Below are 129839 nucleotides of genomic sequence, written 5' to 3'. Positions count from 1 at the left end.
TTGGTCAAAGTGTGTCACACATATTCTTCCTTAATTATTTTTGGTCAAGGTATGTCCCACATAGTCTTCCTAAATTATTTAAGTCAAATTGTATCACATATATTCTTCTCGAAATCTTCTATATTAAAAAAATTATTCTTCTTAAATTATTTTGGTCAAGAAATGTCCCACATAGTCTTCCTAAATTAATTTTGGTCAAAGTATGTCGCATAATTTTCCCCGAATTGAGTTTATGCTAGTTCACAAGTTGTTCCCATTTTCCTAGGACATAAACGAAAACTGATTTTGGCAGTGGCACTCAATGTTAGAAAAACAAATATTCCCCACGTTTTACACTAATTGAACAGTTTTATTAAAACTTTAACTAGTATTACAGTAATATATTAAGATTAATTCACAATATTTTATTTATTAATTATACTATTACCTTTATTTCTATTCAGTTGTTACATTTTGACTTTGGTATTCAATGTTAAAATTTTTGACTATATAAAAATGCATTATTATAAAAATCAAAACCATATCATGTGGGTTGTTGTTGAATTTGTTTTAAAATAAATTTGATAAATATCAACTTATTTGTAAGAATTTTTACTCAAATCATATTGTATATATGTAGTCAAAAATGTGCATTGAGGACCGTGAAAGTCAAGCTGTAACAATAATAAAAGGACGAAGGGAGTAACAATTTTTTAAAAGAGGGATTAACTCTTTTTTAAGGAGAGGGACTAACATTTTATATTGTAAAAATAGGAAAAAAAAAGGTCATAGTTATGGTAAAAGTCAAATCGCATCAATTATTGTTAAAAGGAGGGACCGAGAGACTATGTCCGTGATTTGACAATTGACTTGCCATAATAACACTTTCTTTGTTATTTTTTAATCACAACGTTAAAAATTTCACACTTGTTTGTCAATGTACATTGAATAACATAAATACTTCTTCCCTTTTTTAAATATTGCACCAATTGTCTTTTAAGGAACTTTCATAAATATTGCACCATATCTATTTTAGAAAATAAAATATCTCTATTCACTGCAAATACTTAGTATACCCTTACTTTTAACACTTGATTCTTTAATTTAAGTTTACATCACATGGATACTTTTTTTTTTTATTTTTTTTATTTTACCCCTCTCTCTCTCTTTCTTTTCCCTACTTCCCAAAAAAGTGTGTCTAACTCCTATGGTGCAATATTAAAAGAATGGAGGAAGTATTTTAAGTTATAATAAGTTGATAATTTGAAAGTATATTTAGAGAAGAATTTATTAAGACCTCACATCATAGGGCATGTTCTCTTACGTTGAAATTCAGTGCAGTTCAGTTCAGTTCAGCTCAGTTTAGTTCAGTTCAGTTCAGCTCCTAATTTCCTTCTCTTATAAAATATTCAGTTCAGTTCAGTTCAGTTCAGCTGAGTTCAGTCAATGAGAATAGACCCATAGTTTTGAAAGTATTTCATTATTAATATCATAACTTGTTATATTTGGTATATTAGGATATTAGGTTATATCTTTGATTTGATGTTATTGTTTGTAATCTTTTTAACATCCTTATTATTTTCATTACTATCTTTGCTAGCATTTAATGCTCTTTTGTGACACTTTAAATATTAGTTGGCTTATTTCATGAATATAATTAAGCTTTCCAACATTATTTTTTTTCTCATAACTCTGGTACTACAAACCATATTATTTGTCACCCTTTCCAAAAAATGACTGTCCCATTGTCAACTAAGAAAGTCGCCGTGATTGGCGCTGGAGCATCTGGGTTGGTAGCGGCGCGTGAGCTTATGAAGGAAGGTCATGATGTAGTGGTGTTCGACCGTGGTGCACAATTAGGTGGGAACTGGGTTTACTTGGACGAGGTTGAGTCTGACCCGCTTGGACTCGACCCAACTCGAAAAATCATAGATTCAAGCCTCTACGCTTCCCTCCGCACCAATACTCCTAGAGAAGCTATGGGTTTTCGTGATTTTCCCTTTGCTCCTACCGGTAATGATATGTTCTCCCATTTATTTTCTTAAATTATTGTTGTTGTCGTTGTTTGTCGTGGGAGCCTAGTTTATGCTCTTGATAAACATATTTCATTTATTAAAGGGCAAAGTCATAAGATTTTGGGGTAAAAAGTTGCCCTAAAACCACAAATATTAGTAGCAATTTTAGAGTTAAATCGCTACTTGTGTTAATGGTTTTATCTATTCCCCCCCCCAAAAAAAAATATTTCACTATTGTCTTGTTATCATTCACCTCTTAAGATTTATGTAGTTAAAAAACAAAATCTAACATTTATTAAGTAAAAAAATCATATATATACTCTATATTGTTTATCAATTGCATCACTTTGACTAACATATTTGTCGATAGAGTCGAAAGTACGTATTATTTGAGCACCAAAGGGGCTAGACTTGAGTCGACCCAAATTACCCAATCTGCGACCTAAAAATTGACCCACAATTATAGACCCAAACCCGAACTTACCCGACCTGACCCAAATGTTTGACTTGAAATCGACCTGATTTGAAATGATCCGACTTAAACCCAACCTGAATGACACGTTTGTCAGGTCTAAAAGGAGCCGAGTGTAACTTCTTAGAATTTTTTTCTTATATATATAATCATACGTACATTGAAACATAAAACTAAATCCATTTATCTTTTACATAAGTTAACAATAGATTTTTAATTATAACCAATAACATCTTTAAATACATAAAAGATAATAATGCAAGTTAATCAACCATAAGTTCAAGATTCAAACACATGACCTCTTATGTGTGTGTTTTCTTTTAAACAAGTGATTAAAATAAATATAATGCTTTTAAAGAGTAAGTTAATTATGTGGTTTTGATCCTTATATGTCTAGTAATCTATTAGTCTAATTAGTCTATTTAAAAATAATTTCTATTCATAAAAAATAATCCCAGTTCAGTAAAATAAGTTCAGTTCAGTAAAAATAATTCAGTTTAGTAAAAATAAGTTTAGTTCACTAAAATTCAACGACTATAAAGAAGGAGTATAAAAGAAAAAACAGTAAAAAATAATTTCAATTCAGTAAAAATAATTCCAGTTCAGTAAAAATAAATTATGTTCAACAAAAAATAATTTCAGTTTTGTAAAAATATAATTTCAGTTTAACAAAAAAAAAGATGAAGTGAACAGAACCTTAATATACTAGTCTATACGGTAAATTATGATTTATATGATTAGATTTAATTTGATGGTGCCTACACTTTTCTTTGTAGGCAAAGTCGACAGAGATTCACGAAGGTTTCCAGGCCATCATGAGGTGCGCAGATATTTAGAAGATTTTGCAAGCGAGTTTGGTCTGAATGAATTAATCAGTTTTCGGACAGAGGTGCGACATGTTGGGTTGGAGACCGATGGAAAGTGGATGGTGAAATACGCAAGTGTTGGCGGAGATGAGAGCACCGAGGTGGCTCAAACTTATGATGCTGTGGTTGTTTGTACCGGACATTTCACTGAACCACAAGTTGCTGATAACATTCCTGGTAATTCATTTAGGAAAAAATTTAAAAATTTACAGTGATCGTTTGAAATATGACTATCATAATTTTTTAATGATTATATAGTTTATATTATGGTAGTGTTTGGAGTAGTGTTGTTAGAGAAGGATTGAAATTGGTTTTATCTATCTTTTTTTTTTTATTACTTTATTGAAATTATTACCAATTTTAATGTATTTAACTACTCTTCATTTATATTCCCTTTAAAAAAAAAAAAAAAAAAAAGAAAACTACTCTTCAATTTTATCATTTGTTCGAAGTAGTGTCGTTAGAGAATGATTATGTGGTTATCTACCATTGATACTTCTCATGTTAGCAAAATTTTAAAGTTGTGAATAACATATAAGCTAATTCATGATTCTACAATTTGCCAAGTTTAAATCACTATGAAGTATTTACACAATTTTGACACATCTATAAATATTAAAATGTGTAACATATATAACTAACCCTATGTTAGTTGATGATTCTTGCTTGCTAGTTCTTAATTACTATTATTATTATTATTATTATTTATTTATTTATTTATTTATTTTAATCAATACCTTTTACAGGGCTTGACCTTTGGCCAGGGAGGCAAATTCATAGCCACAACTATCGCATACCAGAACCCTACCAAGACAAGGTGTGTTCAGTTTCTATCTTTGGTCATTTTTGTATTTTGAGTTGAAATGTTCATATTCAGAATTTGCACAGAGTGCACTGAATGTGTGTAAGATGTATGACTAGTTGTATTTCCTCCGTGTTTTAATAAGTGTTAAACTTACCAAATGCTAAATGCTATCAGTTGCTAATTAATAGGATCTTTTTGTGATTTTCTTTGATTGTATAATCTTCTTTCCTTGCTTTTCTCTGCTTCGTTTTGTCTATAAATGACGTCTTCTTGCTTCCATCAGGTTGTCGTCGTGATAGGGCTTTCTTCAAGTGCTACCGATATCTCTAGGGAAATAGCTAGATCAGCCAAAGAAGTCCATGTAACAACTAGATCCAAGGCAGCAGGAAAATTGGGCAAATTTGGAAAACATGATATTTTTCACAACTTGTGGCTTCATCCTATGGTAAAACTACTCAACTAGTGGGAGAGACTAATAGCCTTCTCAAAAACTTTATTTAACGCACTGTTTATTTGTTTGTTCCTAATTCTAGGATGAGTTACAAAAGTATTCTAATCTTCTTAATTGCCTTAATAATGCAGATAGAAAGAGCACATGAAGATGGCAAAGTGTCGTTTCAAGATGGGAGCACGGTCTTTGCAGACATCATTCTCCATTGCACCGGGTAATTTGATACGGAGTAAAGGAAGCTCCGGTTTATCACTTTTATAAACAAAATTCATTTATCTAATGACAAAATCGTAAATAAATCAATAAAAATGTCCAGTCAGCATGATATTTTTGTAATTATATCAACAACTACAGGTCTCGTATTTATTAAAAAGTTGATTTATTTATAGTTTTGCTACTATATAAACAAAATTTGTTTATCAAGTTGATAAACTTGTATTTTTACATAAACTAGAGAATGGTTGAATTTAGATAATAGTAGATGAATTCAGACTCATGCACCCCTTACACTAGATGAAGTTTGTACAACAACATTTTATTTAATAATATGTTATATAAAATTAAATCCAAAAATACTAATGGACTGATTCATTATTAGGTATAAGCAACATTTCCCTTTTCTTGACACCAATGGTGTTGTTAGTGTTGATGATAATCGTGTTGGGCCGCTTTACAAGCATGTGTTTCCTCCTTCATTAGCCCCTGGGATATCCTTCATTGGTGTGCCATCATTGGTAAGATTTCTTTCGAAATTATACTTTTCATATGTTATCATCACTAGATATAGATACCTAAATAAAATGACGGAGTATTTTCAATTTTCATGCTAGATTCTCTCGTTCTTCGTTTATGAACTTCAAAGTAAGTGGGTAGCAGGCGTTTTATCTGGGCGTATATCACTTCCCTCGGAAGAAAAGATGATGGAGGATGTTGAAGCCTTCTATTCAAAATTGGATGCTAAGGGTGTTCCAAAGCGCTACACTCATAAGATCCATGATGTTAAGGTAACGTAATTAAGTTTATTACTTGAGCTAAATGATTTAGGGTCTGTTCTCTTCACCTAAATTTCAGTTCAGTTCAGCTCCAATCAGTTCAGTTCAATTCAGCTCATAATTTCCTTCTTTCATAAAATATTCATTTAAGTTCAGTTAGTTCAGCTCCAATCAGTTCAGTTCATTTCAGCTCAGTAAATCGGAACAGACCCTTAGATTGATAATTAATAATTTCATGTACTCAACAACTAAGGGTACGTTCATATTTACTTATTTTCAGTTCAGTTCAGTTCAGCTCCAATCAGTTCAGTTCAGTTCAGTTCAGCTCCAATTAGTTCAATTCAGTTCAGCTCTTAATTTCCCTCTCATAAAATATTCATTTCAGCTTAGTTCAGTTCAGTTTAGTTCAGCTCCAATCAGTTCAGTTCAGTTTAGTTCAGCTCAGTTCAGTAAATATGAACAGGCCCTAAGAAATTGTGAAGGAATTTGGATCCTCTCTACTCTTTGCTCCTTTCATTTAACATGGATGGAATGACAACGATTATGATGAAGTTATAATTCATGAACTCCTTCAAATCAATTGTGATAACTTTGTGTTAAAACAACTTGTTATAAAATACTACCTCCATTATGTGCAACGATTAGACATTTTCCCTCTCTGCTTTATGTCAAATCGTTGCACATAACCTGTAACGGAGGAAGTAATTAAAGATAACCTTTAATGTCTAGTTTTTATAATTGTCATCGAGTTTATGAAATGAAGGAAAGATATATGGACCAATTGACTTCAATAAAATGTTTGGATTTTCATGCAGCAACTCTCTTGGTCACTAGAATACGAGGATTGGCTTGCTGCACAATGTGGCTGCCCTCTCGCCGAGGAATGGAGGAAGGCTATATTTTTGGGGAGATTAGTCCATGCGCACAAGGAACCAGAGACTTATCGCGATGAATGGGATGATGACGACTTGGTCTTGCAAGCTTATGAAGATTTTATGCAGTACTTGAATGCTGAAGGTAGGGCTGCGCTTGCTGCATGCGCCTCCACACCAAGAGTTTAAACTCTCTATCTTATTGATGAAAGGTTTTTTACTTGGGAGTTTTTTCGTTTGTGTTTGAGAACTTTTTAAGTAAGAAACTATTTGGAATTGTAAGACAAAACTTTTCATTTAAGAGCTTTATTGGTTCTCAATGGTTCTCTCTTTCAATTCCTTTTCAAAATTATTGTTTGAATATGTGATAAATAAATTTTGTTTATCCCAGATATTAATTGGGGCTTTTTCGAAAGAAACCCCAAAGGAGACCAAAAGTCAATAAAAAAGACAACATTGGAGGGTGAAGGGGGGGGGGGAACAAAAGGAGACCTGTGGCTCTCAAATTTGGCGCGAATCAGACAAAAAGCTAGGTCAATTGGGGTTTTTATTAACTGTGCTAAATTGAAAATCAATTATAATTATAATAGTGTTTATTAGAATGTGATGACGAATTTTGAGTTAATATCCCCAAATGTGTCACCATAAACAAATCCCTTACTTCTTTTTAAAATTCTTAAGTACTTCGTATTAAACAACAATACATAACTTTTTTCTCGATTGCATTTGAGTATTGAAGCATAAAGAATGATTTTCGAAAACCCATAAAGTTTACTTACTCTGTATTAAAGTAAAGAATATGGTCGAAGAGTAATACGGAGTACTCCGTAACAATTAAATAAGTGAGGTACATGTAAAGAGAGATACATTATACAATACATAAAAAACGACCGATTCAAAAAAGCTAAAATTGCTATTAGCCGACATAAAAATACTCAAGCTGACATTATTAATGACCATGTTACCCTTACTTTCAAATGCTATTACACTACCACTAGTCCACCACTACTAATACCCCGGCCATCGTCACCACCGCCACATTTTGACTAATTAATGAATGCATAGAGTTATGCAAAATTAAACCAAATTAAGGACCCATATTAGATGCAAAATTGTTAATTTTGACTAATTATGAAAAATCGAATTAGATGCAAAACATTAATTTTGACTAATTGACTAAATATTTTTGAAATATTAAAAAAAATGAATTTTAAAAAATAGAAAAAAAAAACTGTATCGTGGACATCCGAAGGAGATGTCTCTTACGTGGTAGGGACATCTCCGACAAATGTCTTTACCAACAGAAGATCATCTACAACAGATGTTCTCCACGTCCACCACGTGGAGACATCTGAACACTACAAGAAAAATCTCTTTTCGTAGCGATTATTTCGTAGCGATTGTACATTCGCTACAATGTGCAATTATGTTTGTGAAATAATTAAGGATGTCGTATCATTTTTACAATCGTCATGGTTTTCCCATATAAAATCGATACGGAAAACATAATAATACATATCCACACTATTTTTACACATTTATATAATTTTGAGAAATCGTATCATTTACAATCGCCACTAAATCCTAAAAATCGATACGAAAAGCCTTTTCAACACTAGATATATAAATATTGTTTGACAAAGAATACTAAAATATGTCATAGCTTATTAGTAAAACATTTAATATAAGAGTTTAAGGTTGATTGCATGTTCGAATCTTGTAAAGATCATACACATGTTTTTTTTTTTTTTTTTTTTTAAGAAAATGAGTTAAACATTTATAGCGATTGTAATCGCTACAATAATCACCACAATTGGATGTAGTTTTTCGTATCGATTATTGAGGTCAACCGCAGCGATATTGAAAACCACTACTAAAGGCTAAGGCAACGGGGGATATTGTATCGAATGACCATTCGTTGGGAAAGCTTTTTGTTGCAATTACAATCGATACTAAAGGTTAAAATAATCGCTATGAAAAGGTTATTTTCTTGTAGTGGAAGGAGATGTCTCTAACGTGGTACGGACATCTCTGACAGATGTCTCCACTGTTGAAGGGACATCTTCGACAAATGTCTCCACCCTGTTGAGGACATCTCTAGTACATGTCTCCGCTGTGGGAGGGACATCTCCGATAGATGTCTCAACCATGTTGAGGACATCTCCGACAAACGTTTGTAACCAACAAAAAATATAAAAAAACTTACTGACACTTTCCCCTGAAGTTGTTTCCCTTGACAAGGCTGGTTCGCGCTCGCCTTGGTCGACGGAGATCGGTTGGTGTTGTGTGGTGGGCTACTGTCGTCAGGTTGTGATGGTGCTATTGGTGGTGGTAGTGTTGTAGGTGGTGGTGGCTAGGCATGGAAATGGATCGGGTTCGGGGCGGGTGGACCATCACCCACCTCCATCCACCCCACCCGATCCATCCACCACCTGCTATAACATCCACCCATCACCCTCGGGTGAAACGGATGGTTCGGGCCAAGTGACAATCGGATGTAAAATATGAGAATTTAAAATGAATAAAAAAATTACATAAGGTGTTGAAGGACGAACCGATGAATCATACCCAGATTCATTACCATCCAAAACATCATTTCATATACCTAAATTAGCATCAAATTCACACCAACAATTAATTAAAAAAAAGTAGCAAATTCAAATATACATATGAATCTTAAACACAAGCAACAAAGTCGTGAAAATAACCTTAAAACAAGCATAAAATCGAATTAATTTCGTGAAAAATAAGGCAACAACTTTGTGAAGAAAAAGGTAGCAAATTCGTGAAAAAAAAGGCGGCGTTTTCCTTGCTGAAGTTGCTACTACTGCGTTCCTATATATGGTGCCACCGTGAGGCAGAGTCGCAGAGAGAGGGAAGAGAAAGAGGCAAAGAGCGGTGGTGGTTTTTTTTTTTTTTGAACCTTAGGGTTTAAAAATTACAAATATTGAATAAGGAGTAGGGACATTAGCTTTAGTTGGGCCTGGCCCAATATAAAAATTCGGAAATTTAAATGAAATATTCGGGTGATGGATCGGGTTAACATGTCGGGTGATGGGTGGAAATTTTCCGCCCGAATTCGATTCGCCACCCACATCCGTTAACCCATCACCCACCTATCATCTGTTTTGGGTGTTTTTGTCCCTCGGGAGAGTTACAACACGAAGACTGATTCGGGGTGAGCTGTACCTGCAAAACAAACGGAGACACCAGTTGGGTGGTGCTCCGCCTCCGACGCACAAGTTAGAAACTTGAAGGGAGAAAAAAGGTGCGGAAATTTAGGTAGGGATATGCTCGGATTCCAAGCTCAGGATGTCTCTATCAAAGAGTAAATGTGTAATAAATGGATAAAACGTGTCCTCAAAATGAGGGACATCTCCCTATTTATAGGATCTTTTGGAATTGTGCCCCTGATTAGGTTACTGAACCCTAATCATTGGTGGGATGCGCCGTTTGGCGGCATTCTCGGGATTTGGGCCTGAAGGCCGCCTTTTCCCTTGATTTCGGGAATGACACGTGTCAAGCAGGGATTGGTCCAATTTAGACCAATCTGGGGCTGACACGTGTCACCTTCTGATTGGGCCACGTGGCAGGGTAAAATTATCCTAAACATTTGCCCCTCACAGATGTGACGTGGCACGCCACGTGGCATCTGTGAAACATGTCACGTTCCGGCTGGCGGTAATTTTACCGTTACAGAGTAACCGTTCATCTTCCGGGTAAATTACGGAAATGCCCCCAAATTTACCCTCTATATATAGCCGTTTTACCCTCATAATTTTGTACGTTTACAAAAATTTTCTAGAGAGAAAAACTTCGAGAGAGCAGAAGTCATCCGTTTGAGTCAGGCGCGAGCAAGAAACTTTGTTCTTCCGCAACCCAGCCGGACCCGCCTTCCTTCAGATATCAAATCCAAAGGTACCGTCTCTGTCTCTCTCAGCTCTTTTCTTTTTTTCACCGCTTGTACATATTTTTTGCAATAAATGGATGCATCACCAACACACACGGCACAGCCTAGGTTAGAGTCCAGCCGGTCACCAGGGACGGCTGAGTCTAGGACTGGGAGTGCCGGCTCGGGGTGTTGGGACCACCCTTTTCCATGGATTCCGACCAGTTATGTGTTTGTGCAGGACACCATGGCTCGGACAATGCAGACGGCCACTGATCCGAATTATAGAAGCGAAGGCTCAGGCGGCCAAACGCCTGAGGGAGAATCGTCTGGTCAGGGAGACTAGACGGCTCTAGAGAGATCCCCTCCGCGCGCCCCTTCAACCCCTGTTGACTCTTTCTTGGAAGAGTGTGACCAAGGTGGCGACCAGGCCGCCTCTGCCCCCATGGACCAAAGCGAGGGGGAGACGGAGAGTGACAGCTCCGCCTCTACCTCCGAGAGCAGCAATGACTTGCCCCCTCTTCCGAATAGCGAGGAGGAAGAAAGGAAAAAGTGGAGTGAGAAGGATGATCCCTTCAGCATCCACGTCTCCTCCAAGGACCGAATCCAGATGGGGGAGAACTTAGAGAACTTTAAGAAAATGCACCCACTTGGAGACGGGTATAAGATCCGGGTGCCGCCTGAGCTGGGCACCATCGCTTAGGGGGATGATCAAGAGAACGCCAACAGCTATTTTGGCTGTTATGAGGTGGCGTTCAAAGCCGACCTTCGCTTCCCCCTTCACCAGGCGGTGAAGGCAATTTTGAGAGGCTACGACCTTGGGGTCTGGCAAATTACCCCCCAACTCCTGGACCAACATTCTGGGGTATGTTGCCGCCTGCGAGTTCCAAGGGCTTAACCTCGGCTGGGAGGCCTTTGCAAGCATGCATTACCTCAGCAGAAGCTCAGGCGGCTGGAGGGTGTGGTATACTCTAACTACACATCCGCAATACATGATGACCTTGGACAAGGTCTCCAAGTTCGATGGCTGGAAGCACAGGTTCTACCTGATGTCAGCCCCAACCAGACGGGAAAATTATGAATTCCGTCTGTACAATAAGAAGCCCGACTTGTTGGGCAGGAAGTGCGCTCTTCCCCGGATCCCAGAGGAAGACTTTGACAAAATAATCGAGGCAGACTTTTTTCGGCCTCACAGACGCAACTCTGTCAACCGGGGAAACAATAAAAGTCCCTAAGAATTGGATTCCCAAGAGCGCCTAGTTCAGGGATGAATGTTTCCTAGCCGCCTGCGGGCTAGGGCACATGTTTAATAAACGTATGCGCCTGGGTTCACACCGTCTGTAGTATTTTTCTATCGGAATTGATTTATGATTCTGATAAATTTCTTTCTTTTTGCAGAAGAAGCGCTAAACATGTTGCAATCGGAGAAAACTCCCAAGCGGTCTTCTGCGACCATCCGCAAAGATCTTGCGGAGAAAGCTGCGGCCGAGCTCAGGGCCAAGGTATTGAGCGCCTGACCCTTTCTTAAGTTTATTTTATAAATTGTCTTGCCCGGATACTAACCTTTACTTGTTTATTTTCACAGGGGGGAGAAGTTGGGAAATCGTTTGAGAAGAATCTCAAACGGGCTAGAGAGGAGGCCCCAGCCGTTCTCAATAAAATAAAAAAGTCTGCCTCTGCGTCAACTCCTGGCGCCTCAGCCGGGGCTAAGACGATGCGGATAGCGGGGCGACTCGAGAAGGTAGGCGGCAGCCTGTGCCTTGATCTCGCCAACCCCTCGGCAGCCGCGGGGTTCACCACGCTTGCAAGCGTTTCCCGCTTGGCCGGCTCTGAAGGTAAGAACCCTTTTGAATCCCCGCTTGAGCTGGGGTGGCCTTTACGGGTGAAATCCCACTCCCAACAGACGTCATCCTCAGTCGGTCGGCAACAGATAGATGCTGCCTTAGTTTCGCACTCATCACGTATTGATTGTGGTGCAGATCAATCTCCCCGCTGACCAGACGTCCAGAAGCACGCCAAGGCCATGCTGGATGCCGTCCGGAAGAGGGATAAGGACAATATCCTTGGGATAGAGACGTTCAATCTTGAACGCATTCTATCCCTTCTGGCTGAGGTAAGAAACTTGTCAATTCAATGTTATTTTTTCCAAGTAATTATCTCGCCTGTAATTCTTATACCGCATGCTTTTTCCAGGCCGTGCTGCGGGTGGATGGGCTCAAACCTCCTTATTCCCGCAAACGGGATGAGGTAAAAAGGGCCAAGAAGTCCGCCATAGACGCTGATAATATTGCTTTCCACTCAACTATTGTAAATGAACTTGAAACTAAAGCAATAATTATGACAGACGTCTAAAATCCAGCAGTTGGAGCTAGATCTAAAGGCGGCCGACCAGCGGGCAACGGATGCTGAGACGGCCAAGAAAGGGGCGGAGGAGGCCCGGAAGAAGGCAGACGAGAGCGCCAAACAGGCTGATGAGGCGCTCAAGAAGGCCCAGGCGGACCTTGGCAAACTGAAAACCAAGGTTGAGAGGCTGGAGAAGGATGCTTCTCAAGCTCAGAAAAAATTTGCAGCAACCCTAGAGGCGGAGCAAAACCGCCTTGTTGCTGAGAGTGATGCTGACAACGACGCCTGTATGAAGATTGCTTGGGCTGCCTTGTACCCAGACGTTGATTATAGCATCTGGGCAATGGCACACAGCTATGCCGAGTACGTGGTGTACTTGAGAGAGCAAGGTGAGCCAGAGCCTGCCTCCTTTGAAGCCTGGCTCAGCAACAATGAGCCAACCGCGCCTGAGCTTCCTGGTCCCGGCGAAGCGCACCAAATTCCCTCAGATGATGAGGAGAAGGGGGAGAACCAGGAGGCTCCGTCTGCAAGCCAGAAGTGACCCCTCAACGGTAGTATGCCAGTCTTTGCTTTTTTAATTCCTTTTTATTCAGCGGCTGTATGCCAAAAATTGCTTTTTCCGGCCTGCGTGCCGAGTATTTGTGTTTTTACCGGCTATGGAGCCGGGTTAATTAACAATTTCTTTCTCCCGGACGGGGTCCGGTTAACATTTGATCCATTACAACCGTTTGGTTGGATGGACTTTTATGAATTGCACCGACTGAGTCGGTTTTGATCATTTTGCATTTGAATTTTAATTTTTGCCTATCTTATGAAAAGCATGCGACGATTTTTTGCCTAACTAGTCAATAGTCTGGCTGTCCTTGCCCCTGGACGGCTGTGTAATTGGTTTCAATTGGAGCTGGTTGATTGACTTGAAAACGTCTGATGCTGCAAAGAGCATGATATGTTTGTAAGTCAATCAATCACAGTAGTGATTGCCCCAATCCAAGTGCATAGCCGTACACCAACAGGCGTTTTGGTCACTACCCAGACGGCTTATGCCCGTCTTGGTAGAGATTTCATAGCCATTGAACTCTTGCCCCAATTAGGGTGAGGTGCAATTTTAAAATAAATAACCTAAGTGAGAACTTCAGCCGGTGACCGACTGATGCCTATGGGCATCCGGTATTTAGGAACTTATTCGTTCTTCGTAGGTTATTTTGGTCAGACGGCTATGAGTTGACCAATTTGGTCGTTCAATTTTTGCCGTCTGCATGGATACGTAGAACCGACAGATAATCTGTTCTCTGCGACGATTGCACCCAGAGGGGTGTCGCCGGACGCCTTTGTCCATGTTGGGACAGGCGATTTTATAAAAATAGCAACCATCCGTCCATTTTAGCCTCTGGTCTTGTTTGAGACTGGTTGTGTAGCGACTAAACGTTTTTGTGCTTAGTGTCTTAATCAGTGTTGAATTTACACTAAGTATTGAACTTAGTTTTTTAAGCAAACGAGTCTGTCTGAGTATTACCCAGACGGACATGCAAATATTTGATCATGCTAAGTATCAAACTTAGTTAGATAAAGGGAGAATCCGTCTGAGTATTACCCAGGCGGATTGTCAAGAAGTTGAATAAACAAAGTATCAAATTTAAATAAACAAGGGATCCGAGCATTACCTAGGCGGATAAACAAATGTAACCTTCACTAAGTATCGAACTTAGTTAGGTAGATGGGGAATCTGCCTGGATATTACCCGGATGGATAATCAAACGATAACTCAGTTTTGCAAACAGAGACTGAATCTTCATTAATTGACTCACTGTTTACAAAAAGTTACATTCTCAGAAGTAGTACTTTTTTAGATTGTCTACATTCCAAGTTCTAGGCAGGCGCCTGCCGTCTGGAGTTTCCAGGCGGTAGGTGCCGTCCCTTACTTCTTCATAGATCCGGTAGGGGCCTTCCCAATTTGGGGTTAGCTTTCCCAGCTCATTGGCCCTACCGGTTGCCTCCATTTTTCGTAACACTAAGTCGTCAACTTTCAAAGGACGCTTGTGTACTTTTTTGTTGTAGGCTCTCGTCATTCTCAGACGGTAAATCTCATGACGCAAGGCGGCATTGCCCTTGCGTTCTGGGAGTGAATCCAATGCCAGACGCATTGCTTCCCAGTTTGCCTCTTCGTCATACAGCATGACTCTGAGAGTCGGCTCGTAATGTTCGATGGTCAAGACGGCTTCAGCACCGTAAACCATGAGAAATGGGGTTTCACCGGTTGCCCCTTTCGCTGTTGTCCGGATGACCCACAGGACATGGATTAATTCTTCTGCCCATAAGCCACCGGCTCTTTCTATTTTCTTTTTAATGCCGTCTGAGATGAGTTTGTTGAAAGCTTCAACTTGGCCGTTTGCTTGGGGCCGGCCAACAGATGCGAAATAGCTTGAGATCCCTTGATCTCCCAACCAAGTTTTTAGCTGAGGCGTCTCAAACTGAGGACCATTATCAAACACCATAGACATGGGTACCCCGTACCGGGTGATAACATTCTTCCAGATAAAGGAAATGACGTCTGAGGTCTTGATGTTTTTAACCGCCTCAGCCTCCACCCACTTGGTGAAGTAATCCACAGCCACCAAGATGTAGCGCTTTCCGCCTGGAGCAGGCGTGTAGGAACCTAGAATGTCCATGCCCCATTTTGCAAACGGGATTGGGCTGTGGATGGCCGTCAGATCAGTAGCCGGACGGTGAATGAGTTTGCCAAATTTTTGGCACTTGTCACATTTCTTCACCAACTCCTTGGCGTCTGCCTCAGGAGTGGGCCAAAAGTACTGTCGTCTGGCTCTGACGGCTAGGGACCTGCCGCCTATGTGAGAGGCGCAGAATCCCGAGTGCAAGTCTTCGAGAACTACTTTCCCCTTTTCTGGGGTGACACACTTCAACAAAGGCTTCAGAAACCCCGCCTTAAAGAGTTCTCCATTTTTCAACTCAAATCTTGCAGCTCGCTTTTTCAGGACGGCTGCTTCCTGTGGCGAATCAGGAAGTGTGCCGTCTGAGAGATAGGCCCGGATGCCATCCATCCAGGTAGAGCTTCGGTCCAGAATTCCAATGGGATCCTCATGGATGCTTCTCTTTTCAAGAACTTCCCAGAAGACTGACCGAGGCATATCATGGCAGGCGGAAGATGCCAGCTGTGACAATGCATCCGCCTGGTTGTTTTCCGACCTAGGCACCTGATTCAGCCGGAATTCCTCAAGTGCCTTGGTCTCTTCTTTGACTGCCTGAAGATATTTAATAATAGTCGGATGGGTAGCCTCATAACTTCCCTCATACTTGCTAACAACCAATTGAGAATCAGAGTAGGCGTCAATTTTCATGGCCCCTGCCGCCTTACACATGCGTATGCCGGCTAGCAGGGCTTCATATTCTGCCTCATTGTTAGAGGCCTGAAACTTGAAGCGCAGTGCATATTCAAATCTGTCTCCTTCAGGAGATTCATAAATTACGCCTGCACCACAGCCGTTCTTTGTAGAGCTCCTGTCCACGTACACTTTTCAAACCTGATCAAGATTATCCGGAGCCACCGGACGAGTCATTTCCACAATGAAGTCGGCAAACGTCTGACCTTTCACTGCCTTTCTTAGTTCGTAAGTGATTTCAAGGCTCTGCATTTCAATAGCCCATTTCAACATTCTCGCGGATGAGTCCAAGGTAGACATTGGCCGCTTGAGTGGCTGGTCCGTGTAAATCACCACCGGATGTGCCAAAAAGTAAGGCTTCAATTTTTTGAATTCCATATACAAAGCAAAGCCAAAATTTTCAACCATGGGGTACCGGAGTTCAGCATTTTTAAAAACATGGCTAATGAAATAAACCAGGAGCTGCACGCCGTCTCGCTCAGCAAGGAGAACGACACTGAGGGCATGGTCTGAGACGGCTAAATACATGTACAACGTCTCCCTAGGCAAAGGACTGACCAACCTAGGTAGAGAATGTAAATGCTCTTTCAACCTCTGGAACGCCGCCTCAGTATCATCCCCCCATTAAAAATCTGGTCTTCTTCCTGATTGCTTGGAAGAAGTAGAGGCATTTGTCACCTGACCGGCTGAGGAACCTCCCTAGGGCGGCCAGACAACCGGTGAGTCTCTGAACTTCCTTGACAGAGCGGGGTGACTTCATGTCAATCACCGCCTGTATCTTTTTGGGGTTAGCCTCAATCCCCCTTTGATCAATCAGAAATCCGAGAAACTTCCCAGACTCAACACCAAAGACGCATTTCTTAGGATTTAACATAACCTTATGTCGCCTGAGGATGGTGAATGTTTCTCGGAGATCAGCCAGGTGATCCGTCTGTAGCTTGGATTTGACTATCATGTCATCAATGTACGCCTCCACATTCCTCCCAATTAGATTGATGAAGACCGTACTAATCATCCGTTGGAAAGTGGCAGGCGCATTTTTCAAGCCAAACGGCATCACCGTATAACAGAATAACCCCTGATCAGTGACGAAGGCCGTCTTCTCTTGATCCTTTTTCCACAGGGGTATCTGATGGAAGCCGGAGTAGGCATCCATAAAACTCATCAAGGCGTGGCCGGCTATAGAATCGACCAGACTGTCGATCTTTGGAAGCGGGTAACTGTCCTTTGGACACGCTTTGTTGAGGTCTGTGTAATCAACACACATGCGCCAGGTCCCATTCGGTTTCTTAACAAGGACCACATTGGCCACCCAGTCGGGGAAATTACAAGGTCGAATGAACCTGGTGTCTAGCAGCTTTTTGACTTCGGCAGCTGCCGCCTGACTTCTTTTCTCGCCGTGATTTCTTTTCTTTTTCCGGATGGGCTTCTTTTTGGGGTCCACGACGAGCTTGTGGACAACAAGATCCGGGCTGACGCCTAACATATCTTCCACTTCAAATGCAAAAATGTCTTTGAATTCTTTCAGCAGAAGGTGCAAGCTTGCACCCAAGGTAGAATGAGCAACCGTCCCAACCTTAACAGTATGTTTTGGACGGCTGTCATCCAGAACGAGATCAATGCTTTCGCCAGCCGGTTGGGGACGGAGCTCATCTGACCGTTCACCGGTCAGTGATTGCTATTTTTTCTCTTTTTTCACCTCCACCAGCAGAGGAGCCTTTCTTTTCTTTCCGGCTGCTGGTGGAGCAGGAGCTGGGTCGGCATCCTTGACATTGTCAAGGTCTATTGGTTCCTGACCGCCTGGGGCCACGGTATCTCGGACGGCTGAGAGATAACACTCTCGGGCCGTCTTCTGATCCCCGTTCAAGGAACCAATAGAGCCATCATCCCTCTCATACTTGATGAGCATGAAGGAAGGGATGATTACTGCCTTGGCTACGTTGAGGGTTGGCCTGCCAAGAATGATGTTATAGGCGGTCAACTCCTCAACGACCAAGAATCTGACGACAATATGTCGTCCCTGGCCTTTCTCTCCCAGCCGGATGGGTAAGTCAATTCTCCCGGCTGGGTAGACCATCCCACCCCCAAAACCAACCAAGGGGTGGGTGACCGGATGCATGCTGCTGACGTTGTATTTCAGCTTTTGCAGGCACCGGAGACTGATGATGTCTGATGAGCTGCCGGTGTCTATAAGGATCCGTCCAACCAGTTGATTGGCAACCTTACATTCAATGACCACCGGGTCATCATGCGGGCGGCGAACGCTGCCCCTATCCTTCTCAGTGATCAAGACGTCTGGGAAGGAGGAGCTGGCTTTCGCCTGTTCATCATCATCTTTGTCCATCTTTCGAAGATGGCTCTTGGTGCCCCGGATGGTAGGGCCACCACATGAGAACCCGCCTGCTATAGTGTAGACCGGCTCCTTATCGGTATCCGAGCTACTAGCAGGCTGGGGGGTAGTCTTGGAGGACTGACCCTTGTTTTTCTTTTTTGCCCCGGCTGGGGACTTAGAAATGTAGGACTTCAAAAGCCCTTTGTCAGCCAGACGGTCCAACGTACGCTGAAGACTGAAGCAGTCGTTGGTGTCATGGCCGACCTCCTCATGGAACTGATAGAATTTATTCTTGTTCCGTGTCTGGACAGAACTCTTCATAGGATTCGGCTTCTCAATGGACAGCCGGTCCTTTGCCTCCATGAGGATGGAGTTGCAGTCTTTATTAAACTCGTACTTGGGGACGTACGGTTTAAATTCTTTCTTTTTCTTCTGGGACGGCTGGTCAGAGTCAGTAACCGCCCAGACTTCTTTTCTTTTCTTGCTCTCTTCTTTGTTTTTATCCAGCTGAGCTGACCGGCTGTCTTTCTGTTTGTTAGACTTCTTGGAGTCCGACTGGCTACCAGGCGAGCAGAGGTCGGTAGCTTGAATGTAGCTTTCCGCCTCCCTCAGGGCCGCCTATAGGGTGAAAGCCCCTTTTCTGACTAGGTCGAACTTAAAGGTCGACCCGTCTCTCAGACCTTTAAAAAAGTCTGTAAAGGCTACCTCATTAGACAGCCCCTGAATCTGAATTCTAATCAGGTTGAACCGCCTGACATATGAGCGCAATCCTTCTCTCTCTCCCTGCTTAACAGTGCTCAAATCAAGGCTTGTTTTCTTAGCAAGGATGTTCATTGAGAAGTTGGAAGCAAACAGGAAGGCAAGCTTCCTGAAGCTATCTATGGACCCGGCTGGCAGATTGCCAAACCATTGTTGGGCAATGCCCTTCAATGTAGCCGGGAAGCATCGACATCAAGTGACATCGTCCAACCCCTGCAGATACATGAGGTTGGTGTAAGCCATGAGGTGATCTTCCGGATTGGTGGTACCATCATAGGTACCAACCAACACATTCTTAACCTTGGCCGGCTGTGCCGCCTCGGTTATCTCCCGAGTGAACGCAGAAGGTTGTTCACCCAGGCGCAGCAGACGAAGCTGCCAGTCCAATGGCTGGACATTTGGATATGCCGCCTGACCCCCAAAGAAGGTCGGCTGCATGAAGTGAGGAGGATATTGTCCGTAAGCCTGAGTAGGCACATACGGTACATTTCCAATCATATGAGGGCCAGAATGGACGGTATTACCGCCTGTCTGACTCTCATTCAAGGAGGGTGCACTCCCTGCAGAAATATTGTTGAAGCTGTCTGGAAAGTTCGACGTTGAAGCCGACTCAGACAGCGATTGATTTCTCTTCCGGTTAATGATCTCTCGGGCATCGAGAGTTGATTTTTTACTTCTCACCGTCTGATGAGGCGGGCGAGGGTTATTGGTGTTCCCCCCAGGAAGGAGAATTTTCGACCAATCGATGGTCCCGGCTGCCTTCTCCTTTGGGTAAGGAGTGGGCTGCCGGTTTCTGACTGACTTCCCCTTCTCAGGAGGAGTCTTCTTCGCCGACTGACCTTTACTTGGGCCAGCCCGGCTTTTGGTGATCAGCTTTGTAATTTCACCCTTGAAACTCGTCATGAACCTCATGAGTTCGTCTCGGGTCACAGGGGCCGATCCAGCTGCCGTTTGGGTTGCCCCTTCCGGCTGCCCAGTAGGTCTGCTCGGACCCGCCTGGGAGGCGCCCCGCTCCAGAGTCTCTCTGGGCCGGATGCGCTTGACTCTGAGAGAGCCGTCCTCGCCTGTAGAGGTTTCGACCTAAGGATCCTCATCCTCCTCATGGTCTGTAAAGACTTCCGGGTCTTCGCCCAGACGGTTAGGGGGTGGTATAGAGTCTTGAACCATCTTCAAGGTACTCTCCCCACAGACGGCGCCAAATATTTTGGGTGTTTTTGTCCCTCGGGAGAGTTACAGCACGAAGACTGATCCGGGGTGAGCTGTACCTGCAAAACAAACGGGGACACCAGTTGGGTGGTGCTCTGCCTCCGACGCACAAGTTAGAAACTTGAAGTGAGAAAAAAGGTGCGGAAATTTAGGTAAGGATCTGCTCGGATTCCAAGCTCAGGATGTCTCTATCAAAGAGTAAATGTGTAATAAATGATAAAACGTGTCCTCAAAATGAGGGACATCTCCCTATTTATAGGGTCTTTGGGAATTGTGCCCCTGATTAGGTTACTGAACCCTAATCATTGGTGGGTTGCGCCGTTTGGCGGCATTCTCGGGATTCGGGCCTGAAGGCCGCCTTTTCCCTTGATTTCGGGAATGACACGTGTCGAGCAGGGATTGGTCCATTTTAGACCAATCTGGGGCTGACACGTGTCACCTTCTGATTGGGCCACGTGGCAGGGTAAAATTACCTTAAACATCATCCATTTAAACCGGGTTCTTCACCCATCTAATAAGATTAGTGGAGCGGGCGAGCAGATGTTCCACCGGATATTTCCATCTTTAGTGGTGGCTTGGTGAACAGTGAAGAAGATGGTAGTGTAAGACGTAGATTGAATTAGAGGGAAGAGATTATTTTATAAGGGTATGTTGGATATTTATAACGTCGTCTTAAATATTTTACTTCCTCCGTTCTTTTATTATTGCAACACTTGTCTTTTTAGGAAGTTTCACAAATATTGCAACATTTCCTTTTTAGGAAAAAAAATTATTTGTGTTCACACTATAAATACCCAACATACCCTTGCTTTTTCGCACTTACTTTTTAATGGGGAGTTCAAAATTGACCCACCTCGAAATCAAATCATTACATCAGTTGTGGTTGAAACTTCTTCTTCGCCATTAAAGAAAAACAACTAGTTCCGTACCCCATAACACGTTGCTTTTAAAAAAATGCTTAAGTTTACACAAATCACGTCACATTGTTTGTACAAAATTTCCCAAAATGCCCCTCCCGTCAACACCCAAGAAAGTGGCCGTGATCGGCGCCGGAGCAGCCGGCTTAGTGGCGGCGCGTGAGCTGAAAAAGGAAGGTCACAATGTAGAGGTGTTCGAGCGTAATACTCGGTTGGGTGGGTGCTGGGTTTACTCACCCGAGGTAGAGTCTGACCCGCTTGGACTCGACCCGACCCGGAAAATCGTTGAGTCAAGCTTGTACGCTTCTCTTCGCACTAATCTTCCTAGAGAAGTAATGGGTTTTCGTGATTTTCCCTTTATTCCTACTGGTAATCATCTAATTATCAACTTTTAATTTCTCATGTTTTTGTTGTTATTTCTGTAATTAACAGTTAATTACATTAGACTAGAGTATCATCTAATTTATGTCTTTGTTGTTATTTCTGTAATTAACAGTTAATTACATTAGACTAGAGTATCATCTAATTTGGTTTTGGTGGAACTGAACATTCTAGATTGTTTTTATTCAGTATTTAATTAGTTTTGGAGTTGGAAAACATGGACAAGTTGATCTCTTTTATCAACTTGCAAAGCAAATTTGGATTGTTTGATTGTATGTACTTTCTTCGTATCAAATTAGTTGACACATTTTGACTTTTAACACTAGTCATACTCTATGAACACTGCAAAAATAGATAGATAGATAGATAGATAGATAAAACGGCAAGTGTTAGAGGTTTTAATCTGTGAACTGTGCAAAATTACACCATTTAATTAGTTGCCACTTCAGAAAGATAATTTTGTATTTTCTCAAATTGTATGCTTTTTGATCGGATATTTAATCATTTCGACCATAGTATGTTTCAATATAATTACAAAATTGCCTCTTGATTACTTGAAATGTGAGTTTTGTAATTTAGGAAGATTAACTTGTCTTTTTTCGAGTTTTTACAATGGAATTTGAAAGTAGCAATGGTGTTTGGTGGAGTTAGGAACAAAACATTGTTGGTTTGGTTGTTTAATCAGGTTTCTTGGAGCATATTTATGGTGAATTTGGAGTCTTGGAGAGATGGTAAATCTATGCTCTAAAGAATTGGATTAGGTTGTTATAATTCTGGTATAGTTTAGTACTTTAAGTCTTTAACTGTCAACGAATGCAAAGATATATACGAAATAAGATGTTAGTTGTTGTATGTGCTTCCTCTATTCATGGTCATTTGAAGTTGATCATTTTCCCTGTTCCAAAAGTTGAATCGGGGAGAAATTAAGGATAGAGAGATGGGAGGTATGGATTATGGAGTAGTATTTCTATTGTTTTGTTTGATTAATTATTTTGTTAGCTATTATAGAAGAAATCAAGAAATGAATGAAATAAAAAAAACCCTACCCCTTGAAGTTTCAGAATTTGTCATTTATCCCTATGCTTAGTAGACATTTACACTTTGTTCAGATTAGAGAAAATGGAGAGAGGGGGTGGGGTGGGAGGGGAAAGGAACAAGCTAAGTTTTTCTAGGCATTTTCCCTCAGTCTTTAATAAAAATCGTTATGGTCCCTCCAAAAATAGATTAGGGGTTGGTGGAAGGAAGGTGGAGGGAGGAGAGTTTCCTACACTCTTTAATAAACACCATCTCTCCAAAATTGGAGGGAGAATGGAGCTTCATTTTTCCCTCTCGTTTTGTCTCTTCCCCCTCTTATTCTTTCCCCTTATATCTTGCTATTCAAACAAAGTGTAAGTGCTGTTAACTAATCATTTAACTATAAATATTAGTTTATCAACCTTTATGGGAATTGCTACCTTTTATAGTCTGGAATGAGATATTTGAATATGGGACATGGAACTTGCATTGTGTATTATTTGTAAGGGCCGACCCCCTAGGAGATGACGTTTCTTGTTGTTGTTGACTTTAGGTGCAAAACTTATGTGAATTCAATTCTGCAGGAACTTTAGAGTTCTGGAAGGAAACTAATGTATTACATGATGGAAAGTATGAAAACAACCTTTATGACATTTATTTCGATTAGTATTTTTTAGGTTCTGTGATTGATTTTCTGGACTAGAATTACTGGTAATGGTGCATACCTTTTTCTTTATAGGCAAAGTTAATAGAGATTCACGAAGGTTTCCAGTTCATCAGGAGGTGCTGAGATACTTGGAAGATTTTGCTTTTCAGTTTGGACTGAATGAATTAATACGTTACCAAACAGAGGTGAGGCATGTTGGGTTGGAGACGGATGGAAAGTGGATGGTTAAATATAGGAGAGTTGGTGGAGATGAGGGCAGTGATGTGGCCAAAACTTACGATGCTGTGGTTGTCTGCAATGGACATTACACTGAACCACGAGTTGCTGATAATATTCCTGGTAATTAATTTGTATTCTTATAACTATTTCGTTCTAAATTTTTGAAAGAAAGGTTGATAATCACTAAATCTGATCTTTATTGCTGTGTTGTTTATGAGGGATGGGCGATGATAATCACATAACTCTTATTGTTAATAGTGTTATATCACTTGATGTGTAAGTGTGTAACATATTATAAGCATGGAGTCTTGAAACCACCTGAAAACATAATGGTTTATGAACTTTCTTTCACTATTATAAGCATTAAGTGGCCCATCTTTTTAAAACATTGCATGGACATGAGTAGTATTTTTAGAGATCGATTATATGGTTATCTGCCATTGATTTGTCTTATGCTAACAAATTTTGAAAATTATGAATAACATACAAGCTAAGCTTCCTTCTTTTTGTCTGACAAGATAGATCCAATTTTCCCACAATTTTACACGTTCTTGAATATTATATTTTGTTACTTGCTCCTATGTTGAGTGATGATGCATGTTAGTTCTTGATAGATTTTTCTTTGATGCCTTTTTACAGGCATTGACCTTTGGCCTGGGAGGCAAATTCATAGCCACAATTATCGTACTCCAGAACCCTATCAAGACCAGGTGTGTTTTTTGACTCGATCATATTCAGAATTTTAGATGCCCAGATGCACTCAATTCTATGAACTGCCCAAGGGAAGTTTTCATGGTTATCTTTGAATTGCATAATCTACTTTTCTTATTTTTCTCTGTTGTGTTTGTCTAGACATAACTGTTCTCCTTTTTTCAATGTCTTGTTGCTTCCATCAGGTTGTAGTTCTGATTGGGCTTTCTGCTAGTGCTATAGATATCTGTAGGGATATTGCTGTATCAGCCAAAGAAGTTCATGTAGCAAGTAGGTCCGAAGCAGCAGGAATATTGCAAAAATTGGGAAAGCATCCTGTTTATGACAACTTGTGGTTCCATCCAATGGTAAAACTACTCAACTAGAGGAAGAAACTGATAGCCGGCCTTCATGAGAAGTTATTTAAAATCATTGTTCATTTGCTTGATCTTTATTCTAGGATAGAGTTAAAATGGCATTCTTCTTCCATAAATAATGCAGATAGAAAAAGCTCATGAAGATGGTAGAGTATCATTTCAGGATGGGAGTGTGGTCCTTGCAGATGTCATTCTCCATTGCACCGGGTATTTTGACTAAAATTATCTATAGATAGATGCAAATGAATGACATTTGCATGATTTCAAATTATATGAACAAAATGCTGTAAAAAATAGAACCATTATTACTTATGAATTGATGCATCATTTTTTTCAGGTACAAGCAACATTTTCCTTTTCTTCACACCAATGGTTCCGTAAATGTTGATGATAATCGTGTGGAACCGTTGTACAAGCATGTGTTTCCTCCTGCATTAGCCCCAGGAATCTCTTTCATTGGTTTGCCATTATTGGTAAAATAATTTGGTGTTATACTTTCTTCTATCTAGAGGGAGATGATTTTCATCACTAGATGGCCAAAGAAATTGACCAAGTCATCTCAAATTTCATGCTAGGTTCTCCCGTTCTTCCTTTTCGAACTTCAAAGTAAGTGGGTAGCAGGCGTTTTATCAGGGCGGATATCACTTCCATCCAAAGAAAAGATGATGGAAGATGTGGAAGCCCTCTACTCAGAATTGGAAGCTAAGGGAGTTCCAAAGCGTCACACACATAGGATCCACGACGCTAAGGTAACTTTAGAAGAATGATTTACTTCTAAACTCTTTGCTTCTTGGTGCATGTTTAACATGGATTAGCTCATGTGAGTTATGTAACTAACATGAGAGCTTAGCACACAATTGTGCGTCAGGCTATCAGCTTCATGCTAGAAACATTTTTACAGGGGTGTAGATTTGATATGTAAAAAACGGGACAATATCTTTATCATGGCTAGATCGGCCCTGATTATGATTTTTAAATTCAAGAACTCTTTCTACCAATTCAAGAACTCTTTCTACCGTGCTAATTCTTTGTTAGAAGAAGTTGTTACAGAATAGTTAGAACTTGTTCTCTTTATCTGAAACAAGGAGATCTACTGATCTAGTATGATTTTAATAAAGTCTGATCTGACTTGATAATTTAACTAAACTTTGATCGCATTTAATACTAATCTATATAGAGAAGCATTATCAAAATGAATCTTGTTAGATTCGTCTCATTATGAATTTTTCAAATATGCAATTTTCATAATTTTTTCAATACACACAATTAATGATATCTAGCAATAAGTAAATAATAGTTAAAAGTTCTTATCTGATTTGATCTGAATGATTCTGGTCTAGTCTGATCTGAATTTATTAAGAAAAAAAGTAATTAGTATCTCAAACAAGTTGAAGAGAACAAGTCCTTAATTATAATGTTGATAAGCGGCTATATTTATTACTTACTGACTAGCTAGATTTTGATGTGTAATTTGCATAATATCGTTACCTTAGGAGTGATTTAAAATGGAGGAATGATGTGAAAATCTCTAGGAGTCCAGGAATGGATTATTCCACACAGAAATTTTTGTTGAAATTGATTTTGATGTTGGAATTTTACACAGCGGCTCTTTGGGCCATTTGAATACGAGGATTGGCTTGCTGCAGAATGTGGCTGCCCACCCGCTGAGGAATGGAGGAAGGGTATGTTTTATGGGACTTTCGTCCGCTTGATAAAACAAACAGAGACTTATCGTGATGAATGGGATGATGAAGACTTGGTTCTGCAAGCGTATGAAGATTTTATGCAATACTTATCGGCTGAAGGCAGAGCTGCAATTGCTGCTGCACTATGATTTAAAACTTTGTTTCATTGATGAAGAATTGTATTCATTGTCTAATTATACTGGTTTAGATTGCAAAGCCCAAGCACCCAATAAAGAATTACTACTACAATAAGAGAATGTAAACATGGTTGCAAACTTGCACGAGATTAGCAACCATGCACATTTTGGTCTAAATAAATTGAGTTTTTTCTATGTAGTAACCCTGTGTTTTTCATTATTTATTATAACGTCTTATATTTTATATTTCTAGTTAACTTTGCCCTTATAATGCCAAGAATTTTCTATGTTATGCCCTTGTGGTTTTTGTTTTCCAACTAAGGTGTATCCTTTTTTCAAGTCAAGGAGCAGAAAAGAAAGAGAGAAATTTTAAAAGCCAAAATTCTGTAATTGATAAGTTGTGTAATATGGTTGAAATACAATAATATATGTCCAACATCATTGATTTGATCATTTAACAGGAGGAAATTATGCAAGGAAGAGAACAAGATACCAGTGATAGAGAGTAATTTTTAAAATACCAAAACTTTTTTTTCTTAAAAATAAAGTGTCCAACCCTAAGGACAATGGTGTTAAAGTAGGATATGGTAATTAAAAGTCCAAGTGTCTAAATATATAAAATTAAAATTAGACACGTTTATATATGTATCCAACATTGTACCATGTATGTTAATGTGTGATGTGTGTACATTATTGGCACGATAATTGAATGGTGTGTCCGTGCTTGGTAAGTTTATAAGACCAAATCGTGTGGCGCATACTTGCCTATTTATCGACAACGGTGCAAGCGTTAGTTGGGAACGTGATTGAGGAGCACATAGCAATACAGATGACATATGACTTAAATTATGAGAGAAAACTCTTTCCTATTGGCGATGGAAACGGAACATGTAGGTTTTTGGGTTCAGTGACGGTCGAGCTAGTCAAAGCAGACACAAGCAGGTTTAAATCACCGAGTTTCTTGTAATATCTAAAAAGATAAGATGATTTAATACATGCAGCGACACAATTTCAAAATATATACCCACAAGGCCACAAGGGCCACAACAACACATAAACATATAAGCAAGAGGCAACACTGAGTGGGGAGCAAGTAATTTTTGTCCAATGATGGCTCTAAGGAGGCACCATGCGCATGATACGCTTCACATATATGATATGCACCCTTTTACCTCTAGGTCCTTCTTTAATGCCACTTCTCTTCATTGCCACTAATATATTACTAAAGAATCATATTTTCAATTTGAAGAGGCAATTTCACTACTTAATAATCGGGAAATATAAGTTTATCTGTCACATAAACAAATTTTTGTTAATCTGGTGGCATTTGTGTAAATATATTAAAAAAAGTGTGGTCATTTATTCAGTACTTTTGGTGAGGTGTCCAATTACTGTTTGCAACTTGCATTTAGAAAATTACACATGTACCCCTCAACTAGTACATAAAAAGACGCATGTACCCCTCCACACACAAATTATGTTTATTTGGAGAATTAATTGGGGGCAGCTCCTTAATAATCATTCATTTGATAAAATACTATGTAGTAATATATAATCATTCATTTGAATCTATGATACCCAAAATTTGTGTGCGGTCCAATTTTAGTATAATTATATGTATCATATCATATGATTAACAAATATTATTTGATGTGCACACGAATACAATATTTTAGACCATAAAAATTAAAAATAATTGAATCCCAATTGGTCCACCACTACACCACATGTGCTTCCCTATCTTCTAATTTATCAAATCCATTGAACTTGATAAAATACAACAAATTAACAATTTTCTAGAATTAATTCATGCATTTTCAAGGTACATTGAATTCACCTTTCTATCATTTTACTATAAATTATGGTGACAATTTTCTCTAACTAAATCATCATCATCTCTCTCTCTCTACCCCATTTCTCTCTCTAAAAAATTAAAAGAAAATAAAAGAAGTTAGCTAGCAATATAATGGCATCAGAAGAAGTATGTTTGTGTATTGCAATATCAATAATGGGTTTTATTTATTTGATGTTTCAAATGTTGGAATATCAATGGAGTTATTACTCTGTTGCTTTCTTGCTTCATGACTCCTGTAGTTTCCCACCTATTTTTTGTCCTCCTACATGGGCTCACTTTTTCTTGCCCGTCAATTTTACAACAATCGATCGTGAAAAAGATGTTAACGTGTTATGTAGTCGTAAGGATGAACGACTAGGACAACAACAACAACAATACATCGCGAATCTGGCTATGAGATAGCTAGGGTTTGAATTATTAGTACGCCGAGATATTTAAAATTTCCTCTCGTGAGAAGAGGTTCTTTTGAATTGATATGTACTCGTTGTTATATGTATTAAGTCTACTTAGGTGTGATTGGTAGTATTAGTCTTTTTGCTGTACAATAGATATATTGGTCATAAGCTAAGGTAATGCATGTGACTAATTGGATCTGATGTATGTAGGAATCAAATTTTAGTAGATTTTGCTACATTACAACACCTATGTAATTGTATGTTGTTATTATGATATTAGTACATTGTATGATTATCCTATTGATACTTTACACGTACAACTATTAAAATTTGTATTGATTGAATAGCCATAACATATTTGTAGGGACAAATCATGCATGCTAAAATATAAACTATTCATGTCCAATACAACGTGCCTTACATGCTTATTGTTACAAATACACAACTTTATTAATTAATATCTTTAATTATTTACCTCAAAGTGATACAAATTATTAACAAATAAAACTATGCAAATATACATTAAAATAAAATGATCATCTTCGTTTTCATGCATAAGCAAAAAATTGATCAAATTGGATTTTGTATGTGTACAAAAATTCAAAATAAATAATGTAAATGATTTGATAATAATATGTTGGAATCACAAAATGATGAAAGGAAGGCGGATTGAAGAAAACTTATTTTTAACAAAAAGAGTCACTAAAGAGGGTATTAAAACGAGTCAAATAAACTTAACAAATATAAAGTGGACAACTATTGTGAGACAAAGTCACAAACAAAAAGATGAGTATGTAACAGCTTTCAAAAAACCAATGTAAAACAACAAAATTCATCATAAAACACCTAACAACATGTAACCAAATTATTGTTAATATCACAAAAATGTCTAAATTCAAACAATTTCCCTAAGAAAAAGGAAGGCTTACAACTTCATATAGATGTCACCAACCATTTACATAAAAAGATATCCTCTCATTTTCTCCTCCATTTTTTTTCTTTTTTTTTTCCTCCTCTTTTTCTTTAATTTCCTTTTCAATTTTATAACCATCACAAAATTTAATTTCTCCATTTTTTCTTCCTCTTTGTCTTCCTTTTAACCTAAATCTATTTCCACCTTCAAAAAGACCTTCAAAAACAAAAGAAAAAAAAAGGTCTTTAAAATTATAGTCAACCTTCCCTTAAAATGGGAGGTTGCATATCAACATTCCCCCCTAATGGATCAAGACACCTTAGGAGAAAAGGCGGTGTCAAGAATGGCTCGAAGAGATCCCGGGGCTTACCGGAGGATGTGCCCAGGAGGAAATCAAGGTCATCAGCCGCCAACTCGAGGCTGATCACCGTGTTAGGAGACTCATGCATAGGGAACAACATAAAACAAAAGTACGCGTTTGGGAAGGAGTTAGGAAGGGGGGAGTTTGGGGTGACCTACCTATGTACGGAGCTTGATACCGGGGAGAACTACGCTTGCAAAACGATATCGAAGAGCAAGCTTAGGACGGAGGTTGACATCGAGGATGTTCGAAGAGAGGTTGAGATAATGAGACATTTTCCTAAGCACCCTAATATTGTTGTCTTTAAAGAGGCTTATGAAGATAAAGAGGCTGTTTATTTGGTCATGGAATTATGTGAAGGTGGTGAGCTTTTTGATAGGATTGTTTCTAGGGGACATTATTGTGAGAGGGCTGCTTCTCAAGTTGTTAGGACTATTTTGCAAGTCCTTAAGGTAATTCGTGTGTGATGAAATAGTCGCATCATTTTTATTATGCACGTATGATAATGTATGTTTATAACATATGTGCGTATTTGATTTTGAAATTTCAATTTTGTAAGTCGTTAAGGTAATTCGTGTGTAATGAAATGCTACCTATGTTTAGAAATAGTTGCATCATTTTTATTATGCACATATGATAATGTATGTTTATAATATATGCTCGCATTTGATTTTGAAATTAAATTTCCAAATTGTAATGAATTGTTTACAATGTTACATTTAGGTTTGCCATGCACATGGAGTCATACACCGGGATCTTAAGCCTGAAAACTTCTTGTTTGCGAACAAAAATGAAAACGCTGCCCTTAAAGCAATTGATTTTGGGCTCTCTATTTTTTTCGAGCCAGGTAATTTTATAAGCATGAATTACAAACACGATATATAATTTAAGAAAAATTGGCCTCATTCAAATATTGTAAAAACTATCTTCATTTGGTTTTCAAACTAAATGTTCTTTTATATACAAAGTACTTTGTATTTCTAACTTTCTATGAATTACTAAGGTATAAATTTAAATGGTTTTAGGTCAGCGATTTAATGAGATTGTGGGAAGTCCATATTACATGGCACCTGAAGTTCTAAGAAGGAACTATGGGCCCGAAATCGATGTATGGAGTGCAGGCGTTATCCTTTACATATTACTTTGTGGAGTTCCTCCCTTTTGGGCAGGTGATTTATTAGCCTCGTATAGATCGATGACAATATAAATCAATAATCATATAATAGTGCATCTAAAACTAGTGATGTGACAACTAAGTCTGGACTGATGTAATTGAAATGATCACGAATTCTTGAGCATATATAGACTAACATGGGTTCAACTTTTATACACGTGCAGAGACTGAAGAAGGAATTGCACAAGCAATTGTAAAAGGAGTGATTGATTTTGATAGAGATCCATGGCCAAGAGTATCTCCACTAGCAAAGGATCTTGTAAAGCATATGCTTGATCAAAATCCTTATAGTCGAATGACTATCGATGAAGTCCTAGGTAAGTCTTTTGAATAGTCTCGTTGAAACGTGATTTCAACTAGTAATGTGACAATTAAATCTAGATGGATGTAGTACATTGAATTGAAAAACTTCAATAATGTATACTAAATCTTTTGATGCTTTTTTCTACACGTTTTGGAATGAAGATCACCCTTGGATGAAAAATGCCAACAACAATGCCGATGTTCCATTAGGCCATAATGTGAGAACAAGGATCAAGCAATTCTCCTTAATGAACAAATTCAAGAAAAAAGTTTTGAGAGTAAGTACTAAAACCCTAGTTTGTATCCTACGTGTTTATGCTATCACTTTGTACAAAGAGAATCAATTACAATAAAAGTCCCGAGGTGGTAAAGGTTTAAGGTTTAGATGATAAAAAGTTTCTACACTAATTGACTCGTGATCCTATGTAATTAGTGTCGTAAACCTAATTATCATCTACCTTAGGCTTAAGATACTTTGAATAGCGCGAAAGAAATATGAGTTTATTTTTGTTAAATGTAGGTGGTAGCGGATACTTTACCTGATGAACAAGTAGAAAAGCTAAGAAGAACGTTTAATATGATGGACACTGATAAGAACGGGAGCTTGAGCTTCGAAGAGCTCAAACAAGGCCTACTTAAGCTTGGACATGTTCTTCCTGATTCCGATGTTCAAATGATCCTAGATGCTGTAAGTTTTTCGTAACATAAATGTTAATCCGTAAATGTTCAAATGATCCTAGATGAAGTAAATGAGCCGCTTATCAAACAAGTCGTAAATTCTGAATGTATACTCTAATTCGTGTATAGGCGGATTTGGATGGGAATGGAACCTTAGATTGTGGAGAATTCTTAACACTATCAATCCACCTCCAAAAGATGGGTGATGACGAACATCTTCAACGCGCTTTCAAGTACTTTGACAAGGATCATAGCGGCTACATTGAGTTTGAAGAGTTAAAAGAAGAGTTGCTTTCAGATGATGCTAATGAAGGTACCAAAAACGAGCAAGTCATACGAGACATTCTGTTCGATGCAGACTTGAATAAGGTAATCTTCCTCCTCATATACACCTAAAAGTTAACTTACGAGGTATTGGCCTAGTGGTAAAGACTGAATTCCTGTGTACGAAATGCAGGATGGTCGAATAGACTACAACGAGTTTAAAGCTATGATGCACAGTGGAATGGATTGGAAGATGTGTTCTCGTCAATACTCAAAGGCCATGTTTAACAAATTGAGCACCAAGTTGTTCAATCATTCTGGGCTATTAAAATGACTTACAGATCTTGTAGTTTGTTAATTTTTGATGATCCCACATTGTATTTTTGGCCTGCTCTTCCACCATACAGGTACATATCAAAGAGGAATAGATTTATGTAGTAAGAAATTGGAGATAATTAATCACGCATTATGGATTTCGTAAAGCTTGTAGTTATCTTATCAACGTTCAGAAGCCGGTCATTCAATAGCCGCTCCAGACCTTGGTATGAATTGATCAAACTCTTAACAAACGCGAAATGAAATAAAAGCATATCCATAAACAAGGGGGAGAGCAATTTACGAACTAACATGATTAAGATAGAGATCAACATATTAGACATAATAATACGATCTGTTCATCAAACAAGGTTCTATGGTAGTAGGCTATAACCCACCTGAGACAGAGTTTTAACAGTTATTTAAACAGATATTTGCAGAAAATTCACAATCGTTCTACACATTAAAACAATGGTGCTGGTGCATATACAAAGTATATATAGTGTGATATTTACCAAAAAAACGTGTATGTGCCATCATGCTGTTACTAATTCTTTTAGCAAGAGTTCGTTTTGAAAAGGGCTACCAACACATCAAGATGTTTGCCCTCAGCTATTGCTGCTCGGCTCTGAATCAAACCAAGATAAAGCGTAGGGAGGAAGATCGGATTATAAGTGTCCCTCCTGTGAATCCCTTGTTGCATTGTTTGCTGCACGGCCCTGCACCTTCTTAAACACAAGCTCTAGCAAGTCTGAAACTAATGAAGCATGCAAATTGCAGTAGCCATACAACTAAACAATTTAAATGAAATGCAGGGAATAAAATGGGAATCATGAAGTTTTTCTGCAGACTGCTGACCAACAGTCTTCATTAGACACTGCTATTCAAACCTATGTTATTGTTGACAGATAAAGATAAGTTAGATAACCCATGCCTTCTCATAATATAAGACTCGAACTGAGCGTGAGCCAGGCAGGCAGCCCATGCAAACTTAGCTCAAATCAATCCGGTTAGGGTCTGGACATAGCTAGAAAATTTTTAAAAGCATATTCAGGAGTTAGGACATGTGAGTATGTGACATTTCATCCCAAACTGAGCCCAACCAGGACCACAGAAGGATTGGACCAGGCCAAGCAGGCCAGTCCCATGTTCTGCTCTATGTAATTGTAGTATTTTGCATGATCAGGGTTCAGGGAGTTGGTAAAACTGCATACATCAATTTGGATGTAATTTCATTGTTGTATTGACCAACATTTTCTCCAAAAATATAAAAATCATCGAAATTGTTAATGATGAATGCACAAGAGCAATGGCATAAATTGACTAAAATATAACATGGGTATCAAGTTGTAAAGCAACATCAATAATCAAGAAGACGAATAAGAAATACCTGGTTATGAGTCAGAAGTTGCAGTATACAAATTCTGGTGCAAATGTAGGGGCAAACACCTAAACACCTGATGAGTGAATGCATCAAATTAGCCAGTTAGGTTTCTCATAAATATGCACATCCTCAACAGATTTAATATAATCCAGCAACTGCTTATAGCTTGAGCTACACACTGACAGAGGAGAGACAGAGAAAGATCAAAATAACTACCACTATCGTATGAACATCATAATCAGTAATTATGTGCAGATTTTTACAGAACGATATATATAGTGTCACACTGTCACCATGGCCAATAGAGGCCAATTATGTTATATACTTGCTATAGTCAAGCTTTCTAGTAATATACAGAGAGATCTAATATTACATCCTTTCTGCAAACTCTACTTTGCAAGTAGTCTTGTAATGCCCTGTTTGGTTACACTTACTACAGCGAACAGCATGCTTCTCCCGGTTTATATCATTGGTACAAATTCTCTTTTTTTCGGGCCTTCCTGGAGGGCGACGGAACTTGGGTGGTCGGACAACTTGAATCTCTTCGTTTACCAGAATCTGGCCAGGTCTTTTCAATTCAATTTTCCTGGGGATAGGGTGCAATTTGGGCATATATGTCTCCCGAAAGCTCTCAACAGTAAAATACTTTACTACGAAAGCATATGGATCTTTTTTGCAAGAACGAAGTGCTGCAACTGCATGGGAACATGGGATTCCATATAGCTGCCAATACCGACATGAACAACAATGAGTTCCAATATTTACAATATCTGATCGGTCAGCTGATATGACTTCAAATTCAAATTCATCAGACTGAAGGGCTTGGTAAGAGGACGCCAAGTTAACGGCTTCTTCCAACTGTTTTTCAGCATAGGGGGCTAAAACTGATGTCCATGACTTACTCTTAGAACGTCGCTCTTCAAACATGGTTGTCAGTTTACTGTAAATCTTCTCAATCACCTGGATAACAGGCAGTTCGCATGCTTCTGTAATCCATTTATTGAATTCCTCAACATTTGAGGAAAAATGTCCATATCTTTTCCCATCAAAATACAAAAGTGCCCAACTCTGAGGAGGATACTCTTGCAACTATTTGGTTGCTTCAGTAGACATGTCCTCAATTTCTGCCAACTTTTCTTTAAAAGTAAGTATACTGGTTGCATAAGCAGCTTGCCAGAGAAGATGGACAAGTCTGGAATTTTTGAACTCCTTGCCAATACTTTCAGTCAAGTGACGCATGCAAACAGCATGAGATGAGCTAGGGAACTTTCGATTTAAAGCATCTACTATACCCTTTGATCCATCTGACAAAAACGTAAATTGTGGCATACTCTGAGTAATCATCTCTAGCGCTTTATGTAACTCTGACAAGAACCACATCCAGCTCTCATCATTATCCATATCAACAACAGCAAAAGCAAGGGGGAACAGCCCGCCATCAGCGTCAAAAGAAGTGGCTGCCAATAGGGTCCCAAGATATTTGCTCTTAAGTTGTAACCCACCAAGCCCTACTATGGGTAAGCAACCATTCAGGAACCCATAAATGGATGCATAATAAGAAACAAAGAGACGTTGAAACTGATTATCTGCACAAGCAGTATAAACCTCAGCAACAGTTCCAGGATTTGATTTTTTTATCTGATCGCAGAAGGAAGGAAGAAGGCAATATCCCTCCTCAGAAGAGCCATAAATTGCTTCAAGTCCCCGTTCCTAAGCACGCCAAGCTTGCTTGTAAGGTATTGTTATCCCATATTGTTTTTCAATGTCATGTGATATATCTTTTGGCTTGTAATTTATATTATCCCGCAGACGCTCCTCTATGAAACGCACAATCCAATCAATAGAAGCCTGATGATGCCCGTTCTGAGCATTGCAGCCACACGTATGTGTAGGTTCCAAACTTCGTATAGTGAACTTGGAGGAATTCGAAATCTTTACAGCACGGATACGCCATGGACAATCTCCAATAGAACATTTTGCAATATAACGAATTAAATCACTTTTGATTACACGTAGCTCAAAGTGCTGTGCAATAGCAGCCTCTTTAATTGCATTTCGGAAAGCCTTGACATCAGGAAACTCCTGACCAATGAAAATCTTGTGTTCTTCCATGGAATTCCTAGAAGACAAACCATGTCACAATGACAATAGGCCAGCAAGAAGATCACCTATTAGAGTAACAACTAACAAGGATACCGAAGCAGCTCCCATTTATCCATTACTGAATCAGCATTAAGACCTTCAACTTGAAACTGGAAAAAAGAGATTTGGCAGACGAGTTTCTGTAGAATTTAATAACTTTGCACATGGATAAGGCTCTCAAAGTAATAATTTTAAACTGGCAACAAAACTACAACAACAACAACAACAACAACCCTATACAAAATGATTCAAAAGATGGGTACTTGTTGAATGGAGAATTAGACACCAGTCAAAAGCTGATAAACTAAATGCAAGAGACCCACAAAACCTATTGCAGCACTCAGAAACCCAGCCTAAACTTTGGTGTTGTCCTTGAAAAAAGTATATCACAACATTGTTTGGTCCTCAATAATTGGAAGAATTGTAGCAAGTTACAACTTACAAGACACGATTTTATTACCCAAGAGATGCATTAACTCATCATAATACTCATACACTTCATATTAGCTCATATTCCCCAAGTCTAACCCTTATAATCCAAATAGAAATTGCAATTTGTACTTCATACAAGATCCAAATTCCAAATTATGAGAAATTCTACGACTTCATCAAACTGGTCCCAACTCACAATTCAAAGTACCCCCTCCTTACATTTTAACTAACAAACCCGTAGAGCACTGTTGTGTGAAGTTGAAGTCGACTCATTTTCTAAATCACTTATGAACGGTAAGTTGAAAGCCAATTCCAAATCATACTTTTTTTTCAAACTAATCATCAAAAATTCAAAATTCAACCAGCTCCTAGACAAATTAACACAATTATGCATGATCCTCAGAGAATATAAAAACTGTGACAGTCAACAAGACAAACTGCTACAAAACCCATAGTACTATACCAAGGTATGTGGACTGGCTCTTCAAGCTCAAACCTCAAGAACCCAAACACGATGGATAATCTAAATTAGAACGACAAGATAACAGCATTTAGAAGATTCATTCATCCCCAAATCAGAAACACCTGATTAAAATTTAAATCAAATTTGTTATCATCACTTACATTAATCGAGCACCCAAAAATTTATTTAACCAATAGCAATGATCAAAACATGTAAGAGAGCAAATTTACTTCCATAAACACATATAATTAAGCTTAATTATCTGGAACTCAAATAGGGTCACACCCTTAAAGATTAAAACACCTATATCCAAATCTCATACCTAAATTGCAGGTAAAAAAATTATCTTTTTTGGGTAAAAATTGAATTCGGACATTTGTGGTATTCCCCAATTTCAAAATTACAAGTCTAAATCAATCACTTCCGTCGCTAAATACTATAGGAGACCCAAGAAAAAGGACCAAATTTTATGAAAATGATTAATGCCCAATTTAATTAAAGATCCGAATTTCAAAAAACTTGGAACAAAATTAGTGTCAAATGGAAGGAAAAATTAATTCGCAGAAAATGGAAGGAAAAATTAATTCGCAGAATTAAGGAAGGGAAATAAAGAACGAACCTTAAAACAGTCGAAGTTGCAGATGATGGGAAGAGCAGGCGGTTGTCCAGTGTGACAACGACGACGTAACGACACTAACGAGTGCCTTGCTCTGATGGTGTTCAATTTTATTTATTTATTTATTTTTATTTTTTTTGTATGTAAGAATGAGAGTTTGGTAATAGAGCTTAAAATTAGAAATACCAATTCAAATATTTGTGTCGGATTTGGTGAGATCCATGGGGTGGGTTTATTTTTTGATAGGCGGGTTAGGGATATTTTATTTTATTTTAATTTTTAAGGGAAACAAAGCATATGAAAATATTTAAAACGGCTAGTATGATTAAAATATTGCATTCATAAAAGTCAAATTTTGAATTTGATTTTTTGTTAATCCAGCTAGATTTTAACACCTCTTGTTTGGATAAAACTCATAAAAAGAGTAACTAATGAGAATTTTAATAATTTATTTAAAAAATTAATAAGAATAATGTCTTGTTTGGTAGGTAATGGCTCTTACCCTTTTCTTTTAATGCAACACTTTCATTGGAGAGAGTTTTATATTATACAGAATATAGATAGTAGGAATACCTTATGTAAAAGTAATGGATGTGAAGAAAAAAAAAATTACGAGTAAATAAAATGTAGGTGGGGTAAAATTACAGAAGTGGAGATCATGTGAGGTGAGAGATATAATATAATACGGAGTAATATGAAGTGTTTCTACGTAATTTAAGGTAGTGTTGCATTTAATAAAAAAAAAAAACCAAAAACGACCGATTATGAAATTAAAATGATCAAAATGAAGTGATGAACTATGAGTATTGAGTACCAATATGGCAATAATTTCTTCCTTTTGTTGATGACTTTTTTTTTTATTATTATTTTTTTTAATTCTTAAATTTTGAACTCTTATTAAAAGTGTGCTAACTTGTTATTACGAAAATTTCACCATATACCACTGAGTTAAAGCTTAATTCACCATATACCATCGAAAACTTTCTAATATATCATATACCATTCAGTTTAACAACAATGTCACAACATGCCATTAATGACTAACGGACATCAATACCGTTAGTCATTAAGGTTAATAAGGCCACGTGGCAACATATAATTGGTTCCATTTTGAAATTATTTAATTTTAAAATAATTATATAATTAATTATAAAAAATTAAAAAAAAAAGTAACAAAACCAAGCCACCCATGTCCCTCCAGCCAGCCACCACTAGCCGGCGCAAAACTCGACCATAAACCCTGCGCTGCCGCCTAATCCGACGCACTGGCCCGAAATTGACGAGAAACCCCGCCAGCGCTACTCCCTTACTCTTGAACCACTAATGAATTCCTACGAAAACAATCGAACCACCAGCCAGGAAACAACCCATCTCCTTCACAAACCCTCCCCTAACCACCTGTCGGCGCCCAAACCCCCCTCCGGGCACCGACAAATCAATTTCTCCCTTCTCGATGCTATCTCCACCCCAAACCACCACGTATGTCGAAACCCTAAAACCAAATCTAGGGTTTCGATTTTGGTGTTTTAGGGTTTCGGGGTGGTCGTTTTTGGCAAGTTAGGCGGCAACGACGTGTGGGAGAGGATTTAGGCTGTCGCGCGAAGGTGGTGGATGGAGATTTCGGGAGGGAGAGGGGAATTCGTAGGGTGGTGTTGGGGAATTCGTAGGGTGGTGTTGGGGAATTCGGAAAGGAGAGGGGAATTCGCAAATGGTGGCTCGCTAGGAATTCGGGAGGGTAGGGGAATTCGCAGGTAGTGGCCGACTGGGAATTCGGGAAGGAGAGGTGGTTGGGGTGGAGACTTTTGCCGGCGGGGGAGGGGGATGGTCGTCGGCCACCTGGGGGTGGGGTTAGGGCTGGGCTGGTGGCGACAGTGGCTAATTAAGTTGGTGGTTTTTTTTTTAAAAAAAATAATTTCTCTAAAGTTAGTTAATTAATTAAATAATATTAATATAACCAATTATAAGTTGTCATGTGGCACAATTAACGTTAATGACTAACGGCGTTAACAGAAAAGGTATGTTGTGACATTGTTGTTAAACTGTATGGTATATGGTGTATTAAAAAGGTTTCGATGGTATATGGTGAATTAAGGTTTAATTCAATGGTATATGGTGAAATTTCCGTTGTTATTAGTAATTTGAAATAGACGTAATAAACGAAGTATACATATTTATTAAGATACACTTGTCATTCATAGATGGTATATAGATCATGGCCTCCATGTTTTTGTTATCTTTAATTATTTTTCATTTGTGAAAAAAAATTTGCTTATGTATTCATAACTTCATGTATCATGGCCACCATGTTCTAAGCTCAGTAAATTTTATAGGGCATACATCAACTTCCTTTACTTAAAATGAAATAAATATAGACTAAATTAATATATTTACTCCATTTATTAATTTCAGATGAGGAGAAGGCCGGCAGGGAATTCAGGAAAACAATACATATGCAAATATTAGATGATCTGAAGACAAACTGAATAACTTTTGTTAAAAAGTGATAGTTATTTTAGATAATGACATATAATTAAAGTATAAAGTTAGATCATTATCATCATATTATTAATTATTAATTTGATAAAACATAAAGTACTTAATAACTTAATTTATATTAAACCATTCTTTTGAATATATAGTTTGGCCTTTCCCACTAACAAATTTGTCATTTGTCTCCTGGAAATTGTTCATCATTGCTGAAAATTCTCATTGTTGACCCACTCAATTATTCTGGAAATTGTTATGTTTTGATCTTGTTGAAAGTTCTCTCTTTTGGACTTTAGAGGCAAAAGTGACACTTATTATACTTTGATCATTTCTAAACTTTTTATTAACATCATCATATTATTATTATTAACAAGTCAATAAACTTTTTCGAGCTCGATATTTAATTTTAGTGTATATATATGCATAATGTAGCACTTGTTCAGATTTGAGCGCCCCTTCATTGTGGCTCCAAAAAGATGAAAAAGTTTACCTACCACTTAAAAACATAAATTTAAAAAAAAAAAAAAAAATACAGTCTGAAAAAATTTCCTGAAACCTTTACAGTTGAATATCCAAGCTGTTCTTGAGCATCCAGTATAATGCAATAATCAAACAAAAAAAAAAGTCTTGGCAGATATTTTAGAAGTTCGATCGATGGTCTATTTGAAGGGAAGCTAATGCTGCTGCTGCTGCTGTTGTTTGGTGGTGAAATTTGCTGATACAAAAAAAAAAAAAAAAAAGTCAGGTTCTTTCTTTGTAGAAGTTCTTTGTTGGTTTAAATTCCTTTGTTCTGAACTTGAATTTGTTGTTACTATTCATCACAATCAGATAAATAAAAAATAGAAAAAAAAAAGAAGATAAAAAACATAGATTAGAAGGGAAAATACAAAAAGAAAGATAAAATATTATGGTAGTTATTGAAAGAGCACGCTCATCCACTTCCTCAAGTACTTCTTCGAGGAAGGAGAAGCAAGGTCCAAGTTGTGAAAAAGAGAGTCATGAACTTCCTAAGAGGAAACTAATTCGAAAAACGAGCTCAATATCTTCCCCTTCTACTCCCTCTAAGAAGGAGAAAAAAAGTGGGAGTTGTCTGAAGGACACTCATGAACTTCTCAAGGGGAAACTTGCTCCAAGAGCAAACTCATTTTCTTCCCCTTTGTCTCCTTCTAAAAGAAAGGGAAAACAGAACATGAGTGGCCAAAAGGATGTCAACAATGAGCCCCCCAAGGAGAAACTTGTTCGAAAGGCTAGCTCGCTATCTTCCTCTTCCAATTCTTCAATGAGGGAGCAGAGGAGCCTGAGCACTAGTATTCCTGAGAAAAACAGAAAGAGCACTGCGTTGATTAAGTCAAGAATCAAGGAGTTAGGCCCTATCTGCAAAAGGAGAAAGGAAATTCTGAGTTCCATTAAATTGGAAGAGGATATTGATGTGTATCTCGATAAACAGATCGAGGATGAAGGGAAGGCCAACCCTGATGATTGCTTGTGGTTATCATCAGGTAGCATGTCTCCTCAAGAGTTTGGTCTCTTCATGAGTGCACTTGATCCATCTCTTGATGAATGGGTGCTCTCTTTTCTTCCTAGATCATCAAGGACACCCAAGGCTTTTGATGGGTCAAAGGTGATAAATCCTGTATGTGAAGCTAATTTATTGGGGAGAGTAGAGAAAGAGGAGGTGACACATGAGGCAGATGGATCAGCTCTAGAATGTTCACAAAGCATCGACTCTTCTTGTTCTTCTTCGCTTGCTTTGAGCACCAGCAACAACTCTTCATTCTGGAATATGGATAGAACCGGTGTTTGGGTGTCTTTGATCAATCTTGATGTGGAAGATTCCAAGTTCATTTCAGATGTGGACTCACAAATGGATGAATTGGAGTCTAACTTTCCTAGTCCAAATTATGAGTCCAACTGGGATTCTTATTTTTCTGATGTTGGAGTTTCTTCATCTGCTAAATCTACAACACAGGAGAGTACTTCCCAGAGTGAGTGGTCTTCAGACCTTCTGTCTGACTCCATGGATTGGGAAATGGAATCTGATGATCCGATATTTTGGCCTTATGGGGTGGATTGTGACTGGGATCAGAAAGATTTGGATTCTTTTTCAGTGTCACCTCGCAAAGGGGTATACAAGATAAGGTTCAAGTCAGGAGAAGACAGCTCTGTTACTCCTGATTCTATCAGGTTCCGGCTTCAAGGTAGGAATGGAAAGAGGATTGTTTTCATGTCAGGTTTAAGTGCATCAAAGATAATTGCTTTTAAGAAGGGATGTCGAAAGAATGCTACTGCTGCTGCTGCTGGTGCCACAAAGGGGAAAAGATGCTCGAAGATTGGTAAAAGAGCTAACCGTTTCAAGAGAAGGGTCCCACCAATCCTTGAGGATGATCTTGAAGGCATATCTCCAAAAGAAACACCAAAAGAATCCTTAAAGAAGGGTAGCAATTCTTCTGACATGGATCTCTCAGAGTGTACTGATGATTGGGGTGATGAGATGGACAATGATGGTCCACTTTTTTGGCCAACTGATCAGAAAACTGCCGACTGGGATGTGACATGGGATTCTTTCAACATATCACCCCGAAAGAATACACAATTGAACACTGATCTGAGCTCTCCAAAAGGCGGTTTTGCAATTTCAAGTTCTGTCAGACTGAAATTCTGTCCTAAGAAGGTGAAATCTAAGGTAGTGCCCAGCACAAAATCTAGTTTAGGCACATCAAAGAGTTTCAAGTTTAAATCCATCTCCCAGAAGACTAATGTTGCTGCTGGTGGTAGAAGCTTGGTGGTTATCATCCCTGGGAAAAGAAGATCCATGTTTAAATCTTCAAATATGTTTTTTAAGCATGGAAGTCATGGTAAGAAGAAAAAGGATATGCCTCTGAAAGTTGGTAAATCAGTAGAAGAGTTCATAAGATTGGTATCTATTATTGGTATGAACAAGATGTTCCCTGGTAATGAACTAGCTTCAGAAAATCTTCCAATTGAAACCCTTGTAGGCCTTGGCGAGTTTGACGGGCACGAGGGTGTTGATATGGAGTTTGAAGATGACTTCTTACTTGAGGAATGCACGAAAGTTTGAAAACGCATTGTTTTCGCAGATGGAAGTAGAGCTTTGGTTAGTTCATGAAATGGCTTGAGTTCTTGCTGCCACATTTATCATTTTGTACTTTTATTTTTGCAATGTTGTTTGTTATGATCAGGCTTCAGCATACATATAGTGTGAGGATAAGAACAAAAAAGGGGGAAAAAACAGAAAAGAAAAGAAAAAAAAGAGTGACATTTCAGATACTGGTGTAAAAACTCTGATGTTTTCTTGAACTGAGTACCAATAAAATTTGGAGAAAGAAAAAAAAAAAAAGAAGAAAATGTTTGAGAAAAGGAGCTTGTTGTTTTCTGTCTCAGCCCTCCATCAAACCCAGCTTAACTTCCTCATTAATGAGTAAAAAAAAGAAAATAAATCTATCTGAAAGTAACTGCACTCAGCAGAACACGTAGATTGTCATTGAAGATTATATAAAGCCTATGTAGGAGTTGAACCTACATCATTGTGCTGCTAAACGCTACACAACGCTCTGCCATGCTGAGCTAATAGGCTAAAAAATGGTCACAGTCATACTGACAGAAAATTTCTAACCTGTTATTATTGTAACAGAACAAATAGAACAACAGCAAAAGTATACTTATAAGGACAATATTAGGATGTAGATAAATCATGAAGGACATTAAAACTTGAACAAAGGAAGATGCTAAAGACTTGATACATGTTTTATTGAAATAGTATCAAATGCCATGATCACATTCAAATAGCTTTTACTCTCATAGCCCATCTTATGACCTGAGAATTTTCCAAACACCGTGAACTCGTAACACACTAGTGCCATACACAATACAATGATCATAAACCAATACTGAATGTAACTTACTGAAAGTTTTATATTCTTACACATTAATCCTGTAAAATCATGTTTCATAAATCCTGAACTCATCAAGCAAAATAGGCACACCAAGTCTTTGAACAAAATGATAGACTACTCAATCCCTCTTAGCTAACACACACCATAAACTAAGGTTAACCTAATTGGATTGGAATTGGTGGAAATTTGGATTGGACCAACTCAAAATCGAAAACCCGAATCTTATTTCGGATTACACTGAACTAGACTTGGGCCAAATCCAAACCGAAAACCGGACTTTCACTCTTAATTCTATTACCAGAGTTATAGCATTCCAGAACAGGGCTACTGCACTACTTTGATATACATTCCAAAAAAAAATTGCCTAATTCACACACCAGACGAATTTCAAATACTTGTAGTATCAATGTACTACAATTCAATCAATTGTTTCAAGCAGCTTGAAGAAAAATGGAATTTTGTCAGACCAATCAGAATTTCAAAAATGGAAATAATAAGTTAATAATCAAAGCTCATAAATTGGTTTCGAATATTAGATTGTTGAACAAAATTAAGGATGAATAACGCAAAATTGGTAAAAATTATAAACCCTAGACCAAAAATTGGAAAGGATCATCAAAGGAATACCTTAATTGTGGAGATCTTATTCTTCAATTGATAAAGAGAAGGCGAAATTGCATAGGAAGCATTTAAATTTAGTGAAGATAAATTAATTGTCTCCGAAATTTATGTTCTTCACTCTTGAGAGCCTGAGAAGAGATGAAGAACTTATAGTTGACTTTTTGTGTTGACTATTGAGGAAGATTATTTTTTTTCTTTCTTTTGACAAGGACTATTGAGGAAGTTGAAAATTACTTCTATATTTTTATTTTATTTTTTCAATAGAAGGTAGTTAGGTAGAGCAACAGTTGGGCATGGGCCAGCCACATTATGAAATTAGGCGAACCTGAGCTGGTTATCAGCTAATTATCTATCCCTAGACTCTAGAGTAGGGAGCTCTACCTACATCCCTACGATTATCTATCCCTAAACTCTAGAGTAGGGAGCTCTACCTACATCCCTACGATTAATCCCTTCTCCTACCTTCATTCCCACTGCACACTAACTGATTTTACACCCTACATAAGAAAAAATAAATCAAAGCCTTCATTTGCATTTTCTCTCTCCTTACCGATTTCTTAGCTATTGTCTCTCTCCTCACCCATTTGCCATTTTCTCCCTCCTTACCCATTTCCTAGTCATTTTCTCTCTAAAAAAAGCTTTAATGGAAATTTTTTTACAAAATTATCACAAGAATTTGTTTAATCACTTCAAAATTCATCAAAACAAAGGCGAAATTCAAAGAGTAAGTTATTTTGTTTAAGTTTGGAACGAAAAAGAGTATAAACTCTAGGTTTTGCTAAAATTTTTGTTGCGATTGTATTTCAAGTACATAATTGAAAAATCAACCATGGAAAATGTATCAATGTAAGTATAATACTATAGTTCTAGTAATTTTTGTTCAAAACTAGTTAATTAAACCAATACATTCTTTATTTTTATTTTTTTATTTTTTTTTTGCATAAAGATTTAAATAATTTCAAAGAAGAAAAACAAAGATTCTGGAAAAATGTAAGTATTAATACATTTAATTCGTAGTGATTTTTTATTATTATTATTATTTTTTTTTTTATGAATGTTCATTTCTACTTTGATAAATGTTCATTTATATATTAGTATACTATCATTAACATATTAATAGATAAATAATATAAATGTTCATTTATATATAAAAGTTTATTTATATATAAATATTCACTCATATATTAGTACATAGTCATTCACATAATAATATTCATTCTTTATCATAGTTTGGAGTGGGAAAATATTTTGATAAATGTTTATTATTATTTTCATAGATGTTCAATCACATAATAGTGTATGGTCATTCACAATTTCACATACTAGCATCCAATTATTAAAATTTTGATAAATGTTCATGTTTTTGTCATCTTCTTCAAATATTCCATGTTCGTTTCAATTTTAAATTTCAAAATCTCTTTTCTCATATAGATATATAGTCAATCACATATTCATAACTTCAAAGTGTTTATTTACGTATATATTTTATGTATATGTTCATCGATTATTATATTTCATGATCATTTTCAAACTAATATATGTTCATGTATATATCAATAGATGTTCATTTCCATATTGAATAATGTAGATATGTTCATTTATGTATTGATAGTTGTTCATTATCATATTAATAGATGATCATTTATTATATATATGTTCATTTATATTCTAATAGATGTTACTTTTCACACCGATCATGCTTTATACTCATCCATACATGTTTATATTCATAAACACAATATTTTTTTTATTGGTTTAAAAAGAATCTTGCATATAGTAAGTTAGATCACACAATAGCAATCAAAGAAAAAAGAAAGACGGCAAAAAGAAGGAAACCGAAAAGGCATGGAGTCGCCAAGCAACATGAACCAATATCACAAGCTTGAATTTTTTATTTGGATCAAGAAGTTTATTGTGTTTGATTTTTTTTTTTTTGATAATCTTATTGTGTTTGATAATATATGTGGAATTGTATTGTACATTATTTTAATATCCAATTGTTCAATTTTTGGTGGTATGCAATTTCATTTGATTTTATTAAGAAGGATATGAACTTTTTCTTTTTTCCTTGAGTACTACTATAAATAGTCATCTAGAAACACAAATACAAAAATATAATAAGTTGAATATTTTATCATGTCGTATTAGCATAATTAAACAATTAATAATTATTCTAAAGAAATGAACATTTAATAATACATAAGTGAACTTTGCATTGATGAAAATGAACATTTTATAGGTGATTTGAAACTGAAAAAAACAACCAAAATGACGTCATTAGGAAGGAGTAGGGGTGCAGGCAGCTCTGCCTACCTCGGAGTGTAGGCAAAAATTTGTAGGTTATCAGCTAGTCGTCAAATCGGGCAGGGTGAGCAATGGGTTGTGCATGAATATTAAAATGCACTGAACTGAATTGAACTGAATTGAGCTGAACTGAACTGAACTGAGCTGAAATGAACTGAATTGAATATTTTATAAGAGAAAGAAATTAGGAGTTGAGCTGAGCTGAACTGAACTGAATTGAGCTGAGCTGAACTGAACTGAATTTCAACGTAAGAGAACATGCCCTAACTGTTATGCCTAGGCACAACATAATACGTAGTATATAGTATATGGGTTGTGCAATTGTGTTGTGTTTGACTCGTTTGTAGAAGATTAACATGTTTCAAACACGACATCTAGAGTAACTTTTTTGAACCTATTTAGGTCTCTAGGCATGACCTATGAAATTACAAAGTCTGATAGTCTAACACTCGAACGTGTGGTGTTATGAGAAACCCACCACCTATAATTATTTTCATCATTAATGACGATAACAATGACCAATGTACTTATTATGAAGTAGTATTTTAAGACACATGTTGTAACAATAGGAGGTCTAAAGTTTTCCAAGTATTCGAAAAATCGAAAATAATTACATTCACTCCCCTCAATTTGTGGTCATGTGTGACAATAACATGCACCATTTTCCCCACATTCATGATATAATAATAAAACTACAAAAGTAATAAAACACAAAGCATAGTACTTAGTATGAAAATGATAAAATTGCACCTCCAAAGTCCAACCTGCCCACCCCCCTAATGACAAAGTGACAGCCTCATCCCCCAACAACCTGCCGCTGCTCCTCTTCCAGATTTTACTCCCACTTTCTCTCTAATCTAATCATATTTATATTTAATCAAGAATTTAATTAAACTACTGTACTATACGTCTATATTACTCCCACTAACCATATTATATACGTCAATACATAGTTAGCAACAAAACTATATAAGTATGGTTTCAATGAATATAATAATATAGAAGGAAGTTATATTATGGTATTGAATGATGATTATGTATCTACCTTATATTTAAACTTTATCTATATAACACGTACACAATGATTGGTGTTACTGAGTAGTATTTGGTGTACCCATCTTCTCCATTTAAGTCCAATTTGTCGGAGCTTTCAATTTCATGATTCATATGTTGAAATAAATAGGCAATGAATATAATAAATTCACACATGAACAAATATTTTATTACTTGTAAATTACGAATTAATTGATTAAATTAAAACTTTTACATAGTGTCAAAATTCAGATTGTTAAGAACTTTTAGGAACATAAACAATTTTAGCATAAAAAGTACATCTTAAATTAAACTCAAGCTGAAAAGTATTTATTTAACAATATTGTTATAAGATTATCCATCTCGTTTTGTTTAGAGGACTTAAGGGTCAATAAAAGGTGCGCAAAAACTAACTTAGGTTTTTTGCATTGGTTGACACCACCTTTTGGACCACGACAAATCTTAGATTACATTTCACATCCTAAATGTTTGCCTCACTTTTCATTTTAGTTCGCCCCTTTAAGTTTGTCCTACTTTAATTTTAGTTCATTCCCTTAATTTTGCCACATATATATATAGTTATTACTTATATGAACCCATTGCTCTACTCTTACACCAATTACAATTGATACCATCATTCTTTTATCTCATGAACTCTTTCCAACCAAATTACCAATGGAGCAAAAAAAATAAGAAAGAGAGGTTAGAGTATTTGATTTTTTTTTATTCCCTTTATCCTTGATTTATTACATCATTTTATTTTATCACAATTCACAAATCTAGGGCTTCCGGCCGGATGAGGATTCCTTTTCTAGCCCAAACCACAAGGAGAAGCTATTAAATTATCTTATTTATATTTAAATATCAAAATAAAGTAAACTTTTAATCTCCAACAATGTGGAACAAAACACTTTCTCAAAATAGAATAATTAGGAAATACCGAGTAAAATTTTCTACCGACTTTGCTTTGTATTACTTCCAACAATGTATACAAGATTTGATCTCATATCCTAGATACATATAATTCAGGTTATAACTCTTGATACAATAAGGTACATAGACAATTAATTTGAAAAGGAGGGAATATTAACACCTCATGATGAATGAGAGAGCACACGACCAACCTCGACATAACGACCAAATTAAAAGAGAGTAATTTACGAGCCAATGGGGTTTGCCAAACTATCTAGGAACTCTGAATCGAAGCTTCTCTCTGTCCTTCTCTCTTTCTCCACTCTGTAAGCAGCTTACCTTGTTTTCTTTTCCTTTTTTTCTTCTCCTCCCTTTTTGACTTTCCATTTTTATTTCCCATTTTTCTGGTAATCCCACGCGATCTCATTTCCTCCTACTTACCCATCCTTCGTTTGATTTTTAAGCTTTATTATTTTCAGATTTCAACTCTTGTTCATCTTTGTCAATTTCAGCTCTTTGGTGAGTTCCCAGCTCTTATTTTATTTGTTTTTGCTTCAATTTTGCTTGTTTTTGATGTGATTTTTTCTGGGTCTGCTTTGAAAATGTGATTGGTGAAGTGGGGTTTGTGAATTTGTTGTTGGGTAGTTGTTAATTTGACATAATAGTTGGTTTTGTGCATCGAATTTTAGTGGGGTTTTTGTTGATTGTTATTTGTGTTATTGATTGTGTTTATCATGATGTTCAGAAAAATGGGGGAAAATTAGATTTGATGGAGATTTATGTGGTTGTTGGATTTTAATTAAGGTTTTCTTAATTAATGATTTTCCTCGTGTAATCTCATATTCTGCCTAATTTTCTGTATTGGATTTTTATTTTTTAAATTTTACTTTGTGTTATATGGAGACTTGTTCAATTTCATGTCAAATTTATGTGTGTTTTATCACATAAATGAGTCTCTTATTTTATTTGAGCTATGAATAAGTGTACTCATTGTACTTGTGATTAGGGATTATCTTCTTATTCATGTTATTTAGGATTTGTATATGTAGGGCTAATTGTTCCTTGTGTTTACAGAATTGTTTGAGTGTGAGGATCAAGCATTATGCGTGCCACGCCATTGTTAGCACAGTGCATACCAGGGTTGTTGCCCCATGATCGAGGAAATCCCAGCATCTCTGCTGTTTCAGACAGAGATGCACAATTTACTCCACCCGCTGTTGAAATTCTCCCATCAAAGGTGAGAATTATGTTCAGTACCTTTTGAAGAACTCGGTGGAAGTCTGTTACTTTATAAATCTTTTTGTTGCCTGCTTTACCTGATGATGAAGGTGTTGATAGATACTAGGATGCTTCACTTTTGAAATGATTTGGGTGTCCGGCAGCATATTGACTCGCTTGTTATCTTATCTCAGGTGGTACAAGCTTCCAAGGGTGATGGAGAGAATGCTGATGGACAAGAACTCCATGCATTCAAGGTTTTTCCTTGGGACTTGTTATCAAATATTTTTGTTTTGTTAAATTTACATTGGGCAAGTATAAAAGTTAAGGTTATTTGGTATACCATACTGGTTGTATTTGGAATATAAAACTTCTTCTTAGGCCCTATTGAATTCATAAATCATCTAGTAAAGCAGACATCGAATGCATAGGACATTTCAGTGTAGTATGTGATAGAAATATTGAAGAGTATTTATGCAAATGTCAAAGTCTCCTAGTATCTACGTAGTTGGGTGAGGGGATAGGTTTTTCTGCCCTGGTGATGAATTGGAGTTGTGCCAATTTTTGTGTGTTGGTCTTGGCCAACATATTGTTTTTTAGATTTGCTTCGAAGTGATTGGTTGGCGTTGCAGTTCAATTTGAATAAATCCAAACTTTTATACTTGGATATTTAAAATTTGTAAGTTGGAGTGCTTTATTGTGATCAAAAAACTGTTAAAGTAGTAGTACTAAGTTACTAACATGTAAGTTCATCTGAATGACTGTATGCATCTAGCAACCTTGCCTCTTCTGATTTTTCACTTCTAACTGAGCAGTGTTGAAGGACGGTTATTAAATTATTACTATCTTATCCAGGTCTGCCCTAGCTCAGGACTGTGTGTCCTAGATCTATGAAACTAATGAGTTGCTTGTGTATTGCAGGGAAAGATTAATGTTGCAGATATAGTTGGTTTCAGTGGGCTTGAAACAATATGCTCAAAAATGGATGGTAAGTGAATTGATGCTTTTATAAAGTTCTAATGTCCTCTGTAGCCTGTAAATATGCTTCTTTTAGTTTCTTTTTTTGTTGATTGATATAAATTTTTTATTTTTTTAAAAAAGGTCAATATAAACATTTATTATAAATAAATATAAGTTTATCTTATGTGCAGCATCACTCAAACCCTGGGATAGTTCGTTTGATCTTGTAAATGTCCTTAAACATGAGATCCGTGATGGGCAATTAAGCTTCAGGGGCAAAAGAGTGCTTGAGGTGTGTATATAATGGGCAGAAAACTTTGCTTTATTAGAAGTAATGTTATTTTTTTCCATTTGAGGTTTTGTACAAAAAATTTCAGTCCAAATCCTTCGCTGATTTCTTGGGGACTATCTTTTTCATTTTCACTCCGATTGAATTGATCTCTCTACAAGTTTCACTTCAAAAGTTGATAAATTTTTATTTTTCTTGTGACAGCTTTCCTGCAGCTATGGGCTTCCTGGTATTTTTGCCTGCTTGAAGGTATATATGTATTCTATTTGATGAGCTTAGCTAATTTCATATCTTTCCATTTTTTTGCTGCTGGAATGATGTTCCACCACACTTCAACTACATAACCTGAATATTTTAGATCCCTATATCTGGATGAATTTTGAGGAACCTTGTGAATATTTTTTCCTTGTCTGTGATGTACTTTGATCGGTGAGATCTGTGCTCTTTGTTTTTTCCATGATAATATATGGGAAGCCTTTTAGTGATGTCATTTGATCAACGATAGGATGATAGACGTTTATAAATCCGATCAATTTCCTGCTTTCCGCTGTGTTCTATTTCGCCATTGCATAATTGCATTCCGGTTGTTGCCCTACTAGACAATCCAAGAGCCCTGAACCTGACTTTAAGTAGTGGGAAAGCTAGTATATATCCGTATTATCGGGTTCTGACACCAATTAAGTTGTATATTCTTCTCTGCGCCTACTTTTGTCCGTTTTGGTGGTGAGTGACTGGGTGAGGATGTCATGCAAGTAAACTATTAGATTCTCAGCCCTGTTTCGGTGATCATCAATTAACAGTTGTTTTACCCATTGGATCTTGAGCCTGTGCAGAAATCTGTAGACTATCAATCCTCTTGTATGGAATATTTTTAATAGAGCTAGGAATAAGACCATGAGACTGAGTGGGGGGAAGGGGGCCGAGGGGAAGCTGGGGGGATTTCATTCGATTACTTTGTCCACTTGGTTTCTTTGAAATTCCCAAAAACATTGTTGAATTTTCATAGTGGCACTATTTTAAGCAAACATGATTTGAGAAACTAGGGTAAGATAATAATCTCATGTTTGTTTTTTTTTCTTCCCTGAGATCAAATATATGGACAGAACAATTGCAGTAGTGTCTATAACTCATCAACTGTCTTGTCACCAAATGCAGGGTGCATGTACTGTGCATTTTCAAGACATAAATGCAGAAACTATTAGATGTGCAACCATTCCCAATGTCCTGGCTAATTTGGAACATGCTAGAGACCGACAAAGTCGCCAACCTGAGGGGCCTGTGACTCCATCTAGGCAACCTTTGGCTCCCGCTGTGCATTTTTATGCTGGGGACTGGGAAGAGCTACCCTCTGTCTTATCTGTTGTGAGAAATGATGCTTTTGAAGCTACTCCTGGAATGAGTATGTGCTTTTCAGAGGATGATTTTAATGATGGGTGTAGTAGCCAAGAAGGCAGCATAACTGGGCTAGAGTCCTCAACAAAACCGAGGCGTTCTAGGAAGCTTTCTGGAAGCCGAGCTTGGGAAAGGGCTAGTGAATCAGATCATGGAGATTGTGGTTATGATGTTGTTTTGATGACTGAGATTCCTTGCTCAGTAACCTCTCTGAAGAAACTCTATGCACTGATTAAAAAGGTTAGCTTCTTTCGTTCACTATTAATGTTTCTTATTAGTTTGCCTGGTTCATTTTGCAACGCTCTTAAATTATGCTGTTTACTGAAACACTTTTACTGCGTTTTGTTTTACCAGTGTCTTAGGCCTCCTTATGGAGTTCTATATCTAGCAACAAAGAGGAATTATGTTGGCTTCAACAGTGGAGCTCGGCATTTGAGAAATATAGTCGATGAAAACATTTTTGGAGTTCATTTAGTCAAAGAGATGACTGATAGAGAGATTTGGAAGGTCTTTCACAAATAAATACTCATGCTAACATGAACTGAGTATATTATTGATTAGAGATTTGAGATACAAATTTTCCCCCCTTTCCTTTAGGCGTTTGTATCTGTATAATACGTACTGCAGATATCGTTCCTTCATTATTTTGCTTAGTGATAGTGATAAAGAAATACAAGTATGAATTTCAAGGTTAGCTGAGCTGATCTACGTTGTAATTCCCTCCATTTAGATATCGGTAACAGGTGTAAATAGGTTTTGGCTGTGCAAGAAAAATTCTAGCAGTATTCCACAAATTCCATTACTGATGTAAGAAGTATTATTATTCTTTCGCCTTTATACCATGCTCTTCTAGTCTTCGGTGCTGTAACTAAAGTGATAATAAAGTCATCTATCCCAAGTAAATTTACACATGAAACTTATAATTCTAAATTTCTAATGGTTCCAACGAAGGTTTTATGCGTTTTTGCTCCGAAGGACTGCACAAAAGTATAAGTTGCTTGAGAAAATGTTCGAGTTATGTACTTCACGAGCCACATTGTTTGTAAATTGTAACCTTAACCTTTGCTCAAAATCTCACAGTTGATGTATCATGTATGTAGCAAAGGTCGAAGGCATAAAATTGGCATGACCTGTTGCTCAAACCCAATAACCCTCCCTGTTGTTCCCCCTTCACCTTAACCAGTCAAAGGCGAAGGGATCCTGTGATTCCTGTCTAATTGAGGTGAAGGTCTTAAATAGTTATTTTTGGTTGTGTGTTTGACGATTCCTTTGTGCATTTGCTCATTTTCTCAATGTAATAGTTCCCTACTACAGAAGGAAACTCATACTATCACAGATAACCAAAACGAAAGAAAAAAAAAAAAAAAAAAAGGATGTTGAATGATTGAGTTTACATGATATTTACATGGTAATAGTAAGCAGTATATATTACTGAATTAGGCTTTATATGAAATTTACAAATCAACAGTAATTGTTAAAGCATACATCCTACAGTAAATTTTTTAATAAACTGCACTCGTTCAGCCTTTTACCTGAACCTCAAAGAATCTGACCATATATCTCGCCTATAACTGGAAATTGGGTTGCTCAAAAGAGAAATCTAAACAATACAAATTTGTTGGAGAAAGATTCTACAGCATACTTGAGGAGTATGGGTTAATTAAGGAGTATTGTAGGACTGGCAAAGTAACTGAGTTTGTAAGAAAGATGATTGACTACTGCAAAGTAATCCCTCTACGCTGTTCATCAACCAATCTTCTCCACGCCATCTTCCCACAATGAATCAGTGTCAACGCAGCCATAAAATACAGCAAAGGAATGGAAATGATGCACCCACCAGGAGCAAAATTAATGAGTGTCTGGGAAAAAAAAAAAAAAAAAAAAAAAAGAGCCAAGTCTTTTTATTTATGTCAGCAGATAAACCACAATATAGTACAGTAGCTTGAAACACAATAAGATCTAATGTCAGGGCAAACAAAATACTGAATTAATTTCATAAAATTGCAAAAACACTCCTATATAATATCACCCAGTTTTCAACAATAATTACATTACTAAATAGAAAGTTGCCCCTATCTGTCTCTATGTTGACAAGCTAACAATTATTGCTCCAAAAACCACAACTTTTTTTAAAAAAAAAAAAAATTGTTAAAATCTCCAACAAAAGTATAGATGTCTCGGAGAGTCAAATTTACTTTGATTAATGTATATACTCGTATTAGAACCCAGTAATTTCATACAACTTTTAGCATATGAGGAATGATTTTACTGAAGTATTTATTCGAGTGCTATGTTACTCGGACTCTTCATTTCACCTCACGTACCGGTGTCGGACCCTCGACATTCGGACATGGGTATGACACCCAGACACTTCACTTTTAGTTCAAAATCATGGAATTTTTTCACAAAATAGCCGAGTCGGACGCTTGGACATGGGTACTCGAGTCCAAGTAACATAGTTCGAGTGGATATATGTCCACTCTTTGAAAAATGTCCATCCCCCATCTTCCCTCCCTCATAATGAGGTGTATGAAGGTGTACAATAATCCTCTTCTAACCTTCTCTCTCATCTCCGACAACTCTATCCTAAACCCTGGCCAACAAACAACACACTTCCCACCTATTTATTGTTCTGGTAAGATAAATCCATGACCAAATGATTTGGATCCCAGTACATGTAATGCCTTACACAACTATCACAATTTCACTTTCTCAGCAATACTACATAATGCTTAAGTTATTATGAACAGCCATAACAGAGACCATATAACAACAAAATCATCATGTTATGCTAATAGGAATATTGTCACACATGTCATGCAGAATAATGCGCACATTATTCGTTATACCACAATATATGAATGTATATTCGCTGAACTAAATTGCAGGGTGTGCAAGTATACCAGCATTCCGGCAATCAGATGAACTGTAGGAACAAAATACTGATCAACTCTCTTCGATTCAGCATATCCGTTGAAGGCAATCACCATTGAGAATGTATGAATGGTAACAAATGCAAGAGCAATAATAGCTGCCATGTACAAATCAATAATATGAGTGTTTCAGATGATAACCAAAGTATATCAACAGAGTAAAATAAACCTCATAGCTGTTTATTCCTACCCCATCAATACAGACACTAACATAAACAACCTTTAAAACTAAAAAAAATTACAGGGTGTACCTTGATGTTTGACTAGATAAAAAGGTATATTTCACCTTGAAGGTATTATACAAAAGTTATCCATGTTTTCAAGTTAATAAGATATAGTCAATAAGAATTACTTTTTACAATTTAGAAGCATTTGAAATATGATTATAGGGAAAAGAACAGTCATGAGTCTCATGACTTTTTAATAAAATTTTGTTTAAATGCATAATAGAAAAAAAATCTTACAGAGGTTGAATTTCTGTAGCAACATATTCATAGTTATACAATCCCCTACCACCAATACTATGTATACATATAATTTTAAACAAAATACTACGTAGTTCTTTTTGATGGAATCTATCAGTTGTATTTAACTATTTATCATTTCTTTAGGATGAGAAAAAACTGTGTACTTTTTCTAAATGTTGGGAGAGCCACTGTATTTTAGGTCATCTAATAGAAACTCCTTCCCCTCCCTCCCACACAGCCCTCAGTAGCACCAAAAGAGAGATTAAAGGGCCTCCAGCAACTTTACCCATTCATATGTATGCACAAACTGGAAGGAAAATCAATTCAAATCTGACTAACCCGAAATAAGAAAGAAAGGCATCCATGTGCATCTGTCAGCATAGTAAGTTGCAGGTCCAAATGAAGGTGTCAAGAGGCTAAGGCAGAAAAAAACAGCATGAGCCACACCATGACCTAAGCCACCAGCTGCTTGCAATTGATTTGAAGAAAAAGCATATGAACTGGATTAGAACTATTAGTCTGTTCAACAAAAGCACAAGATATACTACATATTTATATCATGAAAAAGACCCCCAGAATAGGAATAATTAATATATATACATAAAAACATCAACACGCTTGTTTTCTTAATGCACTACAGTTATTGTCTCAGAAATACAAAGCCACAAAGGGCACAAAATATAAAATCAGCTGCTGGAGATTAAGTATTGTCACTACTGGCCATATTTTAGCATAATTTAGCAGGATAATATTATGCATTTAAGTCTCCACGAAGAAGATTTGAATCCAGACAATCAGAAATAGACTGGCTTCTACCCAAAACTTAGTGGATAGAATATCTAGGGTCTATAGTTTAAAATCCCCAAGACACCCTCCTAGCTAGTTCTGACAACCACAAGTCAGATTTTTTTCCCTGACCAGTTATTCCTAAAGCAGCATCTGCAAAAGTTAAATTCAAGAACAAATCTACTACCTACTTCCCAGCTTCCCTCCTTTCCCCAAAGAGATATATAGGCGAACAATTTAGCAACTTAGTTCATAACTTAAACCATATATTGAGGTCAAGAAAAAAGAAAAAAGGAGAAACAAAAAAAAAAAAAACAAAACAAAAAAAAAAAACGAACAAACACACACACAAACATCACAGAAACCAACAAAATTGGAAACAATAATAATTCACAAGGGAAAACAAATCCATACAACATTTTTGTGATTTTTGTGGGATCAAAGTCCAAAGAGCATGTCAGATTACCATAGCAACGGCTTCATTGGCACTTATCCATATTACAAAATATTACCTGCTTACCTAAAGCAATTTGCATCTTATCAGTCAGAAACAGGCGAGGTTTCGAAAGCCTATCAGCAAATGCATCCAACATGTCCTCCAACCTCCTGCGCAAGGTTTACATGGAAGATGATGAGTGATGATCCCAAAAAAAAAAAAAAAAAAAAAAAAAAAAAAAAAAAACAGAAGTATCAGTTATCATTTTATTAAATTCCATCTTCCACATAGACCCCACACCCCAGCATGAAAGGAAAGTGTCTTTTTAGAGGCTAAGCTATATTGAATCAGCTGTTCTTAAATGATCAGACCAAAATATTCGAAAATAACACTAAAGAACATTCAACTGAAACAACCTACAAAAACTTCAGAAGTATACTTATAGGTTCCTCACTCCAGAGGCAACTAATACACTAAATTATTGCTCTTTTTATCCTTTTCTTTACACATAACGCAAAACATGCAAACGATTATGCCCACCACTTTATTTTCTTATAGAAAACAGAAACGAAAAAAAAAAATTAATGGATGAAAATTTGAAAGACATAGCAAAGAAAAAGGTAAGATGTACTATGGCTCTATCAGAGTACTCTCCCCTTGCCAAAGAGATAAATAACTCAAAAATACATTAGAATCAGTACATGTACATGAGACGCAATATACAAGGAAACATAGTTACATACAGGTAAGCTTTCCATAGAAGAATACGAAGTCCTTCCTGAAAGCAAACAGATGTAAAGACAAGAATTGCATATGGCCACCACGCTGTCGACTTGAAAGGCAAAAAACCCCTCCAAAGCCCTGAAAGCATAATCAAACTCACCAGCCATAGTAGTGTGCTGAAAATCCAAATAAAAGACAAGTGAGACAAAATTGAGGGCAACATTTGTCCATTCATTATCCTAACAGAACCCAGATACTACTTTAATGCAGCTACTTACAAGAACTCAAATAATAATCTAACAACCTTCTAGTCTGGACAATGGAGATTTAAGTATTGTATGACAAAGGCACACCATCATGGCTTCACCTTAAGTCACTCTAAGTCTCTAACTATATGAAGTACAATTATAATAAGCTTAAACAGATCCAATAGTTGATTGGCCTCTAAGTTAAATATTTTCCATAGGATCAGAGCATTATATTTTCACATCTAACTCCTTAGAGTAACTTCAATTTTCAGAAAAGAAAACTGAGCACCCTCAGCTTAAAGTAACCTCAATAATAAACCAAAACCTTGAGCATAATTATATTTTTCAGCTGTAGTATAATGGAAACAACTCCAATGATCGTCTAAGTTAATTTAGGCTCAGATATAGAAAATAACTTTTTTTTAAAGAAATCACTCTGCTAATACACCATAGAAACACAGATATAGACTCTAGAGAACAAATGTCCACAACAAAAGCTAACATTTCAAAATTGCTGCATAATCTGGTGACGAAATTGCTGCAAACATATCTGCTTACGTTATATATCGCCCCTCTTCTTGATACCATAATCTGGTGTATAAGAATATCTGCTTGAGGACAACTTTGTAGTCAAGCACTAGTGACAAATATTAACTAAGTTTTCAATATAGCAATAAAGATCAGCTCTAAATAAACAATTCCCAATTTTCCAGCTGGAGTAGGAAGTTGCTAAGCATTAGTCAGAAATCCTGATGGAAGGTTTCAGTTCCTAATAAACTAAAAGTTAGAATTAGAAAGACTTATTTGGTCAGTTTGTGAAACTGGAAAGATTAAGTCAGTGGATAGTTCCTGCAACTAACTAACATGAAGTTGGAGTTGCTAGCGGTTGTGGACACGATAAAAACAATTCAATAATAATTTAAGTAGACAAATCAATTCCAGAGGAGCTCTACAAAGAAAGGTAATGCCTCTTCTTTATTAACAGCAATTGTTCCACTAAAATGTCCTTGACTTCTCTTTTTGTTGTAAAGTAGTAAGTCAGTCAATTGCCTCAAAAATAAAGGGTCTGACTGAAAAACATTTTTTGATTGCAAGGTTAAGGCTAAAAGAGCCTCTTTGCAGCTGCTTGGTTAAGGCTGCAGTATATCCAACCCTCTCTTCCTCCCATGATCCTATCCCAGCTTAGAAAGAAACCTCTTTAAAAACACTGGAATGTTATGGTAAGCCATAGGTGGCTATTTAATACCTTGGATATGGAATGGTATGGACGTATGGTAAGCAACAAAGATCATAATCTCCATGTGAAATCTTCAGATAACTAAAAAGTTAATCTAAGGTGGCTATTCAATACCTCTGGACTCTAGTTGCTGAGAAGTGGATCTAAGGCGGCTATTCATAGTATTTAATACCTCTGTCTACTAAGATGTAAATCAAGGTTGCCATTAAAAACCTCAGGTAAGAACTGAATCTAAGGCGGTCATTCAAATATTCATTACCTCAGGTGAACTACTCATGACTGCTCAGTTCGTTCCCATAAGACTGAGTTTTTCTGCTTAACTAGTCCCATGCTCCAAACTTCAAAAATTGTCTGCCGCTGTCTCCAATTCTCCAACTTTGCTACTAAGCGAAAGATAATATGCCTAAATGAATTGAATAGCTCGAAGATCTCAATGACTCAATCCTATAGTCAGTCCAAAAACAAACCACAATTCTTTAGAAGAGGGATATCTCTTTGATCATTCCACACAAAAACCTTTAGGCATTGGGAATGGGTAATAATGCCTTAAATAGGAAGGAAAACGCAACCAGTAGACATGTTTCACACAAACTATCTTTACAGAATACCACATTAAGAATAATCGCCTAGGCTAAAAAAAATAAGATACACATTGGAACCAACAAAAACCTCTCTGGCTCATAGCTCCTTTCTTTCCTGTATCACAAGAATTATTTCCCCTATCTCAACCAAACAGCAAGCAATTAACCATCAAGCACGGTTTCATTGTTATCTCTGATCTCATTCTTACTGTCTATAAGTAATTAAATTTAACAATTGGGCTGTATTATTTCACTGTACTGTAGGTTCTCGAAACATTGACAAAATACCATAAAAACCCTAAGACCTGCTGAAATGATGTAATATACAAATCATCACAACTCAATACAAAGAAGAACCTCAGCCAAACAATCAACAAAAGCACAAAACTCATTATAAATAATAAAATGTAACAATTAAACAGAAAATTAATGAACCAACAACATAGAAGGCATAGAAATGTAATAATTACTTTAGTTTGCAAAATCACTAATCTAATACGAAGTACATACAATTAACATAGTAATTTCAAAAATTAAGGATGATTGAGAACATTGAATAAAACCCATTAAAATTGAAAATTACCCAGTTCATTTTCTGGGTTCAATTGCATAAATTAAAAATGAAATGAAAACCAAAAAGGAAAAAAACAAAAATTGGAGAGAAATACCTGGAGAGAACGGTGAGGATCAAGAAGGGTTTTTTGGCGATGACAGAAATAAAGAGTGATAGAGAAGGGCCTAATGCTATTAATGCATACCCAATACCTGCTGCTACAGTCATCTCTTTCTTCCTCCTCTCTCTTTCACTTTCTCTCTTTATTTCTGAATTCAATCAGATGAACAAATTTGCTGCCTTGTGGAGAAAATGGAAAAAATACGGACAAAGTTTGTTTATTTATTTATATTTAGTATTTAAAAATATTTAAATACTAAAAAAAAAATACAAATACCATCATTCTATAACGTTTCCCATCTTCTTCATCTTTTCAACCAAAAAAGTCACGTGTCTAAATTTTTCTACCATCTGTACTCCTTCATTATGCTTCCTAAACTTTTCACATTTCTTAAAATAAATACAGTATTAATATTAACTAGTCTTTTGGCCCGTTCGATGCACGACTTGTTACTTGAGTTAATTATTTTTGATTAGGGGATTTTGCTCCCACCAATCACAATGCGCCACGTAGGCCAATCAGGTCCTGCCAAGTGTCCCCCAGTTGGAACTATCAGGGTTTGCCACGTGGCACACGCCTATTCGTCCACCCTGGACCTATTATGTCATGACACGTGGCATCCTCCATGCCTAATGGAGAAACCGGCCACCTAGGCCCAACTTCCAAGGGAAGCCCAATCAGCCCTTGGTTAACCTAAACCTAGGATTGGCACGTTTCCCAAGGTTATAAATACCTCCCTTAATCCTCATTAAGGGGGATTACGCACATTTAACACTCTCACCTAGAGAGACCCAATCACTTTTATTTCCGCATTAATTACTCCTTAATCAAGTACTAACTTGACCGTCGGAGGCGGATCTCCAATCATTCGGAGCATCCGTTTGTTTTGCAGGTACAGGCGTCCGGTTCCAGTCTCGGAATTGTAACTCTCCCGCAGGACATCAGAAAACCCCGAAACATTTTGGCGCCGTCTGTGGGGAGAGTACTTCTGAGATGGCATCCACGTCTGTACCGACTCCTGAAGAGAGGCGTCCCCTAGACGATCCTCAAGTTCAGTCGGACCATGATACTGAGGAAGAATTTGAAGTTGAAGCTCATACAGCTTCAGACTGGACCCTAAGGGCCCGACGCACCCGTCATACCGAAAGGAGGGAACGGGAACATCTTCAAACTGGACTTAGTGATCCAGCAGGCGCACCGCCTGTTCAGCAGCAGCCGGCTGATGGGTCTGCTCCCATTACAAGGAACGAACTCATGACCTTCATGAGGGGCTTCAAGGGAGAGATTCAAGAGTTGCTCAACAAGAAGCCTGCTCTGGCCAAGGAACAGTCGGCTAAGAAACCTTCCACTTCAGGGAAGAGGAAGCCAGTTCAAGGGCGAGAGGCGACCCCTCATCCTAACTCTAGGAAGCGGGAGCCGCCTGCCCTTGATTTCACAAAGTACCGCTTTCCTACTCCAGGAAAGAGGAAACCTGTTCGTCATATTCAGGCGGACGGGTCGAAGAAAACATACACAGATGCTCGGCTATTGCTAGAGCAGAAAAAGAATGACCGATTGTCGGAGTCGGCCTCTACTTCAAACTTCCAAGACAGTCTGAGCAATACCTCGATGAGGCATACTCAGTCGCATCATGAGAGTCAGTCAGGCGGTACCTCCCGTCAGTCCGGCTTTCATAGTGACCAGGCGGTACCAAACTTACCATTTGTACCGCAACAACAATATTTTTTGCAGCCACCTCTGTTTGGTGGGCATGCAGCAAAGAATGTCCAACCTATGGACTGGCAACTACGGTTGCTTAGACTTGGGGAACAGCCGTCGGCCTTCTCCAAGGAAATTGCTGAAGCCGCTCAGCCGGCCAAAGTGAAAAATGTATTAGTAGGCGCCTATGACGGCACTACTAACCCAGAAGACCATTTGATGGCATTCACCAACCTGATGTACCTTCAAAGGTTGGATGATCCCACTTGGTGAAAGTGTTTTCCAGCGACTCTCAAAGGAATCGCACAACAATGGTTCGGCAACCTGCCGACTGGTTGTGTGAATAATTTCAGGACGCTTGCTTACTTATTCACCTCCAACTTTGCCATGAACATACCTGCGAAGAAGACGACCCTTGATTTAGGAACGATTCAGCAGGGCGAGAAGGAGGGGCTTCGTTCTTACATCAGGCGGTTTAACCTGATGAGAATACAGATTCAAGGGTTACCGGATGAGGTAGCCTATACTGACTTTTTCAGAGGCCTCAAAGACGGATCGACATTCAAATTTGATTTGGTCCGAAAGAGGGTGGCGACTCTTCAAGAGGCCTTGGTTGAAGCGGAAGCCTATATACAGGCGACTGATCTTTGTAGTACAGGAAAACAGTCGGACGGGAAAAGGTTCGACAAAAGAGAAGGACGACAGAAACAGTCGTCGAATAAAGATGAGAAGAAGAGAAAAGAGGTTTGGGCGGCTGATTCCTCTAAACAGCCGACCCAGAAGAAGAAGAAAGAATTCAAACCATACTCCCCAAAGTATGCGTTTAGCAAGGATAGCCAAGCTATCCTAAAGGAAATCAAGGGACGGATCTCAATTGAAAAGCCGGTCCCCATGAAGGGTTCTGCAAGCAACCGGAACCAAGAAAAATTCTGTGATTATCATGAAGATGTTGGTCATCACACCAACGAATGCATCAGTCTCATGCGGTATCTGGACCGCCTGGCTGAGCAAGGCGATCTTGACCCTTATGTCAAGAAATCTACGGGGAACACTTCCTCGAAAAAGCAGTCGGCCAAAAAGAGTGAACAGACCGACAGCTCTGATACAGATGATGCAGTCGCCTACACCATTGCAGGCGGCTTCTCAGGAGGCGGCCCCACTATTAGGGGCAACAAAGACAATATCAGGCGGCTAGATGTAAATTCCGTTCACCAAGAACGGTCCTCCAAAAATTCATTTCCTGAGATTGTCATCACTGAAGAAGATCTAGGAGGGGTAAGGGGGCCGCATGACGACCCTATCGTTATTGAATGTAAAGTGGCCAACCAGAGAGTTGGTCGAATCCTTATAGATACCGGAAGCTCCTCTGATCTTATCAGTAGCAAATGTCTGTCAAAACTAAAATATCAGACTAATTGCATACATCCGGCATCCCACCCTTTAGTAGGGTTTGGAGGAGGAGTCGTCCACCCAGTGGGACGAGTGGATTTACCCATCCGCCTGGGTGAAAAAGGGGAAGGACGACACATGGTAGTCCGGTTCCTAATAGTAGAAGAACTCTCAGCCTACAACATGATTCTGGGACGACCAACCCTGAATAATTCCAAGGCTGTTATAATCCCATCTCTTATGTTGCTCAAGTTTGAGAGGGATAATGGAACAGTCGGGTCCCTAAAGGGAGATCAGAGGATGGCCCGAGAGTGCTATCTCTCGGATATCAAGCCCACTGTTATGGCCGCTGGGTCAAGTGGTGGAAAAACAGACCTTGACAATGTCAAGGAAAGTGCGCCTGTTCAAGAAGCAGGCGGCAAGAAGAGAAAGGCAGCCCAGACGGGGGCCGCAAGAAAAGACAGAAAATAGCAATCATTAGCAGAGGAGCGGTCGGACGAATTCCGCCCTCAGCCGGCTGGTGAGCATACGGACCTGATCTTAGACGACTCACGTCCTGACCGAACAGTCAAAGTTGGGACGACTGCTCTGAGAGTCCTGGGTGACGATTTTCACAAACTATTGAAAGAATACAAGAACATCTTTGCATTCGAAGTCCACGAAATGCCAGGCATTAGTCCTGACCTGGCGGTACATAAACTGGTTGTGGATCTGAAAAAGAAGCCGGTAAGGCAGAAAAAACGGAACCATGGCGAAGAAAGAAGTCAGGCGGCAGCCGTCGAAGTTAAAAAACTACTTGATGCAGGGTTCATTCGGCAATGTTACTTCCCAGACTGTGTTGCAAATGTGGTGCTTGTTAAAAAGCCGAATGGCACCTGGCGAATGTGTGTAGACTACACAGACTTAAACAAGGCGTGCCCCAAAGACAGTTACCCTCTGCCTAAAATTGATAACCTGGTCGACTCAACAGCCGGCCATGCTTTGATGAGCTTTATGGAGGCCTACTATGGTTTCCATCAAATTCCTTTATGGAAGAAAGATCAGAAGAAGACGGCCTTCGTCACTGATCAAGGGTTATACTGTTACACGGTCATGCCGTTTGGTCTTAAGAATGCCCCGGCCACCTTCCAGCGAATGATAAACACTATGTTCTTTGATCAGATTGGGAGAAACGTCGAGGCATACATCGATGATATGATTGTCAAGTCTAAGCTTCAGATAGATCATCTGTCGGACCTCCGAGAAACTTTCGCCACACTTAGGCGGCACCATGTCATGATCAATCCCAAGAAATGTGTATTTGGAGTTGAGTCTGGGAAATTTCTCGGATTCCTTATCAATCAGAGAGGATTAGAGGAGAACCCTGAGAAGGTGCAGGCGGTCATCGACATGCAGTCGCCTCGTACCGTCCGAGAGGTTCAGAAGTTAACAGGTTGTCTGGCGGCCTTGGGAAGATTTCTAAGCCGATCAGGCGACAAATGCTTATATTTCTTCCAAGCCATTAAGAAGAAGGCAAGGTTTGAATGGGGGCCGGATGCCGAGGCGGCCTTCCAGAAATTGAAAGTTCACTTACATTCCTTGCCGAGGCTGGTCAGCCCTTTGCCCAAAGAAGTACTCTACATGTACCTGGCCGTCTCTGATCATGCGTTAAGCGCTGTTCTTCTTGCTGAAAGAGACGGCTGTCAGCTACCGGTCTACTTTGTCAGTCATGTACTAAAAAATGCCGAGTTGAGGTATCCTTTAGTGGAGAAATTTGGTCTTGCGCTCTTCATGGCTGTTAAAAAGTTGAAGCCCTACTTTTTGGCACATGCAGTCGTCGTGTATACAGATCAACCTATCAAGCGGCCACTGACCACCATGGAGTCGTCAGGCCGGATGATCAAATGGGCCATAGAAATACAGAGCCTCGAAGTTACTTTCGAGCCTAGAAAAGCAGTGAAGGGGCAAGCCTTTGCTGACTTTATTGTTGAGATGGCTCGTCCCCCTGATTCTCGAGATCCAGACCAAGTCTGGAAGGTACCCACCGCTTGATACCTCTACTACTCAGTCACTTGGCGACTAGGTAACAATTATGTTTACTTGGTCACTCCTTAAAAATTTAGTATGAAACTAAAAAGGTGCTCATACAGCGCCTGTTCACAAAGGATTAAATGTGGCGGGGAACAGTCGGCCTGGACCGACTAGAGTCTCTAGCTTAAAAAACAAAAAAACAAAAAAGGCAGGTAGGAAACCACCTTCCTACTTGGTTGAAGGAGATCCAGTCTTTAAAGTGGCCGACTGATCGCTTAGCCTGGAAACAGACAACCAGTCGTCCAGGGGCATAGGTGGCGTGACTAACTACCTTGTACCTGTCCGCAACTATCGGCCATGCAAAACAGTCGGTATAGTATGCAATTGGATATCAAAGTTTCGATACTTAGCAAAATCGAAACAAATTTAAACGAAACATTTTTTGCATAAACATTCATACCCCCGGCCCCTTGGCCGGGTAAAAGATACAAAAGAAGCCGGTCATTAAGACCGGCAAAATATTCAAAACCCCGGCCCCCTGGTCGGGTTAACAGAAACAAACGGCACGCAGGCCGTGAAAAGAAGACATAAAGCTTAAGAAGGGGGCAGATCTTCAATAGTAGCAGATGCCGCCTGGTCAGCACTCTTTTTGCTGGACTCGGCTTCAGCTGCATCCTTCTTCGATGCATCTCCCCCAAGCGGCACAAGCGCCACTACCGGCTCCTCCTCCTCCAACGCCTCGTCCTCAGCAGCCGCCAGGATCTCTTGATTATATCTATCAGAACACTGGCGGTACGTTTTTTCCCAAGAGGAAAAGTCGGCATTGGGGAAGAGGCGGCCCCAGGTCAGGCGCTGATTTGAGCAGAGTCTTCCATCATCTCTCGGACCAGCTCCTTCTTTTCTTGCTCGGCCTTTGCCGAGAGCTCCTCAGTAAGACTCTTCTCCTGGGTCACCAGGCGTTCCTTAACGTGCGCCAAGGATTTCTCCAAGGTGTCGTATGAGGACATTTTTTGGCGAAGAGGTCTCAGCTCGGCCTTGAGATTGTTGATGGTCGCCTCCAGCTCATTATTTTTCTTCTGGGCCGCCTCTAACTGAGCCCGGATAGCAGAAGTAGCCTGCGCCTAATAATAAAGAATATCAATTGTCAAAACCTCATTTTGGGCAATTTGAAACATTGCCTTATCACAGTCAGAGGCGGCCATAGCTTTTGCAGCCTTTACCTCTTTGTTCTTCTTGTCAAGCGGCTTGCGAAGGCCGTTCACTCGGAGCAGGGCCTAAGTAAAAGGGAACAGGCGTCAGTTTTCAAACAAAAAACAGGCGTCCTGGAACTTAAATAACCAAAAATATGCTAAGTATACCTCAGCAAGGACCCCTGCAATTCCGTCAAGGTCAAGGGTGCCGACACCCCTGACCGCCTCCCTCTCAGCCGGAGGGAAGGCTTTGATCATAGATTTGGCCACCTCGACCAAGTCTGGCTCCTGAGGGCCGGCTGCATCAAGCATAAACAAACGGGTTAGACCTAGTAAAAAAGGGAGCAAGTCTAAAATTCACAAGGACAACTTCATACTTCTAGGTGGCCCGATTGGAGTTTTAGAAGGAGTGGACGACTGTTTCTCAGCCACCGCATGTTTCCTGGCAGAACCAGGAGAGCTCGCAACAGTCGTCCTCCGAGTCTTGGAGTCCGGCTGTTGGGAAGAAGAGGCTCTTGGAGTGCCCGTCTGAAAAAAAAAAAAAAAAAAAAAACACTCGGTCAGTATATGCATAAACCCAACTCCAAAAAGAGAGTGAAAGGTTCGGAGCTCACCAAGGGCGCCCCCTTGTTGGGGGAGTCGGTTGAGGATTGTTGCATGATGGAGGCTCGCAACATGGCCGCCGCAGTCTTGGAGGCGGTAATTTTGCTCATGGCGTTCGCTGCAAAAACAAATAGCAAAGTTAATAAAAAGTCATAACAGTAATGCATGGAAAAACAGAGTATTCGACAGGCCGGCTACCTCTTGAACACCGACTGCTAAGGCCACAGGCGGCCAGAAAGTACTCGTCATAGAGCCATTTGAAGCTCGGGACGCAGTGCAGGGGTACTTGCTCTCGTACTCCTGTAGTAGAGTCGACCCTCGACTCTACTTTAAAGAGTCCTTTATCCAGGATCTCTTTCTTGGCTTTGGGGGGAACAGGCGGCATGCTGCGGCCGCCTGCAAGAAGAGGCGGATTCCTGTTCCACTTGTTGAAGCGCTTGTTCAGCTCTGTGTCTGAACTTTCAATGATAAGGAAGGTGTTTCGCCAATCCTTCCACTTGTTTGCTTTACCTCTTGTCATGAGGTAGCCTCTGTGGCTCGTCAATTGATACCAGCCGGTACCGCCTGCCTTAGGGGTCCGGCTGAGGTAGTTCATGTGGGCGAAAGCCTCGAAGTTTGGCTTCACCCCGTGCAGTTCGCACCCGGCCACATAGCCGAGTACGTTGACCCAGGAGTTCGGGGCTAACTGCCATAACCCCAACTCATACCCATCCAAGATCCGCTGAACAGCCGGATGTAGTGGGAAGCGCAGCCCAGCCTTGATGGCCGCCTCGTAGCAGCCAAAGCAGGCGCCATCATAACTAGTACCAGCCGGCCAGACGACTGTGTCTTCTGGATCCGGCACGAAAACTAAAAAGTCGGGGCCCATTGTGTGGTTCGCAATAAAGCTCCCCACTTTCTCTTGCATAGCCGTGATCCGGCCCCGTGGGACAGTGCAGTAGTAGGGGGTATTTTGCTCTCGGTAAGAGGCGGATGGTTCCGCCCAATTGTCCCCCTTCTCAACTGCGTGAGAAAGCCTCGCCTCTTGTAGGCGGCTGTTTTTCTCTTCTGTGTCCAGAGAAGTATGACCAGAAGAGCTAGATTCGGATTCGTCCTCTGACGAGTGCGAAGAGGACAACTCCTCCCTTCTCCCAGAGGGGTCCGCCTTCTCTCTTTCAAAAGGGGCAGGAGAGAATGTAGACTTGTCAATTGTAAAATTGGAAGGGGTCACTTTGACTCCTCCCTCAGAACTGTCGGCTTTCAAGCCGCTTTGGTTCACTTCCACATCTGGTGCCTGGTCAGATGTTTCACTAATCGGCACCCTGTGGGAGGAGCCGTCTGAGTTCGAAATCCTAACAGTTCTTTTTGTTCTGGCCATCATGTTCTTCATAGACACAGAGACAGTCGGACTTTGTATAAAGGGCAAAGATGGGTCCGGAAAAGGGCAGGCGGCACTCCTAGTCCTAGATTCAGCCGTCCCCGGTGACCGGCTGATCACTAACCTAGGTCGTGTCGTGTGCTTCCGTGGTGCCATTTCAAAAAAGAATAAAATAAAGAGAAAATTAAGAGTAAGAGAACCGACGGTTACCTGAACGAGTGAAGTTGACGGAGTTCTGGAAATCCTGTGTAGTCGGCTTGTCAGAGCAGGCGGTAGGCAGAAAGGGTCCGAAATGTCAGAGCAAGTTCAGGGGTCCGAATGTTCTCTCTAAAAAGTTCTCAAGTGTGAAAATGACTGAAGTCAACACTACCTTATATAGGCGAAGTGAGAAGGCGAAGGGTCACTTTCAAAATTCAAAATTTGGGCGGGAGAATCTCTCGGCCTTTCGCCGAGTGACACCTGTAGCAGGTCGTCGCCTGTTATAGTGCGACACCTGTCACAGGTAACACGTGACCAGTCACGTGCCACCTGTGAGGGGCAAATGATTAGGGGATTTTGCTCCCACCAATCGGAATGCGCCACGTGGGCCAATCAGGTCCTGCCAAGTGTTCCCCAGTTGGAACTATCAGGGTTTGCCAAACTATCAGGTTTTTTGGCGATGACTGAAATAAAGAGTGATAGAGAAGGGCCTAATGCTATTAATGCATACCCAATACCTGCTGCTACAGTCATCTCTTTCTTCCTCCTCTCTCTTTCACTTTCTCTCTTTATTTCTGAATTCAATCAGATGAACAAATTTGCTGCCTTGTGGAGAAAATGGAAAAAATACGGACAAAGTTTGTTTATTTATTTATATTTAGTATTTAAAAATATTTAAATACTAAAAAAAAATACAAATACCATCATTCTATAACGTTTCCCGTCTTCTTCATCTTTTCAACCAAAAAAGTCACGTGTCTAAATTTTTCTACCATCTGTACTCCTTCATTATGCTTCCTAAACTTTTCACATTTCTTAAAATAAATACAGTATTAATATTAACTAGTCTTTTGGCCCGTTCGATGCACGACTTGTTACTTGAGTTAATTAATTTTGATTAGGGGATTTTGCTCCCACCAATCGCAATGCGCCACGTGGGCCAATCAGGTCCTGCCAAGTGTCCCCCAGTTGGAACTATCAGGGTTTGCCACGTGGCACACGCCTATTCGTCCACCCTGGACCTATTATGTCATGACACGTGGCATCCTCCATGCCTAATGGAGAAACCGGCCACCTAGGCCCAACTTCCAAGGGATGCCCAATCAGCCCTAGGTTAACCTAAACCTAGGATTGGCACGTTTCCCAAGGTTATAAATACCTCCCTTAATCCTCATTAAGGGGGATTACGCACATTTAACACTCTCACCTAGAGAGACCCAATCACTTTTATTTCCGCATTAATTACTCCTTAATCAAGTACTAACTTGACCGTCGGAGGCGGATCTCCAATCATTCGGAGCATCCGTTTGTTTTGCAGGTACAGGCGTCCGGTTCCAGTCTCGGAATTGTAACTCTCCCGCAGGACATCAGAAAACCCCGAAACATTTTGGCGCCGTCTGTGGGGAGAGTACTTCTGAGATGGCATCCACGTCTGTACCGACTCCTGAAGAGAGGCGTCCCCTAGACGATCCTCAAGTTCAGTCGGACCATGATACTGAGGAAGAATTTGAAGTTGAAGCTCATACAGCTTCAGACTGGACCCTAAGGGCCCGACGCACCCGTCATACCGAAAGGAGGGAACGGGAACATCTTCAAACTGGACTTAGTGATCCAGCAGGCGCACCGCCTGTTCAGCAGCAGCCGGCTGATGGGTCTGCTCCCATTACAAGGAACGAACTCATGACCTTCATGAGGGGCTTCAAGGGAGAGATTCAAGAGTTGCTCAACAAGAAGCCTGCTCTGGCCAAGGAACAGTCGGCTAAGAAACCTTCCACTTCAGGGAAGAGGAAGCCAGTTCAAGGGCGAGAGGCGACCCCTCATCCTAACTCTAGGAAGCGGGAGCCGCCTGCCCTTGATTTCACAAAGTACCGCTTTCCTACTCCAGGAAAGAGGAAACCTGTTCGTCATATTCAGGCGGACGGGTCGAAGAAAACATACACAGATGCTCGGCTATTGCTAGAGCAGAAAAAGAATGACCGATTGTCGGAGTCGGCCTCTACTTCAAACTTCCAAGACAGTCTGAGCAATACCTCGATGAGGCATACTCAGTCGCATCATGAGAGTCAGTCAGGCGGTACCTCCCGTCAGTCCGGCTTTCATAGTGACCAGGCGGTACCAAACTTACCATTTGTACCGCAACAACAATATTTTTTGCAGCCACCTCTGTTTGGTGGGCATGCAGCAAAGAATGTCCAACCTATGGACTGGCAACTACGGTTGCTTAGACTTGGGGAACAGCCGTCGGCCTTCTCCATGGAAATTGCTGAAGCCGCTCAGCCGGCCAAAGTGAAAAATGTATTAGTAGGCGCCTATGACGGCACTACTAACCCAGAAGACCATTTGATGGCATTCACCAACCTGATGTACCTTCAAGGTTGGATGATCCCACTTGGTGCAAGTGTTTTCCAGCGACTCTCAAAGGAATCGCACAACAATGGTTCGGCAACCTGCCGACTGGTTGTGTGAATAATTTCAGGACGCTTGCTTACTTATTCACCTACAACTTTGCCATGAACATACCTGCGAAGAAGACGACCCTTGATTTAGGAACGATTCAGCAGGGCGAGAAGGAGGGGCTTCGTTCTTACATCAGGCGGTTTAACCTGATGAGAATACAGATTCAAGGGTTACCGGATGAGGTAGCCTATACTGACTTTTTCAGAGGCCTCAAAGACGGATCGACATTCAAATTTGATTTGGTCCGAAAGAGGGTGGCGACTCTTCAAGAGGCCTTGGTTGAAGCGGAAGCCTATATACAGGCGACTGATCTTTGTAGTACAGGAAAACAGTCGGACGGGAAAAGGTTCGACAAAAGAGAAGGACGACAGAAACAGTCGTCGAATAAAGATGAGAAGAAGAGAAAAGAGGTTTGGGCGGCTGATTCCTCTAAACAGCCGACCCAGAAGAAGAAGAAAGAATTCAAACCATACTCCCCAAAGTATGCGTTTAGCAAGGATAGCCAAGCTATCCTAAAGGAAATCAAGGGACGGATCTCAATTGAAAAGCCGGTCCCCATGAAGGGTTCTGCAAGCAACCGGAACCAAGAAAAATTCTGTGATTATCATGAAGATGTTGGTCATCACACCAACGAATGCATCAGTCTCATGCGGTATCTGGACCGCCTGGCTGAGCAAGGCGATCTTGACCCTTATGTCAAGAAATCTACGGGGAACACTTCCTCGAAAAAGCAGTCGGCCAAAAAGAGTGAACAGACCGACAGCTCTGATACAGATGATGCAGTCGCCTACACCATTGCAGGCGGCTTCTCAGGAGGCGGCCCCACTATTAGGGGCAACAAAGACAATATCAGGCGGCTAGATGTAAATTCCGTTCACCAAGAACGGTCCTCCAAAAATTCATTTCCTGAGATTGTCATCACTGAAGAAGATCTAGGAGGGGTAAGGGGGCCGCATGACGACCCTATCGTTATTGAATGTAAAGTGGCCAACCAGAGAGTTGGTCGAATCCTTATAGATACCGGAAGCTCCTCTGATCTTATCAGTAGCAAATGTCTGTCAAAACTAAAATATCAGACTAATTGCATACATCCGGCATCCCACCCTTTAGTAGGGTTTGGAGGAGGAGTCGTCCACCCAGTGGGACGAGTGGATTTACCCATCCGCCTGGGTGAAAAAGGGGAAGGACGACACATGGTAGTCCGGTTCCTAATAGTAGAAGAACTCTCAGCCTACAACATGATTCTGGGACGACCAACCCTGAATAATTCCAAGGCTGTTATAATCCCATCTCTTATGTTGCTCAAGTTTGAGAGGGATAATGGAACAGTCGGGTCCCTAAAGGGAGATCAGAGGATGGCCCGAGAGTGCTATCTCTCGGATATCAAGCCCACTGTTATGGCCGCTGGGTCAAGTGGTGGAAAAACAGACCTTGACAATGTCAAGGAAAGTGCGCCTGTTCAAGAAGCAGGCGGCAAGAAGAGAAAGGCAGCCCAGACGGGGGCCGCAAGAAAAGACAGAAAATAGCAATCATTAGCAGAGGAGCGGTCGGACGAATTCCGCCCTCAGCCGGCTGGTGAGCATACGGACCTGATCTTAGACGACTCACGTCCTGACCGAACAGTCAAAGTTGGGACGACTGCTCTGAGAGTCCTGGGTGACGATTTTCACAAACTATTGAAAGAATACAAGAACATCTTTGCATTCGAAGTCCACGAAATGCCAGGCATTAGTCCTGACCTGGCGGTACATAAACTGGTTGTGGATCTGAAAAAGAAGCCGGTAAGGCAGAAAAAACGGAACCATGGCGAAGAAAGAAGTCAGGCGGCAGCCGTCGAAGTTAAAAAACTACTTGATGCAGGGTTCATTCGGCAATGTTACTTCCCAGACTGTGTTGCAAATGTGGTGCTTGTTAAAAAGCCGAATGGCACCTGGCGAATGTGTGTAGACTACACAGACTTAAACAAGGCGTGCCCCAAAGACAGTTACCCTCTGCCTAAAATTGATAACCTGGTCGACTCAACAGCCGGCCATGCTTTGATGAGCTTTATGGAGGCCTACTATGGTTTCCATCAAATTCCTTTATGGAAGAAAGATCAGAAGAAGACGGCCTTCGTCACTGATCAAGGGTTATACTGTTACACGGTCATGCCGTTTGGTCTTAAGAATGCCCCGGCCACCTTCCAGCGAATGATAAACACTATGTTCTTTGATCAGATTGGGAGAAACGTCGAGGCATACATCGATGATATGATTGTCAAGTCTAAGCTTCAGATAGATCATCTGTCGGACCTCCGAGAAACTTTCGCCACACTTAGGCGGCACCATGTCATGATCAATCCCAAGAAATGTGTATTTGGAGTTGAGTCTGGGAAATTTCTCGGATTCCTTATCAATCAGAGAGGATTAGAGGAGAACCCTGAGAAGGTGCAGGCGGTCATCGACATGCAGTCGCCTCGTACCGTCCGAGAGGTTCAGAAGTTAACAGGTTGTCTGGCGGCCTTGGGAAGATTTCTAAGCCGATCAGGCGACAAATGCTTATATTTCTTCCAAGCCATTAAGAAGAAGGCAAGGTTTGAATGGGGGCCGGATGCCGAGGCGGCCTTCCAGAAATTGAAAGTTCACTTACATTCCTTGCCGAGGCTGGTCAGCCCTTTGCCCAAAGAAGTACTCTACATGTACCTGGCCGTCTCTGATCATGCGTTAAGCGCTGTTCTTCTTGCTGAAAGAGACGGCTGTCAGCTACCGGTCTACTTTGTCAGTCATGTACTAAAAAATGCCGAGTTGAGGTATCCTTTAGTGGAGAAATTTGGTCTTGCGCTCTTCATGGCTGTTAAAAAGTTGAAGCCCTACTTTTTGGCACATGCAGTCGTCGTGTATACAGATCAACCTATCAAGCGGCCACTGACCACCATGGAGTCGTCAGGCCGGATGATCAAATGGGCCATAGAAATACAGAGCCTCGAAGTTACTTTCGAGCCTAGAAAAGCAGTGAAGGGGCAAGCCTTTGCTGACTTTATTGTTGAGATGGCTCGTCCCCCTGATTCTCGAGATCCAGACCAAGTCTGGAAGGTACCCACCGCTTGATACCTCTACTACTCAGTCACTTGGCGACTAGGTAACAATTATGTTTACTTGGTCACTCCTTAAAAATTTAGTATGAAACTAAAAAGGTGCTCATACAGCGCCTGTTCACAAAGGATTAAATGTGGCGGGGAACAGTCGGCCTGGACCGACTAGAGTCTCTAGCTTAAAAAACAAAAAAACAAAAAAGGCAGGTAGGAAACCACCTTCCTACTTGGTTGAAGGAGATCCAGTCTTTAAAGTGGCCGACTGATCGCTTAGCCTGGAAACAGACAACCAGTCGTCCAGGGGCATAGGTGGCGTGACTAACTACCTTGTACCTGTCCGCAACTATCGGCCATGCAAAACAGTCGGTATAGTATGCAATTGGATATCAAAGTTTCGATACTTAGCAAAATCGAAACAAATTTAAACGAAACATTTTTTGCATAAACATTCATACCCCCGGCCCCTTGGCCGGGTAAAAGATACAAAAGAAGCCGGTCATTAAGACCGGCAAAATATTCAAAACCCCGGCCCCCTGGTCGGGTTAACAGAAACAAACGGCACGCAGGCCGTGAAAAGAAGACATAAAGCTTAAGAAGGGGGCAGATCTTCAATAGTAGCAGATGCCGCCTGGTCAGCACTCTTTTTGCTGGACTCGGCTTCAGCTGCATCCTTCTTCGATGCATCTCCCCCAAGCGGCACAAGCGCCACTACCGGCTCCTCCTCCTCCAACGCCTCGTCCTCAGCAGCCGCCAGGATCTCTTGATTATATCTATCAGAACACTGGCGGTACGTTTTTTCCCAAGAGGAAAAGTCGGCATTGGGGAAGAGGCGGCCCCAGGTCAGGCGCTGATTTGAGCAGAGTCTTCCATCATCTCTCGGACCAGCTCCTTCTTTTCTTGCTCGGCCTTTGCCGAGAGCTCCTCAGTAAGACTCTTCTCCTGGGTCACCAGGCGTTCCTTAACGTGCGCCAAGGATTTCTCCAAGGTGTCGTATGAGGACATTTTTTGGCGAAGAGGTCTCAGCTCGGCCTTGAGATTGTTGATGGTCGCCTCCAGCTCATTATTTTTCTTCTGGGCCGCCTCTAACTGAGCCCGGATAGCAGAAGTAGCCTGCGCCTAATAATAAAGAATATCAATTGTCAAAACCTCATTTTGGGCAATTTGAAACATTGCCTTATCACAGTCAGAGGCGGCCATAGCTTTTGCAGCCTTTACCTCTTTGTTCTTCTTGTCAAGCGGCTTGCGAAGGCCGTTCACTCGGAGCAGGGCCTAAGTAAAAGGGAACAGGCGTCAGTTTTCAAACAAAAAACAGGCGTCCTGGAACTTAAATAACCAAAAATATGCTAAGTATACCTCAGCAAGGACCCCTGCAATTCCGTCAAGGTCAAGGGTGCCGACACCCCTGACCGCCTCCCTCTCAGCCGGAGGGAAGGCTTTGATCATAGATTTGGCCACCTCGACCAAGTCTGGCTCCTGAGGGCCGGCTGCATCAAGCATAAACAAACGGGTTAGACCTAGTAAAAAAGGGAGCAAGTCTAAAATTCACAAGGACAACTTCATACTTCTAGGTGGCCCGATTGGAGTTTTAGAAGGAGTGGACGACTGTTTCTCAGCCACCGCATGTTTCCTGGCAGAACCAGGAGAGCTCGCAACAGTCGTCCTCCGAGTCTTGGAGTCCGGCTGTTGGGAAGAAGAGGCTCTTGGAGTGCCCGTCTGAAAAAAAAAAAAAAAAAAAAAACACTCGGTCAGTATATGCATAAACCCAACTCCAAAAAGAGAGTGAAAGGTTCGGAGCTCACCAAGGGCGCCCCCTTGTTGGGGGAGTCGGTTGAGGATTGTTGCATGATGGAGGCTCGCAACATGGCCGCCGCAGTCTTGGAGGCGGTAATTTTGCTCATGGCGTTCGCTGCAAAAACAAATAGCAAAGTTAATAAAAAGTCATAACAGTAATGCATGGAAAAACAGAGTATTCGACAGGCCGGCTACCTCTTGAACACCGACTGCTAAGGCCACAGGCGGCCAGAAAGTACTCGTCATAGAGCCATTTGAAGCTCGGGACGCAGTGCAGGGGTACTTGCTCTCGTACTCCTGTAGTAGAGTCGACCCTCGACTCTACTTTAAAGAGTCCTTTATCCAGGATCTCTTTCTTGGCTTTGGGGGGAACAGGCGGCATGCTGCGGCCGCCTGCAAGAAGAGGCGGATTCCTGTTCCACTTGTTGAAGCGCTTGTTCAGCTCTGTGTCTGAACTTTCAATGATAAGGAAGGTGTTTCGCCAATCCTTCCACTTGTTTGCTTTACCTCTTGTCATGAGGTAGCCTCTGTGGCTCGTCAATTGATACCAGCCGGTACCGCCTGCCTTAGGGGTCCGGCTGAGGTAGTTCATGTGGGCGAAAGCCTCGAAGTTTGGCTTCACCCCGTGCAGTTCGCACCCGGCCACATAGCCGAGTACGTTGACCCAGGAGTTCGGGGCTAACTGCCATAACCCCAACTCATACCCATCCAAGATCCGCTGAACAGCCGGATGTAGTGGGAAGCGCAGCCCAGCCTTGATGGCCGCCTCGTAGCAGCCAAAGCAGGCGCCATCATAACTAGTACCAGCCGGCCAGACGACTGTGTCTTCTGGATCCGGCACGAAAACTAAAAAGTCGGGGCCCATTGTGTGGTTCGCAATAAAGCTCCCCACTTTCTCTTGCATAGCCGTGATCCGGCCCCGTGGGACAGTGCAGTAGTAGGGGGTATTTTGCTCTCGGTAAGAGGCGGATGGTTCCGCCCAATTGTCCCCCTTCTCAACTGCGTGAGAAAGCCTCGCCTCTTGTAGGCGGCTGTTTTTCTCTTCTGTGTCCAGAGAAGTATGACCAGAAGAGCTAGATTCGGATTCGTCCTCTGACGAGTGCGAAGAGGACAACTCCTCCCTTCTCCCAGAGGGGCCCGCCTTCTCTCTTTCAAAAGGGGCAGGAGAGAATGTAGACTTGTCAATTGTAAAATTGGAAGGGGTCACTTTGACTCCTCCCTCAGAACTGTCGGCTTTCAAGCCGCTTTGGTTCACTTCCACATCTGGCGCCTGGTCAGATGTTTCACTAATCGGCACCCTGTGGGAGGAGCCGTCTGAGTTCGAAATCCTAGCAGTTCTTTTTGTCCTGGCCATCATGTTCTTCATAGACACAGAGACAGTCGGACTTTGTATAAAGGGCAAAGATGGGTCCGGAAAAGGGCAGGCGGCACTCCTAGTCCTAGATTCAGCCGTCCCCGGTGACCGGCTGATCACTAACCTAGGTCGTGTCGTGTGCTTCCGTGGTGCCATTTCAAAAAAGAATAAAATAAAGAGAAAATTAAGAGTAAGAGAACCGACGGTTACCTGAACGAGTGAAGTTGACGGAGTTCTGGAAATCCTATGTAGTCGGCTTGTCAGAGCAGGCGGTACGCATGTTCTCTCTAAAAAATTTTGATATTCTCTCTAAAATGTCAGAGCAAGTTCAGGGGTCCGAATGTTCTCTCTAAAAAGTTCTCAAGTGTGAAAATGACTGAAGTCAACACTCCCTTATATAGGCGAAGTGAGAAGGCGAAGGGTCACTTCCAAAATTCAAAATTTGGGCGGGAGAATCTCTCGGCCTTTCGCCGAGTGACACCTGTAGCAGGCCGTCGCCTGTTACAGTGCGACTGGGGGTGAAAGTAGTTTGGATAAAAACCGAAAACCGAACCAAACCGAACCGAATAAGCAATTCGGTTCGGTTTTGTTCGGTTTTCGGTTTGGATCGGTTTGAGAAAATGAAAACCGAATTATATCGGTTTGGATTCGGTTTTGGGATTTTAAAAACCGAAAACCGAACACCGAACCGAAATTTATAAGCCCAATTTCTCAGCCCATTTTCCTACATATATATACTCAAACCCTAAATAATTTCCCTCTTTTCCCTTTTCCCTTTCAGAGTTTCAGCCGTTTCTGATCTCTTTCCCTCACTAAAACCCTAGATTTTCCCTCATCTCTCCCTCTCACCACCTCACTCCGTTCGTCCACCACCACCAATCCACCACCTCACTACTTCCTGCTTTCCTGCTTTCCTACTTACCACCTGTGTTCCGTTCGAGTGTTCCAACACCGGCCGCCGCTGACCACCTGTTCGAGTGTTCCGGTATGCTTTAATTTCAATATTTCATATTTCACTTCTCTTTCGTTTCTGATCTCTTTCCCTCACTAAAACCCTAGATTTTCCCTCATCTCTCCCTCTCACCACTTCACTCCGTTCGTCCACCACCACCAATCCACCACCTCACTACTTCCTACTTTCCTGCTTTCCTACTTACCACCTGTGTTCCGTTCGAGTGTTCCAACGCCGGCCGCCGCTGACCACCTGTTCGAGTGTTCCGGTATGCTTTAATTTCAATATTTCATATTTCACTTCTCTTTTCCTGCTCGAATTGCATGTTTTCTTTGTTATTTTGAATTTCAGATTTCACTTGCACTTCTCTTTTCCTGCTCGAATTGCATGTTTTCTTTGTTATTTTCGAATTGGTGATAGATTGTTTTCTTTGAATAGTTATTATGCTCGAATTGTATTATGCTCGAATTGTTGATATTCCTTCAGAGTTCAGAATATATGTTGTTCTATTATAGTATTATGCTCGAATTGCATGTTTTCTTTTTGATAGATTGATTGTTTTTCATAGATTTGCATAAAAATTGTTGGTTATTGAGTGAGTTCTTTTTTCTGTTTTAAATCAGATTATCAGAATGTCCACAAATATGGATAATGTTGAAGGGAATGTCCCTATTGAGGAGCATGAATCTGACAATGAAAAATCCAAACCCAAGAGGAAGAGAATGAAGGATCGTTCCGAGGTTTGGGAGCACTTTATCAAGGAAGAAACACACACTGGAATGGAAGCACGTTGCAAGTACTGTGGTATGAGATACAAGTGTGGTACAAAGAGAAATGGCACTAGTCCATTGTGGGCTCATATAAATAGATGTCGTAAGTACCCCTATAATACTCCTAAAGAATCAAAACAAAGTTTGTTGTCTTTCAAAAGCAATAAAATTGAAAGTGGTTGTACTAGTGGATTGTCTTATGTGAAATATGATCCAACTGTAATTAGAAAAGCTTTATCTGAGATGGTTATAGTTGATGAATTGCCTTTTAAGTTTGTTGAGGGAGTAGGCTTTAAAAATTTTGTAATGTAATGGAGCCTAGATTTCATGTCCCTTCCAGAATTACTGTGGCTAAAGATTGTTATGAAACTTTTTTAACTCAAAAAAGAAAGCTGAAATTGGTATTAAAAAAGTGTAACTCAAGGGTTTCATTAACAACCGATACATGGACATCTATTCAGCAAATTAATTACATGTGCTTGACTGTTCACTTTGTTGATAATGACTGGAATCTGCAAAAACGTATTCTGAATTTTTGTCCTATATCAAGTCATAAGGGGGAGGAAATTGGGAAAGAAATTGAGAAATGTTTGCTTGATTGGGAACTTGAGAAAGTATTTTGCATAACTGTTGATAATGCTAGCTCAAATGATACCGCAATAGGATATATGAGAAGGAAAATAAATGGTTGGAAAGCTGGGGTTCTTAAGGGTCGGTTCCTTCATATGCGTTGTGTTGCTCATATTGTGAATTTGGTTGTGTCTGATGGCTTGAAAATTGTTAATGAGTCTATTACTCGTGTGAGACAAGCTGTAAGATTCATCAAACAATCCCCTTCTAGGTTGGTAAGGTTTAAAAAATGTGTTGTGGAAGAAAAAATCAACTCTAAAAAGTTGTTGTGCCTTGATGTGCCTACTAGGTGGAATTCCACCTTTTTAATGTTGGATGCTGCTTTGGTGTTTGAGTATTCTTTTGAGAGGTACTCTGAGGAGGACCCTCATTATGTGATTGAGTTAAATGAGAGGGAGGGGAAGGGTTGCCCTACTTCTGAGGATTGGGAAACAGTCAGAAGGTTTTCTGAATTTTTACAAGTCTTTTATGATCTTACGTTGCGTGTCTCTGGGTCTTTGCATGTGACTTCCAATTTATTTTTCCATGAATTGGTGAGTGTTGCTGTCCTTTTGAAAGATTTGATGACAAATGATGATGTGGAGATGTGTCTTATGGCTACTAAAATGAAGGAGAAATATGACAAATATTGGGGTGATCCGGAGAAAATGAACATGCTGATTTTTATTGCTGTTGTGCTTGATCCTCGTTATAAGTTAGATTATGTTGAGTGGATGTTAATTGAAATTTATGATTCTAAGCATGCATTTGTTTTGGTGAATAATTTGAAAGAGTCTTTGAATGCATTGTATGAGGAGTATCGTGGTTCTTCTGGTGATGTGATTAGGGAGGAAGTGTCCTCAAGTATGGACAGTTCCCAATTTTCTCCCAAACAAAAGAAGCTTCAGGTATTGAAAAGTAAGTATAAGAAACATAAGTGTGAGAAAGATGGAGAAGCAAAAATTGAGTTAGACAAATATTTAGAAGAGGAAACGGAGGAGGAATGTGAAAATTTTGATATTTTGGGGTGGTGGAAGTTTAATAGTGCTAGGTTTCCAACAATTGGAAGAATGGCCCGTGATATACTTGCTGTCTCTATCTCAACAGTAGCCTCTGAGAGTGCATTCAGCACTGGTGGTAGGGTTCTAGACCCATTTAGGAGCTCCTTAACTCCAAGGGTCGTTGAAGGACTTGTTTGTGCTCAAAATTGGCTACGTTCTTCTCCCTTTCCTAATATAGAAGAGTGTTTACAAGAAGTTGAAGATCTTGAAGAAGGTAACATAAAACAACAATTATCATGTTATTTTTTTTCATTATTTCATATATATTATGTAACTTGTTTATTTTTTTTTAATGTTATTAGACTTGAGGAATATGACAATTGGTGGTCAAAACCCGTGAGCTTGATTGAGAGTTAGCTGCCAAGAATGAAGCTGCCCTATTGATTGAAGACTTGAAGTTTCTGCCAAGAGCCTAAGAATGAAGCTGCCCTGTTGGTTGAACTAGTTCATTTGTGGACTGTTTGTCTGTTTTATTATCAATTCATCATGTGGACTGTTTTGATAGTTTTAAGACTTGTTAAGTTCTTATGTCTCAATGTGGACAATGTGTAAGTGTATTTAATTACTATGGAAGTATGGCTGGACAATTTAGTTACTATGGCAGTATGGCATATGGTTGTGACTTGTGAAAGTTGTATGTTAAAATTTATGCTTTAATTTTGTTCAGGAACAGGTACAAAATTTAGGCCTTAAAAGGCCCAAAATTATATGCCCAATAAAAAGCCCAGATTTTAAGGCCCAATACAGCAGCCCATAAAAATTCGGTTTGGATTGGATTTAATTCTCAAAACCGAATTATTTCGGTTTGGATTGGATTGGATTGAATCCAAATTCGGTTTGGATTCGGTTTCAAAAATCCGAAACCGAAATAATTCGGTTTGGATTCGGTTTGGGGTGTAATCCAAACCGAATACCGAACTTTCACCCCTAAGTGCGACACCTGTCACAGGTAACACGTGACCAGTCACGTGCCACCTGTGAGGGGCAAATGATTAGGGGATTTTGCTCCCACCAATCGGAATGCGCCACGTGGGCCAATCAGGTCCTGCCAAGTGTTCCCCAGTTAGAACTATCAGGGTTTGCCAAACTATCAGGTTTTTTGGCGATGACAGAAATAAAGAGTGGTAGAGAAGGGCCTAATGCTATTAATTCATACCCAATACCTGCTGCTACAATCATCTCTTTCTTCCTCCTCTCTCTTTCACTTTCTCTCTTTATTTCTGAATTCAATCAGATGAACAAATTTGCTGCCTTGTGGAGAAAATGGAAAAAATACGGACACAGTTTGTTTATTTATTTATATTTAGTATTTAAAAATATTTAAATACTAAAAAAAAATACAAATACCATCATTCTATAACGTTTCCCGTCTTCTTCATCTTTTCAACCAAAAAAGTCACGTGTCTAAATTTTTCTACCATCTGTACTCCTTCATTATGCTTCCTAAACTTTTCACATTTCTTAAAATAAATACAGTATTAATATTAACTAGTCTTTTGGCCCGTTCGATGCACGACTTGTTACTTGAGTTGATTAATTTTGATTAGGGGATTTTGCTCCCACCAATCGCAATGCGCCACGTGGGCCAATCAGGTCCTGCCAAGTGTCCCCCAGTTGGAACTATCAGGGTTTGCCACGTGGCACACACCTATTCGTCCACCCTGGACCTATTATGTCATGACACGTGGCATCCTCCATGCCTAATGGAGAAACCGGCCACCTAGGCCCAACTTCCAAGGGATGCCCAATCAGCCCTAGGTTAACCTAAACCTAGGATTGGCACGTTTCCCAAGGTTATAAATACCTCCCTTAATCCTCATTAAGGGGGATTACGCACATTTAACACTCTCACCTAGAGAGACCCAATCACTTTTATTTCTGCATTAATTACTCCTTAATCAAGTACTAACTTGATCGTTGGAGGCGGATCTCCAATCATCCGGAGCATCCGTTTGTTTTGCAGGTACAGGCGTCCGGTTCCAGTCTCGGAATTGTAACTCTCCCGCAGGACATCAGAAAACCCCGAAACAATTTTCATATATAGGTATGATTTTTAAAATTTAAACTTTTGATACAATATTTGAAGTAATTGTTTCATTGCTAAAACTTAAAAAAAAAAAAAAAAAAAAAGAGAGAGTTTAGAGTAAAACTGTGAAAGAAGACAAAGTAGTAGAACTGTGAAAGAAGACAAAGGAATTTGGTTAGGTATACCATATATATATATATTATGGGATATGAAATGATATATTAGTTTAAGTTATATTTTTAGTCTAGGGGATAAAAAGACAATTTTTATTATAATTCATATGTTTATGTAATGTGTACTAATTATGGTGGAAATGAAACACTTCATTTTCTTCCTTGAATTTGCAATTTTTAAAATGCATAAAGCATTAAAACAAAATTAGTAAGGGAGATGACATGTAGCATATGGGGTAATGAGTGACTTGTAATGACATGTGTCATGCGAAAAATTTATGGTTTGTATTTTTAAATACTAACTTGCCTTTTTGCCCGTTCGATGCACGGGTTCTTATCTAGGTTATTTCATATGTAGGTATGTTTTTCAATAGTTGAAAATTTTGGTATGAAATACGAAGTAATTGTTTCATTGCTAAAACTTAAAAGGAAAAAAAGAATGAGGGTGGAGCTGTAGAAAAAGATAAAGGAATTTAAATACGTATATATACATGAAGATTGTAGGATATGAAATGACATATTGGTTTAAGTTATATTTTAAGTTTATTAGTTGAAAAGACAATTTTTAGTTCAATTCATATGTTTATGTGATGTATATTAATTTGTTCAACTTTATTTTATTATGATGGAAATGAAACACTTCATTTTCTTAATTGAATTTGCAAGTTATAGAATGTATAAAGACATAAACAAAAAGATCAAATGGGGTGACATGTGTCATATGTGATAGTGAGTGACTTGTGATGACATGTGTCATATGAAAAATTATGGTTTGTGTTTTTTAAATACTAAGTATAGAGTATAGATATAGTATAGAGTATAGATAGATAGGTATAGATATAGATTAATTAACCCACTAAAATCCAAGCCAACAAAATAAAAATGCATCTTCATCTCCCTACGCAATTCATCTTCATCTTCCCTTTTTAATTCAACCTTAACTAGTTTTAGGCCCGAGCAATGCCCCAGGTCATTTTTTTGTATATAAAAAAATTAGGGAAATTCTCTTTGGTGAACTCTAACCTTTTGGTTTTCTAAGTGGTAAACATTCTTAAATTTTATTATCAATGGTAAACCTCAATTTGTGATTACCATTGATAAGTGTTATTTTAATAAAAAATCATTAACTATGGTTAGTTTTTTATTTTTTTAATAATTAAATTATTATAAAAAAAATTAAAAAAAAAACCTTCCCCACCCAACCTAGCCACCACTCATCAACAGCCCCTCCCCTACCGGCGGCCACCGGCCTCCTCTCCCCTACCCCTACCAACGCCGGCGCCCAGCTCCAGCTTCGCCGGTGCGCCGGCCTTCGATCCCCCACCTCCACCTCCTCACTTTCTCCCAACCACGAACCCCACCACCCCTTTAATTAAGGGTTTCGAAACCAAACCCGGGAAACGGGTTTTGGTTTTCTGGTTGTTTTGGGTGAGGGTTTCCGACTTTCCGTGGTCAGCTCACAGAGGAGGGGGTTCGTCGAGGAAGGGCAGTGGTTTTTGTGGTGGTTTAATTTGGGGTGCGATTAGGGCGGCATTCCCCTACCTAAAACCCGTAAAAAAAAAACCCTCCCCCAATCACTTTGAACTCTAAATCAGGCCCTCCCCCACCCTCGAAACTTCGTCGCCTAGGGTTTCGAGGTTGAGAAAGGGTCGAATTTGGGTTTTACCGTGGTGGGGGAGGGTTTATTGTGGTTTCGGGTTGGGTGTTTGGGAGTTCGGGTGGTGGAGTTTCGGGTTGGGTTGTCTAGGTTGGGTGGTGGAGTTTCGGGTTGGGTTGTCTCGGCACCGACAGAGGGAGGGTGGGGGTTCGCAGCACCGGCGTGCGGAGGGGGAAATCGACGCAAGGGAAAGGGGTTAGGTGGTGGTGGTCGGAATTAGGTGGTTTTGGGGGATCGGCTGGTGGCCGGGATTAGGGGTGGTTGGTGGCTTTTTTTTTTGTTTATAAATTGTTCTTAAATTATTTTAGCCAATTCACTTGTGACATGTGTCACTTAAAAAAACCCAAAACAAAAACTAACTAACTATAGTTAAATATTTAGTTAAAATTTGTCATCAATGTTATAGTTGACTTAATATAACAAATTGAGGTTTACCATTAATAATAACATTTAAGAATGTTTACCACTTAAAAAACCAAAAAGTTGGAGTTCACCAAAGAGAATTTTCCAAAAAAATTATAATAAATTAAAGTGAAATTTATTGGTGGTTTTATAATTTTAGTAAATATTATTAAACATTATCAAAATTCATTAAGAATTATGCATTAACCTAACTTTTATACTTCAAAATAGTTTGTTTTATTTGTTAAAAGAAATTTATCTATCATTAAAAATTTCTTCAACGTAAACATATGTTATGGTTTTGAAATTGCTATGTATTTTTGTGTTATATATTTTAAATACATATGACCTATATGAATTGTGGATGGGTAAATGAAAGAATGAAATTATATTGAAGTATATATATAAGTTCAATTAAAAATTTAGAATTTATGAACATAAAATTTTTGTGAGGAAATATTGATGATCGTTTTTAATATGACATAAAATTTAATATCGTTACAAGATGGGTAAATGAAAGAATTGATGATCGTTTTTAATTAAAATCATGGATATTTGGAAACTTTTAGAGATTAGAGAGATAAATGGCTCTTGTGATAGAAGAGATATAGAGAAAATTTATTACAAGTAGTGCATCTAAATTGATATTTCCACATTTAGAAAGTGATGCATAAAAACAAAAGAAGTGTAAAGGGAACAATGCATAATATGTGCGTCTTGTAACGATATGTGACCGTCTGTCAAAAAAATGGAGTAAATCCTATAATATTGATAGGGTAATCCTTAAATAACAAAGTAAACCTTACACACAGACAAATTAAAATAACTCATACATGTTACTCCTATATTACTAATGAAGTAACACATATGAGTTTATAATACTAATCAAGTAACCTCGTGGTGCCTGAAAAGGGAAAAAACTCGTGTGGACTTTATTCACAACAATATTATTGTAGACGTATAAGCACGCAAATAACATTGTATTGAACATATATAGTGACTCCTAATTTTAACATAAACTCGTGTGGCCTTTAATATTTATTATGAAGATGAAATACAAATACGACTAATGCTATGTTAAACATAGTGACCTTAATTTTAACATACTGATGACTTGTATTATTCAGATTGACAAGTATAAAACACATTCATTTTTTATAAAAAAAATTATCCTCTAATAATAAAAAAGGATAATGTTCAGTAAAAATAATTTCAGTTCAATAAATATAATTTCAGTTCAGTAAACTTAATTTTTATTCAATAACTTTTAATAAAAAAATAAAAAGTAAAAATAACTTTAACAAAAATAACTTCAGCTCAGTAAAATAAATTTTAGGCTAGTAATAATTTAAGTTCAACAAAAATAAAGTGGGGTGAATATGGCGTAATTATGTAACTAGTATAACAAGGTAAATTTACAAATTGCAGCCCAAAAGTTGTTAGCCTGTTATATATTGAAAATTGCAACCTAATTTAATTTTTTCAACGGTTTTGGTGTTGAAAATAGTTCGGTTATGGTTTTAGCGGCCATTTTAGCCCTTAAGGATCCAAACTGAGCTTGAAATTGACAAAAAAATTATTGTAAGTGTCTCATTTATATAGCAAAAAATAGTTGCCTATAAATCGATATATTTTTGTTACGCAAAACGAGGCACTTACATTAATTTTTTGCTAATTTCGAGCTTAATTTAGAATCTTAAGAAATAAAAAGGCCCTTAAAACCTTAACCGAATATTTTTCAACACGCAAACCGATGAAAAAGTTAATATCGGTTGCAATTTACAATTTATAAGAACTTTTGTGATGTATTTGGTAATTTTGTTAAAAAATGGTTGCAATTTACAATATACAGACTTTAAATGGCTACAATTGACAAATTTTCTTTATAACAATAAAGATTTGTTTGTGAAAAAAAATTGTAAAATACAAATCAAGAGAAAATAATGTAACTTTTACAATCAAAATCATAACTATTTTGCAAATTTGGCATACCTAATACTCCACTTCTTCAAGCTTTGACGCGAATAGAGATTTTCAATAATACCCGATTTTGGGATTAAGAGGCCAAGAAAAATATACCCCTAAAAAGGCTAAAATGCAATATACTTTGTTGTTATACACCGGGTTAATATTGTAACATGGAGTTGTTGAGGGATGGCAACGGGTCGGATCTGGACCGGGTCCGGATGGACCCGGATCCAGATCCGTTTTTATATATAGGATCCAGATCCGACCCGGATCCGTTGGGTCTAGAAAATGAAGACCCGGATTCGGAACCGTCGGGTCCAACGAATCCGGGTCCAGATCCGGGTCCAAAAATGGGTCCAATATATTTTGCCTAATTTTTTGCAATAAATGTAATGTTCGGGTTAAAAAATTTATTTCAAACTTACGTTGGTTGTTATTAAGTTCAACCCCAAATTAACCAACTTATACAATCATATTTTGAATTAAAATTATAAACAACAAAAAAAAATACGATGTTACATATGAGCTAGTGAAAAAACAACGATGATGTATATAATATGAGCATCCAAAATTCATCTCTTGAAAGGGTCAATCTTTATCATTACTAACATTATCAACATTTTTAATAAAGAAATAAACAATTTTAGTTTTTTTTAATAAGAAAAATAAAAAAACGGGTCCACTGATCTGGATCCGGCGAGTCTAGGGCCCAGACTCAGATCCAGATCCGTTTTTGTCAGCAAGACTCGGATCCGTCGGGTCCAAAATTTGAAGACCCAGATCTGTGAAAAACGAATCTGGATCCACGGATCCGGGTCGGGTCCAAATCCATTGCCATCCGTTGGAGTGTGTAAGATATTATGAGAAAGAGAAAGAGTAAGTGTCCTCGTTAATTGACGTTAAGAGCATAGCCAATGGATACCCAAGCTAATGGTGGTCATCATATTTTTTTATTACTTTCTCTCTCTTCCACCTCATTTATGCCCAACTCCCATGCCCATACACTCACATTGGTTGCCCTCCAAATTTGTGGGCATTGATTCTCCTGTCCTTCCATTCCCATGTGAGTCTTCATCAATTGAAAAAAAAAAACTAAACCTCCTCTCTTTGTTGGACAAGTGGCGAAATACCACTAAATGCCCACACTCAACAAATGGTCATGGCCATGACCTGGTTATGAACCATTTCTCACAAAAAGTACAAAATTTTCATTTTTTAAGCTTTTTTTATTTTTCTCTCTCTTCATGCCCACCCAAAATGGACAACCATTGGCTATACTCTAACACCAATTTGATTACTCATAACTTTTACTTTTAAAAAAAATGTACTACTTACTAAAACAAAGGTGAAAGAGGAGAGAGATAAGAGAAGCAGAAAACACAAAAAGCTGTATAAGTGCTCCAAGTTTGGATTAGTATTCCCTGATAGTTTGCCTCGCCTTTCCAGAAAATGGAGATTGGATTTGGAACAGCTGTATCTGCTGTTGATTCTCTGAATGAAACGCTGAGAACACTTGAGAGCAAAGAGTTAATATCCAAGTATGGCTTCAAATCCCAGATCGGTGAACTCTTAGTCACCGTCCCAAAACTGAGAGATCTGTTCCTCCTAGCTGATGAATTGGATTATCTTTCTGCATACGAACGCCTAAGGATCCAGGGACTGAAATATGCCGTCTTTGAAGCAAATCAGGTGCTCGAGGAAATTGTCGTTCAACTCTTGAAAGATAGAGGTGGTCTCGTAAAAAAGGTGCGTCTGTACTGGGTTGCTTATTGTGTCTCTCAAAAGCTTCGCAAAATCAGGAATAAATTGGATATTAGAGACCTATTCAATAGTATTGATGATAATATTGTTTTTCTTTCGAGAAGGAAAGAAAATAGTCAAGAGACATCGAGAAGGAAAGAGACCTGTTCATACCTACGTGAAAACAGTATCATAGGAAGAGATGATGAAGTGGAGAATATAATTGGTATGCTGCTTGATTCTTCTAATGTTCAATGCAACCCGTCCTTTCTTTCTATTGTAGGTTTCGGAGGGTTGGGTAAAACTGCTCTTGCTCAACTTGTGTTCAACCATCCAAGGGTTCACGCTGCATTTCCATTGAGGTTATGGACTTGTATCTCTAATGATCAGAACCAGTTGGATATTTGTGGGACTCTTAAAAAGATTTTAGAATCAGCCAATGGCCAGAATCACGAGGGTTCTACTATGGATCAGGTCCAAAGCCAACTTCGAGAGCAACTAGCAAGCCAGAGATACTTACTTGTTTTAGATGATGTGTGGACTGAGAATCATATTAAGTGGGATGAATTGGTAAAAAATTTGGTTGGACCCCAAAAGGGAAGTTGGATACTGGTGACTACACGCTCAAAAACCACTGCAACAATGGTAGGTGGTGCAATGTATGAGCTACAAGCCTTATCAAAGGATAATTCATGGCACTTGTTTGCAAAAATTGCTTTTCGACCAGATCAATCAAACCCCCCTGACGAGCTGGTCACGATTGGCCGAAATATTGTTGACGAATGTGCCGGACATCCGCTTGCCATAAGAGTTGCTGGATCTCTCTTTTGTGGTCAAGCCATGGTCAGATGGCAAACTTTTCAAAAGATAGGATTGGCCTACTGTCAGGAATCTCAAAGAGGCATTGCTCCCATATTAAAGTTGAGTTTTCAAAATCTTGAATCTCCATTAAAGAGTTGCTTCAGTTATTGTGCATTGTTTCCTAAAGGCTTTGAGATAGAGAAAGAGAAGTTAAAAAGCCTTTGGATGGCACAAGGCTATATTTCATTTCATGAAGGTCAAAGTATAGAAGAAGCATGTGAGGAATATTTTTCAATCTTGTTGAATAGATGTTTTTTCCAAGTCGTGAAAAAAGATCATTATGGGCAGATCGTGTCTTGTAAGATACATGATCTCATGCATGATGTTTCTCAACATATCTCTGGGCAGGAAATGTATGTAATGAAAGCCAGTTGTTCTGAACTAGATAAAAATGTGCGCCATCTATCAGTTAGCGGGACATCTGATGAATACAATTTGGGTAGAACCAATATTCTGTCATACCTTCATTTTTGTGAGGAAGGTTTTCAACTTGGCAAGGTGAACATGTCTTACTTGGAGTCGTTGGTAGCAAATTGTCTGAACCTGAAGGCATTGGACTTGAGTGGGTTTATTTTGGAAAGATTGCCCGATTCTGTTAGTAAATTGGTACAGTTACGGTATTTAAATATCTCAGGGAATACAGAGATGAAGTTTCTCCCCAAGTCAATTACAGAACTTGATAATCTACAAACCTTAATGTTAAGGTGGTGCTGCACACTGAAAGAGTTGCCAAGTGATCTGGGAAGGTTGGATAAACTCAGATTGTTGGATATCAGGGGTTGTATTAGTTTGACTTGCATGCCTAGTAGCATGGGTAAGCTGACATGCCTTCACAGTCTAAGTGATTACATAGTAGGTGATGAACAAAGTTATTCAAGCCAGAGTCAGTGGTTTGGTGGGTTGGACGATCTGAAGCATCTTAACAACCTCAGAGGTTGTCTTAACATCCAGATCAGGTGGCCTAGACATGTAAAATATGTTGTAAAGGAAGACGACGAACAGGATGAATTATGCCTGGGGAATAAGGAACATCTCATTGTTATTTTGTTTGATTTCATCCATGAAGAGGCTGATGGAAGAGCGGGTAATGAGGAAGCAGAAAGATTGATGGAAAAGCTACATCCACATCATAATTTGAAGTTCTTAGAGGTGAAGAAATACCATGGGCTGAAAATGCCTAATTGGGTAGCTTTTCTTCCAAATCTTGTAGAGATTTGCCTTACAGATTGTAGGGAGCTCGAGTACCTGCCATGCCTCGAAAACTTGCTTTGTTTGAAAGTTCTCAGACTTGTAAACTTAGCTAAATTGGAGTGGGTAGGGGAAGATAACTCATTGGCTGATTCCAGTTCCACACCCACGCCTCATCAATTGTCAAGCACAGAGGGATTATCATACCTACTATCCCTTGAAACAATTGAAATGAGCAATCTGCCGAAGTTGAAAGGATGGAGGAGGGGAGCAGGAGATGATCATCAGTTCCTCAGTGGCGGTAGCAACAACAGCAGCAGCAATAAGGCAAAACTGCAATCACTACCATCTTTTACTGCCCTGAAATCTCTATTCATATGGAACTGTCCGGAGCTGACATACTTCCCGCCCTGTCCCAACATGGAAGACCTATCATTACTCAAATTTAATAGCAGACTGCAAATGATTTTAAATTGTGAAAGGGGTGAGAACTTAGGAGTGGTTGTCATTCCCTTTGCATCTTCTTCGTCGTGGTCACCTCACCCTAAAAATTCGACTAAACTTACATAGGTGACTATATCCAATGTGTCATGGATAAGTTCGGTTCCCAAGGAGGCTTTTCGGTTCCTTGAAAGCCTAGATATATGTGGTGACAAGGAACTAGGGAGCCTGAGAGAAGCTGCAAATGTTTTCAGTGGCTGCTCATCTTCTCTGAGACACTTGATAATTCGCGATTGTTGTACACTGAGTAGCGTTGGAGGATTGGAGCATCTCATGGCCTTAGAGAAGTTAGAAATAAGGGATTGCGATAATCTGAGGCTATCAGAAGAGCAGCAAGAGGAGGGTGTGGAGTGTACTGGCATCAATACAAACTTCATGCCACGGCTCACCACTTTGACATTGCATGGTCTCCGACAGCTGATGAGTCTGCCCAACTGGATGCAGTTCCTGCCTGCCCTTCAATCTCTTGAAATTTCATTTTGCAACCAACTCATATCAATGCCGAATTGGATGGCCAACCTCCAATCTCTCAATCATCTTACAGTGTCCGGGTGTTCAAAAAGTCTGAAGAAAAGATGTCAACAAGAAGATCCCCCGGGGAAGGACTGGCCTTACATTCAACACATCGGGAACATTGATTTTCAAGAATGTTTTTATTAGGGTATGTAGCAGTGAATATTGATTGATTCCCTTCCCAAATGTCACACACCAGTTTTCTCAACATTTTCCCTTGATTATAAAATAACTCATGACTACTGAATGTGCAGATTTTGCTGCTCTCCCTGAATTCACCTATCCTGTCCACTACTCCAGTGCGTCTCTCCTTAGACTTATGTAAGCATTCTGTGTGTTTTTTTTTTTATAATTTTCCCTTCCTATTTCATGCTTCTATTTTGATTTTCATGATTGACTGATTATGGCCTAAACAGTTATTTATACTACATTGTTGCCTGTTCATGAGTCATTAAATAAGAATTATTATTACGTAGTAGAAGTTTGCATTTAATTAGAAGGGAAAATTACCCAATGCCCAACCTCATCAGGGGTTGATCAAGGAACCTGTTTCGATGCTAGACTTGTTGTCCTTGTAACCGGCATGTAAATATAAATTATAAGTAACGTTTCTATGAATGGCTATTGTTTGTAATTTAAGCACACAAACTTCTCTGTTTTTACTCGGATTTTTAATTGTGATTTTTCATGTCGACTACTGTATTTCCTTCCCACTTCAATATTTTATGGCTGGATACCAAATAAATAAATTTGAGCTACTTCTCTTGTTTCTAATTGGAATAGGTTTGTGAGTTGCTTACTTCAATATTATGGCTGGATACCAAATAATAAAGTTATAAGTTGTAGCTTGAAGGCGCACCATATCAGTCATCTGATAGTGTAGCAAATAAATGAATACGAATCTAGGTTGCACGGAAACGGAAAACAGAAACGGAGACGGGGAAACGGGGAGTCGGGGAAACGGAAATTTTAAAATTATGGAAAACGGGGACACATTAAAAATACATAAATAAATACATTTAATCAGAATAAAATACCAAATAAACTTGCAAAAAAATAAAAACAAACAGATACTTCGTTCTGTAAATTGCAAGAACTCCTTTTTTCCAAATTAAATACAAGAAAAACATCAAATTAGTGAAATCGTTCGGTGGTAGTTAGATCGACTTTGTTCTAACTAGGCGGTGATGGCAGCAAACATGGATCTCCAAAGCATGGAAACGACAATTATAGAAACAACTCAAATAACTATGCTGCTTGACTGCTCGTAATTTGTGAACATAAGGGTTTAATTGCTTTCTATTAAAGGGAAAACGCTTATTTATATCCTTAATTAAGTTTCCCATAGGTTTTCGAACTGTTAAATTATGCGAGACGCTTCACAAAACAAGAGAATCCATGAGCCGTTTCGAAACGGGTTTCGAAACGAAAGAGGTTTCGGAAACGATAGGTGGCTAAAATTAAGAGTTTCCGTGCTTCATTGACGAATTGAAGTGCCTCAAATGAACGGCATAGAGTAGCATAAATTATTTTGAAATTTCTTGAACAGCATATTCTTTGATCATTTTTCCAAGCTCAATAATAGAGTACGAGTAAGATAATGACTTAAAGGCCTTGTACGAATGTGCACATGCTTTCTATCCATCTCGAGCAAATTTGACTAGTACAATTAAAATAAATAATGTTAACAAGCAAGTTGCTGGTTTCCAACAAATTTACGTACAATTCAATTGAATGCACCAAAAATTGTGGTTGAAATATCCAATTTTCTGGGCCTGCTTGCTGATCCATATTAATAATTGAGGTAAAACCGTAGAATAGTAAAAATGTGTTAGGGCCTGTTTCGATTGACTGAACTCAGTTGAACTGAACTGAAATGAACTGAACTGAATTGAACCGAGCTGAACTGAACTGAACTGAACCGAGCTGAACTGAACTGAACTGAACTTATTAATTAGTGATTTTTAACTACGGATTAGTGATCTTTGATTATTTATTGATATTAATTACTATACATATGTGTATATACAAATGTACATATTAAAATATTTACGAAAAATATACTATATAATTATAATTATAAAATGTATGGAAATATATTATAAAATGTATGGAAAATATATTAAAAACTTGAAACCTCTAAACATTTTAAACACACATACTATTTAATTCAAAAAAAAATAGTATTAGGACAAAAGAACACAAAACACTTACATATATCTAACCCATTTAAACAAATTTTAAATAAAATAATATATATATAAAAATTAAAAAAAAAAAAAAACAACAAAACACCCTAACCCACGATGCTCTAACCCCAAATAAAGAGAAAGAAAAACACTTTCTCCTTCCTCCTGCAGTCACCAGTTCGGCAGTGCCCCAAACAAACACAAAAAACCCAACGAAGCTGTCTCCTTCTGCCTGTAGTCCACCAGCGGCGGTGCCCAGCCGGTTGTTTTGATTTTTCGGCGGCCTAAAGGTGTCCAAGCTAAGGTTAGTATCAATACTCTGCCTAGTTTGTTTTAGATAGTTCTGTTTTGGATAGGTTAGTATCATTCCTCCTTTCTAATTGGAGATTTTGTTTTTAATTTTTCTTTTTTAATCTTGAATCCTAGCTCTTATTTTATTTGGAGATTGCAACCTAAGCCAGATTTGAAAAACAGTTTGGTCATTGAAGCTTGAATCGACCTCTCTTATTTGTGTTGTTTCTAAGTGTAGTTATTTTTTTAATATCATAAAATTAAAGCTATGATTAATTGATTATAAGAAAGCATGTAGAAATCAATCAATATTTCTCCCAAAAAAAAAAAAAAAGAGAGTAATCCATCAGTAAGTTACTTTGGTTACTTTGTGGTGTAATGTTTGTTTTGTTACTTTGGTTGATGTTTAGCCATATCTTGTTTGCAATGAGTACCAAACGGGCATCATTCACTTCGGACATTGTGACCATACTTTTGGGAATCTTGCCGGATCATGTCACCCCGGCTGGGGGGAAAGTTGATTGGGATAATGTTGCAAATATTTTAAATCAAAGAACAGGAAAGACATTTTCAGCCGTTTCTGTTAAGAATTGGTTCTCGAATATGAAAGAAAAACACAAAGCTTGGAGAGAATTGAAGAGATGGACTGGTCTTGGATGGGGGCCGAATAATTGCCCTCTTGTTGATCTTGAATCAGAAAGATGGCTAGCCTTTTCTAAGGTACTTGTTGTGTATTTTTATCCATTTAAATTTCTATAATGTACACATATGTTTTTTTTCCCCACTAATGCATCTCTTTGAAACGGAATCCTTTTTCAGAAATATAAAGCCAACGGAAGATCCCTTCTTAGGACTCCATTCGAGAATGAGCAAGAATGGAATAACATTTTCAAAGGTGGTTATGCAAGTGGTGATTTAAGTTTTACACCTGCTTCACTTAGGCATAAAGAACGGGAAGATGTTGATGAAGTTGAAGATGAAGGAGTAGGTGACTCTGATGATGTTCCAGGAGATGAAACCCAAACCCCCAACATTTCCATCCAGCCTCCTGTTGCCCGAAGTGACCCAAAAAAACGTAAAAGCATTGACAGCCAGCCTTCTAGAATTTCTGGTAAAAAGTCTAGGGAAGAGGATATTGATGCGTGTCTTGATGTACTGAGACGATCTTCTTTGAGTCAATCTTCTAAACCCAAAAATGCTTTTGATGAAGTTCTCAGTATCTTGGACTCTTGATAGCTTTCGCAAAACTCCCGGATACCTATGCATGTTGGTGGGGAAACGGGGAGCCAATGGATTCATAGGATGGTGACAGGCCATCATAATTTGTGTAAAGAACAACTTCGGCTAAGTAGAGAAATATTTATAAGTCTTGCTAATGTCCTCAGAGCACAACAATTGTTGACAGATGGTTCTGGTAAACATATGCACATTGAAGAACAACTTGGGATAGGTTTGTACATGCTTGCCAAACCTGCTTCCGTTCGTGATGTTGCTGAAAGATTTCAACATGGGGTATCTACTATTTCGAGGTATTTCCACAAAGTGTTAGAGGCATTGCAGACATTGTCAACTCAAATAATTCGACCTTATCAAAGTTTGAATGAAACACCTCCTGAAATTCAAAACAACAACAAACTCTGGCCTTTCTTTAAGGTACACATTCACATTAAATTTTCAAGATGATTAGTGTCTATGTAATAACCTTGTTCACTTTTGTGCTTAGGATTGTGTTGGTGCCATTGATGGTACCCTCATACATGCAGTTGTTGCCGATGCTATGGGCAAGGCCCACAGAGATCGAAAAGGGGATAAATCATGGAATGTGATGGCAGTGTGTTCACATAACATGTTGTTTACTCACATCAACTTAGGCTACGAAGGCAGTGCACATGATAGCAGCGTTTGGAAGCGAAGTTTAGGAGAAACAAGAATGGGATTCCCTCATCCGCCGCCTGGTACAAACTAAATTTCATGAATAAAATGGGAAAATTTATTAGTTTCGTTAACTAACATTATCATTATTGCACAGGAAAATACTATGTAGTTGATTCAGCGTATCCTAATACACTCGGGTACTTAAGTCCCCATACAGGACGTGATTTGAGGTATCATTTGCCTGATTTCAAGAGATCAGGTCCTCCACAAGGAATGTTTGAGCATTTCAATTACCTACACTCGTCTTGTCGAAATGTAATTGAGCGGATTTTTGCGATTCTGAAAAATAGGTGGAAGGTTCTACAACCTAAATTGATGCCGCAAATGGAATTACGTTTTCAGTTGCAAAGAGATTCCAATCACGCACCAGGTTGAAGTCATGGAGCGAAGAGAAGATCATACTATGTACGATCCTAACAGAAAAGCAGTTATGGATATTGTACGACAAGAAATAACTGATCAGATATGGGAGTCAGTTCAGAGGAATGCCGAGGTAATGGAGGAGTTTGGTGGACAAGAAGAAGACGAAGAACTAACTGACTATGAAAATTAGTTTAAGTTGTGTAGTACTCTAATTTTCTCAATGAGATTAACATTAGAAATATGTTTCAAAAAAATAGAACCATTTGAACAATAAATTGTATCAATATTATTATTATTAATTATTATTTATTGATTATTATTATTAGTATTATTATTATTAATATTATTGTTGTTGTTGTTGTTGTTGTTGTTGTTGTTGTTGTTGTTGTATCATTAGACATAAATTAAGAGCTGAACTGAACTGAGCTGAACTGAACTGAACTGAACTGAACTGAATTTCAACGGAACAGAACAGGCCCTTAGTTTACAGGAAATTGCTTCTATGTTGAAGAATAGACTTTCCAAATATCACAACATGTAAGTGTCTTACATTGGTTAAAGAAAGTTAGGGTATGTTCGGCAAAATATAGCTGTGAAGGTAGCTGTGTATGTAGCTGTTAGCTGTCAACAAGCTGTTAGCTGTGAAGATAAATAATTTAGATATGAGGGTTCGGTAAAGTAGCACTTGACTAACTGTCACATATAAAAATCAACATGTTGTTTTTAAAACTATATATTAATTTTTCAAAAGCTACCTCTAATTTTAAAAGCTAATCTTTCTAGCTTTTTATAAAAGCTACCTCCACCACTAAAAGCTACTCTAACCACTACTTTGCCAAATACTCACATTTTTTGTCAAGTAATGATTTGACTTGGTCAAACCACTAAAAGCTACTCAAAAGCTATCGCCGAACACGCCCTTAATCACTTTATAAGGCTAAGGGGCTATTTCTTCTATTGTTGTATGGTTTTGGGATGAAATCTCTTTTGAACTTGTGAAGTTGAGTCACTCTCTTGATTTGCAAGTGCCGCCCAACATGTATCTATGAAAAATTAGCACTAGCCACTAGGAGCATAGACTGAAATAAATGCAAATTTGTTCAAATTTCCACGCGTTTTTGTGGACTTTTTGCATAGACTTAAATAAATGCACTACTTCGTACTGTAACATTTTTTGGCTCCGGTTTCAGAACTTTTAACATGTACACGTTTTGCTCACCCCTATAATTCTGATCTTTACTTCTCTAGCTATAGCCTATGCTCCATTTGTTCCGCTTTTCTTTCCTTTTCTTTTTTTCATTTTTTGGTTTTTTCAAAAGACCCTTTGTAATTTTGTAACAGACTTATAGTTATGTTAGTAAAACATGTCTGGTTAAAAAAAAAAAAAGAAGTAAAACATGTCTCAATGTGAAAACTTGGGGTGAGCAAAACTAAGGAGTTAGTCTGGGTGCATAGCGCCTATTAACGAGCTATGTAAATAGAAGTGTAAGGAAGTAATTTTCGCTAATTTAATTTTTGCTTTTAGAAAAAGCTGACTCTCAAGTGGTACAATTTAATGTACCAATATGCATGTATAATGTACCACTAAAGTATAAGTTGTCTGAATAGTACTTTTTATGGACTATTACGAGTGTAGTGGTACTTTTACCATCCTATAAGTTTCAACTTCTGGAAAAAACTGACTCTCTAATGATACCATTATGCATGTATAATGTACCACTAAATTATAAGTTATCTGAATACTACTTTTTAATTGCAAAATTGTCATCCTATGTGCGCTGAAATCAATAGGCGCTATGCGCCAAGACTTAACAAAAAATAAGAGTACCATGAAGAACCTATTAAGAACCGCAAGTTCTAGAACCAAAACCTATTCCGGGTAGTAAAATGGAGAATTTGTTGCAACAGGTTCCGATTTCGGTTCAGGTTCTCAATTTTTTTGGAATCAGAATCGTACCTGTAGGGTACCCTGTAACATGCATGATAAAAATACCACTATAAGTTTAAATTAGACACCAATTCTAACCTATATTTTAAATAAAAAAATATCAAAATTATCATTATAAATATGAGTACTAAATTTGCTAAACAACTACTATTAGTTTGTTTTATTTGCAAGTTGATAAACATTATAATTAGTGAGTAGTGACCATTCAGCCTTTTTATAGACAAATCTGCAAAAAGTTAAAAAGTACTTCCTCTGTTTTTTTTAGTTGAGACTTATTATCACGCTTGCTAACGTATGTTTTTAATGATTAATATCTCTAATTATTAGCATTGTATAATTAATTAATATAAAAAGTGGATATTAATAAAATATACATCAATACGATTTCAACACGATCCCACATGACTATATTTTACCGTATATATAAATCACAAAAGCGAGTCAAAGTGTAGTCCGTGAATAGTGTAAAAGTCAAATAGTATCAACTAAATATAAACGGAGGAAGTATATTACAAGACAGTGTACCCTGAATTGAGTATGAACCCATTCGATAAGTTTCGGTTCCAATTCCAAAAATTTAAACAGGGTGCCTTGTTATGCTCACCCCAGTAAAAACCTATCGTAAATTCATGTCCTTGTCACATTGTGGGATTGAAGCGTACTAATTCAATTTTAAACCTTAGACACAGTCCGAATGAATTTTGATTTTTGTGTCCAGATTTGGTTCTTTACCATAGATAAGTTAGTAGGCATAGGCATACTACATTTTATTTAGAACGTTAGAAATGGTTTCAATAACCTTGACAATACAAAAATACATATTCGTTAAATAGTACATTACATAATTAAGCATGAGACTTGCATTACTAGAACATATAACAATACAACATTATCAAGCAAGTGGTGTTATTTTATTTGTGAATAATAAGTTTAGTCCATCCAAAGCCCTGATTCTGCAGGAAGCGCTCCCCTAAGCCAAGATGAGTCATAAACAGCCACACCAAAGTTAAGAGCTCTCCACCTTTGCTTAGCCGCGCAATATGCGATCTTGGTGAACAGCGAATAGCAGCATAACATAGCAGTTCCACCCAAACCTTAGCTGTTATCTCCCACTGCTTTTCTCCAAACAATTCCAGTTGCTTAGCAAGGCGACATGCATCAAAGAGTATTGATTTGCTTTTATCACCCTTGGCTTTTAAAGGCTGTACATCCGCCTTTACTTGAAGCACCTTCTCACTAAACTTCTTGAAGAATTCAGCTTCTGCTTTTTCTGAGGGACTCTTCTTGTCTTGGCTTGACGCGAACCTGAACCTCTTAGCCTTCCACCAGCAATCTTCAAGCCAGCTGACGTTGATGCAGTTATTATTCATGAACTTGTTGGCCTCTGCACAAGTGTGTTCAAATCGAGTCTCTGACATACCCACTAGTGCAGACACCATCTTCTGCTGCCTGAGTATAACATATGCCATGTAATCTGCCAGTGCCTTGCTGAATCTACGATCCTTTGATTCTGATGAACCAGCATCATCTTTATCGTCACTTGTAGTCCAGTAGCAGATATCAGTTGCGAGGTGCCAAATCAACAAACTTTCATCATAATCAACATCTACGGTCCAAGGGCTTAAACACTCTGAAGCAAGGAAATAATCTTTTTGCAAAATCAAATTCCCTCTAGCAGAACAAACCTTCTTTGCTACCGCCATTTCTTCTGCTTCTATAGCTTTGGACTTCAGCCCTTCTATTAAGTATTTGATAAGATCCTCCTCAATCTGATCTTCTTTGACATAGAGGATTCCAACTAAAACATCCCTGATTTCCTTTATTTTAAACAAGTATATCAAGTTGAACAATGAAGAGGGTTTTCTAAAACGCCTTAATAAATTGTATTTTGAGATAGAATTAGACCACCTTGTACGGTTATGTTGTCTAGCCCATTTTGACCATCTAAGGATCATCTGCATAAGCGATTGTAGGTAGGTTTTAGACATACCATCAAAGCATAAGATAACCCACCAACCCGACAACACAAACATAACAGCAGTCAATAGATCCAAGGCTATAGCACCACCAAGCAATGTGAAAGTTACTATCACATCAACATGATGATCAGAGTATTTGCCCCCGTCTTGAAAAAAGAAAGTTAAAAGGGATGCAAGAGCCAAAAAAAGGCACAAAACTCGAGCATAAGCTCTATTCCTTTGAAACAAGAACAACTTTGTATAGAAAATATCATAGATTAAGTTGAGCTCAATCTGTATGATTCTAAAAGCTTGCTCACAAGGCCTTTGCTTATCTAAAAAAAAGGCGCGGTTTTTACTGCGATCTTTTAAGCTCAAAAATCCATCAGTTAAGAGGGGCATAGACATTTTATAAAAGTCATGAGCACTTTTGATCATATCATCAGTTTCCTTCACATCACCACCTTCCAAGTGATTCTCATCGTTTGTTACTGGCTCACCATCCATTGTAGATGAAGCATTATCACCAACGGATTGTGACTCGTCATCAGGACCATCTCTTCGTCCCTCAAATAGTTTTGATTTACTGCCTGAGAGACCATTTTCACCTTCAAACTTCGTGGGAATATGAGCACTCTTCGCCGAATAGTACTCTTCCATTAGCCTAGCATAGTTAGGCCCGGGCTCAGGTTTGGACACAAGGGATTCTCTAAAACTGTCTGAGCTAGCAAAAAATAGAGCACAAGTTCGCTCAAAGTACTTGATAAATCCATCAACGAACATAAGCACCGTTGGTATTAACAGATTGTTATGCTGGAATGATTGAAGAAAGACATAAATAGTGATGATTACCTGGGTGGCCAACTGAAGAGCATGTCGACGCCACAGCTCATTATCCTCGAGAGATAAGGCAGTAATTGTGTCCGGTCCACCGAGATGTAAAAGAAGAAATGGCGACCAAAATGCGTGTAGCTCAGTCTTCTGTGGAGAAACATCTTGGTTGTGGGAAATCAACCCAATGATGAACAGGGCAATGGCATCAGCTGATAAATAAACTCAACTGCTATTTGCCGCTCCCAAATTACCAGGTAACGCTCCCTTTTTGACTTGAATGGACCACTATGCCCTTTATGCAATTTGGGTTATAAATGACCTTGTTCCCCATTTGGACACAATACATGAAACGGTCCCCTCACTTCACGACATTGCTGTCCCGAGCTTCCCAAAATCGGTCCCCACGACCTTGCAACCAAATCGGTCCCCACGACCACCTAAATTTTCTATTTTCAAAAATCGTTAAATTTTCCGACGGGTCTTGGGTCATGGACGGCGAGTGGAACATACGTACGCTGGAGAATGCGTCGGATCATTCTGTAAGTTTTTTTTTTTTATTTTTTTATTTTCAGTAATTAGGACATCCGCCTAAAATTTCCTGATGTCCTAGGTACATCTGCCTAAAATTTCCGGATGTACCATGGAACATCCGGAAATTTCAAGCGGAAGATGGGATCCGCCTAAAAAATCTGGATGTTCCATGGTACATCCGGAAATTTCAGGCGGATGTACCTAGGGAAATCCGGAAATTTTAGGCGGATGTCCCTATTAATTTTTTTTTTTTTAAATGTTAAGTACGTTTATTTAATTTTTTTATGTTTATTAAGTTTTTTTTTTATGTATTTTTTTTCGTGGTCTTGTGATTATTGTTGTGATTTAGTATTTGATAATTAATGTAATTTTGTTGTATTAATATGATTATTAGTAATATGTTTATTTTTTGTTTCATTATTATTATTATTATTATTATTATTATTATTATTTATATTGTTATTATTATTATTATTGTTATTATTAGTAATATGTTGATATTGTTGTTGTTGTTGTAGTTGATATTATTATTGTTGTTGTTGCTGTTATTTTTATTGTTGTTGTTGATATTGTTATTATTAATTAGTAGAAATATAATTTTAATATTAATATTAATATTATTATTATTATTATTATTGTTATTATTATTATTATTTATTTATTAATTAATGTTATGGTCTTATAAATTGTTTTGTAGTTGTTGTTATAATTTTTTATTATCATTAATATTGTTATTGTTTTGTATTTGTTGTTATTATTATAAGTATTGTTATTAGTATTGTTATTATTATTATTATTATTATTGTTATTATTATTATTATTATTATTAGTATTGTTTTTATTATTTTTATTATTTTAATTATAATTATTTTTATTATTTTTGTTTTTATTATTATTATTTTGACATAAAGCATGTTTTGTTTAATTTGTATAGGATATGGAATCTGAGGAAGGCGGTGACGGTGTGAATTATAGTGGGAATTTTGTCACCGATACGTTTTTTCCTACATTTGACGATGTTGTTACATGGACTGATGGTGTTTCCATAAAATTGGGATTTATATTGGTGAAATCGTCTTATAACAAAACCAGAGATGGTCGGCCGTATCGGTATTTGCGATGTGATCGGTCACGAAGGAGAAAGCCGAGAGATTTGGAGAACGCGATACGGAAGGACACCAAAACCAAAGCTAATGGTTGTCCATTCTACATCAAGATATATTATGATGTCAGCACCGAAAGTTGGAAGATCATTGCGACAAATGATCACACCGGGACACATAACCACCCAATGATTGTGTACCCAGAGGGTCACCGTAAAGTGAGCGGATTGAGTCCGGGTGCAAAACAGGTTGTGCGGGACATGACAAAGTCCAAGGTTGCTCCCCGTAACATCATGTCCACTATTGCCGAGCAATTTCCTGATGATCATCCAAACATCCGACACATTTACAATTGCCGAAATGACTTCAGGATGGAAATGTCCGAAGGAAGAGGAGTTGTTCAGCAATTTTTTTCATCTGGCGAGAGAGAGTAAATACATTTACTGGTTCACGAACGATGATCACAACGTTTTGCAACATGCATTTATGGTGCACCCGATCATGGTCAACATACTCCGCACATACCCACATGTCATAGGTATGGATTCTACTTACAAGACCAATCGATATAACATGCCTTTCTTTGAGATAGTAGGCGTGACACCGACAAACCAGAATTTTCTAGTTGGATATGTTTTCATGCGCGACGAGTGCACGGCTAGCTATCGGTGGGTGTTGCAGAGATTAAGGGAGTTGATTGGGTTTGATAAAGAGCCATCTGTATTTATTTCAGACCGTGATCTTGGGCTATGTGCGGCTTTGAGAGAAGTCTTTCCAGGGACGTCACATTTACTCTGTCTATGGCACATCAACAGAGATGTGGAGGCTAAGGTGACGAAGATGTTTGGAAACAAGACGGTTGGTGTCAGTTTTAGAGCTGGGAGATGGTTCAAAATCGTGAATGCAACAACACAGGCGGAGTATGATCGTGCTCTAACTGCCATGCAAGTGAGGTGGGGAAAATATCCGGAAGTGATTCAGTATGTTCAGAGAACTTGGCTTTGTCATAAGGAGAAATTTGTGAAATTTTGGACGAACCAGGTTCTTCATTTTGGTAACACCACCAACTGCAAAGTTGAGAGCCAACATTCAGCAGTGAAAACTTGGTTAGAATATCCAAAGGTTAGTTGTATTATTTTATTAGTTGTTCTCGTTGTTACGTAATTGTAATTGTAATTGTATTTGAATTTACTAATTAGAATCATTGGTAGGTGCTTTGGATACCGTATGGGCCCGAGTCCATTGTCATATCGGTAATCGCATCATACAAATTCGTAATGACTTGGAGGCATCAAGGTCTAAAATTGGTCATATGTACAGACAGTTGCCACTGTCACGTATAAATGGCAAAGTGTCTCAACATTGCTTGAAAGTTCTGGATAACGAGACGAAAAGGATGCGGGATTTGAGTTACCAAGTCCATGAACGGTGTGGATGTGGTATGCGTCTGACACACTCAACGTAGCTATTCGAGCATGTGAACCGTCAACACACTCAACGTGGTGGTGACCCAGAACCAGGTAATACTAAAATTCTATATTTAATATAAAAATATGTAAACTTAATACTTATACCTTTACTAATAATTTATCTTTTAATTTTGTGTTGTAGATCCAAGTGACATTAGTCAATGCAGGTATTTGAACTTGCTTCCAGCCCCAATGTTGCCGTGCATTTCGTCTTGGAAGGATGTCATTGGTGATGGGAACTGTGGCTTTCGTTGTGTCGCCGACTTCTCCTTTGGCGATCAAAATAAGTGGTTTGACGCTCGGGAAACAATTGCGAACGAGGTCGCTGGTCATCCTGATTTGTACGAACGGATTTACGGGCTTGGGCGACTTTGGATGAACGTGGAGCGTATTCGATGGGATGGTGGGGCTGTCGGGGAGCGGCATTGGATGGTTACAATTCAAGATTTATTTCCTATTGCTACGTGGTTCAACGCAAGGGTGATTTGTCTCGGAGTAGGCCTAGTACCAACTTGCTACTACCCATGCATCACAGTCTTACCGCTTAGGGCACGCAACGGGGTTCGGTCACCGACTCGAGAGTTTGTGATTGCTACAGTTGGTGGATCACATTTTATCCGTCTTGACCTTGTACCTGATTCACCACTCCCACCGATCGCCGGTTGGTGGACGCAAAACCACGAGGATAGTGTCAATGGATGGGATCAAGCATATCAGTTGAGAAGGGACATGTGGGATGCATTAGTTAGGTAGTTTGTAATGTACATTTACTAACTTTGAACATTTGTAAGAAAATTAGAATTATGAAATTAATTTTAAATGTATTTGCTTTTAATCTAACATGATATGCAACAAAACATCAAATATAAAATAAAATAAGTGTCCAGTTTATACAGTACATTTAAAAAACAAAAATTAAAAATAAATTCATAACATAAGTAAAACCACTAACAGAACATCTAATCAAAATAATCTAAAGTCCCATTTTTGACTTCCAATCAAATACAAGCTGCTCAGTCATTGTTCGAGTCTCACTCGACATTTCAGGATACTCAGCTAGTGCTCTTTGGTGAATCTCCATGGACCGACCCATCCACTGCAAATCAAACAATAACATATTTTAAACAAAAAAATTCATATAAGTCATTGTTAATATAATAATAAGCATAAATACTTACGTAATCAGTGTTAGTCCGCTCAGGCAGGTTGCTTGTAACTCCTGCACCTGGAGATACCCGCGGGTGAGAAAACCTGTACAACCACTGCATGTAACCGGGCGCAACCGAAGGAGCTGCAACACTAAGCCTGGGTAGGGCACCTAAAACAACACTCTGAGATACCCCAGGGACAAACCTGTTCCACATCACAGCTGTCATCTCAGTCGGGAAGTCTACCCGATACATCTTCAAGTTAGTCGGCCTCTTGGCCTTCTCTAGCCTGATGATCTCGCGGGGAATGCCTTGCACGAAACCAAGCTGGCGCACCACTCTATCAGGCATGTACGGCTCAATGATGTTACGGTACTGGATGCAACCAATGAATAAAGTGGGGGGCACTCGTAATGCAGGATCAACTCCGTACGGTAGCCAGTTCACCTCACGGTCAGTAAGCGCATCAATCCTAGTACGAAAAGCTAACAGGCGCTCCACGTTCTTGCTAGGACATCCCGCTCCTACATCCCAAGCAGACGCACGAGGCATTTGAAGGTCCCGGGTTAAGGTACCCTGCTGTGGCCGAAAGCACGGAAAGTACTCGTAAATCCACGCTTGCAGAAGCGTGAGACAACCAGCAATCGAATCAGCACCTTTCCGTGATGCCGTGCCCTGTTGCCGATACAAGTAGGCCAGTGCAGCTGTTCCCCAAGCATACTCGTTAATAGGGACATCCGTGTGACATAGCTCGTGAAGGAAGGAAGGATGCGTACGGTTACCACTCTTGTCTACAAACAGTGTAACTCCAAGCACTAACCACAAGTATGCATCAAGCTGCTCACTAAATTCCCGGTCGACCGCCAATGTCGACTCAAAAATCTTATCAGTCAACACCCCACTACCCTGCCAAATGGTCTTTGTGCCGCAAACCTCAGACAGATCATCTGGAGTCATATCCATGGTGACCGAGCACGCGTCCCGTAACACGTCCGTGCTAGGAGTAGTGGACACCATATTGCCTGCAACCCGTAACCCAAGTATGTTGTACACGTCGTGCAGCAAGATCGTAATCTCCCCAAATGGCATGTGAAAGGTGTTCGTCTCTTGCTGCCACCTTTCAACAAAAGCAGAAATCAACGGCCAATCAAGTCTCTTAAACATCAGGCCGGGCAAGTAAGACAACCAACTAGCATCAATCGCCGCAATGTCCTCCACAGATTGACGGCCTCGCCAAGTGAACAAGTCAGAACATAACTTTGTCCTACTCAAACAGCGCAAAATACTACGCTCCTGCTCCATCCAGATATACCGTGCCACGTGACCGCCAAAACTAGGGATAACTGACCCATCCTCAGGCCCACCCGGCATCGGTTCCTGCACTAACCATGCCTCTGCAGAGCTGGAAGTAGGCTGACTCGACCCAATACCAACAAATCTCCCAAACTGACCCCTATATACCATATGGAAATCCTGAGGGTCCTGTTCTTCATCCCGGTCACCAGCATGACTAGCCGAACATTCGTCTTCCTCGTCTGATATGGGTGCTCCACTTGCAGAGTATAAGGGTCGACTACTACCAGACTGTTGGTCTCTCGACCAGCCACTAGTAGACCCGTATTGCTGCTGCTCGGGCTGAAACGGTGAAGATCGAGATGTCTGTATCCTAACAGACGCATTCAGACGTCGTGATATTGCATGTCGAGCACCAGAACCCTCGATCTACATAAAATTAAAAAAATAATCCGATTTTAGTAATAACAATAACAATAACCATAATAACCATAATAACAATAACAACAATAATAATAACAACAACAACAACAACAACAACAACAACAACAACAAATACAAATTAACAACAACAAATATAACCTTAACAACAACAATAACTAACAACAATAACTAACAACAACAACAAATACAAATTAACAACAACAACAATAACCATAATAACAATAATAATAACACTAATATCAACAACTATAATACTAATCATAATTAAAAATATTAATAATAGTACTACTAATAACACTAATAATAATATTATTATAACAACAACAACAACAAAAAAAAAAAAAAATTAAACAACAACAATAACCATAAAAACCCTAATGTCAAATTAGTTTAATAATAATACTAATTATATTTTTAAAAATAATAACACTATAATAATAATAATAATAATAATAATATCAACAATAATAATAACAATAATAATAATAATAATAATACTAACCATAACACTTCAAAATAACAACAAAAATAACAAAATCCAAAAAAAAAAAACAAATTAACAACAACAACAATAACCTTAACATTAATAATAAAAAACTAATATCAACAAAATAATAAAAATTATCATATTTTTAAAAATAATTACATTACAAAATATAATAAGCACAATAATAACAACAACAATAATAATAATATCAACAATAATCACCATAACACTTCAAAATAACAAAAAAAAAAAAAACAAAATCCGAAAAAAAATAAAATTAACAATTTTATTTACGGGCAAAAAAAAAAAAAAATTGGAACTTCCGCCCAAAATTTCCGGATGTTCCATGGAGGATCCGGAAATTCCAGGCGGATCCTCCATGGAACTTCCGGAAATTTTGGGCGGATATTCCTGGGATCCGAAATTAAAAAAAAAAAAATACCTCGTCTCCACCATCGCCGCCGCCGCCTCCGCCGCTGCCACCAGCGCCGCCGAAGGTCCTCCCTCCGAATCTCAGCCTAATCCGCCTCGAATCACCCATTTTCTTTTGTGTTTATGATGATTGTTGTTTTTTTAAAAATGAAGAACAATTTTTGAATTTTTTTTAAAAAAAAAAAAAAAATTGTTTTAGAGAGTTAGAGAGTAAGAGAGTTTGAGAGAGAAGTAAAGAAGTGAGAAATGTTGGTCGGGAAGGAAAAAACCGTATTTATATATTAGGGGTAAAATTGGAATTTCAAGAAAAAAAAGGAGCGTTACCCGGTAAAATGGGAGCGACAAATAACAACACCCTAAATAAAGCATCCAAATTGAAAAAATGAGAAAGCTGTTAGAACTACGCTTTCTAAGGGGTGCTAATGATGTGAGTAGAATTTGGATGATCAGACTAGTGAGTATCAAGGCACGGATATCCCATGTTTCCCATAGATGTCTTATACTCTCAGCAAATTTTGATTTGTTTACCATTGGAATTAAAGCAGCTTAGTTTTTGGAGTGACACTTTTCTTTTCTTTGATACAGAGGAGTGAAACTGTACGAGACTATGAGAGTGAGTAGAGAATTAGATGCTAATTAATCGTGCTGTAAAAGAGTAATAATTTGCCCATAAATAAATAAATTTACTGTAAAAGAGTATAAATTAAAATTGTGCAAGCAGAACCAAACAGGGCTTAGTGCTTGAATTGACAAGTCGCATAAACCTCTAGCTAGTACAAATCATTTTTTTTGGGGGGGGTGTTGTAGGGTAACAATTAACTGTATGATAATAACTTGTCTGTTTTTTCCCCTTGTCCTGTCCCCTCTTCCATCTTTATACAATAAGTGTTTTAATTTGACTTTTGCACTATTCACACTTCACGTACATTGTAAAGAATACACATACTACCTCCGTTACAGGCTATGTGTAACAATTTGACATAAAGCAGAGAGGAAAAATGTCTAATCGTTGCACATAACTAATAACGGAGGTAGTATTGTTAATAATAATAATAATAATAAATATATATATATATATATATATATATATATATATATATATATATATATATATATATATATATATATATAAATGGGATCATGTGAAACCCATGGCTTAGGTGAGAACCATTTTAAAATGAGAACTCATCTAACACCATTCATTTTTATTAGATGAATGCTTCAAATTTATTGTTTCATTAGTGGGAATTCACGTGGTACATTTCAGTCATTGGTACATTTCACACATATGGTATGGGACAATGTATAATATTTATGAGACAATAGTTCAAATTTCTGGAACAATATAAATAATATTCGAATGAAATATTATATGAAACATCAATGATTTTTATGTATAAAACAATATCATTAGTATATGAAACAACGCATATATTTTATGGAACATAAGCACTATAAAATGAAACATAAGGTATATTTTTTGAAACATCAGATAAGGTATAAGAAATCACAGTACACCTAGTTCATATAGAGCCCAACTGTATGAAACAAGCAATAATATATATGAAACATTAATATTATAAATTGAAACACTTGATATATTTTACGAAACATCATTAACGACGTACACTTCAACTACATTTTAACGTAACGTGTTTCAATGCAATAAATAATAAAAAGCATGTAATAATGACAGCTTTTGGCAGATTTTGTGTCCCAATGCACAAAAATTAAAAAAAAATACAAACAATCATTACAATTAATGAAGGTGGCCCACGTGAATTCCCACTAATGAAACAATAAATCTGAACCATTCATCTAATGAAAATGAATGGTGTTAGATGAGTTCTCATTTTAAAATGGTTCTCACCTAAGCCATGGGTTCTCACATGATCCCATATATATATATATATATATATATACACACACAGTACGTCATAAAGACCACATAATCAAATCTCATGACCTCAAGGTAAATTTATGAGATAAATTCCCAACCACGATACTGGCCTCTTTCTCCATCGGCCACACCATGGATCCATTAGTTAATTCCCTCATCAACCATGGTAACAGATTAGCAACACTAAAAGAGGTGGCTAAAAGCCAATCAAATAGAAAAATCGATCATGGAAGAGTAAAAAAAGAGGTTAAAGATCTACTTGACAAGCTTGAGAAACCACAACTTCCAGGCTCTTTCCCTGAAACTATCATACCAAAAATAATCGATAAAATCCAAGATACTGTTCAAACTTTCATCAAGCATGACAGTGATAATGCTGCAGAATACGAAAAGCTTGCTAAGGAAATCAGTGACTGGAAATCCAAGAAGCAATCTCCTTCAACAACACCCAGTGTGCCCAAGCACCCAACTGGTGATTCAATTTATCAGCATGATTCTTCCACTGATAATGATCATGAATTTGAGGCTGAGCAGATTGCCGACGAAAAGATGAAATGTCTATTTTGCTGGAGTTTGTTTTCTGCTGGGAAAGAAATACAGAGAAGAGAGTTGATCTACTGGTGGATTTGAATGGATTTAATTGCTGATCAATCCGAGGGTAAAAATCTGCTAGCCGATTTTGGCGACGCAGAGTTCATCGAGCAAACCATTATTGGAAACAAAATGATGTGTAATAGGTACAAGATGAATGAAAATGTTCGCTCCAAAGTCGTTCAAGCTAACAACAGGCTTGGAAAAACTGTAACAGAGCTCAAAGGTCGTTGGTCCGTCCTGCAACAAATGAAAGTCGATGATAGAAGTACGCCAACGATGTCATTGGTGATCAACAAAGGAGAGAACAGCCTCACTGGTAAGACACTTGAATTGCTGAATAAAGAGAAAAATGTTAAAGTACTACACTTAGGTAGCTTGGTTCGTGATCCTAAAAATTATATCGTAGTTGAAGATATTGAAACGCTCAAGGGTTTGAAAAAAACATGGGGCAGTTAACTTGTTTAAGCTTACAAGGGATATCAGGAATAGTTGAGCTACCCGAATTAGTATACAAGCTCGATAACCTGAAGATCTTGGACTTGCGAGCATGTCCCAACTTGGAGTCCCTCTCGAAAGGGATCGAGTCATTGAAGCAACTTACTCACTTGGATTTATCCGAGTGCTACTTACTTGATCATGTCCCTAATGGGATTTCTTCATTGACTAAGCTTCAAGTGCTCAAGGGCTTTGTAATTAATCCAGAAGACGATCCACAACAAGCGGTAGATAATGGAAATGGAAAGATTAATAACAATAAGATGAAGAAAAAGGCGTCTTCAATGGCAACATTTAGTGACTTATCAAATCTTAAAGAGCTAGTAAAGTTGACTATCCGCACAAGAAGAATGAAATTTCCAACCATACAAGATTTTGATACTCTGTTGGCAATGGACAAGCTCGAAACTCTAGGAGTTCTTTGGGTGCGGAGTTCTTCCGCTGTAGTATGTGCAACGCCCACAAGAAGATTTCCAAAGAGTCTCACAAAATTGGAGCTTCAGGCTGCCCCAAAGGATACATTGTCATCTCTTCTACGATGTATTTGTAAAGATAAAGAGAGTTCCCTACAAAAACTCTACATTAGAGGAGGCCAAGGTCTGGACCTTGGTATGGAGTCAATGGAGATGCATTTTGTTTGCAATGTGCATACCGTACGTCTCAAACACTTGCCGGAGCTAACCATCCGTTGGGGTGAATTTAGGAAGTTTTTTCCTAAATTAACTCGATTACAAGTATTGAACTGTCCTAATCTCATCTCTTTCCCTTGTGATGAGAATGGTTTATGGGTAGAGACAAAGAAGATCGATAAATAATGTATAATTTTTTTTAATTTTTTTTTTTTATCAAACTAGCGTGTTTTTGGTTCACATGTTATTCCTATACTACGTTTTGTATCATTTTAAAATAATGAAGGAATAATAGTATTATCGAGTTACTAATCCGGGAGTCCCGGTGAGATGAAAGTCAAACGTCAAATACTTGACTTTGTGGCGGAATTCATCAAATAGACGCTATTTTTAAAACAAAACTTAATTCAAGGTATTAGTTTTCAAGAAAAAAAAAATTAGTTTACAAAAAAAAAGGGTAATACTTCCTCCGTTACGATTTACTCGCAACAATTACCATATATGGGTGTTACACATTGCTTGCAACAATTTTTTTCCTTTTATAGTAAGTTTTTTTTGGGTAAAATGACAAATTTACCCTTCCTTTTTTTTAAGATTGTTTAATTGTTTGTAAACTACATTACTTAACTTTTAATCTAACTTACTCTATACTAATCTACACTAACCATTCCCACCTAAAATTACCCCCTCTCCTTCCTAAATCATCAACTATCTTTCATCTTCTCAACCACCAAATTGAATGTTATTCATTCAATTGGCCTCGAAGATGTTGCCAGACTTCTCTTCTTCTGGAGAAATCTCCAGAACGTCTTCATAAACCCTAGATCTCCTCCTCCTTCCTGTTTTCTCTCTCCTCTTCGTTCTCTGTTTCTCTGTGTTCCCTTTTCTCTATGAAACCCTAACATCAATTCATCTGCATTTCTGGAAATATGAGTCCCAAAAAAAAACGAAAAAAAGTCCCTGGAACGCTCTAAGAAGGACAATCAGTCCATTCGCTCTGAGAAGGACAATCAGTCCATTCGCACGACGTGGCGATGGAGTGATGAAACATGTCCGTAGGTGCTCTACGTCGTTTTCGAGGTACTCTAGTGGTAAAATTGAGGCTAAGCTTGATTACAGTTCAAGCGACGATGAGGAAGAGGTTGTGGTTGTAGATCCACCCAAGAAGGTGGTTGTTGAGGTGGCGGTTGTGCTGGATCTGTCCGAATCTGCTGCCGTTGTTGTTCAAGAGGTTGTCGGTGAGAAGGAGTCCCCAAAAAAGGCTGACTTGGAGAAGGAGGAGACTCCGGTGAAGGCAACAGCCACCTCAAGCTCTCCTAGGGGGCAGAAACGGTTCAGATCTGTCTTCAAGGACGACTACAACGACTGGGATCCATGTTACGTGGCTGAGGGATAAGTACCTTGATGACTTCCCCCTCATCTTTGAACTTGCAGCATAACTATAACTAAACCCTAATTGCTTTACTTTCTGTTTTATTTGGTGCAATTGTCGGTTGTTTGCTCTTAAATCTGAGTCCATGTTGTTTAATTATTCATATGTTGGTGTTGGTTTGAGTATGAATATTGTTGGTTATGTACTGTTGTTGTTGTCATGATGATTGATTGATTGGGGATGTAGTACTGTATGGATGATGAGCATGGTTCAGGTTTTTTTTGCCTTTGGAATACTCATGTTGTTAGTGTGTTTGTGTTGGTGCAATTGAGTCCTAAATTCATTAGTTGTTTGTGTGGCTTATTCATTGACACTTGAAGCATTTAGTCCCATTAGCTTGTTGTATAATTGAGGCAATGAGTCCCACATGTTGCCTAGTGTTGTGCTTCATTGTTAAATATTATATCCAAGTGATGAAGGGATTGTGCTGATTGTATCCCCTTAATAAAGGATGCTCCAACAACTTCATTCAAAAGTTGGTGCCTTATTAGGATGGGGTATATGTTGATATAAACATCCATTTAATGGATTATTGTCAATGTTTAGATGTCTTGAGTACACTACCCATGTTGGTGTTAATGGTTTCATTTCATTTCTCAAAAACTTATGAACTTTACAAAATCCCTAGCCCATATACACTTGTTTATCATGACTGCCTAACTAAACTACCTAAGCTATTTCACCAAAGACACCTAACCATTACAAAAACAAACAAAAAACTAGTTTTAGTTTTAATGGTTATGTGTGGCAATCCATGAACTTCAAAAGCATCTTCTGTCAATCTTCAATGCCAAAAAATTGTGTCTTGCTTTTTCATCTTCAAAAGGTTGTGTACTTACATCATTTTTAGTCTGCATCCACTTCCATCTCTTGTGTCTCTGGTTGAGGGCCTGTAGTAGGAACAAAAAGTGTGTTGAGGTAGTGTCAGCAATGAGTTCCCTACTTACCTTGAGTATGTCTACCAAAGTCCCTTCTCTAGCTTGTTTTTCCTTTTCCATGTGTGGTGGGTTGAAGTTATTCCCACCTGCTTTTCAAGTACTTTTATCATGCATAATTGGAGGGTGATCCATGTGTACCCTGTTTTATCATGCATGATTGGAAGGTGATCCTCTGCCACCTTCTCAATCAATTCATCCAAATTCTTGAGGAAGGACTGATATTGGATGGACTGTATGACCTTAAATAAACCAAGATCCAACACATTCAAATCAGGGATTGGGCAGGTTGGAATACAAATTGAATGTTGAAACCATTAGCTTGTGTTGCTGCAAGAAATTCATCATCAGTATGAACTTGATGTGGCCTTGCATTGTCCCATTGTATGACAATATTCTTTGATAACTGTTGTGGCCATTCAACATGTATAGTAGGAATTATTTTGTTCAAAATCATGTTTCTAATAGCTTCTCTGTTCACACTTTTAATGGCTTTGGTTTCCATTGTCCCTGCCTCTCTGTTCTTGCTTTTTTTTCTTTGCCCTTTCATGCTTCACAAAAAGAAAAAGGCCATACTTCCGAGAGTGAAGTAGAGTCCCATCATGTGGCATACAGTGGCATCCCTATCATCCCCATAAACATTGCCTTTAACTTGAACCTCTTTGATTGTAGTGCTCTGTATGGTACCTCTTCATTTGGTGTTAGATAAAAGGTCATTGTCTCTGGATTCAAATAGAACCACTTCTCATCAATGTGGATGTAATGTTGCATATCCCTAAATGTTGGGTCTCCCTCACTTGGAACAGGATTAACGTGCTGAAGCACCCATTTTAGCCTTGCTATCTTGTGATTATCACTTAATGCTGGGTGATTGGTTGTTGTGGAAGCCCTAAGTCTTGACATGATGGACATTAAGAGTTGCACCATACCTTCTGTTTGTGGTTCTCTTGTACAGAGGCACAAACATAAGCCACTCATCAAAGTATTCCTTAGGCGTTCTACATGTCTTGCCTAATTTTTTGCTCCTGACATCCACAACATTCCCCTGTTGAATGTGTTCTTTAATTTCTTGAAACCATCTTGTTGTTGTGGATCTGTGTACACCATGTTTTCTTGCCAATGAGGACAGAACTCCTCTTAGAATTGAGTCCCCTTCCATATTGAGCATGATATCATCAACTATCTACCTCTTTTCTTGGATGTTCAACTCTTTGTTTTGCCTTGCATTGTTTGGTACATGTTGTTCCTCTAGTCCCGATTCAGTTTGTTGCTGATTTGTTGATTCAGTTGAGTCTGACATTGAATTTAAACGGTTGGAATCCTCTTGCATGTATGTGTTGTGCTGCTGTTCTGTGTTCTGCTCCATGAACAATTGATTGATGTTGAAAAATTCATCAAACTCCTCTTCCATGAGTCCTTTTTTTTTTTCAGATGAGATGATAGGTGATGAAGTGGAGGTGTCTTGCTTTTTTTTGGGAGCTTTCAATGGAGCATGATTCTATACAAACAACTAATGCTGCCGCAGCAATTAGGAATTAGGACTAACTTCAGCTGAAGATGGTTTTTGTGTAATTTGCAAACAATGGCACTTTAATTTTTGGTTTGTAATTTAACAATGGAAGTTGATTTCCCTCCTCCTCCCCCCCCCCCTAACCCTTAGAATTTTGGACAAAGTTGATGTAATGAAATGAAACAGGTTTCCTCTTTTTATAAGGGGCTTTTGTTTGTAAAATAGGGTTAATGGGAAAAATTTGAATTAAGTTTGAAATGTTTTCAAATGTTGTTGAAATGTTTGGAGGGAAACAAAAAAGAGGCAAAAAATTTGCCTTCCAAAAGCTAGCAGCAATTAGGGATGGCAATTCTAAATGGATAAATTCAGATCCACCCGAAATAAAAAAATGGACGAAAATCCGCATTAAATGGATGAAGGGCGGGTGACGGATGAAGCGGGTGACGGAACGGGTCGAATTCAGGTGGGGCTTCGTTTCATCCGTCAGCCGATCCGTCATCCGTTTATCACCCGATCCGCAGTCCATCCGTATATATATATATATATATATATATATATATATATATATATATATATATATATATATATATATATATATATATATATATATATATAAGTTCATGATTATTTTTATTGCTACAGTTTGGAATAAAAATTTAATTAATGGTTTACTTTTTAAGTTTAAAATTGGCTAAAAGTTTTTTTTTTTAATTCTAACATAATAGATTTTATAGTTAGAGTAGGATTATAATTATCACCCGTTAAGCATCCGATCCACCCGTTTCATCCGCGGATGACGGATGGATCGGATGCGGGTGATGGGTTTTGCGGGTGACGGGTGGAGCGGATGATTAATTCGGGTGGATGCCGGTGAAGCTCCATCCGACCCGAATTCGATCCATTGCCATTCCTAGCAGCAATCAAAAAAAGAGGGAAGAGAAGAGAGGAAAAAAAAAGTCACATGGGTCACCTTTATTTTTAGGACCACTTCTTTTCCCTCCCTTTTTGATTCCACTAATTACATACCCCTCCCCTTTAATCCAACCCCTTAAAAGTTTTGCCTAGGAGTCCCCAGTTCACCCTTTTGTAGCGACTAAATCGTAACGGAGGGAGTATACCAGTTCACAATTGAACTTTTATATTCCCTAGTTCGAATGCCCCTGCGCAATGCGTGCGGACCAGTTAGGATTCGATTTTGTATTGCCGGTTTGAAGTTGACGTGTTTTTATTACCAAACACCTATAATGCATATACTTATCTCTGTTTTTTTAGTTGACACGTATTTCTTTTTTTAGGAACTTTAATTTTAGTTGACACATTTCCTTTTTGTGTAATGGGTAAGTCTTATAAGGTTATACCTTGTACTTATTTGTGTACCCCACTTGCTTTATCATTCTCTCTCTTCTCCTTAATATGTATGTCTAAATTAAACGCGTCAAAACAGAGGAAGTTTTTATTTTACAAATTAGTATTTAATTTTGCTAAACATCTTATTAGATATATCTCACCCTGAAAAATTATTTACATTATCTCACCCTTAAAAAATTTGCTCACCCCTAAATTTTTTATCATAAGAACCAAAAAACACCTATCAAGTCGCCTTTAAACCATTTATTAATGTGTAGCATCCTGGGCAACTTGATAGGTAGCGACACTAGGTGAGCAAGAGTTTATGAGTAGCTTTTCTACACATATATTATAGATTATAAGTCGAAGGTTTCTTTAATGGCTTTATGAGTGTTGTTTCTTCAGAGGCGCTTTGTAAGCTATTTTTATGAGTCACCTATTTTTTAGAAGCAACACGTATGGTATTTTAAAGCTGTCTAATACAATAATTCTCAAGAGGCGACCAGATCTAGCTTCAAAAAGATCTAGCTTCAAAAAGATCTAGCTTGACCTATTGAGTTGCGTCTTAATTAGATAGAATGTGTAAAATATTTATTTTTTTTCCTTTTGAAACTTTAAAATCATTATATTTATAGTTCCAACCTATGTAGGACTCGAACCCACATATATGTGCAATGACACATTGCTCTACCATTTGAGCAAATAGGCTATCCAAAAACTTTAATGGAACTCGACATAATTATAATACCTCCGTAATTATTATTATGTGCAACTTTGGAATAAATAATATCTCACAAATAATACTTAAAGTTGCACATAATAATTGACAGAGGTATTAGCAATACATAGAAAAGCGAGAGGGGTTAAAAGTAAAAATTACCTAATGCTAAGGCGAAGACAAAGCATCAAATCATAGGAAGAATGGAGTTAAATATGGCTTCATTGATCCACTCTTGCTGTTCTGCACCATCACTCACACCCCCTGTCATCTAACAACACATACTACAGACACAATACAGCCCACTACAAAGCAGACACATGATTGATTACATAAAAGTAACGTCTATCTAGTCCACATGCACAACTTACTCTCACCCTTGCCACACTAACTGTGCCAAAACACAAACCTCACATACAAACACCAATCACACCAAATAGACTTGTTACGAGACAATAAAATAGTCCGGGCCGGCCCGGAGGGGTAGGCCTCGAGTGCGACCGCCTAGGGCCCACGCTAGAAGGGGACCCAAAAATTCAAAAAAAAAATCAATTTGCATAGTGCAGAATTTAAACTGTCTAAACTGTAGTTTTTACTCGTTAAAAAAATAGCTACTTTTAAAAAAGATAATAAATGCAATTTATTAGCAATTAATATTAAATTACTTAGATGTCAATTAGGTGGAGATAATTATGCAATATAACCTCTTCTTCTTCTTCTAATCTTCCGATTTTTATGAGAATCTGTTTCAAAATATTAATCTTTTCAATTACACTCTTCCTATTTATTCAATTACCGAAATATTATGCAAAGTTATTACTCCAGTATTGTGTATGGAGACTTACTATTCAAATAATTTAAGTTATTTTGATTTTCTTACATTTAAAGCTATTGCATGTAAAAAATTTGTTTATGTAAGGGGCCCTTTTCTTACATTATGCCTAGGGCCAATAAATTTCTAGGAACGGGGCTGAAAATAGTACACTTCACATACACGAGATCACACATATTATGATAGGATAAAAAATTCTAAGGCACACCAAATAACATAATACAACATAAGAGTTATACTTAAGTGTTAGAGGTTATTATAGAATATGCATCAACGTTGTCTTCTTATATATAAAAAAAAAAAAAAAATTAAAAAAAATGAAAGGAACTTCTAAACTGTTAAATGAGGCATACCAGTCTGAAGTAGGATCGTTAGCTTTCCAATTTCAGCTCACATAAGTACATAACAACCGATATTGTGTGGGCTAATATCAATCTCCTTCAGAAATTCAGACTCTTTCTTTGCAAAACCTATCCATATAAACCTTCTTAAAACACAATTAATAGTTAATCACATTTCTAGAAATTTTGAAGTTGGAATAAATATATAAAATATCAAAAGATCAATAAGTCATACTCTTTTTTAAAGGACCAGAATTTTGTTTATTATCAGAATAGTCATTATGAAGCATTTTAATATCAACTTCATTAAGCCTATTGAATTTATCCAAAAATTTTATTACCAACAACTTTTCCACAACAAATGAACAACTCTTCCTAGGTACTTCATATGGTTGTATTTAAAATTTGATCCGGATTCAATACAGTGGGTTGTTTAACCTGACATTTTTTAGAGCATGGTTATAAGCTATATCCTTACCAAATATCTGAGCTGGAGAGTAGTCTGCCTCATTTTCAATATGTACAACCTGCCCAGAATCCTCTTGAAAACTTCAAGGTCCTCTACCTGAGTTTTGACAGATGAACATATACCCGACATTTCTCCATGTTGCCTCTCTGATAATCCTGTGACAATTACACCAGATTGCAAGAAACAATTTGAGAACTGAACCCAGATATTATCCCACAATGTTTTAAGTACACAAAGTGCCTGAGAAAAATAGATGGACTACCAAAATCCACATGGACAAATCAAGCACAGAATATGTTATATACCCAGTATACAGACAATTTCAAGTGTTTCTGTGAGGATAAAAGTCGTACTTTTACTTCCAAACCTTAAATCAGATTACCCATAAGCTAACTTCAACCAAACCAACCATAGAAATTGAGCATTAATTCTTATAGCATCAATCTATCAACCGTATGTCACTGACCATTATTTCATTATAGAAGACTTAAGCTGAATTCTTCTAGTGACTGATTTCACTTCCATCATCTAGTACAATAACATTAGAAACATACGGCAAGCAGGAAATTATTTTAAATCCTACATGGTGATAATATAGCAATTTTCACTAAAATCATTCCAAAACCCAAGAGAAGTGAATTTAGGCATTCCCACAAAAATAATATATCCCCTACTTTTCTCAAATCCTATATTTTTAAGTGCATGCTTCAGCTCCTATATATTTGGGAGAGAAAATACATTTCTCTCTCTTCCAGGTCTATGAGATGAATAGCAAAAGCAAATAACTTGTTCATCTTCAATCCACAATGTCCAGCTTCTCCTACATCATTTATCCTACTCCAACTGTCTACTGTAGTTTCAAATGAGGTTATAGTTCATTTTCAGCTTCCACAAAGATAAAAACCCAAATTTGATAAATGTAGTGTATTACACACAACAAATTCTATATATTATACTTTATTCACTTTTCATGCGAATACCCCTATCACCTATTGATACATTCTAATTTTATATGTAAGTATTCTATCTAGAACAGAATTAACAGCAATTGTTTTCCTCTTAATTGGTTTCCTCTATCATTAAGAGTAACTTGGTTTATAAAAGCACTGGCTAAAAAAAATAACAGTATTTATTCGTCACAGAACTGACTTAGGTAGTGTTTAATGGTTAAAGTAGTGCATGGCTAGTGTTACTCTCCGACTTAAATACCACTAGCATTCTCTAAGATAACATGTACTATGTATCTGGGCGTCAAATGTTACTTATTTTTTAAAATGTAAATATTTTAAATTAAATTTAATAATTTACAGCTATTTTTTGTCAAACTCTAAAATGGATCAATGAGTACTTTGTTTAGCAGTTAAGACTAAAGGTATGCGTATATTTGATCAAATGTTCAAATCTCCCCACCCTTATAACTTGCATTGCCCTTGATGCTCATTTGGATGGGGAAAAAAAAAAAAGATAAATGGAGTTATATGACTTATTTCCAAAATACTCCACGTCTAGTTGTGGGACTTCTTTTACTGTACTTTTTAAAAAAAAAAGTTACTTGTACACCTTACATCCGTAATTTGTAATGCTCTTGTGACTTGTTTGGAAAAAAAAAAATGTTAAATTGTAATTGTAGTCTGACAAGCTAGTTTTGCCAGGTATTTTCTCCCTAGTTAGCATTTGAATAACTAAGTTTCAATGTAGCATGTCCACAAACATAACATAAGATTAACTCCAAAACCAAACATAACATGAGATAGATGCAAGAGTTTGTGGCAAGAGATCAGTTGAGAGGGAGAGAAAGTGATACAATAAAAAAGTGTTTTAAGGAGTTGTTATAAGATAATTATGACATGTCACATGTGAAATTGTGAATTATGTTACTTGTCAAATAAAGATTAGATACGGAGTACCAAAATATTTCCTCTATTCGATTTTCTTACTATCATTCTTCAGCTCATACTATAGCTCCCAAAGGTTAGACATTGCAGCAAACTTTCTGCACTGTTTGTTATCTTGGTTAAAGTGGGTAGAGAGAAAGCATCCAAATGTGATGCCCAACCTAGTAGGATGGATGTGTGGAAGGAAGAGAGAAAAGGAAAGAGGTGGATATGAGATTATACTAGATGTGAGTGCCAAGGGTATTTCACTTGACATGTTTTGAGGAATGTCAAATAAGTAGGGCCCTATAAAGTGCACCGTTAAGTTTTTGGACATAAAATTATACTTCCTCCATTTTATTAATATTGCAAAAATGGACTTTTTGCACTATTCATCAACCTTGTTTGACCATATAATATGAGTTATACGTTAAGCAAAATATAGTCAAGTGGGATCTTATTGGATTCGTCTCATAAAATACTTTCACAATATCAACTTTTTATAATTTTTACTCTTACACAATTATAGATATTTAGCATATAAAATGTGTTTTGGGATGCATAATTTCCTCCTTGTTGCAATATTAACAGAACAGAGGAAGCATAAGGTAGTGATACCAAAACTTTTGGAAGAAACTTGGTAGTTTTATAATTTTTAATTTTTGAAACAAGGTAGTTATTTATAAACTAGGTAGTTGATAACAAATAATCCTAAAATATACCACCATGATTGATGGTTTTAAAAATAGTGGATCACAAAGAATAATTGCAACAATCTAAGTATCAACTTTAGTTGAATGTTGCAATATTCAACCTAATAATAATGCAATACTACATCAAAACAATTGAGCTCCTTTTCTTCTCCAATAGATTAGAGAAAGTGTACTCAAATGAAGTAATTCGTCTAGCATAGATAAAAACAAATTGTCCTTCCTTAACAATCAAACGAAAATCAAAAATCAAGTGTAAGGTCTAAATCAAACAATTCAAAAACACAATCAATCACATCATCAATTCTTAATAAAATTACAAAATCAAGGTAAATAAGCAAACACAAAACAACCAAAGAAGAGTAGTGATCTGAGTAGCAAGGAACTGAAGAATAAGAAACGTGGGTCGGGATTCCGAAAGGTTTGAACTTAGATTAGCCAATTTACAAGGAAATTATAAATTTATCAGAAATCGAAACGAATTGAGATTTAAAAAAAAAAAAAAAATCAAAAAGTCACTCAAGAACCCTAAATGGCTTATACTGACAATACAGTGAAAGATAATGAAACCCTAGATAGATTGTCGATTCAAATTGAAATTCGAAGAGTATGAAGAAGATTATATAACTCACCTCAACTTGAATGGAGGAAAGAAAGCTTAGAGTGCGCATTAATGGAAAACTTGGAAGAGAGAAACAGAGAGAGAGGGGAAGAGAAGAAATACTTATACGTAAAGATGGCAGCAAAGAGCAAGACAGTAATTGAATTTTTGTAGGGTAAATATGGAACGGCACTATTCACAAGTATTGAAGTGTACATGGAGTTTTAGGCAAAAAGAGTAAAATAATACGGAGTATTATACTGTTTTTTTTTTTTATATGGTGGGTCAAAAGGTGGAGAGAGAAATAATACAGTAATGTGTGAATGAAGTTTCTAAATCTGATATTAGGATGCTTGAAAATAAAAAAATAAATAAACTATCGATTTTAGGAAATGGGACACTCAAGAAAAAAGGAGGGAGCACATGATAATTGAATCAAATAAAAAATTATTTCAGCAAAACTACAATCGTTGTCGCATTATAGCATTTTTCACATTGTTGTGGTACACAACCTTCTTCGACAAGGGGGTCTATCAATCTGTTGTAGCCGTGAACAAAAATCTCGTCTAATTCGTCTAGTTGTAATTGAAATATTAACCTCTTTTTCAATCTCACACAAATCTTTACCCATGAATTAATTTTACATCAATCCATCAAACAAGAATTCATGTTCCTCCTCAAAACATAAAAGGAAAATATTTTCTTTCGAATGAGAAAAATCTTTCTTAAAAAGAAGAAAAACTCTTTATTTTAAGGGAGAAACGTTCCTCCTAAAATAGGAAGAGTTATTACAACCTAAAACAAACAAAAATAAAAGGAAAATTTAACAACGATAAACCAACCTTTGCTCTATTCTCCCAAAATGAACCAACCTTTAAATCTGCCCAAAATAAACACAAGTTTACCTTTATTCTCCCAAAATGAACCGTACTGGTCACCTTACCTATTATACCATGTAAAAATCCACGTGTCATTAAATCATTGGTCAAGGCTTCTTTTTTTTTTGATAATTTTTACAAAAAAAAAAGAAATTAAAAAAAAAAAGAGCCAAACACCCTTCCAAATGTCAGCCACCCCACTACCACCCACTCAAAGCCTGACCACCTGCCCCCAGGGCCGGCCCGCCCAAAACCCCCCTCCTCCGGTCGCTGGTGCCGGCTGTACTCCATTAAAATGACTGCACCTAAAGGAAGAGGTTGAGTGATGATTCCAACAATATAATGGTGGAGAGGAAGATTGCGAGGGGTTGGGATGAACCAGATGATAACCCCAGTTAAAATAAATGTGATTAAGGGTTTGATTGAAGCTCCCTGCCATGGTTGAGGTTGAATTCAAGGTGGGTTTTTTGCAGAAGATGAAATGGGTTTGAATTTGAGAGTGTTGGGAAGAGGAAGAAGAGAAGGAGGAGAGAGAAAGTGTTTGTGAGAGTGAGAAGATGAGGAGGAAGAGGATGATTTGAGAGCGTTGGATCTGATGGAAGGGAGGGTAAATTGTGGCGTAGGAGGGTGGGGTTGCTGGCACCGGAAGTGGTTGGGCGTCGGCCGCCGGCAGACGGAAGGAGGAGGGGTGGCTGACAGTGGATTGGGGGTTGAATTTTTTTAATTATTTTAATTTAATTTTATTTATTTTAAATAGATAATTAATGGAAAATAAAAAAAAAAGTGACCGGTTATTCAGGTCACAAGTCATTTGGGTTTAATATGAGAGAAAAAATGTAAACTTGTGTTTATTTTGGGCATATTTAAAGGTTGGTTTATTTTAGGAGAATGGAGTAAAGGTTAGTTTGTTATTGTTAAATTTTCCAAAATAAAAAGAGAAAGGGCGCCCAAAAACAAATATTAGGGCTATTCATCGATAAAAATTGATGGAAGCCCCTCTAAAATTTAACTATGGAGGCTAGGATTTTTTAAGGAAATGAGAGGGAGAGAGAATACCATTATGTTTAATAGTAATTTATATGGGAAATCCTTATTTCCCATTTTTGGCTTTAAGAGTTACTATAGATATAGATAGATTTTAAAATGAGAAAAAATAAATTTAATAGGCAGAAAATACCCTTAGGTGTACTTGCTCAATTTTTCCTGACGCAGAGTTTTAGAAGAAATAGTAAAAAAAATATCTATACTAATGTACTATACTAAAGCGAAATCTATTTTCCCCTCCTAAATGCCTTGGAATCCCGCCTATTCCCTCTTCTTCTCTAAAAAAACATTAATTAAAGTTACATTGAATTATCCCCGATGCACAATATGTTTTTTATAAATAAAATCATAATCCTATAGAAATAACTTTTTTTATTTATCAAATGATAAAGTTATACAAATACTTTTTTGTATGGATATCAAGTTGTTGGACATCAAATTGCTTACCAATTGAACCAACTTCCGTTGATTACAAAATTGTTATTCCTAACTTTGTTTTTCAACCAAAGTGTTATTCCTAATGTTTCGGGTGTTTTTTGGATTTCCTAGGATACTGGTCACGCTCTCTTGGCAACGAGACGGTCCAACCTGCAAAACAATGAATATTCCGGTTAACGGAATATTCGCCTCCGCCGATCAAGTTTAGTGATCGAAACGGAAAAGGCTAGAGAGAGAAAGTAGAGAGAAGTTAGAGCTATTTAATGCTCTTTTTTTGTAAATGTCTTAATCCACCCCTCCCATCATAAATGATTGGGGTATTTATAAGGGTGGGACTTGTGCCCCTTTCTAGGGTTTGTACCCTAGATTTACGTGACGTGATTTGTAATCCCCCATATTTTTAAAATATATTATAAATGAAATTATATATTATTTATAATATTTATTAGTATTTTTCCGGAATTTAATTTCAAAAGTTTCAATTTTTAATTTTGGGTCGAAAATTATTTTGGTACAAATTTCTTATACATACATTTATTCTATAATTCATGTCCAAACAATCAAAGCCTAACCCACTTTACTTTCCTAATTGGCCCATTAATTTTATGAAGCCCAATCTTACTATTTACCCTACACCACTCTCTCTCCTATAAATACCCCATACATCCCTAAAATTTTTCCCACACAAAAGGTTAGTATTATTTACTTACTCCTTTATTTTATATTTCTTTTCTTTTTCCTTTATTTTATTTTTTATTTCTTTTTCTTTCCTTTTTCTTTTTTTTTTCCTTTCTTTTTTTCCCCTTATTCCTTCTTCCTACGTGAGAACTTTCTCACTGCTCCACCTGCTGCCCATTGCTGCCGCCTGCTACCTCCACCGGCAACCCACTGCCAGCGACCCTCCAAGCAGAAGCCCTCGTGGCTGCCCCCTTTCTCTCCCCTATTTTGTTTTCCTATTTTGCTTGAAAGTATTAATTTTGTTTATGTTTTGATTTTATGGTATAAAGTTCATATTTTTAGTATCAAATTCATGTTTTTGATAGCTTAAACTTATAATTTTCAGATTATAATGTTGATTTAATTTTCAGATTTTATAATTTTTAAACCTAGGGTTTCAATTTATTCAAATTGGGATTTTAGGGTTCTAATGAGCAATTAATTTGGGGCTTTTGTTCCTATTGTAATTATAATGATTAATTAACCATAAAAACATGTTTTGATGAAGTTTTAATCTAAATTATAATGCTGGAAATTTGGTTAAGTATTAATTTATTGTTGTTGGTTGTTTTCTAGAAAATGATTATTTCTTAGGAGACTTTTAAGTGATTAAAAGTGGCACAAAGAATTGTTTATACGAGGTACGTACATGCAGTGGCGGATCCAGGATTTTTAAGGTGCTGGGTAACTGTTACCTATCGATCATCACCCATCGACCGCATATCGAAGGTGAATGAATTTTGTGATAGAGGATGATTTTTTGAAGGAGGAGGATGCATATTGGGACTAAAGAAACTTGTTTTATCATATGTTTTTTAAGAAAATTAAGTCACAATTTCAATTTAATTACTAAATCCAATATTATCAAAAATAGATTAATTCAATCTTTTTGCAACTTGTCTATTATATACCCAATGAGTTAATATTTTTTTTACAAAAAAAAAAATCCAATTTAATTATAAATATAATATATACAACACAAATTAGAAAAACCACTTAATGCTTAATGTAATGTCTTAACAACACAAAATATAACAACATTGAAGGATAATCAAATTAATCACACGATAATCAAATTGTCATAAGTTCATAATCATTTTAAAAGGAAAACAAAAAAAGAAAAAAAAAATATATTACTAGCTAATACTGCTACAATAAATTAAATGAACAAAGAAGGGAAAAAAATCAAATAATCACATAAAAATCAATAAATCACATAACCATAGGAAGGAAAAAAAAAAAGTTAAGGAATACAAAAATTGCAAGTATCAATGCTCGAACTCAAGACCTGAGTGGCTGGGCCTGTAGACACCAAATTTTGATCCCCTATTTTCCATACTTTTTTACTTTCAATTAACTAATAAATTATAATAATAAGATCTGATTTTGCTAACGACAAACGCAATAATTAGACATAAGAGACAAATTCAAGTAGTGTTTATTTATAATTTTGGAGTATACAAAACCCTTACAATTTGTACTCCTAATTTACAAACAAAACACGAGGCTAATTTGTAGCATAACTCGAACCTTGTACACTCCGTGCCGGAAACTTCAAATCGTCATTTATTCATGATTATGAAAATCATTAACGCCATTAGTAGCACCACTAACGCCATAATCAAAGCTAAATATAAATTTAGCACTCGAAAATGTTCGTCGAACGAAGACGGAGCTTGATGGTTTTTGTTGCCGGGAGCCATGGAAACCGAAGAGGAAAAGGCAAGGGGTGTGTTTTATTTTAGTAAAGGGTGATTTCGGATAAGGGAAATCTCCCTTTTATAGGGGATAAATCTTATCCGTATTTTTATCATATCCTAATTGTGTAATTGTTTAGTCTAATAATAGTAGTAAGTGTATCTTTAAAAAATAACATAAAATAAAAATAATGTCTTACCACTGACATATGTAACAATTATTCCGATTGACATATCCGGGTCGAGAATATCAAATATTGACCCTTTAATCTGTACAATTTTAAAACCGTGACCGTTTCTATAGTATCACTTTCTAACCCCGGATAAAAGTTTAGTACTACTGATTTTATATATCCTATTGTTATCATTATGATCCTAACATTTTCAGTCATCTTTTTTTTGTTTAAAAAAAAAAAAAAACCGAGATACAAATCACAAAAGACAATGTAGCATATTTTGATAAATGGAGAAACATGCAAATCATGCATTCATGCATGCATAAAAAACAATTCCAATGCATGCATACTAAGTTAATATCAAGGAAAAGTCACGGTTTCCCCCTTTTTTATTTTTTTTTATTTTTTTGGTTTTGTTTAACTTATTTAATTTTAACTTGTTTTAATCCCATCACTTTACTTTGCTAATAACTTACTACTACTTCATATTTCATCTTCTTCCTTCCTCACCAAAACACCATTATAGCTATACCTTCATGACTCATTTATTTTTCCTCTGTTTTATACACTCAGAAATAACAAGTGTAAGTATGCATGCTATTTCAGTTCCGGGTTATTGCAATGATGACAATATTTGACAGTAAAAGAGTGGCTCTAAGCAAAGATACCTCGGCTATTACCACTCATTTGATATGTCAAATTCCTACAGAAAAAGAAAATGGTAAGCCATGGTTGTAATTTAGCAACGAAGATCAGAAAATAGTGCGATATGACAATGTTGTATCACTGAGCTGTGTTTCTTCCCAAACGATAAGGTGATAAGACCATCCACAATTAATGGCAAAAAACATTTTTCTCCTTGTTATTTTCTAATAAGTGGGTTTTGTAATAGTTTTGTTTAGATATGGTAAGTTTGAAATACGAAGAGTAAATACGCTTTTCGAAGGAAGGTAGTATTAATTAACAATTATATTAAAATTATAATAGTTCTTTTGATTATTTTTAGTCATTAATAATATTGTCTTTTGTTCAGTCAATAGTAATTAAGTTTTATATAAAGTAGTAGGCTATTCTATTTCTCCTCTACCTCATTAAGACAAATTTTGGTTACAATTTCTACCTAACTCCTGTATTCGTACGTATTTATTTTGTATAACAATATATTCTTTGTATTTTGTATTTTATCTCCTATTTGTTCCCATATATATACCACTCCACTCTTCAAGAAAGGGAGATCTAAGAAAGGAGCTAAAAAAAAACTCATAAAAGAAGTCTAAAATATTTCAGCACTATAATTAGATTAAAAAAAAAAAAGCAATCAAAATTTTTTATTTTCCGTAAAAAAAAAAAAAAAGTTATTGTAGAAAGACTTGGCCTAATTTTAATTCGATCGTTTTAACACTATCACGCTACTCTTACTAACTCCTCAAGATAGCTAGTCAAAGGTAATATTTTCTTTCTTTTTATTTGTAATTTCATATTATTCTTACATACATTTACTAACTTTTCTACTTTTGTGTGTTCCAAAACCTCCTAGGGCACTATACGTGCCGGTTTCCTAATTTGG

At 38.1% G+C, this 129839-nt stretch overlaps 12 protein-coding genes and 1 pseudogene across 22 annotated transcripts; 9 read left to right on the top strand and 4 right to left on the bottom strand.

The window, feature by feature from the left end:
• The first annotated feature begins 1677 nt into the window (after positions 1-1677).
• LOC110689560 (flavin-containing monooxygenase FMO GS-OX-like 5) lies at positions 1678-6727 on the top strand. Of its 4 annotated transcripts, XM_021866335.1 has the most exons (9): positions 1678-1992; positions 3243-3509; positions 4079-4149; positions 4421-4582; positions 4720-4802; positions 5187-5322; positions 5419-5592; positions 5660-5663; positions 6415-6727. In XM_021866335.1, the coding sequence occupies exons 1-9, from the start codon at positions 1713-1715 to the stop codon at positions 6639-6641; spliced, it is 1404 nt and encodes a 467-aa protein (XP_021722027.1). In that variant the 5' UTR covers positions 1678-1712; the 3' UTR covers positions 6642-6727. The 4 variants fall into 4 exon arrangements, with proteins under 4 accessions (XP_021722027.1, XP_021722026.1, XP_021722025.1 ...); XM_021866334.1 differs by lacking the exon at positions 5660-5663 and having other exon boundaries at positions 5419-5586; positions 6396-6727; XM_021866333.1 differs by lacking the exon at positions 5660-5663 and having other exon boundaries at positions 6396-6727.
• Positions 6728-10786: 4059 nt separating this feature from the next.
• LOC110689499 (translation initiation factor IF-2-like) lies at positions 10787-13225 on the top strand. The gene is made up of 4 exons (XM_021866282.1): positions 10787-10898; positions 11740-11843; positions 11927-12082; positions 12686-13225. The coding sequence occupies exons 1-4, from the start codon at positions 10787-10789 to the stop codon at positions 13223-13225; spliced, it is 912 nt and encodes a 303-aa protein (XP_021721974.1).
• Positions 13226-21275: 8050 nt separating this feature from the next.
• On the top strand, positions 21276-26720 carry LOC110689274 (flavin-containing monooxygenase FMO GS-OX-like 4). Its single transcript, XM_021866027.1, has 8 exons — positions 21276-21662; positions 23428-23694; positions 24214-24284; positions 24471-24632; positions 24766-24848; positions 24979-25114; positions 25217-25390; positions 26245-26720. The coding sequence occupies exons 1-8, from the start codon at positions 21383-21385 to the stop codon at positions 26473-26475; spliced, it is 1404 nt and encodes a 467-aa protein (XP_021721719.1). The 5' UTR covers positions 21276-21382; the 3' UTR covers positions 26476-26720.
• A 3179-nt stretch (positions 26721-29899) lies between these two features.
• LOC110689559 (calcium-dependent protein kinase 24-like) lies at positions 29900-32863 on the top strand. Its single transcript, XM_021866332.1, has 8 exons — positions 29900-30439; positions 30711-30834; positions 31013-31156; positions 31326-31478; positions 31627-31742; positions 31985-32152; positions 32272-32511; positions 32600-32863. Exons 1-8 carry the CDS (start codon positions 29900-29902, stop codon positions 32738-32740), a joined length of 1626 nt encoding a protein of 541 aa, XP_021722024.1. The 3' UTR covers positions 32741-32863.
• Positions 32864-35194: 2331 nt separating this feature from the next.
• Positions 35195-36324, bottom strand: LOC110689498. Its single transcript, XM_021866281.1, has 3 exons — positions 36302-36324; positions 35936-36224; positions 35195-35815 (listed from the first exon to the last, which is right to left on the bottom strand). Exons 1-3 carry the CDS (start codon positions 36322-36324, stop codon positions 35195-35197), a joined length of 933 nt encoding a protein of 310 aa, XP_021721973.1.
• A 12889-nt stretch (positions 36325-49213) lies between these two features.
• Positions 49214-53760, top strand: LOC110689272. Of its 2 annotated transcripts, none has more exons than XM_021866024.1 (9): positions 49214-49354; positions 49493-49547; positions 50103-50265; positions 50441-50503; positions 51168-51234; positions 51398-51498; positions 51700-51744; positions 52651-53127; positions 53242-53760. In XM_021866024.1, exons 3-9 carry the CDS (start codon positions 50131-50133, stop codon positions 53407-53409), a joined length of 1056 nt encoding a protein of 351 aa, XP_021721716.1. In that variant the 5' UTR covers positions 49214-49354; positions 49493-49547; positions 50103-50130; the 3' UTR covers positions 53410-53760. The 2 variants fall into 2 exon arrangements, with proteins under 2 accessions (XP_021721716.1, XP_021721717.1); XM_021866025.1 differs by having other exon boundaries at positions 49222-49354; positions 49508-49547.
• Positions 53761-54287: 527 nt separating this feature from the next.
• On the bottom strand, positions 54288-61172 carry LOC110689273 (gamma-secretase subunit APH1-like). The gene is made up of 6 exons (XM_021866026.1): positions 60967-61172; positions 58253-58408; positions 57594-57679; positions 56627-56752; positions 55791-55918; positions 54288-54746 (listed from the first exon to the last, which is right to left on the bottom strand). Exons 1-6 carry the CDS (start codon positions 61077-61079, stop codon positions 54603-54605), a joined length of 753 nt encoding a protein of 250 aa, XP_021721718.1. The 5' UTR covers positions 61080-61172; the 3' UTR covers positions 54288-54602.
• Positions 61173-88565: 27393 nt separating this feature from the next.
• On the top strand, positions 88566-94423 carry LOC110689271 (putative disease resistance protein RGA3). The gene is made up of 2 exons (XM_021866023.1): positions 88566-92658; positions 92765-94423. The coding sequence occupies exon 1, from the start codon at positions 89157-89159 to the stop codon at positions 92064-92066; it is 2910 nt and encodes a 969-aa protein (XP_021721715.1). The 5' UTR covers positions 88566-89156; the 3' UTR covers positions 92067-92658; positions 92765-94423.
• Positions 94424-94654: 231 nt separating this feature from the next.
• Positions 94655-97616, top strand: LOC110689270. Of its 2 annotated transcripts, XM_021866021.1 has the most exons (5): positions 94655-95003; positions 95401-95710; positions 95810-96643; positions 96714-96945; positions 97020-97616. In XM_021866021.1, exons 3-5 carry the CDS (start codon positions 96251-96253, stop codon positions 97298-97300), a joined length of 906 nt encoding a protein of 301 aa, XP_021721713.1. In that variant the 5' UTR covers positions 94655-95003; positions 95401-95710; positions 95810-96250; the 3' UTR covers positions 97301-97616. The 2 variants fall into 2 exon arrangements, with proteins under 2 accessions (XP_021721713.1, XP_021721714.1); XM_021866022.1 differs by having other exon boundaries at positions 94655-95710.
• A 2457-nt stretch (positions 97617-100073) lies between these two features.
• LOC110689269 lies at positions 100074-102517 on the bottom strand. Of its 3 annotated transcripts, none has more exons than XM_021866019.1 (2): positions 102047-102517; positions 100074-101953 (listed from the first exon to the last, which is right to left on the bottom strand). In XM_021866019.1, exon 2 carries the CDS (start codon positions 101852-101854, stop codon positions 100148-100150), a length of 1707 nt encoding a protein of 568 aa, XP_021721711.1. In that variant the 5' UTR covers positions 101855-101953; positions 102047-102517; the 3' UTR covers positions 100074-100147. The 3 variants fall into 3 exon arrangements, with proteins under 3 accessions (XP_021721711.1, XP_021721709.1, XP_021721712.1); XM_021866017.1 differs by having other exon boundaries at positions 100074-101918; XM_021866020.1 differs by having other exon boundaries at positions 100074-101913.
• A 979-nt stretch (positions 102518-103496) lies between these two features.
• On the top strand, positions 103497-104096 carry LOC110689496. Its single transcript, XM_021866280.1, has one exon. It carries the CDS (start codon positions 103497-103499, stop codon positions 104094-104096), a length of 600 nt encoding a protein of 199 aa, XP_021721972.1.
• Positions 104097-105821: 1725 nt separating this feature from the next.
• On the bottom strand, positions 105822-124774 carry LOC110689266 (protein MAIN-LIKE 1-like). Of its 4 annotated transcripts, XR_002504877.1 has the most exons (4): positions 123354-124774; positions 120147-120292; positions 119681-119797; positions 107924-108001 (listed from the first exon to the last, which is right to left on the bottom strand). XR_002504877.1 is itself a non-coding variant. In XM_021866016.1 (3 exons), the coding sequence occupies exons 1-3, from the start codon at positions 109042-109044 to the stop codon at positions 106105-106107; spliced, it is 1914 nt and encodes a 637-aa protein (XP_021721708.1). In that variant the 5' UTR covers positions 109045-109905; the 3' UTR covers positions 105822-106104. The 4 variants fall into 4 exon arrangements, 1 of the variants encoding a protein (XP_021721708.1); XM_021866016.1 differs by lacking the exons at positions 119681-119797; positions 120147-120292; positions 123354-124774 and adding exons at positions 105822-106227; positions 108946-109905 and having other exon boundaries at positions 106310-108001; XR_002504876.1 differs by lacking the exon at positions 107924-108001 and having other exon boundaries at positions 117094-119814.
• On the top strand, positions 111439-116694 carry LOC110689268 (annotated as a pseudogene).
• Positions 124775-129839: the final 5065 nt, after the last annotated feature.

This window comes from Chenopodium quinoa, unplaced genomic scaffold (assembly GCF_001683475.1).
Source record: "Chenopodium quinoa cultivar QQ74 unplaced genomic scaffold, ASM168347v1, whole genome shotgun sequence".
Classification (NCBI taxonomy): Eukaryota; Viridiplantae; Streptophyta; class Magnoliopsida; order Caryophyllales; family Amaranthaceae; genus Chenopodium; species Chenopodium quinoa.
Note: the sequence above shows the minus strand (reverse complement) of the source record. Positions and strands in the feature narration are given on the sequence as shown.

Bases quoted from the DNA above. Each gene is read 5' to 3' on its own strand.
- LOC110689560 (XM_021866333.1), top strand. From the start codon at position 1,713: ATGACTGTCCCATTGTCAACTAAGAAAGTCGCCGTGATTGGCGCTGGA. The intron at 1,993-3,242 runs GTAATGATATGT...TTTTCTTTGTAG, and splicing joins TTTTCCCTTTGCTCCTACCG to GCAAAGTCGACAGAGATTCA. The intron at 4,150-4,420 runs GTGTGTTCAGTT...TGCTTCCATCAG, and splicing joins CAGAACCCTACCAAGACAAG to GTTGTCGTCGTGATAGGGCT.
- LOC110689499 (XM_021866282.1), top strand. From the start codon at position 10,787: ATGGACCAAAGCGAGGGGGAGACGGAGAGTGACAGCTCCGCCTCTACC. The intron at 11,844-11,926 runs GTATTGAGCGCC...TTATTTTCACAG, and splicing joins CGGCCGAGCTCAGGGCCAAG to GGGGGAGAAGTTGGGAAATC. The intron at 12,083-12,685 runs GTAGGCGGCAGC...TAATTATGACAG, and splicing joins TAGCGGGGCGACTCGAGAAG to ACGTCTAAAATCCAGCAGTT.
- LOC110689274 (XM_021866027.1), top strand. From the start codon at position 21,383: ATGCCCCTCCCGTCAACACCCAAGAAAGTGGCCGTGATCGGCGCCGGA. The intron at 24,285-24,470 runs GTGTGTTTTTTG...TGCTTCCATCAG, and splicing joins CAGAACCCTATCAAGACCAG to GTTGTAGTTCTGATTGGGCT. The intron at 24,633-24,765 runs GTAAAACTACTC...TAAATAATGCAG, and splicing joins ACTTGTGGTTCCATCCAATG to ATAGAAAAAGCTCATGAAGA.
- LOC110689559 (XM_021866332.1), top strand. From the start codon at position 29,900: ATGGGAGGTTGCATATCAACATTCCCCCCTAATGGATCAAGACACCTT. The intron at 31,157-31,325 runs GTGATTTATTAG...ATACACGTGCAG, and splicing joins AGTTCCTCCCTTTTGGGCAG to AGACTGAAGAAGGAATTGCA. The intron at 31,743-31,984 runs GTAAGTACTAAA...TGTTAAATGTAG, and splicing joins TCAAGAAAAAAGTTTTGAGA to GTGGTAGCGGATACTTTACC.
- LOC110689498 (XM_021866281.1), bottom strand. From the start codon at position 36,324: ATGGATAAATGGGAGCTGCTTCG. The intron at 36,225-36,301 runs GTATCCTTGTTA...TTTGTCTTCTAG, and splicing joins GATAAATGGGAGCTGCTTCG to GAATTCCATGGAAGAACACA. The intron at 35,816-35,935 runs GTGCGTTTCATA...TGGCGTGCTTAG, and splicing joins AGGCTTCTATTGATTGGATT to GAACGGGGACTTGAAGCAAT.
- LOC110689272 (XM_021866024.1), top strand. From the start codon at position 50,131: ATGCGTGCCACGCCATTGTTAGCACAGTGCATACCAGGGTTGTTGCCC. The intron at 50,504-51,167 runs GTTTTTCCTTGG...TGTGTATTGCAG, and splicing joins AAGAACTCCATGCATTCAAG to GGAAAGATTAATGTTGCAGA. The intron at 51,235-51,397 runs GTAAGTGAATTG...TCTTATGTGCAG, and splicing joins AATATGCTCAAAAATGGATG to CATCACTCAAACCCTGGGAT.
- LOC110689273 (XM_021866026.1), bottom strand. From the start codon at position 61,079: ATGACTGTAGCAGCAGGTATTGGGTATGCATTAATAGCATTAGGCCCT. The intron at 55,919-56,626 runs GTTAGTCAGATT...TGTACATGGCAG, and splicing joins GCCTTTCTTTCTTATTTCGG to CTATTATTGCTCTTGCATTT. The intron at 54,747-55,790 runs GTATACTTGCAC...TTTTTTTCCCAG, and splicing joins ATCTGATTGCCGGAATGCTG to ACACTCATTAATTTTGCTCC.
- LOC110689271 (XM_021866023.1), top strand. From the start codon at position 89,157: ATGGAGATTGGATTTGGAACAGCTGTATCTGCTGTTGATTCTCTGAAT.
- LOC110689270 (XM_021866021.1), top strand. From the start codon at position 96,251: ATGCATGTTGGTGGGGAAACGGGGAGCCAATGGATTCATAGGATGGTG. The intron at 96,644-96,713 runs GTACACATTCAC...TTTTGTGCTTAG, and splicing joins AACTCTGGCCTTTCTTTAAG to GATTGTGTTGGTGCCATTGA. The intron at 96,946-97,019 runs GTACAAACTAAA...ATTATTGCACAG, and splicing joins ATTCCCTCATCCGCCGCCTG to GAAAATACTATGTAGTTGAT.
- LOC110689269 (XM_021866017.1), bottom strand. From the start codon at position 102,189: ATGTTTCTCCACAGAAGACTGAGCTACACGCATTTTGGTCGCCATTTC. The intron at 101,919-102,046 runs GTAATCATCACT...ATTTTTTGCTAG, and splicing joins CTCTTCAGTTGGCCACCCAG to CTCAGACAGTTTTAGAGAAT.
- LOC110689496 (XM_021866280.1), top strand. From the start codon at position 103,497: ATGGAATCTGAGGAAGGCGGTGACGGTGTGAATTATAGTGGGAATTTT.
- LOC110689266 (XM_021866016.1), bottom strand. From the start codon at position 109,044: ATGGGTGATTCGAGGCGGATTAGGCTGAGATTCGGAGGGAGGACCTTC. The intron at 108,002-108,945 runs GTATTTTTTTTT...AATTTTATGTAG, and splicing joins GCGGCGATGGTGGAGACGAG to ATCGAGGGTTCTGGTGCTCG. The intron at 106,228-106,309 runs GTAAGTATTTAT...TTTGATTTGCAG, and splicing joins AGCGGACTAACACTGATTAC to TGGATGGGTCGGTCCATGGA.